Source organism: Lepus europaeus, chromosome 23 (genome assembly GCF_033115175.1).
Source record: "Lepus europaeus isolate LE1 chromosome 23, mLepTim1.pri, whole genome shotgun sequence".
Lineage (NCBI taxonomy): Eukaryota > Metazoa > Chordata > Mammalia > Lagomorpha > Leporidae > Lepus > Lepus europaeus.
This window is the reverse complement of record NC_084849.1, coordinates 26,882,546-27,004,441: the sequence shown is the minus strand read 5'-3', so window position 1 is coordinate 27,004,441 and position 121,896 is coordinate 26,882,546. Positions and strand designations below refer to the sequence as shown.

Below are 121,896 nucleotides of genomic sequence, written 5' to 3'. Positions count from 1 at the left end.
TGAGTATTCCGTAACACGGGAGACACAGGGATGGGTGTTTGGCACAGTGGTTGAGACGCCCCTAGAGAGGCTTCTTGCCTCTCACATCAGAGTGCCTAGGTTCCAGAGTGCCCTGCTTCCAATCCAGCTTCCCGCCAACACATACACCCTGGGAGGCAGCGGGTTCTGGCTCAAGCACTTGGGTCCCTGCCACCCATGTGGGAGACCTGGGTTGAATTCTGGGATCCTGGCTTCAACTTGGCCTGCCCCTGGTTATCGTGAGCATTTGGAGAGCAAACTGGTAGATGGAAGATCTCCATCTCTCTGGTCTTCATATTTTAAGAAAAGAAAGAAAGAAAATCAATGACTAGGGAATGGCATTGTGGCACAGTAGATTAAGCCGCTGCCTGAGAAGCCCGCATCCACATGGGTGCCAATTCTGTCCCGGCTGCTCCACTTCTGATCCAGCTCCCTGCTAATGCACCTGGGAGAGCAGTGGAAGTTGGCCCAAGTGCTTGGAACTCTGCACCCACGTGGGAGATTGAAATGAAGTTGCTGCCTCTGGCCTGGCCTAGCCCTGGCTGTTGTGGCCATTTGGGGTGTGAACCAGCAGATGGAAGATCTCTCTCTCTCTCTCTCTGCCTTTCAAATATATATGTGTGTGTGTGGGGGGGGGCATCAGCTGTCAGACTACAACATCAGCACTTTGCTTAGGAATTTCTTCCACCAAATATCCTATTTAATGGCTCACAGGCTCCTCTTCCACAAAAATTTCTGATCATAACACCTTGGGTAATCTCTTCGAAGACTGACACCTTCCCTGAAGCTCTCCTCTCCTTTGGGGTTCCCAGAAGAATCACCCTAGCACTCGGTTCACAGCAACATGAGCTGCTTCTAGCATTCACTCCAGGCTCTCCTAGCCCCTGGCCATTTCCCACTTCCAGAGCCACTTCCACATTTCTAACTATTTTTTATTTGGGAGGCAGAGATAGAGAGAGAGCGAGAGCGAGCTTTCTGATCCTCTGGTTCACTACCCAAGTGCCTGCAATAGCTAGGACTGGGTTGGGGGCTGCAGCCAGGTGCCAGGAACACAATCCAAGACTCCTACATGGGTGGCAGAAACCCAATTACTTAGGACCTCGCTATTGACCCCGAGTCTGCATTTGCAGGAAGCTGGAGTTAGGAGCCAGAGCTGGGGTCAGGACTTGAACCCCGGGCATGGGTGTCTTAATTGCTGGGTTAGGCTGGCGCTGTGGCTCAATAGGCTAATCCTCTGCCTGCGGCGCCGGCACCCCAGGTTCTAGTCCCAGTCGGGGCGCCAGATTCTGTCCCGGTTGCTCCTCTTCCAGTCCAGCTCTCTGCTGTGGCCCAGGACTGCTGTGGAGGATGGCCCAAGTGCTTGGGCCCTGCACCCCATGGGAGACCAGGAGAAGCACCTGGCTCCGGCCATTGGATCAGCGCGGTGCGCCGGCCGCAGCAGCCATTGGGGGGTGAAGCAATGGAAAAAGGAAGACCTTTCTCTCTGTCTCTCTCTCACTGTCCACTCTGCCTGTCAAAAAAAAATTAAATAAAAAAATTTTTAATTGCTGGGTTAAATGCCTGCCCTGCCTGTTTGAGACCCGGCTGCTCCACTTCTGATCCAGCTCTCTGCTAGGGCCTGGGAAAGCAGTAGAAGATGGCCCAAGTCCTTGGGCCCTGCACCTACATGGGAGACCCAGAAGAAGCTCCTGGCTCTTGGCTTTGGATTGGCACAGCTCTGGCCATTGCAGCCAATCAGGGAGTGAACCAGCAGATGTATGACCTCTCTCTCTCTCACTCTCTCTCTCTCTCTCTCTCTCTCCCTCTCCCTTCCCTGTGTAGCTCTGACTTTCTTTCTTTTTCTTTTTCTTTTTTTTTTGACAGGCAGAGTGGACAGTGAAGAGAGACAGAGAGAAAGGTCTTCCTTTTGCCGTTGGTTCACCCTCCAATGGCCGCCGTGGTCGGCGCACTGCAGCCGGCGCACTGCACTGATCCAATGGCAGGAGCCAGGTGCTTCTCCTGGTCTCCCATGGGGTACAGGGCCCAAGCACTTGGGCCATCCTCCACTGCACTCCCGGGCCACAGCAGAGAGCTGGATGGAAGAGGGGCAACCGGGACAGGATCGGTGCCCCGACTGGGACTAGAACCCGGTGTGCCGGCGCCGCAAGGTGGAGGATTAGCCTAGTGAGCAGCGGCGCTGGCCATCTGACTTTCAAATAAATAAATCTTTACAAAAAAACAAAACAAAAAAAAAGCCTTCCTGTCCACAGCTTTCTGTACTTGTTACAGCAGTAATGTACTTCTCAGGATGAATTTTTTTTTTTAAGATTTATTTATTTGAAAGACAGAGTTACAGATAGAGATCATCCGTCTACTGGTTCACTCCCCGAATGGCTGCAACAGGTCTCCCACGTGGGTACAGGGGCCCAAGCACTTGTGCCATCCTCTGCTGCTTTCCCAGGCCATTAGCAGAGAGCTGGATCAGAAGTGCAGCAGCCGGGACTCGAACCAGCACCCATATGGGATGCTGGTGCTGTAGGCCATCCTTTAACTGGATGAGTCACAGCGCTGGCACCTAGACAACTCTTAATACAGGACTTGGGCACCTTAACTGCTAGGCCAAACACCTGCCTCAAAAGCGATTTTTTTTTTTATTTGTCAGATTTAGTGAGAGAGTCAGAGAGAAAGGTCTTCCTTCCATTGGTTCACCCCCAAAATGGCCACTACAGTTGGAGCTATGCCATCTGAAGCCAGGAGCCAGGTGCTTCTTCCTGGTCTCTCATGAGGGGCCCAAGCACCTGGGCCATCCTCCACTGCCTTCCCGGGCCACAGCAGAGAACTGGACTGGAAGAGGAGCAACCGGGACTAGAACCTGGCATCCATATGGGATGCCAGCGCCGCAGGTGGAGGATTAACCAGCTCCCTGCAAATGAGCCTGGGAAAACAGTGGGAGTCCTTGAGCCCCTGCACCCACGGGGGAGACCTGGAAGAAGCTTCTGTCTCCTAGCTTGGGCCTGGCACAGCCCCGGCTATTACAGCTATTCGAGGAGAGAACCAGTGGATGGAGGAGCTCTCTCTGTCTGTCTCTCTCTGTCTCCCCTTCTCTCTCTATAACTCTGCCCTTCAAATAAATAAAATAGATATACATTTTTTTTTGACAGGCAGAGTTAGTGAGAGTGAGAGACAGAGAGAGAGGTCTTCTGTCCGCTGGTTCACTCCCCAGATGGCCGCAAAGGCCGGAGCTGCGCCGATCCTAACCCAGGAGCCAGGAGCTTCTTCTGAGTCTCTCATGTGGGTGCAGGGGCCCAAGGACCTGGGCCATCCTCCACTGGTTTCCCAGGCCATAGCAGAGAGCTGGATGGGAAGAGGAGCAGGCGCCTACATGGGATGCTGGCGGCACCGCAGGCCGAGGATTAACCTAGTGCGCCACAGCGCTGGCCCCAATAAAATAAATCTTAAAAAAAAAAAAAATCCTGATGACCTCTCGGACACTCTGCTGGATCACAAATCCATGCCTTTGCTGAACGCGTGTCCTTCCTGTAAATGCTTCCCTTAAGTCCTCTTCCGCTGAGTGGGGGGAGGTGGGACAGGGAGCCATCTGTCACCTCCTCCAGGAAGCCTTCCTGGAGGCTCCGGGAGGCGCTAAGACACCAGATTGCCAGGCGCCTCCTCACGGACGGCTGGAACCAGGCTTCAGGACTGGGAGTTGGATGGACTCCAGAAAGCGGGCAAACGAACCCCTGTTGGCCAGGGAGGCGTGCAGAAGCTATCTCCGACGTCGGCGACTTCGGGGGGCGCCGGGCCTCAGGGGAGGCAGGGGCGAGGAGGGGGCGTCACGGAGACGAGGCGGGTGGGGGGCCGAATGGAGGCAGTTCGAAGCCTCGCCCTGAGACGTCTGTTCACTGCTTCACTCATTCATTCATTCAGTCGTCCCGCCGCGCAGGTGCCAGGTGCGGCGACGCACACGGCCACCCCGGCCGTCGCCGCCCTCCGCGGGCAGCGCCCGGCACCCGAGCCGCCCCCGCCCGAGCCGCAGCGCCCGCCACCCGAGCCGCCCCCGCCCGAGCCGCAGCGCCCCTGCACCCTCCCGCCCGCCCCCGCCTGGGGCGCCGCGCTCCCCGCTCTCCGGCCCCGCCGGCGCGCCCTGCGCCTGCGCGGCGCACCACGTGACGGCCGAGGCCCCGCCCCGCCCCGCCTCCCGCGAGTGCGGCCTCAGCTTGCGGCGGCTCCAGGTCAGCTGTGAGGCGTGGGCCGGGCGGGCCGAGCGGGCCGGGCTGAGGGGAGCGCGAGCGGCGGCGGGCGCGCGGGGCGCGGGGCGCGGGCTGAGCGAGGCGCGCGAGCGTGCAGGGGGGCGGGCGCGGGGCCGCAGAGGCGCGGGGGCGGCGGCCTGAGGTGAGCCGGGGGGCCTGACGTGGCGGCGCGGGGAGCGGCCCGAAAGGGACCCCCGAGGCTGGGGTTCGGGGCGGCGGGGTGGTCTCGGCGCGGATGCGGGGCCCAGCGGCCTCTTCGGCCCCGGGTCGGCGCCTGTCACCCGCAAGGCGATGCTAGCGCGCGGCCTTGGCGGCGGCGACCCTCGGCGCTGGCGCCGGCGGGTCCTGCAACAGGCGGGTGTGTCGTGGCCAGGCCGCCGCGGCCACCAGGCGTGACCTCGGCCCTCGGCCTGAGAGCTTCCCGGGAGGGGCGGGGGAGGCAAGGGTCGCAGGGCCGGGGGTCGCCACCGTGGCAGCCCAGCCTGGCCGGGTCGTGCGGCTTCTTCAAAGAAGCCGGAGATCGCGCTGTCAAAGTGCAGAAATCGCCCGGCCCGGAAGCCTCAGCCGCCAAGGTCTATTTTCGAACCTGGGCGGGCTGATCCGATCCGATCCGACCCGACCCGAGTGGGCGTGGGGGGGGGGGGCGCTACCAGCTTCTGGCCCGGGCTTCTCCGTGCGGGGCCCTGGCTTGGGCGCGCAGAGACGCACGCTCCAAGTCCGCTTTTTCGGAGCGCGTCCGAGTCAGCGCCACTTTGGAGCCTTTGCCCCACCTCCCCACCCCCTCCCCGGAAATTAGGACCCACTTCCTCGTCTCCTTTGCCTGCGTTGCACATCTTGCCTCGTGTCGCCAAGCATTGGGGTGCAGCCACTGCTCTTTGTGGGGGCGCCTTCGTTAACGGACGGTACTGTTGGGGTGAAGGGCTCTCTCTGCAATGCCTGAGTTCCTAACATTCCGTTTGTCCCTGCTTGGAGGAAACGTAAAGCTTTCTTTCGGCCCCCTCCCCCCAAGCTTGGAACTGCACGGAGTGGGGAGACCTTGCTTACGTCGTCGGTTGGAGTCGGGGCCGCTAAGGGCCCCGAGGGGGCGGGGCACTTCATCGGGGAAAGGGCTTCAGGATGGAGTAACTCCGTCGGTCCAAAGAACGCGTTGCTAAGAACGTTCTACTTTATCTTCGAAAAGCAGGCGTGGGAAAGGATATGCCTTGTTCCCTTCATCCTCTCCTGGTAGGAAGTAGTGTCCCTTACAGAAGTGCAGTTACACTCCGAAATGCTTGTTTCTCATCCAAATCGGCACAGATTAAAAAGACACACAGTGGGGGAGGTAGACATTGGCCTCCCTCCGGTTCGCCTGCTTTGCTGCTGGGGGTGGGGCGGGGCTTTCTTTTATCTAGAAACTTTTCGTGGGACGGCACAGCTAAAGGGCTTTTGACGTACGACTGCTTGCAGTCGCAAACAATTGGAGGAAACCCAGATGTCTCTCTAGGACTGGTTAAATAAAACGTCTTTATCCATACAGTGGATGGTGGGAGGGATATGAAGTTCCATGAAAAAGCTAGTGAGTACCAGGGCAGGGGGCTGACACTGTGGCTCAGCAGGTTAAACTGGCATTGGCTAAACTGTGCCTGGTTTGAGTCCTGTCTGTCCTGTGCTTCCCAGCCAGCTGCCTGCTAGCGCACCTGGGAGTGCTCCCACTCACACGGGAGACCCAGATGGAGTTCTTGGCGCCAGGCTTTGTCCTTGGCTCAGCTTGCATTTGGGGAATGAGCCAATGGATGCAAGATCTCTGTCTCTCCCTCTCCCTTATCACTCTGCCTTTCTAACAAATGAATAAATCTGGAGGAGAAAAAGGGAGCAGGGGAGGAATGTTGGGATTTACACAGTTGCCTGAGACTTTATAGATGCCTTCTAGAAGCTTCCTCTGGGAGAGGATCTGGCTGGGGCAGAGACTGGACAGTTGTAAGTTTTACCGCGGACATCTTGCTGCCTCTTGAATTTGAATCATGAATGTGTTATGACTTAAAAATGTTTGATGATTCCTTTACTAAACACATCACATTGACAGGCAAATATAAGGAGTAACAGAGCCTTACCAGTGTTTTATGTACTTTTTTTTCTCTGAAGAAATAAAACATTCCTTTTTTTTTTTTTTCTTTCTGGAGATAGTCATGACCCTGCATTTGACATTTATTGTTCCTATAAATGTGTTTGTACTGTTTTATACCATAATGCCCTCCTTGCAAGTGATCTTGAATATTATTGTTTTGCTGTTTTTTCGGACTTCATGTCAACAAAGTTGTCTTGTACCTGTCCTGGCATTTTCTGCTTTCTCTCTGCGTAGCTTTGAGATTCTTCCACTCCATGACTAAAGCTTCAGTTCTCAGCTGCTCATTTTAACTGTTGTGTTCTGTGACGTCATGGATCCCAATATGCCTATTCCCCTGTGGATGAGTGTTTTCTGTGGGGGTCTTCAATGTTTTGGCACTCTGTGCCACTGTGGTCAGTCCATGATGGCAGGGAATCGGCTCGCTTTTCTTCACAGCCCCTCAGCACCTACCCCAGGGGTGGGAACTTCCAGCCAGCCCGGGCCACATTCCGCCAGCAAAACCATTTGGTTTGGCTCTGCCAAGGCAGCCACAGGCGGGACTCAAAAGTCAATAACTCTCTAGCAAGATAATTTTTAAGTTGATAATTTTGTATGGCCCACAAATGATGTTATAAATATCCCAATGGCCCTCAGCAGAAAAAAAAAAAAAAAAAAAAAAAAAGATTTCCCCACCCCTGCATAGCTGAAGTCCTTAAGTTGTACTTGACAAATGCTTTGCCTGCCCAGGGAAGGAGTCCTTGGATGTCCTGTACTGAAGCTGGCAGTAGGCATTGAGGGAGCAGCAGCCATCCATCCCCTCACAGCTGTGCTCACAGGGCTGGGAACATCCCGGTGTGGTCCTGGTGATGGTGATGAGGAAGTTGAGGCTTAGAGATAGGAACCAAGTGCCCAGAGGCTATGGTTAGTTAGCAAATGGTGACGCCAGCAGCTGTGGGGCCTTTGAGATGCAGTAGGAGATAGTCTCAGCACTCCCAGAGCCTGAGTCTCCTGGGGGTGGGCAGGTAAGACAGACTCCATGTTTGTTTTGCTCTCCATATGGTGCTGGTGAGAAATGATCGGGCTGGACCTTGACCAGTGCCAGGCCTAGGAGGCAGGCGGAAGGTGTTTAGAGGACGATGGGTGTCCCTTTTGGTCTGAAAACTAGACACAGGCAGGGGAAGAAAGGCTCAGGTCACAAGGGGCCCCACCCAAGCAGGAGGCAGTAGAGCCAGGGCACCCCGCCCTCCACCCCCAGGAGGATGAGAAAAGAGGTCAGGAAATGTGTTAAGGGGTCTTGGGAAATGTGTTAAGGGGTGGCTGAGACAGAAAAGGACTCAGAACTGGAGGGTCTGTTAGCTGACTGAGACCTTGAGGTTTCCCATATGGATGTGGTAGTTACCCCAGTGACAAAACTGGCCTGGTTGGGAGGGCTCGGGCCTGGACTAGGCCCTCAGCTGGAGGTGCACCCTGGAAATGCAGGCTTCTGGGCAGAAGCAGGGTGTGCTGGGTAAAAGGAAGGGCTCAGAGATTGGCATAGGCCGAGTTTGCAGGCAAGAGAGGACCGCAAGCAGAGGTGGTCAGTGGGTGCTAGACCTCAGCTCGGACCATCTCGGGGTGCCTTGGCGGGGAAGACGCGCCAGTGCAGGGTGGGTGGGCAGAAATCTCCAGTCGAGGAGGCCGACTGAGGAGGATTGGATGTGTTTGCTGGGAAGCAGTAGAGAGCCCAGAGCAAACAAGTACGGAAAGTGGAGGGGGCGGAGGGAGAAGGCGGCAGCAGATACTCATGGCCCTGTGGCTGGCTGGCGGTGCTGTGGCTTAGAGCATGTGTGGCTCGGCCACACCCTGAGCTGGGGCAGCTGGCTGTTGGCAGTTGCTTTTGCTTGTTTTAAAGTCTGTGTTTGCAGTAGGGTTGTTTCACTCGCTGGGTTTCCGAGGCTATCATCAAACCAGTTTGCATTTATTATTGTTGTTGTTGTTTTTAGCATGCAGACTCCATAGAAGGTAACCTTGAATTAAAGTCACAATGCACATGATCTCGCGTGCATACTATCAGAGTCTTTGAAGAACCACCCTTCCTCTGGCCCCTGCCTCCCAGGCCAGGGTTCCATGGTTGGAACCTTTCCCTGGGTCCATGTCTCCTGACCAGCACTCAGGCCTTGCTGTATGTGTCCATTCCTGTCGGGGGACCCAGTTTTGTTCTTTCTCAAAGGGAGGAAGAACTCTTGAGAACCTGGTATATTCTGGTGCTTTATGGTCATTGCCTTAGGAATTTTAAACTATTTTGATTTGATTTTTTAAAATTATTTGAAATACAGAGAGAGCTCTCCCATCCATTGGTTCACTTCCCCAAATGCCCACAGCAACCAGGGTGGGGCCAGGCCAGAGTTGGGAACCCAGAACCCCATCCAGGCCCCCACACATGAGTGGCAGGTACCCAAGAACTAGAGCCCATAACCTGCTGCCTCCCTGGGGGTACAAGGACAGAGAGCTAGAATCAGCAGCGGAAGTGGATCTCAAAGGCAGGCATGCCGATATGGGATGCGGGCATCCCGAGTGGTGTCTTAACCCCTGCTCCAAACGCCTGCCGCTATCTTAGCTAATTTTAGAACCCCCAGTGGGGTGGGTCCTTTCAGCTCACTTCTTTATAGCTGAGGAACCTGAGGCTCAGCTGGCTCCTGTTGTGAGCCCTGTGCAGGGCAGGGCAGGGCAGGGCAGGGCTAGGCCGGAGTCCGAAGCAGTCCCGTGTCTCCAGGCCACTCGGAAGGAGATGAGATAAAGAGTCTTGGAGAGAAAAGGACGCAATCATTGTGAAGAAGTGCAAGTTTAAACCAGAGGTGGGAAGGCAGGCACTGGGAGCCCAGGAAGTTTGAGATCACAGGGAGAGCTCAAGGGGTGGAGGAGGTGCTGGCCGCCATCTCACTCTGTGTGCCCTCTGTCCTCCCAGCTGACGGGCCGGCCGCGGTGGTGTGGGCTCTGGAGGCCGTCAGGATGGCGGAGGAGCAGGAGTTCACCCAGCTGTGCAAGCTGCCATCGCAGCCCTCGCACCCGCACTGCGTCAACAACACCTACCGCAGCACGCAGCACTCCCAGGCCCTGCTCCGGGGGCTGCTGGCCCTCCGCGACAGCGGGATCCTCTTTGATGTGGTCCTGGTGGTGGAGGGGAGGCACATCGAGGCCCATCGCATCCTGCTGGCTGCATCCTGTGACTACTTCAGGTAAGCCGAGCTGCTTTGGTCTGTCTCAGGAGACTAACCCCGGTGACCCTGGCTCCGTGACGGCAGCCCGGGGCTCCCGCTTGCCTTGGAACTTCTCGCACCTTCCCTGGCCACTCAGTCAACAAGCCTGAGATGGAGAGAAAGGGTCCTTAGAGTTTTGCTGTGAGCCACGCAGTCTCTTGGGTATGCTCTTTTTATTTATTTATTTATTTTTAAAAAGATAATCGTGCTTAGCTTTACTTCTAATACTGCTTTTCTTTTCTTTTTTGTAATAAAACGAAGTTTCTGCTCCAAGTACAGTATGTTGGTGTCAAACTGATTTTCTTCCTACTTTACCCTGGCATTCATCCCCACCGCCTCAGTATTGTTGTTCGGAAAAATGTGCAATCTATGGAAGTCTGCAGCATAGCGTGATGAGCACCTGAGTCCCAGTTGTTAACGTGTTTCTGCATTGTGCTCTCTTAGTGCTCCCGCACTTTTTTTTTCTTAAACATTTATTTATTCATTTGAAAGTCAGAGTTACAAGAGAAAGAAGGAGAGACAGAGAGAGAGAGAGGTCTTGCATCTGCTGGTTCACTCCCCAATTGGCCACAACGGCCAGAGCTGTGCCGATCTAAAGGCAGGAGCCAGGAGCTTCTTCCTGGTCTCCCATGTGGGTGCAGGGGCCCGGGGACCTGAGCCATCTTCCACTGCTTTACCAGTTGATAGCAGAGAGCTGGATTGGAAGTGGAGTAGCTGGGACAAGAACCAGCGCCCATATGGGATGCCTGCACCGCAGGCGGTGGCTTTACCTGCTATGCCACAGCGCTGCCCCCCCCTCCTTTAAGGACCACGACACTTTACCCCCAAGGTCTCTCAGCACCAGGCCCACCCTGCCACAGCTCTAAGGCCAGTCCCGGCCACGCCTCTGGTATTGTGGTGTGCTGAAGCCGAGGCTGGGTGATTATTCCCGTGGATGCATGGGTGTGTCATGTTTGGACCCACCTCTTCCCTATCCACCTTCCAGGTCACAGGTCTCTTTCCTCTTGGCAACTCTGTGGCCACTGTGGGGTTTCTCGCGGCCACAGATCCTCAGCTGTGATATTGTAGTTCCATTTCTCCATTTCTGTTCATTTTGTCTTCCTGGCTTGGTTGTAGTTCTAATTTTTAGTTGTTTTTTTTTTTTTTTTTTTTTTAAGATTTTAAAGATGATGCCTGCATAACATCATCCTGGGGCTGGAATCTGTGTCAGGTCCTTGTGCCTAACATGTTGTGAGGATGGGCTCTCCGGACAGACAGAACCAATAGAAGGTAGATAGATAGGAAGGAAGGAAGAGATGTGTTAGAATTAGCTCATATGACTTTGGAGGTCACACAACAAACCACATGCAGGCTAGAGACCCCAGAATGCCGGTGCTGCAACCTAAAGGCCCCTGGAACCAGGGAAGCAGGTGGTGGCACGCTGAGTGTGAGAGCTAAGGCCTGAGAGCTGGGAGGCAGCTGATGTCCAAGGGCCAGAGAGCATGGAGTTCTGATATCCAGAGAACAGAAGAGTGTCCCAGCTTCAGGAGAGAGAGGGAATCCTTTTCTCGCCTTTGTGTTCCGTCTGGGCTCCCAGCTGACTGGTTGGTCTTCCCTGGAGACAGTCTCATGGCCACGCCTGGTTCCTTAACCCAGTTCCGCAATCCAGTCAAACTGACGCCTAAAATTAACCATCATAAGTGGCAGTCACAGATACTCAGACAGTACCTGTGGCTTAAGTCAATACTTTTTCACTTCACGGAGACAAATCAGGATATCATTTCCTGCGTGGTCTGCACTGCTCTGTACCCCATGGAGGTGGTGCCACTCCCCTCGTTTCACACCATGGGATGGGACTCGTGGCGAGCGAGCAAGCCTGGGCCTCAGATCCTTAGCTGTGATATTCTAGTTCCATTTCTCCATTTCTGTTTGTTTTGTCTTCCGGGCTTGATTGTGAGTCTTTTCTTTTTGTGAAAGATTTTAGAAACTGGGGCCGGTGCTGTAGCATATTAGGCTAAGCCTCTCCGTGCAGCACCGGCATCCCATTTGGTCACCGGTTTGTCTCCTGGCTCCTCCTCTTCCGATCTAGCTCTCTGCAGTGGCCCGGGAAAGCAGTGGAAGATGGCCCAAGTAAGTCCTTGGGCCCCTGCACCTGCCTGGGAGACACTCTGGAAAAGCTCCTTGCTCCTGGTTTCCAATAAGCCCAGCCCTAGCTGTTGCGGCCATTTGGGGGGTGAACCAGCGGATGGAGGACCTTTCTCTGTGTTTTATCCTCTCATTGTCTGTACTCTACCTCTCAGATAAATAAATAAAAATATTACAGTATATTAAAAAAGATTTTAGGAACTGTCCAGCAAAACTTTTCCTTATTGTTTAGATGCCTCTTAAAAAGAGTTTATGGGGCCGGCTCTGTGGCTCAACAGGCTAATCCTCCGCCTAGTGGTGCCAGCACACTGGGTTCTAGTCCCAGTCGGGGTGCTGGATTCTGTCCCGGTTGCCCCTCTTCCAGGCCAGCTCTCTGCTATGGCCCGGGAGTGCAGTGGAGGATGGCTCAAGTGCTTGGGCCCTGCACCCCATGGGAGACCAGGAGAAGCACCTGGCTCCTGCCTTTGGATCAGCACAGTGCGTTGGCCACAGCGCGCCGGCCGTGGCGGCCATTGGAGGGTGAACCAACAGCAAAGGAAGACCTTTCTCTCTGTCTCTCTCATTGTCCACTCTGCCTGTCAAATAATAAAAAAAGAAAAGAAAAGAGTTTATGGGGAATGTGACCCAGTAGTGGCTTGATGTGGACATATCCGTGGGCAGCAGTGTCCCTTTAGTTTACTGGGCTGGGGGGTGGTGGTCAGCTGAGGCCTTTCCCCACCACTGAATTTTATTTTTAAATTTATTTGAGAAGGAGAGTGAGCAAAAGAGAAGAGAGATTCCCCATCTGCTGGTTCATGCCCCAAATTCTTGCAACAGCTAGGGCCAAAGTCAGGAGCCACGAATGCAATCCACATCTCCTTAGGTGGGTGACAGGAAGCCAGTGACTGGAGCCATCACTGCCACCTCCCAGTGTCTCTCTTAGCAGGAAGCTGGCGTTGAGCCAGAGCCAGGAATCAAACCCAGGCACTGAGAAGTGGGACACGGGCATCTTAATTGCTAGGCTAAATGCCTGCCAGCTGAGGCCTTTAATAAGCTCTAAAATAACATCCTGGGCAGTGGGCAGGGTGGAGGTACTGAGCTGATGTGGGGGATGTGGGGCCATACACTGGGGCTCACTCGGCAGAGGGACCGACAGAGTGAGCACTTGTGCAGGAGAGGCTGGCTGGGGCCACAGGGCATGTGAGATCTCCTGGGCTTCCCCTCACAGCCCCTGGGGCCCAGGCCTCGCTGCTCACGTAGCCCGTCCTGACTCTAGATCTCACCTAGCTTCCCAAAAGGCTGGCGTGGATGCTGCCTTTCTCTAATTGGTCCGAAGCCTCCTGTGACTTTCCACAACCTTCAGGAGTGATTCCTAGCCCTTGCCACACCCCCTCAAGGTGGGCCTCTCATGGGAGGTGCCCCACTGTCTGACGTGGTCACAGGGTGTGGCTGACACTCCCTCTCCTCCCTCCACCTTTGTTGGAAAGCAGGGAGAAAGAGTGACATCGCTGTTGGGAGAGCCCAGACTCTGTGTGTGTGTGTGTGTGTGTAATAAATAGAGCGTTCCTAAGCTTTAGCACGTTTATTACTCATTTTAGTGATCTGATTCAGGGTAACATGATAAAGAACCATTTTCTTCCCCAGTAAGACTGGTGAAGCTGTGAAATGTTTGTAATGTCTGCTGGCGGCCAAGGGCGGAGAGAAGGGCATTTGCCAGGGCGTGGGGGGTGGCTTGGCTCCCAGTCCAGGGCCCTGTGGCTGGCTATCCCATATCTGTCTGCCCAGGTGACTGGCCTGTGGGACCACACTCTGGTGCCTGGGGCATGAGGCAGGGGGCCGAGAGTGGCCCTTCCATGCTGCGGTGTTGGGTGCAGGGGCTTACAGGCAAGGCTGGTGGTGCCTGCTGACAGGGACCCTGTGGAAGATGCTCCCACTGGGACGCACGCCGAATCTGGAGATGACAGGAGCGGGGAAGGGAACCGAGGCTCCCCGCTCTACCCTTGACTGTGTTGTTTGAGTTACTGTTTTACAAAGAACAGGAGCTGCTTCTGCTACTGAACACCCCCGAAACTGGTTAGAGGCGCTGCTGTAGAACCCCCAAACGGAGTCCACTCCCCTGACACGCAGCAAGCCAAGCACTGACCCAGGGTGGTGGAGAAAGCAGATGTTTATTACAAACTCAGAGCAAGGAGGCAGGCAGCCAAATGCTCAATTCCCCAAATGCCCCCGAGGGAGTAAAGGCAGAGGCTTGCGGGCCTCTGGCTGGTTCTTAGTGTGTGTGGCCTTCCTTTCAACGGTCAGTGACAGTGTGCTCCAGCTGTCTCAGGCCTGTGGGGCAGATGGGTTGTTAGTTTCTTTGATCAAGGCCTGTGAGTTCCGGAAAAAACATCTCGGTGAAGGTCTAACACCAGGACGTCAGCTCTAGGGGTGATAAAGGAATTCTTTTTTTTTTTTTTTTTTTTTTTACTTTTTGACAGGCAGAGTGGACAGGAGAGAGAGAGAGAGAAAGGTCTTCCTTTGCCGTTGGTTCACCCTCCAATGGCCGCCGCGGCTGGCGCGCTGCGGCCAGCGCACCGCGCTGTTCCGAAGGCAGGAGCCAGGTGCTTCTCCTGGTCTCCCATGGGGTGCAGGGCCCAAGCACTTGGGCCATCCTCCACTGCACTCCCGGGCCACAGCAGAGAGCTGGCCTGGAAGAGGGGCAACCAGGACAGAATCCAGCGCCCTGACCGGGATTAGAACCCAGTGTGCCGGCGCCGCTAGGCGGAGGATTAGCCTGTTGAGCCACGGCGCCAGCCTTGATAAAGGAATTCTAAAGCCTGCAGTCTGGGAGTCCTGCCTGTGAGGTTTGCAAAAGCTCTCAAAACAGAGTCTGGGATTGAGATGCTGCGGTTGGGGTGAATGGGTGAAGGGCCCATCTGGCATCCCACATTGGAGGGCCAATCTACTTCCTGCTAACGCACCTGGGGAGGCAGCAGAGGATGGCCCAAGTGCTTGGGCCCCTGCACCCACGTGGGAGACCCGGATGGAGTTCCTGGTTCCTGGCTTCAGTCTGGCCCAGACCTGGCTGTTGAGGCCATGTAAGGGTTGAACCCATAGATGGAAGATCTCTCTCTCTCTCTCTCTCTCTGTCTTCCAAATAAATAAATCTTTAATGCTACTGGGAATGGGGCTGGTTACACTTGTGGGATGCAGGGTTTTACTTCCTGTTTGATGCTCCCTACTGCTGGCAGGGAAGCCTTGTGAGAACGAGGGCTTGAGGGTACCAGGCCCTCTGGGAGCCCCTTCTTTTCCAGCCTCTCCTCCCCCGGTTTGCCTGGCGCTCTCTTCAGCCACAGCCAGGTGCTCGCAGCGTCTCTTGCCTCTGAACCCTTGCTGTTTTTCTCCAAGCCCTGGTGCACTTCTTGCTTTCCCTGCTGTGCGGAATGTTGTTTTTCCTTCAAGGCCCATCCCAACTACCTCTTTTGGGGAGCCTTCCCTAAATGTCCCTTGTCTTTCACCAACCCCGGGGGGGATATCAGCCTCATCCCTGCTAAATGCTGCTGGCCCCTGGAGGGCAGAGAGTCATATGGCCCATTGCCTTCACCTGGGGGGACATGGGGACACCCCCTTCAACCGGAGGCCTCCTTAACTTCTGGGTGCACCCAGAGCAGGCATGGCTCAGGCAGTGGGTGTCACGCTGCATCTTGGGTCTTGTTTTGGACTGCTGTTGATAGCTGTCACCTGCGTCTCCCTCCTGTGAGCCACACCCCGCCTGCTTCACCTGGTTCACTTCTAAGCTCGTTCCTCTTCTCCGCCCAGACCCCAAGGACTCATGGGCTCTGTCCTCTGTGCCACCTCCCTGGGCCATCTCAGTCCTTCCTTAGCTTTGGACTGATGTGGACAGGTAGGTAGCTGATGAATGAGGAACAGCTGAGGATGCCTGCGTGTGCACCATATCCCAGACCCCACCGCCTTCCTTGTATTCTGGCTGGAAACGCCCAGCATGACTGCAGGCCTGGCACTCCCACACCCCGTCATGCACCGTAGCCCTACCATACCAGACGCCATGACACTTCTGAGAATCCAGAAAAATGAGACATGGAAGTGAGTGGTATTCAACCTCCACCCAAACTTCCCCCTTCTTAAATATTCAATTAGGCCCTACTCTGGCACCACCCCTTATCCTATAGAAGGAAGGCCCCCCTCCCCCCAACTTTGGAGGCCCTTCCTCCCTCAGTGAATAGAGATTGCCTGTGTTCACATCTGAGTGTGTGCTGTCTCTTGGAATAGATCATGCTTCCCTGTACACCTTTGTCTCCTCCTTGAATTCTTTTCTCTCATGGAGACAAGAAGCTAGAACAAGCCCAGCAGGATGGGAGTGGGGGGGTGGGGTTAGGGGGAGGGGGTTGAGACCCCCGTACCTGGTGGGCGTTGTTCCACTTTAGGGAACCTCTCTTACAGTGCCTGGCGCTGATCAGGTCGAAGATGACCTGCTCTACCTCTGCATACATGGCTATTGGGCGTGTCTGCAGACACAGGAAAGTGAGTACGCGGTCCCGTTCAGCATTCATCTCAGCAGTTAAAGAACCTAGCAAGCCGGCGCCATGGCTTAACAGGCTAATCCTCCGCCTTGCGACGCCGGCACACTGGGTTCTAGTCCCGGTCGAGGTGCCGGATTCTGTCCCGGTTGCCCCTCTTCCAGGCCAGCTCTCTGCTGTGGCCCGGGAAAGCAGTGGAGGATGGCCCAAGTTCTTGGGCCCTGCACCCACACGGGAGACCAGGAGAAGCTCCTGGCTTCGGATCAGTGCGATGCGCCGGCCACAGCGGCCATTGGAGGGTGAACCAACGGCAAAAAAGGAAGACCTTTTTCTCTGTCTCTCTCTCTCTCACTGTCCACTCTGCCTGTCAAAAAACAAACAAACAAACAAACAAACAAACAAACCTAGCAGTAGGCAAAAGCGTATACCCCCTGAGCTCTTTACCCTTTTACCCTGCCCTCCCGCCTCATCCCCCACCTGATGGTAGCTGGTTTTCAGATGTTCCTAGTCATCGTCATCCACACGCTGTTTCTCACCCTCATGGGAGACCCGGAAGAGGCTCCTGGCTTCGGATTGATCCAGGTGCAGCCGTTTGGGGAGTGAACCAGCAGATGGAGGACTTTTCTCTCTGTCTCTCCCTCTCACTGTCTGTGACTCTGCCTCTCAAATAAATAATAAAATCTTTAAAAAAAAAAAAAAAAAAGAAGAAGAAGAAGAAGTGGAGCAGCCAGGCTACTGCTGCAGGTGGGGACTTCACCTGCTTGCCCCACAGTATGGGCCCCCATTTGGTTACTTGTAACCTCTTGTTATTTCATACCGAGCCTACTCACCCCAGCAGTGTCCTTCACCTGTGCATGCTAACGCGACCAGAAGGCAGCAGATGATGGCCCCAGCCAAGCCATGTGGGAGGCCTGGATGGAATTTCTGGCTCTTTACTGTGGCTTGGCACAGCGCAGGCCATTGTGGCCTTTTGGGGAGTGAACCAGTGGATGGAACATCTCTGTGTGTCTCTCTTTGTCTCTGTCACTCTGCCTTTCAAATAAGCAATCAGTCTTTTAAAAATTCTCCAACAGCAGCTCCCCCCCCCCCCTTTATTTATTTATTTGAAAGGGAGAGAGCCTCTTCTGGGTCTCCTATGTGAGTGCCGGGGCCCAAGAACTTGGGCCATCTTTCGCTGTTTTGCCAGGCCCATTAGTAGGGAGCTGGATCAGAAGTGGAGCAGCCAGGACTAAAACTAATGCCCCTAATGGGATGCTGGCGCTGCAGGCAGTGGCTTTACCCGCTATGCCACATTGCTGGCCCCAACAGCAGCTCTCTTTATGCTCGGATGTCAGCTGGGACTCTGCCCTGCCCTAGAGGGAGCTAGTGTACCCAAGCCTGCTGCCTGCCCCACCCTCTTACCTCCCCTCTCACTTCCTGTGGTCTTGGCTGCTTTGCTTGCCAAACTGTTCCCGCCCCAGCACCTGTGCACCTGTCTCTTCCACCTGGAACTCCCTCCCCCTGTTGGCACATACCGCATTCCCTGCCTCACCCTCTGGTCTCGGGTCTTCAGAGGGGCCTGTCCCTGCCCCTTCTCAGAGCCCTACCCACGCTCTTAACCTGTGTCTTTCTCTACTACCTTTATTGCACGTAGGTATCCTACAGTTTACATGTCCCTGATACTTCTGCTCTTTTGAGTGGCACCTGGAAGTTGGTAGCAGGAGCTCAATACAGGACACATGGTGTGGAATAATTTTTATTTTGTTGCTCCCCATTCATTCATTTTCCTATAACACACTCTGAGGGTTTTATTGCTGGGAGCCGGGAACCACACAAATGGCCTCAGCAGAAAGCCTGCACGTGTGGACCTGTGCTTGTGGGGAGCACGTAGGACCCCTTCTCCAGGATCCGTGGGAGCGAAATCAGTGGTTCTGGGATGGCTGCCCGTTCTGAGACCAGAGTGGTCACACTGTCGCCAAGCACACCACCTGGTCAGCCCTCTCCCTCGCTGCCCCCCCCCCCCCCCCCGAGGTCTCCTCTTTGAGCAGCTCTGAAGACGCTTGCTCTGGCAGCCTGGGCTGGTGTCCTGACTGGTCTAACCACTGTTGTCTCTTCCCTTTGCAGAGGGATGTTTGCTGGGGGCCTGAAGGAGATGGAGCAGGAAGAGGTGCTGATCCACGGCGTGTCCTACAATGCCATGTGCCAAATCCTGCATTTCATATACACCTCCGAGCTGGAGCTCAACCTCAGCAACGTGCAGGAGACGCTGGTTGCCGCCTGCCAGCTTCAGGTGGGACTCACCTCGTGGAGCGGCCACACCCACACCCAGAGCGCCCAGCCCACCTGCCACGCCCTCCAGGCAGTGGCGTTGGCCCGAGGCTGTGTCACGAGGGTGAAGATACCCATATCCAACAGTGAAGGAAGCCTGGAGCAAGAACAGGCCTCTTGGGTAGAGCCTGGAAGGGGCTCCTCCTCTGCCTCTGCCCTCTGCTCGCTCTCTCTCTTTTTTTTTGAAGATTTACAGAGAGATCTTGATCTTCCATCCGCTGGTTCACTCTCCATTTGGCCGCAACAGCCAGGGCTGTGCCAGGCTGAAGCCAGGAGGCCAGAGCTGCTTCTGGGTCTCCCATGTGAGTGCAGGGACCCAAGCACTTGGGCCATCCTCCGCTGCTTTCCCAGGTGCATTAGCACAGAGCTGGATCAGATATAAAGTTCTGGGACTGGAACCAGAGCCAGTATGGGATGCCGGCGTCACAGGTGGTGGCTGTACCCACTGCACCACTACTCCGGCCTCTGCCTTCTGCCCTTTTGCTGATTTCTTCCCTTCCTGGCCGGTGGTTGCGCTGAGGCCGTGGGTGCGGTGTCCTGTGTGCTCTGATGCCTGGTGATGTGAGGCTGCACCCACCCCCCACCCCCAGCACGCTGTACAGGCCATTCCCACCTGTCCTCTGCAGTTTTCCCTATGAAATACCTGTTATCCTGAGGCTATGTTTGGAAGACGCTACTGAACCTCAGTGGTGTGGGCGCAGCGACACAGGGCCGGGCCTGCAGGTGCCTTTGAGTCATCAGCCCCAGGCCTGAACTGGGTTGAAGGTCACCTCTTCCCAGGTTTCTTTTCTTTTCTTTTCCTTTTTTTTTTTTTTTAAAGATTTATTTTATTACTTGAAAGGCGGAGTTACAGAAAGGCAGAGGCAGAGAGGGAGAGGGAGAGGGAGAGGGAGAGGGAGGGAGGACTTCTATCTACTGGTTCACTCCCCAGATGGCCACAACAGCTGGAGCTACGCTGATCCAAAGCCAGGAGCCAGGAGCTTCTTCTGGGACTCTAACTCAGGTGCAGGGACCCGAAGGCTTGGGCCATCTTCCACTGCTTTCCTAGGCCATAGCAGAGAGCTGGATCGGAAGTGGAGCAGCCAGAACTTTAACTTTAACTGGCGCCCACCTGCAGTGCCGGCTTTACCCGCTGTGGCACAGCACCACCCCCTATGTTTCTTGAAAGTGAAACAAAATGCTACACCAAGTTCATCTTTCTGACCTTCTTTCACATGAGGGTGTGTTTGGGGCAGCTGGAGGGTACCCGTCCCCCACCTCGTGTGACAGATGGGCAGGTGTGAGGCTGACCCTACGTGTGTGTTGGTCTGGATACAACTAACCCCACCATGCCTGTGTAATGGGCAGGTGAAGAGCCCAGGCAGCCTCTCCACAGAGCTCTCTTCTGCCATTGTCACTTTGGGGATGCTCAGCCAGTTTTGTTATAGCGCTTAACTCCAGAACATCCTCCCCATTGCATCCTCGGCATGGCTGAGGTCCAGCTGTCTGTCCTCCTCCATGCCTGCCTCCCTCCTGGAGCACCCTGCTGTTGTGTCCACAGCCATTCTGCAGCGTCCTGGGCTCAGGACCTCGCGCTGCCTCTGGAGCTCTTGCACCTTCTGCATCTGCTGTGTCCACGTCTGGACACGCCATCTTCGTCCATCTCGCCTGTAACTGTCTATAGCCATTTCCCCTACTGCCCCTGGTCTCCCTTTCTACTGACACCGAATCACCTTCCCCAACTCCGCTTTCTCTCTCCCACGCACCTTCTCAGACACCTGCAAGTTTCTCCGTATCCTGAGAGCCTGGAGCTGTCAGCCCGAGGGCCTTAGGAATGGGGACGTCTATGGGTGTTGATGAGGCTCCTCGTGGTGCCCCCAGAGACTTGGGTCTGAATCCCAGCGAGACCATCCACACTGAGTCACTCAAGCAAATGTGTTCCCTTATCTGAGCCTGTCGTGGAGCCTCCTGCATGGGAGAAGCCTTGGCCAGATTCTACCAAGGAGAGGGCTGCGGCTGCTCGGAAGACAGGAGGGGAAGCAGAGGGGACAGGAAGCCAGTGCTCCTCAAGGAGCAACTACTCAGCCCACCCGCACCCCCCTAAGGGCTTGTGACTCTCACACCTGCCCAGACCCTGGTCTAGGACCCTGACCCGTGACAAACTCAAAGCAGGACTCCTGCTTCAGGAATAAAAGCCAAACAGAAGGGACTAGACCACCATCAAGTGAAGGCCTTTGGGACCCAACCAAGGCACTGTGGGATGGGCTTGCCCAGAGTTTGCAGCTGTCCACTGTGGGATGGGCTTGTCTGAGGGTTTGCAGCTGTCCACTCAGCCCGTGGTGTCTCACCTGAAAAGCAAGCATGAGATGTCTTTTGAATAATAATAAATAAGAATATAAAAGACTTCAGGGGCTGGCATTGTGGAGTAGCAGGTTGAGCCACCCCCTGTGACCCCTGTCATCCTATATGCACACCCGATCAAATTCAGCTGCTCTGCTTCCGATCCAGCTCCCTGCTAATGCTCCTGGGAAAGCAGCAGAAGATGGCCCAAGTCCTGGACCCCTGCCACCCACGTGGAAGACCTGGAGGAAGCTCCTAACTCCAGATTTCTGCCTGTCCCAGCCTCAACTGTAGTGGCCATTTGGGGAGTGAACCAGCAGATAGAAGCTCTCATCTCTCTCTCTCTCTCTCTCTCTCTAGATCTGATTTTCAAATAAATAAACTTTTATGGGGGGGGCTGAGCAAATACTTTTTATTTTTTTACAAATACATTGGAGAATCATGCAAGGCTGCTTGCATTGGATGCAGTGCTGGGCCACAAGTCTGCACACTCCTTTGCAACTGGCCCAGTGATGTTAGAGTCTTTCATCTTGCCTTCTTTTTCTCTGGTGTGACTTTCATTGTAATTCTTTCTTTTTAAAAAAAAATATTTATTTATTTATTTATTTGAAAGGCAGAGTAATATAGAGAGAGGAGAGGCAGAGAGAAAGAGAGGTCTTCCATCTCCTGGTTCACTCTCCAATTGACAGCAATGGCCGGAGTTGAGCTGATACAAAGCCAGGAGCCAGGAGCTTCTTTTGGGTCTCCCATGCAGTTGCAGGGGCCCAAGCACTTGGACCATCCTCCGCCACTCTCCCAGGCCACAGCAGAGAGCTGGATCGGAAGTGGAGCAGCTGAGATTTGAACTGGCACCCATATGGGATGCCGGCACTGAAGGTGGTGGCTTTACCTGCTATGCCACAGTCTTTCTGAGCTCTGGTTTGCCTTTCTTAACTGTGGCCATCCACACCAGCAGCGGGAAGTCTGTTCAGCCAGCCCTCAGTCACCTCCACAGAGATGATACACATGATGTTGGTCCTTGTGCTGTCAGCACAGTTGATCACTGTGCCAACTGGATGACCCAGGGAAATTAAAATTTTACACTGGAGGACTCACTGCTTCCTTGCTTTAACATTTTGAATGCTGGAAAGGGATAGCAAATACATTTTTTATGGATTTTTTTAAAAAGATTGATTTATTTATTTAAAAGGCAGACTTACAAATAGAAGGAGAGAAAGAGATCGGAGATCTTTCATCTACTGGTTCACTCCCCAAATGGCTGCAGTGGCTTCTTCCTGGTCTCCCACGTGGGTGCAGGAGCCCAGACACTCAGACCATCTTCTGCTGCTTTCCCAGGTGCATTAGCAGGGAGCTGTATTGGAAGTGGTGTAGCCAGGACTCAAACTGGCACCCATATGGGATACCAATATTGCAGGCAGTTTCTTAACCTACCATGCTACAATACTGGCCAGGCAGCAAATAAATCTTCTTAAAAATAAAAAGTAGGCCGGTGCCGTGGCTTAACAGGCTAATCCTCCGCCTTGCGGCGCCGGCACACCGGGTTCTAGTCCCGGTCGGGGCACCGGATTCTGTCCTGGTTGCCCCTCTTCCAGGCCAGCTCTCTGCTGTGGCCCGGGAAGGCAGTGGAGGATGGCCCAAGTGCTTGGGCCCTGCACCCCATGGGAGACCAGGAGAAGCACCTGGCTCCTGGCTTCGGATCAGTGCGATGCGCCGGCCGCAGCGGTCATTGGAGGGTGAACCAACGGCAAAAAGGAAGACCTTTCTCTCTGTCTGTCTCTCTCTCACTATCCACTCTGCCTGTCAAATAAATAAATAAAATAAAAAGTAAAATATTGTAAATGCGTGTTGATAAGGTTTTTCAACACCAGCAAAGCTGCTCCGTGTGCAGTGGTTAATTAGTTGCCGGTAGATAAATCAGGCATTCCTGTTTTCGGAGAAGCTCAGCAGCCCTGTTTTCCTTAAGCGTTTGTCAGCACCTGGTGTTATCCCAGGCAGTTTTTCCTGGGACCTTATCCTCTGTCTCCCTTTCTCCTGCCATCCTTGGCTCATCAGACCCCAAGGTGACCTTCAACAGCCTCGAGCCCCTGTGGCCTGATTCTCAGCCCCTTGGCCCTCTTCCCACCCACCATCTCTGAGCAGAGCCCTGGGATGTGCTCTGGGTGGGCATGGGGAACACCTGGACAGCAGTTCTGAGTTGAGGGAGACATGGCCGCCCCCACCCACAGCACCCACAGCCCCCGACCCAGGTTGGGTCGCTGGGCCTGCAGCTTTGAAGAGCCCCACCCCACCGTGGGAATTGTGGCAGGCGAGAAGAGCCGGCTGTGGCTGTGTTTTCGATCCCAGCATCACCAGAGAGGCAGACACTAACAGAGAGCCCCGGGACGTGTGTGGGGTGGTCCCGAGTTGCTGCCAAACCGGGGACGCCTGGCTCAGTGACCATTTGTGCCGCTTCCTCTGGTCAGCGAGGCGGCTGCCATCTGTGAGATGCCTGCCCCGTGCCGGCTGGTTCCCGCACAGTCTCCCATGCTACGCGTGCTGCTCACCACCTCAACTCTCCCTGTTTTCCACATGGGGGAAGCTGAGTCTCAGAGATGCTGAGCACACGCCACGCCCCTCTCACATAAACCCTGTCAGCCTGCAGTAAGCCCCAGGTGTTTCTAGTTTGTCAGAAAGGTGGGGGACGGGTGACGCGGGCTTGTGCCTCCCCCACCCCTGGAGGAGCCTGGCCGAGCGTGCCAGCTGTGCTTGTGCCATCTCCCTGCCCCCCAGCCTCAGACTCAGCGGGTGTCGCTCTCCTTGCAGATCCCAGAGATTATCCATTTCTGCTGCGACTTCCTCATGTCCTGGGTGGACGAGGAGAACATTCTGGATGTCTACCGGCTGGCCGAGCTGTTTGACCTGAGCCGCCTGACCGAGCAGCTGGACGCATACATCCTCAAGAACTTTGTGGCCTTCTCGCGGACTGACAAGTACCGCCAGCTGCCCCTGGAGAAGGTCTACTCTCTGCTCAGCAGTAACCGCCTGGAGGTGTCGTGCGAAACGGAGGTCTACGAGGGGGCTCTGCTCTACCATTACACGCTGGAGCAGGTGCAAGCCGACCAGATCTCGCTGCATGAGCCCCCCAAGCTCCTGGAGACGGTGCGCTTTCCCCTGATGGAAGCAGAGGTCCTGCAGCGCCTGCATGACAAGCTGGACCCCAGCCCGCTGCGGGACACGGTGGCCAGTGCCCTCATGTACCACCGGAATGAGAGCCTGCAGCCCAGCCTGCAGGGCCCCCAGACGGAGCTGCGGTCGGACTTGCAGTGTGTGGTGGGCTTCGGGGGCATTCACTCCACACCGTCCACGGTGCTCAGCGACCAGGCCAAGTACCTGAACCCCCTGCTGGGGCAGTGGAAGCACTTCACCGCCTCCCTGGCCCCCCGCATGTCCAACCAGGGCATTGCGGTCCTCAACAACTTCGTGTACCTGATTGGAGGGGACAACAACGTCCAGGGTTTCCGAGCCGAGTCCCGGTGCTGGAGGTAAGAGAGGCCGGGTGCCGGCGTCTGTGTCTGCGAGTGACACTGTGCTGGCTGGCCACGTGGGCTGAGTGCTCCTGGTGGTGGTGGGCAGGGGGTGGGGGAGAGGGTGGGTGTGGTGCACAAAGAGCGCGTCACGGAAGACCTGGTTCCCGTCAGCCTTCTGCGTGCGTGCTCAACACGTGAACTCGCAATGAGGGAAGAGAAAGGGGGCTCCCTTGCTCCTTGAAACCCATTCATTCACCCTGCATCCCAGCCGGCTCAGCCTTGTCGGGGAGGGCCTGGGTGGCGAGCGTGGCATCCACTTGCACTGGCTGCGCACGCGGCAAGGGGAACCTGTGGCAGGAAGGGCATCGGGGCTCCAGGGAGCAGGGTAGGGCAGTGGCTCTTTCTGTCTTGTCCTCTCTCTCTCCTCGGAGCATCAGCATCCCTCTGTCTGTCTGCTCCTGCCTCCCCTCTCTAACCAGCAGCCTGCAGTGGGGCGGGTGGCTTCCTGCTGCTGTCTCACCCTGCGTTTCCCTCAGTCCTGTAGGCGGCCTGTGTGCTGGGCACAAGGCTCCTTGGAGGGGAAGAGGGGAGGGGGAGGAGGGGGAGGGGGGGAAGAAGGGGGAGGAGGGGGAGGAGGAAGAGGGAGAAGAAGAGGAGGGGGAGGGGGAGAAGAGGAGGGGGAGTTTTCCAGGAGGGAGTTTGGACTGTTGTGGTGTTGTCAGTCCTTTAGGCTGTGACCCCACAAGCCCATTGCTTGGAGCAGAAAAAGAGGCCGTAGGTCAAGAACCCCAGTCGCAGCCACTGTCAGATTTCCAGGGGGTGCCTCCACTGCACTTGGGGTACACGTGGGCAGTCTCCCCACACCGCATATGGAAGACAGCATTGCCGAGAGGGAGTTTGCCAACTGCTTTCGGTAGCCACGGGCCAGGGGCTGACCAAGTTCATGTCTTTGTCTCCTGGGGCAGGGGTGGTGGTGGGATCTAGCCATGCCACGCCACTTGGAATCAACCACAGTGACCATGACCAGAGGAAACGGGCTTCCCCCAGCCACCTCTGCTCTCCTGGCCTCAGGAAGCAATCGCCTGTGTTAAAGGGATGTGACTCGGCCGGAAGCCAGCAAGATTATTTTGTGGTTGAACATGAGGAAGGGCAGAGTTCACAGAGGAGGTTTCCTCCCTAACCAAATGATGTCCCCGACGTGGGTGTGGCCATACCCACTCGGGCTTCTCCCTGGCCAAGCCTCAAAGCTCTCGGCCCCCCCCCGCCCCCCGCCCAGGGGGCTCAGTTTTCCAGCTTGGGAGGCTGTGGCCTAGGCGCCTCTGGGGAGCAGCCCACAGATGTGCAGAGCAGATCTCTGCAGTGTTCAGCAGAAGGTGCGGGCAGCTGTGTGCGGGTCTTCACCACAAGGCGGGCCCTGGGAGTGACAGCCAGGGCCTCTGCCTGCCCTGTGCTCTGTCCTGTTGTGGGCTGGCCGAGGGGCGGGTCATGTGTCACTCAGGACAGTGGTCCAAATTGCCGCTCTTGTGAACTGCGCTGTGAGTCTAACGCTGGGACTCTGCAAAATGCTGCCGCTGGCCCCTGTAATCAACGACCGTGTCTCCACCTGCGGCCTGGGAGCTGGGTCCCAGGGCCAGGAGGAGTGGGCAAGAGCAGGCGTGGGGGCGGGGTTGGGCGCCCAGGCCAGCCCGCCCTGCCCCGGGCCGTCTCTGCGGAATGAACATATGGTGAACCTCCCTGTGGACGGACTCAGAGCTTCCAGAGGAATCTCACCACCTGGAAATCGGAAGAATGCAGTTCTTTCTCCCCTCCCCCTCGTAGTTTCACAGCCCTACAACACAAAAGGCTCTGAGATACAAGAAAAGAAGATTCTGCAGTGGATTGGGGTTGTCAGTCTGTGGCGTTAGTGCTTTGCCCAGTTACATCTTAAAGCACTGACAGGGAAACTGCACGGGGAAAGTTACTTCTTGGAACAAATCGTGTTTGCCTCCGGGATATCACTGTTGTGTTGTTCTTTCTCTGCTTGCCTCTGGGTGACACACATTCTTCTTTGTATCTGTCCATGGCTACAGTAACCCTGGGGGTCATCGAATGCTGGCTAGGAGTAGCCAGTCACATGTTGCCATCTGCCCCACCCTACTTAAAATAATTTGTCTTTTTCCTACGGTATTTCTGTGGCTGCTAATATTTTGAATTTTTTTTAAAGTTTCATTTTATTTGAAAGGCAGGAAGATAAAGAGGGAGGGAGGGAGAGTTTTTTTAAATTAGTTTTTTAAACGTCAGAGTTACAGAGAGAGACACAGAGACAGAGAGATCTTCCATCTGCTGGTTCACTCCCCAAATGTCCACAATGGCCAGAGCTGGGCTGATGTGAAACCAAGAGCCAGGGGCTTCCTCAGGATCGCCCACGTGTGTGTGGGAGCCCAAATACTTGGGCCATGCATCCTCTGCTGCTTTCCCAGGCACATGAGCAGGGAGATGGATCGGAAGTGGAGCAGCTGGGACTGGAATTGGTGCCCATATGGGAGGTGGGAGCTGCAGGAGGCAGCTTTACCTGCTATGCCACAGCGCTGGTCCCAGAGCAGGAGATCTTCTATCTTCCGATTCATTCCCCAAATGGCTGCAACAACTGGGGCGGGGCCGCCCCGAAGCCAGGAGTCTGGAACTGCAGCCAGGAAGTACTTAGCCATCATCTGCCGCCCTCGCACGGTGTGCATTACCAGGAAGCTGGATCAGAAGTGGTGGAACCTGGACTCGAACCCAGGCACTGCGATATGGGATGCAGGTGAACCAAGTGGTGGCTCTTCCTGCCAGTGTTTTTAAGTACATTTGAATTAAAAAAAAAATTCAAAAGGCTGTAAAACACTTAACAGTCACAGAATGACAGAAGAAAAACTTTATTGGACGAGGATCTGAGAGCATTTTTATACTGACTAGATTTCCCGCGGTGATGTGAACAAGTACTTATTTCACACAGCCTGGACACTGGGAGGCCCGAGGTCACGGTGCTGGTCATCTTGGTGCACATGCAGGCCCGCCCTTGCTGTGTCCTCGCCCGGTGGAGGAGCACTCTGGCCTGTCTCTGCGAAGGGGCACTGACCCGCTCAGCAGAGCCTTGCCCTTGGCACCTGACTTCACGAAGTCCCCACCTCCCAGCGCTGTCACATTGCACCCTAGGGCTTCAAAAGAGGGATTTGGCAGGGTTGGGGTAGGGGTGGGACACAGCATTTAGTCATCAGCAAACACTATCTTTAAAAATTGTTTAAAAAATGTATTCTTGTGTTTGGAAGAGACAAAGCGAGATCTTCCACCTGCTGGTTCATTCCCCAAACGCCAACAGCCAGGGCTGGGCCAGGACAAAGGCAGGAGCTCCACCGAGGTCTCCGATGTGGGTGGCAGGGACGCAGATACCCAAGCCTTCGTCTGCTGCCTCCCAGGGTGTGTTTTTCATCAGTAGGAAGCTGGCTCAGAAGCAAGGCGAGACTTGAACCCAGACCCTCGGATATAGGATGCAGGTTGTCCCAAGTGGCATCCCAACCCTGGCACCAAAAGCCTGCCCCTATAATCTCCATATACAGCAATGAAGCTTGTTCTCAGAAACAAATATTACTTGGGAACCTATTCTGAGAAGGAAGCAATCAATCCAGGGACTCAACGTTGTGGTGTGGGCGCCGACATCCCATATGGGCACTGGTTCAAATCCCAGCTGCTCCACTTCTAATCCAGTTCCCTGCTCATGCACCTGGGAAAGCAGCAGAGGATGGTCCAAGTGCTTGGGTCCCTGACACCCATGTGGGAGACCCGGATGGAGCTCCTGGCTTCAGATTGACCCAGACCCAGCTTTTGGGGCCTCTTGGGGAGTGAACCAGCTGATGGAAGACTTTTCTTTCTGTCTCTCTCTCTGTAATTCTACCTTTCAAATAAATAAATCTTAAAAAAAAAAAAAAAAAAAGGCTGGCGCCGTGGCTCAACAGGCTAATCCTCCGCCTTGTGGCGCTGGCACATCGGGTTCTAGTCCCGGTTGGGATGCCGGATTCTATCCCAGTTGCCCCTCTTCCAGGCCAGCTCTCTGCTATGGCCCGGGAAGGCAGTGGAGGATGGCCCAAGTCCTTGGGCCCTGCACCCGCATGGGAGACCAGGGGAAGCACCTGGCTCCTGGCTTCGGATCAGTGCGATGCGCTGGCCGCAGCGGTCATTGGAGGGTGAACCAACGGCAAAAAGGAAGACCTTTCTCTCTGACTCTCACTATTCACTCTGCCTATCCAAAAAAAAAAAAAAAAAGAAAGAAATCCAATAATGAGGAAGAGGTGGGACACAGAGGGGGCTAAGGAGAGCAACCCCTGACTTGGTGCATTACAAATAGCATACATATATTGAATCATCACATTGCACCCCATAAATGTGTACAGTCTAAAAAAAAGTACAACTGGGGGGAAAAACAGGAAATGAGTGAAATTTTGGTTATGTGACAATTACTGGCATGTGGTATCAGTGCTGACTCAGCCCAAGCAGCCGTGAGGGGAGGAGGCCAGGAGGAGGCCAGTGGAAGCATCCAGATGGTCTTGTCTCACGCTGGTGGGAGAAGCACATGCCACCGACTTGGGTTACACCGAAAACAGGGCACGAAGAACACGCACTCCCAGAGGAGACCAGCACGCAGGAAGGGCCATGGCCAGCCCGATGCCGGCTGGACAGCAGGGTCCCTGTGAGCACTGGGCCTTCCCCAGGCTCATGCCCCGCGTCGTTCAGGTGCCAGCTCCTCCACAGGTCTTCCCTGGTGTCCTGAAGATCAGTGCTCTGCCCTTGCCCACCCCCGCCCCACTGGCTGGCCCATCACCCCTTTCCTCTCCTGGAACACCAAGAGACTAAAACCGACAGCCAGGGACCTCCAACTAGAAGGGGTAGGACCAGGAGTCACACCCAGGGTAGGTGTGACCCAGGTGCCTGTGCTGGCTGCCGCCGGCCCTGCTTCTTGCAGAAGTGGCCGCAGGCAGCGCCCGACTTGCTCTGTGGGATAAAAGGCTCCAGCTGAGGTCTTGCCTGGCCAGCGCTGGGCACAGGCCAGAGAAAGCGCTGTTGACTCTCCTGAGCCAGTTAGACTTGTTCTCCCTGGGGGCTGTTCTCCCTCTGGAGAAATAAAAACACTCGTCTGAAAAAAGGCCGTTAGCAAAGAGGCTGGAGCAGCTGGAACCAGGCACGTGCTGGTGCCTGGGTGGCTCCCCGGGGGAAACGAGGTGGGTACGTGTCCGTCCTGGGATCATCTGTGTTAATAGCACGCCTTCCTGTGTGCACCATGTGGGCCCAGCAGAGTCCAGGCCTGGTGATGGTGAGGAAGGGAGGAGGCAGAGAAGTCCCCAGGGTGTGGTGCTAGAAAGGTGTGTGTGGTCCTGGGCGTGTGGATGGGCCTTGGGTGCCGGCTCAGGCGGGTGGGAGCGGATGGCCAAGTGGACAGCCAGGTGGGAGTGGCTGGGAGGCCCCAGTGCAGGCGAGAGCGATGGGTGACAGCAGTCCTAGGTGGCTGGGATCACCCGGTGGGCAAGCATAAGGGGGCGTCTACTCCGGCAGGGCAGGGGCAGCCTCAGGGGGCTTTGGGGTGGGCAGTGATGAGCCATCAACTCTGGACATCTTTACGACAGTTAGCAGGGAAGCAGGGAGAAAGCAGGGCAGTGGTCTGGGAGGAGCAGCTGCGTGTCCCATGAAAGGCACAGGAGGTAGCCCTGCTGTTGGAGGGCGAGCCTCCTGAGAGGGCCCGGACTGAGCAAGGTCAGCAGTGACCATTGTCCCTCCCACCCTCCCCTCTCCACGTGCCTGGGGCCTGGACTGTTGGCAGGCAGGTCGCCCTCAGCAGCCTCATGGGAGTGGAGAAGACTCCCCTAGCTGACGAGGTCAGGAAAGCCAGGGGCTGGGGGTGTGGGGGACAATGGGACAGTATGTCAGACACAGGAAGTAGGGGTGGAATCCTGGCCCATGCCAGGTGTTGACCAGGCCCAGTGTGACGGGCACTGGGCACAGGTGTGCCGGGCAGCCCACAGGTGATAAACGGGGCTTGAGGTCGGGAGGCCAGTGAGAGGAGGCTGACGCCCCCATCCAGCCTAGAGGCTGTAACTGGGCCCTACTGGGTAAAGACAGAGCCATGTGGAGCTCTGTAAAGACAGCCGTGAGGCAAGACCGGTGAGGCAGGAGGTGGCCCTAGGAACAGCTGTTGGGGGTGGGCAGTTGGTGAGCTAGAAACTACACACTGGGGTCCCGCCAAGAAGGGGCTGGCTTCAGGAGTGAATGCCAGGAGGCCCCTGGCCTCGCCCTCTAGACCTTCTGGTGGGTGCACCTGCACTCAGGCGTGTAGCAGCCTGCTGGCCTGGCTGTGGGGGCAGCAAGAAGGTTCAGGCCAGGCTGTGATGCGGGGCAAGCAGGCCAGAGTCAGGTGGGGGCCCTGGGGCAGGCTCTTACCTGGTCAGTGACACGCCAACCTTGTGTCCCCTCAAAGGTATGACCCACGGCACAACCGCTGGTTCCAGATCCAGTCCCTGCAGCAGGAGCACGCAGACCTGTGTGTGTGTGTCGTGGGTGGGTACATCTACGCCGTGGCAGGCCGTGACTACCACAACGACCTGAATGCCGTGGAGCGCTACGACCCTGCCACCAACTCCTGGGCCTACGTGGCCCCACTCAAAAGGGAGGTAAGGAAGCCCCCTCGGGGGGGGGAGGGGCTTCTCCTCCTGACTTTTTCCCCAAGGGTGCAGAGGGTAAGAGGCCCAGGTGCTGGAGGCCTGTGCTGAGCAGCCTGCCTGACCTAGGGCGCAAGTCCTATGTCACAGAACCAGGCCCTATGGGCAGAGGTTGCAGCCCCTCCCAGATTGCACTGACAGTGTTGATGGGGCTGGGGCTGCCTGAGCGTGAGCCGCACCACAGCAAGAGAGGGTACATGGAGGGCCCAGACCCGTTCCCTAGAGCCGTAGCCCATCCCGAGTCTCAGCGCACCCTGCCTCGGCTCCCAAAAGCCGTGTTAACCCTGCAGTTCCAATGTGGACAGAAACCTTCCCCTCGTCTGTCTGTCCCTTGGCCTGGCTAAGACGAACAGGGACATTTCCAGAGAGGTTAACCAGGAGGGACCCTGGGATAAAAGAATGTTCCTTAGCTGGCTCCCTGGATCGGGGGGAAGGGAGGCAAACAGCATCCAAAAAACACTTCTAAGGTTTTAGTCTTTGTATTAACAACAACTAAAAAATTCATGTTCATCCTACACAATGCCTTGCTTTGTTCCAGTGTGACTGTGTTTGAAGTTGTGTACACAGTGCAGAGGCAACGCCTTGGGGAGGTGCCTCTTCTGTCCTTTGACTTTGGGGGTACTCAGACTTGAGAACCACCCATGGGACCCCAGGGGAAGGAAGAGGCCTTGCTGGCCCCACCTCTGAGTGCTGGTACTGGCACTGCTGTTTGTGAAGCGCCCACTGGGGGCGGGTACCCCTTCGGGGATCCACGCACACAGGCCCTGTCCCTGGCTCTGCCTGCACCAGCCTGGGGAGAGGCAGGAGCTCCGGCCTCGGGAGCCTCTCTCTGCTGCCTGTCATTTTTCTCTCCCACCCTTTCTGCAGCCCCCTGGGGACTTCAGCTTTGACCTTTGCGGGCAAGGAAATGGAGTCCATCTGACAGGTCCAGCTCCCATCCACCTGAGTGCCCTTTCTGCCCTTGGTCTGATTCTCTGGGGGGAGGAAGCCTTCTGGGAGCGAGGTTCTCGAACCCCTTGCTGGAGAAAGAGGCATATTTTGGGTAGAAAAGATCTGGGGGCCCTTGAGACCTGGTGCCCCCTGGGGAACTCCTGTGTCCACGCCAGGAGGAGGGGAAGGGAGACCTGCAGGAAGCGTGGGGGAGCAGATTGAGCCCTCTGTCTGCAGCTGCGGGGGGAAGCTGCAGTTCTCCAGCTTGGCCACAGGGGGGAAGCCGTGGCCTTCAGCGGCCTGCTTTGCTTCCTTCACCTACCAGGTCCTGAGGATCTGGTAGTGAAAGGAAGTGACAAGGACACCCCTCTCCCCTGATGATGTGCTCAGCCTCGCAGAGGGGGAGCCACACCTGACCACCAAACATGTCCGCGATGACATTACAGTGTTCCAAGCATGAAGAAGGACGTGGGGAGGGGCCTGGGTGGGCTCAAGTGGGATGGTCCAGGGGGCCTGTTTGGAAATGGTCCACCTGCAGAGATGTCAGACCAATGCCTAAGGAGAGACAGGGAGGGCTGGCGCAGTGGCGTAGTGGACTAAGCCTCTGCCTGCGGCATAGGCATCCCATATGAATGCCAGTTCCTGTCCTGGCTGCTCCTTTTTTGATCCAGCTCCCTGGTTATGGCCTAGGAAAGCAGTAGAAGATGGCCCAAGTGCTTGGGTCTCTGCACCGTGTGGGAGACCTGGAAGAAGCTCCTGGCTCCTGGTTTCAGATCAGCCCAGCTCTGGCTGTTGTGGCCATCTGGGGAGTGAACCAGTGGGTGGAAGACCTCTCTCTCTGTCTCTACCTCTCTGTCTCTAACCCTGCCCATGGATCCTGGCTGTGGGAGTGGCAAGGAGGCTGTTGGAGGCTTATTCAGAGCACTTGTGTACAGCCTGCGGGGGAAGCTCCTGCAGCCCTACAGGAGATTGTCACCTCCCTGATGCTGGCTATCAAGCCAGCCTGCCCGCGAGGCTGGTGGGGGCCACGGTGACACTGTGGAGTCCAGGAGCATCGGTCCCCTGCGGTACTTTGTGAAGGTGTTCCGTGATCAGCAGCGTCGCCATGCCAGATGCCGAGAGTTGTGGCCACTGAGATTTCCCTGTAGGGTGGTCCCTGCACATTGTCCGGAACCATCTGTGAGCCAGGCCCCAGCCTTCCTCTGAAAGCTGCTTGTGGTGCACAAGGCCACAGGTGCAGGCTGGGAGAAAGAAGGAACATAGCTGTGGTTGGAACTGCAGGCACCTGGGCCCCTTCTCCATGCAACTGCTGCGTGCCTTCTGGATTTGTTTGGGTCTGATCACGTATGTAGCCCTGGAGGGTACATACAGATGATACCCAGTTCACAATGGACCGTTCAGGTCACATGGTGTCTTGGTGGCCCATGGCTAGGCATTCTTTTTCTTTTTCTTTTTCTTTTCTCTCTCTCTCTCTCTGTCTCTCTCTTTTTTTTAGATTTATTTATTTGAGAGGCAGAGCTATAGAGAGAGGGGTCTTCCATCCACTGACTCACTCCCCAGTTGGCTTCAACGACTGGAGCTGGGCACTGGGAGCTTCTTCCGGGTCTCCCACGTGGGTGCAGGGACCCAAGGAGTTGGGCCATCTTCCACTGCTTTACCAGAGAGCTGGAAGATGAACAGCCAGGACTCGAACCTGCACCCATATGGGATGCCAGCACCTCAGGCATTCAGTTTCTACTAATGCCCACTAGCAGGCCGAAACTACATCTCAAGACGAGAGTTGTGACGAGGCAGGGTCTAATTGTGAAATCCCGCGGGCCTCCACCGCCATTTCTTTACAGGATGTGCACAGCATCCCTGGCCGGCACCACCACCATTGGACCTGCCTGGTCCTGCTGGACTCTGCTGTGGCAGAGTCCCTGACAGCAGCCTGGGCTTGTTCTGTTGCAGAGCCGTATGCTGTCTCGGCTCACTGCGTGAATGGGCTGCAGTAACAGGCCTAATTTAGGAGCGTATTGCCTCCCCCCCCCCCATTTTTAAATATTTATTTATTTAAAAAGAACAGTTAGAGATCTTCCATCCACTGGTTCACTCCCCAGATGGCCTCAGTGCCTGGAGCTGAGCTGATCCAAAGCCAGGAGCCAGGAGCTTCTTCGAGGTCTCCCACGCGGGTGCAGGGGCCCAAGGACTTGGGCCATTTTCCACTGCTTTCCCAGGCGCAATAGCAGGGAGCTAGATTGGAAGTGGAGCAGCTGGGACCGGAACCAGTGCCCATATGGGGTGCTGGGGCTGCAGGAGGCAAAGGTATCTGCTAGCTCAGTAGCCAGCAGCTGGTTTTCATTTGTTCAGGCCACATCTGGTATGGCAGCCCCAGCTGGAGTCATTGGCTGGTTGAGCTTATGGTAGTCGCTGTCACTGTCCAGTGTCCGTCTGTCTTCTGCACGGGCCAGCCCCGAGAGTTGAGTGGGGATGTGGTGGGACTCAGCCTCTTTCCCATCCCTGTTGGTGGCACTGACCCCCCCCACCCCCACCCCAGGGTGCTGAGCTGCGGTGTTGCTTCTGGTTTTGTTCTGCCTGGTGGAAGCAGCTCTCGAGGTCTCTGTGTGCCTTTTCCCACCGTAGGAACCCTCACATCACAGGTCAGGGACCCGGTGTGGGGTGTCCGCCAGCTGCTAAGTATGTTCCAATTGCTCACCCTGGAACGGAAGGTGACAACCGGATGTGGCAGGAGGGCCGTCGTGGTGTGCTGGGTCTCCTGGAGTCAGGGTCAGTTCAGAGTAAGAGTTGGACTCTTCGGTCATAAGCCAGCAGGAACACAGCATCCAAGGACGGTGGCTGTTTGTCCACTGGCCCTGGAAGATTTCTATTCACACGGCACAAGTAAAAACTCAGCGGGGCTTCCTATTCGCTTCACCTCGCCGCCATCGCTGTGTGGTTTTGCGGCTGGAATTTGAGTCCCTAAGCTCACCCCTTCCTCGGCCACTCTTTCCAGTGACGTGAGACACAACCACCAGCATCCTATTCCTTGGTTTTCCACAGACGTTCAAAAATATACACAAAGTCCCCGAGTTCCTGGCTGCATTCAAGTGGCATCCCACAGAGATATTTTGCATGTCCGCCAGTGCCATCCGTGTGATTAGAAGCACAAGCCGGATTCGAGAGCCGATTCCAGAAACCCAGGGTCACACTGACCTTCCAGGTGGTGACAATTCCACCATAAGGACTCATCCTCCGAGAGGGACAGGCCTTTTTTATCTTTTTAATCACCCGGTAAACCTAAAAAAGGCAATGATAGTTCCCCCCACACACACACACAAAAAAAATAGTTTGTTGCAACACACATAAAAACAAAACAAAAGGGTATGAAGATACGGACACAGGTAAGTCACTCCCCCGAGCACAGAGTGGCTCGCAGCAAACCTAAGACTGTGACCACAGAGCAGCCTGTCCAAACAGTCCCTCCCCTCAGGCAGGGCCTGGATATTCGCAGCGCAGAGCCCCAGCGAGTCTTGTCTCAACTGGCAGTCTGCGGGCACTGGTATTTATAGTCGGGGAAGGATGTGTGACCTCAGCTCCCAGACATCACCGCCTCACCTGCGTGGGGGCACACAGCTGTTGCCAGTGTGGCCGGCCGTCAGCCAGCTGTGGAGGGTGCCCAGCCACCCACTCGGCTCAAGCGCAGCAGGTGATGCCCGAGGGAGTTCAGAGAGGTTAGTGCTGTTGGCTCATGTCACATCCCTCATCATCAGAATACCAGTTTACTTAGACTCATGAGAATCATAACAGCAAAGAAAACAAAACCAAACCACAGATCCCAATACTCCAGAGCCAGTTAAGGAAACACACCTTTGAAAAAAATAAATGGGTTCCCCGGGGGACCACTCTTGCTACCAAAATCTATTAGCCAGGGTACTCCAGGGGGAGGGAGGGAGGGAGGGAGGGAGAGAGAGAGAGAGAGAGGGAGAGAGAGAGAGAAAACGCGCAAGAGAGGTAGACCAGATGCCCATTTCTCTGCTTCTTTTTATTCCATCTGGAGCTCCAGCAGACCGGATGTGCCTGCTCACATAGGGACGGTGTTCCCCAGTCACAGACAGGCTCACAAGCTAACGCCTAACCTGTCCTCTGGGTGTCCCGCAACCCCGGGCACATTGACAGTCCTCTAACGGTGTTCTCCAACCAAAGTGGACTGAACCTGGAAGTCACTGGCAGATAACGGGAAGGTCTCCAGACACCCTCCTTGTGTGAGTCAAGGGCAATAGTAAGAAATACCCCCAGCTGAAGGGAAACGCAGACAGCACGTGAGAGTCTGTAGGGCACAGCTGGCGGTGTGCTGAAAAGGAGCCTTACAGCACGCCGGGCGTGCGGGAGAGGAGGGATCTCAGTGACCCTCGGAAGCGAGGGGTGGAGAGTGGGTGGCAGGGCGGGGGAGGTGGGAAGAATCCCTGGGAAAGGGCCGGCTTTGTCGTGCGCTGGATGAAGCTGGCATCCCGTGTGGGAGCTCGGGCTCAAGTCCTGTTTGCTCCAGCTCCAGTTGTGCTCGCTGCTAACGTTCCTCGGAAAGCAACGGAAGATGGATCCAGTGCTCGGGCCCCTGCCACCCACGTGGGAGACCGGGGTGGAGTTCTGGGCTCCTGGCTTCAGCCTGGCCCCAGTCATGCCATTGCATCCATCCAGGGAGCGAGCCAGCAGATGGAAGGTCTCGTTCTCTCTCTCACTGTCTCCCTCTGTCTCTGTCACTTTGCCTTTCAAGTCAATAAAATCAGTCTTTGTTTTTTTTTTTTTTTTTTTTTTTTTAAGATAAAGCTTAACTGATTGTTTCAGTAGATACAGCACCACAGCCAGCCCTGGAACTATAAGGCTTTTACACCAAAGGCAAAACCTTCAGAATCTAGGGCCAGCAAAAGAGTTCTTGGGCTTCACCCCAAATGCACGAGCCCTTTTAAAACCAAAGATTCTATGAGCTAGACCCCATCGAAAGGAAAAATTTCTAGCTCCGAGAAGGACCTTGTTTGGACGATGAGAAGAAGGAGGGAAAATAGTTGTAAGCCCCATGGGTCTGACAAAGGAGTCGTCTCACGTACGAGCCAAAAGGCGCCCTCAAGACTCACGAGCAACGCGCACACGCACGCACACGCACGCACACACATGCACATGCAGTCCAGGAGGAAGATGTACAGACTGCAGGTGAGCACGGGGCGTTAGCCGCCAGGGAAGGGCAGAGCAAGCAGCAGAGTGGGAGACCCCTCCCCCCAACCACTGCCGAGGGAACGCCTGGAATACTGAGCGGGACCTCCCCAAGTGCTTCGGGGCACACCCGTGCTTGTGAGAGGGGATGAGCCCCCGTACAGCCACTCTGGAGAAGTCTGTAAGTTTCTTCCAACTGCTCTGTGAACCAAGTGGCTGTAACAGCCAGGACCTGGGGTGGGCTGAAGCCAGGAATCCAGCACTCCATCTGGGTGTCCCACATGGTTGGTTAGGGACCCAAGCTCCCGGACTGTCTTCTGCTGCCTTGCCAGCCAGGTGTGTTAACAGGGAGCTGGATCAGACACGCACAGCCCCAGATTCAAACCGCTGCTCTGATGCGAGATTCGGGTGTCGCAGGAGGTGGCTTTACCCCAGCCCCTCTGCATACAGACACTAACAGTGGCTGTGTCAGTCATAGCCAGGAACTGGAAACCCTCAGCAGCTGAATGGCTAAACAAGCTGTTATAGGGTCACGTGCCCTGCTCAGCAGCCAGGAGCAGTGTCAGGGGTGTCCCTGGGACCCTGTGATGCCTTCCAGCCATTGGGGATGTCATCTTCACCCAGCGCCCTACGAGGCCGCAGGTGATGGCTCAAGTTTTGAGTTCCTGCCACCTACGAGGGACACCTGGATTGAGGTCCAAGCTCCCCCCCCCGACCCCGCCTTTCACTGGGCCCAGCCTCAACTGATGCAGGCATTTGGGGGAGTGAACCCGTGGATGGGAGCGCTGTGTCCCTCAAATAAAAAATTTAATGTAGGGGCCAGCACTGTGGCATAGTAGGCTAAGCTTCTGCTGGCAGCACTGGCATCCCGTATGGGCACCAGTTCGAGTCCCAGCTGCTCCTCTTCTGATCCAGCTCTCTGCTTATGGCCTGGGAAAGCAGTAGAAGATGCTCAAGTGCTGGGCCCCTCCCTGCACCCAGGTAGGAGACCCTGGGGGAAGCTCCTAGCTCCTGACTTCAGATTAGCCCAGCTCCAGCCATTGTAGCCACTTAGGGAGTGAACCAGTAGATGGAAGGCCTCTCTCTCTGTCTCTCCCTCTGCCTGTAACTCTGCCTCTCAAATACATAAATCTTTATTTTGTTGCAAAAATATGTTGGAATCCATGCAGTTTTTCTGTAGTACACACTTTTTTGTTTCTTTAAATATTTATTCATTTTTTTGAAAGAGTTACAGAGAGAGGTACACACACACATACACACACGGAGGGAGGGAGGGAGAGAGGGCTTCCATCTGCTGGTTCACTCCTCACATGTTTCCAACAGCCAGGGCTGGGCAAACCAGGAGTATCTTCCAGGTCTCCCACGTGGGTGCAGGGGCTCATGCACTTGGGCCATCTTCTGCTTTTCCCAGGCATTAGCAGGGAGCTGGATTGGAAATGGAGCAGCCAGGACACAAACTGGTGTCCCTATGGGATGCTGGCATTGCAGGCAGTGGCTTTACCCACTACACAGTGCTGACACATGTAATACATATTTTCCGCAGACATTTTGAACACCCCTCATACGTCGTGCAGGCTGTTCGGTCCACCTCTCTAGCATCTTGTGTCATGCGCAGCCCCTAAGTGGTAGGGAGTGGCTCCTGTGACATAGCCCTGGAGCCTCCTTGCCTCGCGAGGCTCCTCCCACCAAAACTCACACAGCGCCTCTGTGAGTGGGATCTGGAGGCCTCAGGGCCATGTAAGGCATGGGTGTCATGGACGCCAGCAGGGCCATGCAGAAATAGCCATCAGAGTCAGGGTAGAGAGCCCTTGAAGGCTGAAGGCCAAAATCGAGCGGTGTGTGTGTGCCTTCCCCGCCACGTACCTGTCACCAAGGTTGGAGTGTTCCTCCCGCGGTCATCCCCCATTCTCCCCCACTGGGCCTTGGGACCAGAACCCTGGGCAGGTACCAGAATCTGCAAATACTCAAGTCAAAAATGGTGTATCTGGGGCCAGCGCTGTGGCGTAGCTGAAGCCGCCACCTGTAGTGCCGGCATCCCATACGGGCACTAGTTCGAGTCCTGGCTGCTCCATTTCTGATCCAGCTCTCTGCTATGGCCTGGGAAAGCAGTAGAACTCCATCTGGGTCTCTCCCATGTGGGTAGCAGAGGCCCCAGCACTTGAGCCATCACCTTCTCCCTCCCCGGATGCATTAGCAGAGAGCTGGCTGGGAAGCCCAGAGTAGCTGGGATTCGAACCCAGGCGCACCAATATGAGATGCGGGCGTCCTGGGAGGCTTGACAGCTGCGCCCCGACACCCACCCCCTCCTTTATGCTTTAAGTCATCTCGAGGGTCCTTATGACCCCTAGCACCCTGCAGATGCTGAGTAAAGACACAGCAAAGTCCTGCAGATGGTCTCCGTGGTTGGAAAGGGAGATCAGAGGGCTGGCTGTGGTTGGCTCCGCGTCTCCCTGTCTTCCTCCCCACAACCTGGCTTTGTGTCAGTAAGTGCTGTTTGCCAACAGCTCTTGGACTTGAGTCAGCAGGCGTGGGGGTAGGCAGGAGGGGCCTTGCCTGGCCAGTGTGAGTGGGGAAGAAGGAGTGGCTCGGGGTGCCCCGTGTGGGGGTGGGGGATGGGGGTGCCTCTGGCTGCTTCTGCAGAGGTATGCCTTGGTTTCCCCGGAGGATTCCCCCAGGTAAGAGTTCCCTTTAGGGGTGAAAGGAAGACTAAGATTGCACTTGATGTCTGGGTCTGCAGATGGAGCAGAGGTCAGGGGTCAGCAGCTAGGACAGTGAAGTCCAGTGAGAGCCCAGAGAGCATTGTCCTCGGTGCGTGAAGAGCAAATGGGGGGCGTGGTGGGCGCCTCCAGCCACCCCCTCCCACTGCCCTCTCATCCCCTCCGTGTCCCCCCAGGTGTACGCCCACGCGGGCGCCACGCTCCAGGGGAAGATGTACGTGACCTGTGGCCGCCGAGGGGAGGACTACCTGAGGGAGACGCACTGCTACGACCCGGCCAGCAACACCTGGCTCACCCTGGCCGACGGGCCCGTGCGGCGGGCCTGGCACGGCATGGCCACGCTCCTGGACAAGCTGTACGTGATCGGGGGCAGCAACAATGACGCCGGCTACAGGCGGGACGTGCACCAGGTGGGCCGCGCTCCGGGGCTGCCCCTCCAGCTGCCTGCCTTTTTCTTTTCTTTTTCTTTTTTTGACATTAGGGCTCACTCTTGGTGTTGCAGCTTCTGTGGGTTTGAGGGGTGCAGTCCCCAGCCCCCTTTGTCCTAAGCTTGGTTGGTCCCAGGTTAACATCACAAGTTGGGCTGCCTCCTGGAAGAATACAGATTCTCCAGCCCCACCCTACACCTGCTGACCCGGGAGCGCTGCAGGGGGGTGGGCGTGGCCGGAGGGATCGTCGAGGCGGTTCCCTTCGGCTGGGCTGCCGGCTGCTGTAACTACTGGCCCCAACCTTAGTGACTTAACCAGGAAGCGTGTTTACTCTCACAGCTCTGTGGGTTGCCCCTAACCTGGGCTGCTCCATCTTCAAAGCTAGCAACAGTAGGGTCAGTCCTCACTTTTTTTTTTTTTTTTTTGACAGGCAGAGTGGATAGTGAGAGAGAGACAGAGAGACAGAGAGAAAGGTCTTCCTTTTTGCAGTTGGTTCACCCTCCAACGGCCGCCGCGGCCTGCGCATCGAGCTGATCCGAAGCCAGGAGCCAGGTGCTTCTCCTGGTCTCCCATGCGGGTGCAGGGCCCAAAGACTTGGGCCATCCTCCACTGCCTTCCCGGGCCATAGCAGAGCATTGGCTTGGAAGAGGGGCAACCGGGATAGAATCCGGAGCCCCAACCGGGATTAGAACCCGTTGTGCCGGCGCCGCAAGGTGGAGGATTAGCCTGTTAAGCCACAGCGCTGGCCCAGTCCTCACTTTTCATCTCTCCTGTCTGGTTTCCCCTCCCCCTCCTTTTTTTTTTTTTTTTTTTTTGAGTGACGTAAGGATTTTCCATATGCTGGCTCACTCCCCAAATGCCCACAACAGTCAGGGGCTGGGCCCTGCTGAAGCCAGGAGGATCCAAGGACTCCGTCGAGGTCTCCTGCATGGGTGGCAGGGCCCAAGGACCTGAGCCGGTACCGGCTGCCACTCAGCATGTGCAGAGTCAGAGTCAGGGCTTCAACTTAGGCAGGCGCGGTGCTGTGGAATGCCGCCTTCCCACGTGCACCAAGTGCCCGCCCCTTCAAGTTCTCAAGGGCTTGTGCACTTAGGGGGTCCCCTAAAAAATCCGGGGAAACCAGCCCTGGAGCTCCGTCTGTAGCTGCCTCCCATAGCTAGAAAAGCCAGAAATGGCTAAGCAGTCATGAAGGTAAGTTGTTGTTTTAAAATAAGACTTATTTTTTTACTTGAAAAGCAGAGTAAGAGGTAAGGCAGGGAAGAGAGAGAGAGAGAGAAAGAGAGATATAGAGATCTTCCATCAGCTGATTCACTCCCCAAATGGAGAGAGAGAAAGAGAGAGAGAGAGATCTTCCATCAGCTGGTTCACTCCCCAAATGGCTGCAATGGCCAGGCCTTGAGTCCAGGCCAAGCCAGGAACCAGGAATCCCATCCAGGTCTCCCAGACAGGTGGCAGGGAGAGGCCCAAGTCCTTGGGCCATCCTCTGCTGCTTCCCAGGCGTATGCACAGGGAGATGGGTCAGAAGCGGAACAGCCGGGACTCGAACCGGTGTTCCATTATGGGATGTCAGCATCAAAAGTGGTGGCTTAACCCGCTGTTAGTGACGCCAGCCCCAAGAAGGCAAGATTTTAATAGCTCTGGGGGCTTACTGCCCGATCCCTCGCCCAGCGTGGGGACCCATGCCCGGTACTGTGACTCCACCCCACCGTCGCCAGCAGTGGGTGCCCTGGGCGGTTTTTTCCTTCCCCAGTGGTTGCTGGGAAACAGTTGGAAATCTGTCCCCGACAGTTTGGTTTCTTGGCTTACTGGTAGGCTGCACGTTTTCCATGGTTTACTGTTGGGGACCATTTCAAAGACAGAAGGCAAAGACGGTGGTGACCACTTCCGCATTTCGTCTGCACCCATCCCCGCCCCCGTGTTGGGGGGGAGAGAAGCCGTGTCCTCAGGAACCACAGATGACAGCGTCCTGAGGGGGCAACCCCTGTGTGCACGGGGACCAGAGGCCAGGCGGGGCGGGGGGGTTGCCTGCAGGAAGGTGAGGGGCCGAGGCTGGCCCTGCTGCGGACCTAGCCCCTGGCCGTCTGGCAGGACAGAAGGTCACCTTGGCCCCAGGCCAGGTGGGGGGCTGGTGCCAGGTATACCCAGGGCCTGTCAGATGGGCTATAGCCCCGCCGCAGCTCTGGGCTCGACTCTGCCCTTGGCTTTGCAGGTGGCCTGCTACAGCTGCACATCGGGACAGTGGTCGTCCGTCTGCCCGCTCCCGGCTGGCCATGGCGAGCCCGGCATTGCCGTGCTGGAGAACAGGATCTACGTGCTGGGTGGCCGCTCGCACAACCGTGGCAGCCGCACGGGCTATGTGCACATCTATGATGTGGAGAAGGACTGCTGGGAGGAGGGGCCCCAGCTGGACAACTCCATCTCGGGCCTGGCAGCCTGCGTGCTCACCCTGCCCCGCTCCCTGCTCCTCGAGCCGCCCCGCGGGACCCCCGACCGCAGCCAGGCCGACCCAGATTTTGCCTCCGAGGTGATGAGCGTGTCAGACTGGGAGGAGTTTGACAACTCCAGCGAGGACTAGGGCTCCGTGCCTGGCGTCAGAGGTCAGGGTGGCAGCAGCCGCCAGGGCTTGGGTCAGGGCAGCTGACTCGAGGGTTGGGGGGCCTACCCACGGTGCCCAGGGTTCCCCGGCTCCTGCACCCTTTCTTTATGCCAACCCCTGGGCCAGCCCGGTTGACTGCCCAGTGGGACGTGTTCCTGGACCTCGTCGGTGAGTCCTGGGACTGGGTGGGGGGGAGTCTCAGTGCCACCTGCTCGGCCTTTCTCCCACCCCCACCCCCGCCTGTACGGTCCCTGCCGGCCACAGAAGGTCCCTTCTCCAAGGGAACCAGCGAGGCGGATGGGCTGGGTGCACAGCCCGGGCCTGCGGCCTGCCTGGCAGCTTGAGCCATTGCAGAGCAGGCAGAGCTGCCCTAGGTGCTTGGGCCTGGCTCTGGTGATTCAAAGCTCCACCCCCCCCCCCCAGCCCCAACTCCCCCTGGGTTTTTCTGACCCTGTGTTGTTGATAAATGAAATAAAAGCATCATAACGAGCCAGAGCCAGCGGCATCAACTGCTTTCTGGTGGCCACGCCCCCCGTTTCTCTGTGTCCCAAGCTTGTAGGCTTCTGAGGTCAGAAACCCTGGGACGCCCCCAGGGCCCAGGGCGTAGCGCTGTGGGAGAGACAAGCACAGCGAGCCCGTGGTTCCTGGGGAGGAACCCACACCCCAGCTCCCCCAGAACGTCTTCCGGTTCCTGTGCGAAATCTCTCGGCTTCAAGGGAAGCCCATTCCTGGGGGCCCAGAAATGGCAGGGAGGCAGGGGCACAGGAGGGTACAACAAGGGGACACAGTCCTGGTGAGGGTGCCTCACTGGCCTGGGCCCTACTCCTCCCGACACCACCCCCCACACCAAGTGTGCGGTGGGGAGGGCCAGTCCCACAGTCCCACAGGTGCACCGGGTGGTGCCTGGGCCACCTCATGCCAGCACCACAGGCGGGACCCTCCCCTGACCCGCCCTCTGCAGCACCGCGGATGGGCACCCGCCCCGCCCACGGCCAGGCTTCCACCTGAACACATGCGCCGTGCCCGGCTGTTCTGCTGAGGCCCTGTGGGGGCACGGGGGGGGCGAGGGCCCCCGACCCGCTTGTAGCTGGCGTGGCACCGCGAAGCTACAGCCCCGCCTGCCTGAGTGGAGGTCCAGGGCTCCAGCATAATACCCAGGCTCCCTCAGGCCCTGCTCCTGTGGAGGCCTGCTCACCCTTCAAGGTCCACATCACCTCCTCCAGGAAGCCATCCTGGCCAGTGGTCACTCGTCTCTGGGTGCCCCTGGGCTCACACCTGATCCGTGCTAGCGTCCACCCGGGACCTCCCGCTTGTGGGCACTGCGTGGGGAGTGGCCGATGGGAAACAGGTCTGGGGGAAGGAGAAAGAAGGTGGTGGAGGCCCACGTGCCTGCTGGGGACCTCTGTCCCTGCCAGGTGAGCGCTCCTGGGGGCGGGGCTGGGACAGACTGCCCCCAGGGACCTCTGCTGGCAACCCAGGGCAGCCTCTGGGGGAGGGGCCCCCACACTTGGGAGGGCACAGCCGAGGTCAGGGCGCGTTCCCCGGGCTGAGCTGAGCGGCCTGTTTGCTTGTCTGGGAGAAGTGTTTGCACTGCCCTCGACTTCCAGGCCACCCCGCCTTGCTCTCGCTGCAGCCAGCTGAGGGCCTGGCCAGGGGTGGCGGGGGTGGGTGTCCCCAGCTTCCGGCACTCCCCGCCCCCAGCAGTCCCTAGTTGCCCGTGGCCTTCAGCCCTTTCCATGCCTGCTCCCCAGGGGCAGGCAAGTGCCCTCCGGCCTCAAGTCCTCAAGATCAGTTCCTCCTTGTTGGGTCCTGAGTGCCCACGGGGATGCTTGTGCTTCCTGCCCATCCCCCCATCTGTGGACCTGGGGCTCCTCCGAGGTTCCCAGGCACCACCAACCATCTCCCTGACCCTACCTCCCTCTGCTCCAAGCTGGCACCTCACCCTGCCTGAAGCAGGGGCTCCCACTGTCTGCCCAGCTCTGGCCTCTGCTCCCTGGAGGTCCCGAAACACCCCCCCCCCCAGCAGCATCCAGCTCCCAGGCTCCCCAGCTCCTCCCCATGCACCCCCGGCCAAGGGCCCACGCGGTCTCTTTCTAGCTTCACCTCCACCACTTGTCGGAGCCCAGAGCCAGAGCCATTCCGCCTCCACGGCTGCATCTCTCCCATCCGTCCCCACCGAGCCCTCCGCCCCAGGCCCCTGGTCCCTGGTCCCGACCGAGTCTGCCCGCAGGCCTCAGGCATCCTCCCGCTCAGTCGGATCCCGCGCGGTGCGGAGACACCGAGGGCTTCCCCGAGAGCAGAGCGGCCGTCTGTGGGTCACCCTGCCCTGGCAGGTTTCACGGCGCCGGGGTGTGGGCAGGGGGCCGAGGACGTCTCCCCCTCCCCGCGCGGGGCTGGCCCGCCGCGAGAGCCCTGGGGCGGCTTCAACGCGGGTGTCGAGAGAGGGGAGGGGAAGGCGCAGGAGCGCGGGACTCCCCGCGCGGGCCCCGCGGCGCCTCCTCCGGGTCGGCCCCCCAAGTTCGTGAGTGGCCGCGTGGGGGCGGGGGCCGCGCGGAGGGGCGGCGGCGCGGCCGGAGGGTGGGGTCTGGCGCGCGGGGCGGGCGCTGCCGCCTGGCCGGCCGCGGCTGGCCCGGGATCAGGGAGCCGATGTGGAATTTCCTGCCCGGCCCGGCGCCCCTCCTGCCGCCCCCCGCCCGGCCTCGCACTCCGTTTCCGGCCGCTGTCGCTGCGGCCGCACCCGCGCCCGCGCCCGCCCCGCGCCTGCCCCGCGCCGCATGGAGGGCGCAGGGCCTCGGGGGGCTGGGCCGGCGCGGCGCCGGGGAGCCGGGGGCCGGCTGCTGCTGCTGCTGCTGCTCTGGCTGCTGCCCGGCCCCGCTGCGCCCCAGGAGCTGAACCCGCGCGGCCGCAACGTGTGCCGCGCGCCCGGGTAGGAGGCCGGCCTGCCTGCGGGAGCGGGCCGAAGGGGGCGCGCGGGGCCGGGGGAGGCGGCGCCGACGTCGGTGGGGCGGGGGCGTCGGGACCTCCGCACGCCAAGCGCGCGGGCCCCTCGGCGGCCCTCGCCGACGCCAGCTCGGTTCCAGGCAGAACCTGGGACCCCCCCCCCGCCCCGGGCACCTCGGTGCCTCCGAGGAGACCCCCGACGGGAAGTCCCGGGGTGGGGGCGGGGTGGGGATACCCGAGGAGCTGACACTCGGTGTCCGGGGTTCCCGTCGGGCCAGGTCGTGAGGGCCGTAGGGCACAGCATCCTCAACAGCGGGAACGGCGTACGCAGAGGCGCGAGACAGGCGCGTGGCTCGAGCCGTTTGGGGAGGAGGAGGAGGCGGGGGTCGCAGGGAGAGGGAGCGACGCTCCCCAGAGGTGGCAGCCGAGGAGGTCTGGGAGCCGGCGAGGCTTGGACGGACAGATGTGTGTCCTGGGAAGAGCAGGCGCGGGTGGTGACCCAGAGGGAGGCGGCGCTCAGGGCAGCCGAGAAGCCGGGGTCGAGAGGACCACGATGGGCGTGGGGGATGGGAGGACGTGGGGACCCCCGGCGACTCCCAGGTGTGGATGCTGGGTGCGTGGGGTGCCGCGCGCAGAGGGGGGCGCCACGGGGACAGGCCCGGCCGGAGGGTGGCAGGGCCCGGAGCTCGTGCGGAGGGCCCAGAGCCCAGGACGCGACGCCCCGGCCACCACAACGTCTGTGTGCATCTCGGCGGGCGCCTGGGTGTAGGGGGCGCCGCACCAGGGCGGGCAGGGCCGCGGAGGAGGTGGCGCGGGATGCTCCGGGCTGGGTGCCCTCGGGGCGCCGCGGGCCCGCAGGGTCGGAGCAAGGCCGAGTCCAGGGGCTCGGAGGTCGCCGTAGACAAGGGGGCCCGCGCGGGGTTCCCGAACGCGCGCAGACCCCTCCCCGCCGCGAGCCCCGCCTCCGGGGCGGGGGCCGGCCTGGGCCGCCATCTGCTTCGCATCGACGCCGCCGCCGCCGCCTCCCGGGCCTCCCGGCCTCCCCGGCCCCAGGAATGCAGCGGCCGCGGCAGCCGCGGCGGGCGGGCGGGGCTGGGCCTGGAGACGCGGGGCAGGGCGCGGGGGCAGGGCGCGATCGCCGCCTGCCGCGTCTGCCCGCGCTGGCCGCCTCCTCCCGCAGCCCCGCAGCGGGGCCAGGGCCGGGGATGGGGTCCTGAGGCCCCTGTCCTGCAGACGTCCCCAGGCGGCGGCCTGAGCCGGACTCCAGGTTCCTCCCTAGCTGTGCGGACTTGGGCCAGGCGCTTGACCTCTCTGAGCCTGGAAAATGCGGCTGCGGACGGCGCCCACCTCTCGGGTTCTCGGGGGATTACTGTGTGGCAAGGGCTCCCGGGGAGGACACTGCCTGCTGGGGAGTCGGCCGTGCCTTTGTTACCCTCTTAAGAGGGGGGCGGGGGAGAGGAGCGTGCATGGCGGGCATCACGCGCACGCCCCTGCGGTGTGCCAGGCCCGGTCAGTGCGGGAGGTAGGAGGAGACGTAGGAGGGTATCTTGGAGTTCCTGGAAAATGCAATCTAAGTCTTTGGTGCAAAAATGGAAAATGTGCGTTACTGAAAGGATTCTCCCCTCCTTTTTTTGTTTGCACAAAATAAACTTTTTAAAGAGGGAGAGAGCGAGAGCGAGAGAGAGACCCTGTCTGTTGGTTCACTCCCCAAATACCCACGATGGCCAGGGCTGAAACTAGGAGCCAGAAACTCAATCCTGCTGGGAATTGAACTCTGGCACTTCCGCGTGGGACGCAGGTATCCCCAGCTGGTGTCCAAACTACTGGACCAGGCACGCGCCCCTGACCCCTGGACGTATGCCTTAGTTCCACTTCCCCACCGACTTTTTAGAGCACTCTCTCTCCAGCCCCCAAAGCCACTGCGGGTGGACATGCAGAGCTGGTGTTGAGTTGGGGGCTGCTGCCTCCCTTAGGCTGATCGGGGAGACCGCCTGAGAGGGTGGGGAGTGGGCACAGGCCTGCAGGAGTGGAGGCAGGATCCGGTGGGTGTCAGGGGCACGGCCTATTGGAAGCAGGGTGAGGAGCCACGGGGCTGGGCAGAGCCCACGAGGGCCGCAGTGGAGGGAGGAGAGGCCGGAGTGAGAGTCTGCCCCCTGCGCAGAGGACTCGGGCTTTTTCTCAAGGGCCAGGGGGGTGAGGCCAGGTGGCAAAAGCACTGGGGTTGGGAGAGTGGGAGTTGGGGTGGGGTGGGGGTGTTCTCAAGGGTGGAGCAGGGCAAGGGAGAAGTGGCCCCACCCTCAGTGTCGTTGGGAAGGTGGAGGTGGTCTGTTTCTCAGAGCACCCATGGGATGGAGTCAGGGATGCCTGCTGGGTCTCAGCCCCCCAGTTTGGAAGGACAGGGGTGGCCTGAGATGGGGAAGGCTTGGGGTGCAGAGGCCAGGAGTTTAAGTTTCATTTTTTTTAAAGATTGATTGATTGATTTGAAAGGCAGAGTTACAGCAAGTTACACACATAGATCTTCCACCTGCTGGTTCACTCCCCAAATAGCTGCAACAGCTGGAGCTGGGCCAGACAGGAGCCAGGAGCTTTTTCGGGGTCTCCCATGTGGGTGCAGGAGCAAAAACACTTGGGCCATCTTCCACTGCTTTCCCAGGCGCATTAACAGGGAACCGGATCAGAAGTGGAGCAGCCGGGACTCAAACCGAAGAAGTCCATGTGGGATGCTGGCATTGCAGGAGGTGGCTTAACCCACTGTGCCACAATGCCAGCCCCTGGTTGTTGTTGCTGTTGTTAATATTCATTTATTTGAAAGGGAGACACATACACACACACACCCCCCACATCCGTGGGTTCACTCCCCAAATGACCACATGTCTGGGGCTGGACTGGGCTGAAGCCAAGAACTCATCCAGGGCTCCCACGTGGGTGGCAGTGACCCACGTACCTGAGCCGTCATCGGCTGCTTCCCAGGGTGCACAAGGGTAGCAGAGTAGGGACTGGATCCTAGGCACTGGCTATGGTGTGTGAGCATCCAAAGCAGGGTTTAGGCTGTGCACCAACCCCCCACCCCAGGAGTTGGTTGAGTCGAGACGCCCACGGCTTCTCCCTGTAGTGAGGTCATCCAGGTAGCCAGTGGGCAGCTGGATTTGCAAGTCTGGCACTGAGAGGGACTGCCCTGCTGGGGTGCCCCAAGGATCTTACTAACTTATGGAACCACCCCAGCGTCACAAGGTCGAGAGTGGGAGGGCTTGCTACCCCAGCCTGCAGTGCCTGCCAGTGCTTCCGGAAGGTTCTTGGGTCCTTCCGTCCTGGCTGCCGGTGGATGTAAGCTCTGCTGGGGTGGGGCCCGGGTGCCCACCCTGTGGGGAATGATCACGCAGACTCTGCAGCTTCCTGGAGCCTACTCCCAGAATTCTCAGGTTCAGCATGGGCTGGAGGAGACCGTGACTTCCATCATGGCCATTGAGGGCACCTAAAAAACCTGGTAAAATGGAATTATCCGAGTGCCTGAGTCCCCGCTCTGCTGCTGGGTCCAGCTTCTGCAGACGCACACCCTGGGAGGCGCAGGTGGCGGCTCAAGTACTTGGGTCCCTGCCACCCACGTAGGAGACCCGGATGGAGCTCTGGGCTCCTGTCTAGGTCTGGCTCATCCCTGGCTTTTTCAGGGAGTAAAGCAGTGGATCGGAGCTCTCTTTCCCTTTGCTTTTGCTTTTCGAATCAAGAAGTAAATAAATAAATAATTACATTTTAAAAATCCAATCGTCAAAAAATTCTATTAAAAAAGATAAATTACTTTTGTTGCAAAAAACACACCAAATTGAAATCTACCCATAGTTTTTATTTTTAAAGATTTAATTATTTACTTGAAAGAGTTTACAGAGAGAGGGAGAGACAGGCAGGTCTTCCATCCATTGGTTCGCTCCCCAAATGGCGGCAGTGAGGATCAGATGGGGCCCAGGGCACCCGCCCCGTCAGCCTCCTCTGCCCCTCCCCCAACCTTGGCGTGGCCACACTGAGCTCAGCCCCTCCGCCGGCCTCTCTGCCCGGGTCCTCCCCACCTCCGATTCCAGGCTTTTAGGGGCTGCACTCCACCACCACCCCCCCCCCCCCGCCAGGACCTCCTGCTGGAGTAAGGTCGTGTATACTGTGAGGCCAAATGAAATCAAAAGGCTAGGGCTGAAACGGGGGCTCTCCCCGCTCTCCCTGCACCCCAAGTCTCGCCTGGGGTCTTCCTGGTTTCACTCACTTTATGCACTTGCAAGATTCTCCCTGTACCCTGCCTTCTTTTAGCTCCTGGGGGAGGGGGGTGCGCCTCACTGCCCAAGCGCGCCGCCCCCAACCCAAGCCCCTTCTGCTGTCCCGGTCATGTCACCTCCCAAGACGGGCAGGCCCTTCACCCCGAGGGACACCCCAGAACCCCCACTCCACACAGCAGGTTTGGAGGCTCAGGGTCCTCTTCCAAGTACCCACCAGACCTCGTAGGCTTACAGTGGGAGGGCGGGAAGGGCTAGGTCGTGTTTTATTTACCGTGCGTCTCTTGCGCACGTACAGCCCCGCGCACATGGCAGGGGCCACGGTAAGCAGCTCCCGAGAGCCGCACGGCTACAGCGAGGGGCAGGGAGGCCACGTGGAGGCTGCGTGGGAGCCCGTAGCACCACGGACGGGGGTGGGGAAGGAGGGTCAGGCTCAGGCGTCCTCCCTCCGTCCGCAGCTCCCAGGTGCCCGTGTGCTGCGCCGGCTGGAGGCAGCAGGGAGACGAGTGCGCGATCGGTGAGTGGGGCTCCCCCGGGGCCCTGGGCGCCGGGCGGAGGTGGGGAGCTGACTCGCGGCAGCTCGGCCCCCACCCCCACCCCGTCTTGTCCGCAGCGGTGTGCGAAGGCAATTCTACGTGCTCAGAGAACGAGGTGTGCGTGCGGCCAGGCGAGTGCCGCTGTCGCCACGGCTACTTCGGCGCCAACTGCGACACTAGTGAGCGCGGCCGCGGGGATGGGGCCGGGGTCCTGGGGAGATGAGGCGTGGCCTGAGCTAGGGAGGTGGGGTCCCGGGGTGGGGCGGGGCCTCGGGTAGGGGACTGTAGCCAGCTGTGGGTGGGGGCGGGGGGAGCCGGGATGCCCCAACGACGCCAAGCAGGTTCGCCAAGCAGGTTCGGGCTGGGCCTGGCGCCCACGCCACTCGCCCCGACCCTGCTCGTCCCCACAGAGTGCCCGCGCCAGTTCTGGGGTCCCGACTGCAAGGAGCGGTGTAGCTGCCACCCGCACGGGCAGTGCGAGGACGTGACGGGCCAGTGCACGTGCCACGCGCGGCGCTGGGGTGCGCGCTGCGAGCACGCCTGCCAGTGCCAGCACGGCACGTGCCACCCGCGGAGCGGCGCGTGCCGCTGCGAGCCGGGGTGGTGGGGCGCGCAGTGCGCCAGCGCGTGCTACTGCAGCGCCACCTCGCGCTGCGACCCGCAGACGGGGGCCTGCCTGTGCCACGCTGGCTGGTGGGGCCGCAGCTGCAACAACCAGTGCGCCTGCAACTCGTCGCCCTGCGAGCAACAGAGCGGCCGCTGCCAGTGCCGCGAGCGGACGTTCGGCGCGCGCTGCGATCGCTACTGCCAGTGCTTTCGCGGCCGCTGCCACCCCGTGGACGGCACGTGCGCCTGCGAGCCCGGCTACCGCGGCAAATACTGCCGGGAGCCGTGCCCCGCCGGTTTCTACGGCCTGGGCTGTCGCCGCCGGTAAGCGCAGGGGTCCTGGCCAGGGGCGGGTGGGCCGCCGACGGCGGGGGGTGGGGGCATCACCTAGTCGCCTGCCCTTCCCCCAGGTGTGGGCAGTGCAAGGGCCAGCAGCCGTGTACAGTGGCAGAGGGGCGCTGCCTGACGTGTGAGCCCGGCTGGAACGGAACCAAGTGCGACCAGCCGTGCGCCACCGGCTTCTACGGCGAGGGCTGCGGCCACCGCTGCCCGCCGTGCCGCGACGGGCACGCCTGCAACCATGTCACCGGCAAGTGCACGCGCTGCAACGCCGGCTGGATCGGCGACCGGTGAGCACCCCGAGCCAGCGCCGGCCCCGCCCCTGCGCGCGCGGCTGTGGGCTTCGCTGAGGCCCCCTTTCCTCGGTCCCAGGTGCGAGACCAAGTGCAGTAATGGCACCTACGGCGAGGACTGCGCCTTTGTGTGCGCCGACTGCGGCAGCGGCCACTGCGACTTCCAGTCTGGACGCTGCCTGTGCAGCCCTGGCGTCCACGGGCCACAGTGAGCAGCAGCGCGGGGCCCAGAGCGGGCTGGGGGATCGGCACCCGGCTAGGGGACTTCAGCCAGACCCGGGGAGGGGGGCGGCATGGTGGGGCCGGGCTGCAGGCTCCGCGCCCTGGGCCCTTTTCCCCAGTTAGGGAGTGCCAACAGCAGGCTCTTAGGTTCCTAATCCTGAAGTGGACCTGGCGCTCAGAGCGGGGATCCAGCGATCAGCCTGTGTCAGTGTGCTCCCGAGGTGACCCGAGCTGGGGGTGTGGTCGGCAAGTTCCTCTTCCCCTGCTGGCAAGAGGCAGCCCCCAGAAACGGGCGTGCGGCCGGGCCACCGTGGCCTCAGCGCCCTGGCTGGCTCTGCAACGGTGCAAGCACTGATTTCCAAAAAATCTAAGGGGGTCGCCCGGTGTGCGCCCGCGCAGGTGAGAGTAGGCTTCTATCCCCAGACAGTGGAGCTAGGAACCCGGCTCTGGGACCTGGGGCGGGTTGGGAGAGGGCGGAGGCACCCCGGGGGCCCCGGCGGCCCGCCCTGACCCCGCGCCCCCGCAGCTGTAACGTGACGTGCCCGCCGGGGCTCCACGGAGTAGACTGCGCCCAGGCCTGCAGCTGCCGCGAGGACTCGTGCGACCCGGTCACCGGTGCCTGCCGCCTGGGTGAGTGGGGGCAGGGACGTCCAGGTGGGGCAGGCAGGGGTGGGGTGCGTCGGCCCCTACGCTGACCGCCTCCTCCCTCCCCAGAGACCAACCAGCGCAAGGGCGTGATGGGCGCGGGCGCGCTGCTCGCCCTGCTCCTCGGCCTGCTGCTGTCGCTGCTCGGGTGCTGCTGCGCCTGCCGCGGCAAGGACCCCGCGCGCCGGTGAGGCCCGACGTCGCCCGGCTTTCCCGGACGGTTCCGACCGCAAGCTCCCTGGGGCGCCGCCGAACTCGCTTCCGCGCCCCGGCCGCCTTAGGCCCCGCCCCATTTCCGGATAGGCCCCGCCCCTTCCTGGCCCCGCCCCCGATTCGGCCCCGCCCCGTCCCATCAAAGTCTCGGCTCCCGCCTAGATGGACCCCTCCTCCTTCCTGGCCCCGCCCCGCCCCCTTCGCTCAGGCTCCGCCCCCGCAGGGAGCTCTCGCTGGGGAGGAAGAAGACGCCGCAGAGATTTTGCGGGCGCTTCAGCCGCATCGGGATGAAGCTTCCCCGGATCCCGCTCCGCAGGCAGAAGCTGCCCAAAGTCGTGGGTGAGGAGGTGGCCGCAGGGTCTCTGGGCGGGGCTGGGGAAAGAGGGAGACACCTGCCGGCCGAGGAGGCTGCTGGTTCGGGTCTTGAGTGTTGCTCTCAGTGGGCGTGGGGAGGCGGGACCAGGAGGAGGGAGGGGGCGGCTGCTGCTGCAGCAGCGGAGCTGCGGGGCGACGGGAGTCAGGCCTGCGGGACGCCGTGCGGGAGTGCCTTGGGGATGCATGGGGGACATCTGGGCCAGGAGACCCCCACCCTGCTTTTGCAGGAGTGTGCAGCTGCTGGGGTCTGCGTGTGCTAGCAGGCACGAGCATCCCCTCCTCCCTGGACCCACAGCAGTGCCCTGCTCCCTTCCTGGAAAAGGGCGGGCTGGTCCCATAGCCACCCCACCCTGGGCAGGGCCTCCCTGGCGCTGTGCCATCTCCCCCCCCCCCCCCCCCCCGCCTGCTCCAGCCTACACCTGGGATGGACCCTCCGGGCGTCCCTTCTTCTCTCAGACTGAGCTGCCGGGTGGTCTCAACATCGCATGCCGAATGGGCTCTGAGATGCCCACCAGGCAGGGGCTGAGTCGTGGATTTGGGTGTCTCCCACCTTCCTACTCTTTCCCCTACACTTCAGCCCACCCTGTTCATACACGGCCCTGCTGGTCTCCATTCCTGGCCTTAGGTGTCACTCTTACCAGTTGAATTGCCTCTCCCACTGCAGCCTTAGGGGATGGCTTAGCAGGAGGGCTAAGGCTGGGTTGAGGCAGGGCCCCTGGCAGCTCGGCCTGTCTCCCTCCCCAGTGGCCCACCACGACCTGGATAACACACTCAACTGCAGCTTCCTGGAGCCGCCCTCGGGGCTAGAGCAGCCATCCCCATCCTGGTCCTCCCGAGCCTCCTTCTCCTCCTTCGACACCACCGACGAGGGCCCCGTGTATTGTGTCCCCCATGAGGGTGAGTCTGGCCCTGCCTCTGGTGGGCGTTGCTCCAGCCGGTGGAATGTTCCAGCGTCGGGAGAGGGGGACAGGCAGCCTAGGGAGGAAGGGCATGGTCAGTGGAGTTGGTCACAGCCGCAGGTGCTGTCCAGCTCCGAGCTGGGGTGGGGTGTGGGGAGATAGGTGACCCCACCCTTGTCGCTAGGTACAGCCCAGCTTCCCCTCTGGGAGAAATGAGGCAGAGAAAAATGGGCTGCGTGAGGGGGTATCTTCAGGGGGTGGACTTGTGGTCAGCAGGATGGAGCTTGAGAGGCTGGACTTCTGGCCTCCCCTCTTCCTTGACCATCCTCCGGGGTGGCGGTGGCTAGGTGACTAAACTCAGAACCTCAGAGGCCTTAAAGAAGGGTAACAACCCCTTTAGGGGTCGGATTTAAAAAAAAATATTTATTTGAAAGAGTTACAGAGGGAAGGAGAGGGGGAGAGAGAGAGAGAGAGAGAGGTGTTTCATCTGCTGGTTCAGTCCCCAATTGGCTGCAACGGCCAGAGCTGTGCCCATGCGAAGCCAGGAGCTTCCTCTGGGTCTTCCCAGCAGGTGCAGGGGCCCAAGGACTTGGGCCATCTTCTGCTGCTTTCCCAGGCCACAGCTGAGAGCTGGATGGGAAGTGGAGCAGCTGGGACTCATATTTGATGCCAGCGTTGCAACCGGCAGCTTCACTCTCACAGCCGCCAGCCCTCCCCCCTCCCCCGGGGGGTGGGCAGGGGTCAGATTTGATGGTCTGTGGGTGGAGCCATGACTGCTCCAGGCGCGCTTGGATGTCCCGGCTGCTCCAGGGGCGTCCAGGGTAGAGGAACGGGTGCGGGTTTGTGCCTGGCGGCTGCAGCTGTCCCTAAAGGCACTGACTGCCTCCCTCTCCACTTTGACAGAGGCAGCGGCCGAGAGCCTGGACCCAGAGGCCCTCGCTGCTCCTGCGGAGGCGCCGGCACCGTCCCCCGCGCCCTTGACCTCTCCGGCCTCTGCGGAGGAGGCAGCGCCCCTGCCCGCGTCCTCCGACAGCGAGCGCTCAGCGTCGAGTGTGGAGGGGCCCGGCGGGGCGTTGTATGCGCGCGTGGCCCGGCGCGAGGCCCGGCCGGCCCGGGCCCTGGGTGAGGCCGGGGGCCTGTCGCTGTCGCCATCACCCGAGCGCAGGAAGCCGCCGCCACCCGACCCCGCCACCAAGCCCAAAGTGTCCTGGATTCACGGCAAACACGGCACGGCGGCCGCTGCCCGAGCGCCCTCGCCGCCACCCCCGGGCCCCGAGGCTGCTCCCAGCCCCAGCAAGAGGAAACGGACGCCCAGCGACACGTCTGCGCGGCCGGAGGAGCCCGGCAGCCCCCGGGTCCGCGACCTGACGCCGCGGCCGCCTGGGCTGGCTGAGGAGGCGCCGGCCCTAGCTGCGCCCTCGCCACCCCGGGCCCGAGCGCGGGGCCGTGGTCCCGGCCTCTTGGAGCTCACGGACGCCGCCGGCCCCCCGCGCAGCGCGCCCGAGGCCGCCTCCATGCTGGCCGCCGAGCTGCGCGGCAAGACTCGCAGCCTGGGCCGCGCCGAGGGACTCCCGGGTGCCCAGAGTCCCCGGGAGAAGCCGGCGCCGCCGCAGAAGGCCAAGCGCTCGGTGCCGCCCGCCTCGCCGGCCCGCGCGTCCCCCGCGCCCGAGGCGCCTGCGCCCGAGAAAGCGGCGGCTGGCTCACCGGCACCTGAGACTCCCCGAAAGAAGACCCCCATCCAGAAGCCGCCGCGCAAAAAGAGCCGGGAAGCTACGGGCGAGCTGGGCAGGGTGGGTGCTCCCACCCTGTAGCCGGCTTGGGCCCGGCCGCGCCCGCAGCTTCCCCGGCTTAGCGATGCTTGCCACCCCTCCTGCGCGCCCAGCGGCTCCCGCGTGGCCTGGGCGCGGGCGACCTCCCATTTGGCCAAGGCCCAGAAAGACTTGGCCGAAGGCTGTGTCTCAAAGGCTCAGGCTCCAGCAGCCGCTCCCTGGTTGGACCAGCGCTCTCTGGCGGGAAGGCCCCATCCCGTGGGTCGAGGCTTGGCTGGAGAGGCCCACCTCATTGGTTTAGGTACCGAGCGCTCCCACCAGCCCCCGCGTCTCACCGGCTAAGTCCACCAGGGTTCTGCCGAGACAGCAGCATCTTAACTGGCCGAGAGTGCGGCTTGACTGGAGTTACTTTTCTCGTCGGCTCAGGCCAGAAGCACTTCTTTCCTGGCTGCCTCTCATCGGCTAGGGGCCTGGCGCCCGTGCCTGGAGGCTCCTTTCCTTGGCAGTAGCCCGAGGCTACATCCACTGGCCAGGCACCAGGGCATCTGGTTGACCAGAGCCTGGGGAGGAGGGCTGGTCTCCGCTCCTCAGGGGGCTCAGCGCCCCTGGGCTTAGCCCATCTCACCTCTGCCCCACCCTGCGGTCCCCCCTTGCCCCCTGCCCTGGGCCCTCAGCTGTCAAGCCGGTTTTGATGGCCTCCCAACCCCATGTGCCATGGGAACCCCAGGGGCGTCTCCAGTGGCCTGAGGAGATGTATTTATAGGCCCCCGGCAGGGCTGCTCTCACCCCACCTGGGTGCCCCAGGATGGGCGCCTCCGGCAGGGGTTTGGCCAAAGCTTAATAAAGTGCCTTCTTCCCCTCCTGTTTTGTGCTCTTATTACTTCCTGTCTGTGGGCTCCAAGCTGAGATGCCCCCCAGGGAACTTGCATGCGCTTCCGGTCCCCCCCTCCTGCTCCTAAGACCCCTCCCCCAAAGCAGCCCCTGGGATCCCAGGTGTGGGTGTCCAGGGACCACCTTGCAGTGAGCGGGCTGTCAGGTTTATGGGACTTCTGCCTTGACCTGTCCCATCCTGGCCTGGTCACTTGGGTGTTTGGGAGGAAGGATGGGCCAGTACAGATGGACGGAGTCCGGTAACTGGGAGGGGCTGCGGGTGGGCACTTGCCTCTGGGGCCGCTGCTGTTAACATTTGGGGTCAGGATTGTTTTGGGGGTGCGCCAGGGGGCCATGAGTGCTGCCTGCAGCCGGGCCTCCTCGGCACACACAGGACGGTCTGGCGCTGCACAGAGCCCCGCTGTCCGCATCAATGGGCGCCTTGTCCTGAGCCGGAAGCTGCTCACCCGCCCGCCTGGCCCGGGTGGGAGGCTGAGGGGATCAGGAGGGGAACCTGCCTGGCCCAGAGCCCTCGCCCCCAAGCCAGCCCCTGCCACACGCCTTCCCCGTGACGGTTCCTCACTGCTCCCCCCTCCCAGCTTTGATCCATCCGTGCCGCCGGGCAGCCCAAGCCACACACCCTTGCCTGTCCACGTGTCCGTGGTTTCCTGCTGTCCTCTGGACCGAGCGCCATCAGCCAGGCCTGCCTGGGCTCCGCCTACCAGCTGGCTCCCCGTTGTCCTGCTCTGCTCTGTCTTCAGATGTTCAGAGCTGCCGGATTCTCCCAGGATCCTCCAAATCTCCCCAGCCCTGCCCTGCAGCACCCTCGTGACTACTGCTGGCAGCTCAGGGGTCCTCTCCCTGGCAACCTTCCAGCCCGCCCACTGCCCCGTCCATATTGGCGACCCATCCATCACTCAGACCTGAGCAGAGATGACTCCCCTCCCCCCAGTGGCGGACACATCTGCAGCCAGGGTCGGGCCAGCAGCACGTGGAATGCGGGCTCCTGTCTCTGGGCCATGCTCCGTCCCCTCAGGCCAGCTGGGCACCCTCCCAGCCATGGCCCTGCAGCTGGCCAGCCACTGACCCATTCGGACACCTCGCTGTGCTGGCGGCTGGATGAAGGCCCAAAGTCAGCCAGTTGGGCTTGGAGAGAGCCAGGCGGCGGTGACCGGGGCAGGGGGACGGTGACACATTTTTGCTCCCTGACCCCTTACTCAAAGCTCAGGCTCTCCTGCCCCAGCCTGAACCAGTGCGGGGTGGGGAGACAGGGGCTGTCTCAGTGACCAGCCTTTTTCTGGGGCCTCTCCCCCTGCTCTGAGCCCCAGGCATCGGAGGCCTGACTGGCAGGAGCCCCTCTACGGGTGCCTCACAGAGCACGGACCCCCCTTTTCCTGCCACCAGCCCTCCAGGAGGGTCCCCTCCACAGCCTCCTGCCCTGGCCGCCACCAGCTCCTCCCCACCCCCTCGGGGCTTGCAGCAATGCCAAGTCCCAGGGCAGGCGCCACAAAAGGGAACCGCAGCTGCTGGAGCCTCGGTTGCCATGGGGACGGGGACCGCAGGACCCACATCTGGTAGCGATTGAGGGGAAACATTAGGAGTGGTGGAAAACGCAAATATTTTTTGTAGCACAGAGCACAAAGGAATGTGGGGACTGGGAGAAGAGCCTGGTCTGCAGCAGGGACAAGGCTCCGAGAGGCCAGGCTGCACGCCCCCATGCACACACATGTGAACACACACACTACACACATGCACACACATGTGCCTGTTCTCACATAAGGCATACTACTCACATGTGCACACACACCACACACACTACACACATGCACATACATGTGCCTGTTCTCACACACAGGCATACTACTCACAAGTGCACATACTACACACATTACACATGCACATGGGCACACACAGACACATACACAATACTATACATCCACACATATGGGCATGCATACCCACTACATACATGCGCATGTACCCATACCAGTACACATATACACATACGCACTGACACACATGCATACACATGGTGCACACATATACTCACATATATACATGCACAATACATATACAATTGCATGCACATTCACATATACACAAAAACAGCTCACATACACACAACACACAACATACATGCATACAGTGCACAAATACGCTCACATACACACACATGGCCAGATCAGCAGTGCCCTGTGACACACTCTCACTACCAGACACATCAACATGGACACACAAACAACACACAAAGAGTCATACACAGGCACATGTCGCAGTAGAACCCCAGGAACGTGCACACACGGAAACACCCCCCCACAACAGACCCCAAAGTAACACAGAAACAGGGACACTCGCTTGTCAACCTCCACACACACTGCCCTCAGCACAACACTGAGACTGCTCCAGCAGAGAGACTGCCCCACAGTAACCCGGTCGGCGACAGTCACAGAGACCCCGCAGTGCCCCACAGTAACCCGGTCGGCGACAGTCACAGAGACCCCGCAATGCCCCGCTTGGCGACAGTCACAGAGACCCCGCAGTGCCCCACTCCACGACAGTCACAGAGACCCCGCAGTGCCCCGCTCGGCGACAGTCACAGAGACCCTGCAGTGCCCCGCTCGGCGACAGTCACAGAGACCCCGCAGTGCCCCGCTCCACGACAGTCACAGAGACCCCGCAGTGCCCCACTCCACGACAGTCACAGAGACCCCGCAGTGCCCCGCTTGGCGACAGTCACAGAGACCCCGCAGTGCCCCACTCCACAACAGTCACAGAGACCCCGCAGTGCCCCGCTTGGCGACAGTCACAGAGACCCCGCAGTGCCCCGCTCCACGACAGTCACAGAGACCCCGCAGTGCCCCACTCCACGACAGTCACAGAGACCCCGCAGTGCCCCCACTCCACGACAGTCACAGAGACCCCGCAGTGCCCCACTCCACGACAGTCACAGAGACCCCGCAGTGCCCCGCTTGGCGACAGTCACAGAGACCCCGCAGTGCCCCACTCCACGACAGTCACAGAGACCCCGCAGTGCCCCGCTCGGCGACAGTCACAGAGACCCCGCAGTGCCCCCACTCCGCGACAGTCACAGAGACCCCGCAGTGCCCCCACTCCACGACAGTCACAGAGACCCTGCAGTGCCCCCACTCCACGACAGTCACAGAGACCCCGCAGTGCCCCACTCCACGACAGTCACAGAGACCCCGCAGTGCCCCCACTCCACGACAGTCACAGAGACCCCGCAGTGCCCCACAGTAACCCGGTCGGCGACAGTCACAGAGACCCCGCAATGCCCCGCTTGGCGACAGTCACAGAGACCCCGCAGTGCCCCACTCCACGACATCACAGAGACCCCGCAGTGCCCCCACTCCACGACAGTCACAGAGACCCCGCAGTGCCCCACAGTAACCCGGTCAGCGACAGTCACAGAGACCCCGCAATGCCCCGCTTGGCGACAGTCACAGAGACCCCGCAGTGCCCCGCTCGGGGACAGTCACAGAGACCCCGCAGTGCCCCACTCCACGACATCACAGAGACCCCGCAGTGCCCCCACTCCACGACAGTCACAGAGACCCCGCAGTGCCCCCACTCCACGACAGTCACAGAGACCCCGCAGTGCCCCACTCCACGACATCACAGAGACCCCGCAGTGCCCCCACTCCACGACAGTCACAGAGACCCCGCAGTGCCCCGCTCGGGGACAGTCACAGAGACCCCGCAGTGCCCCACTCCACGACAGTCACAGAGACCCCGCAGTGCCCCACTCCACAACAGTCACAGAGACCCCGCAGTGCCCCCACTCCACGACAGTCACAGAGACCCCGCAGTGCCCCGCTCCACGACAGTCACAGAGACCCCGCAGTGCCCCACTCCACGACAGTCACAGAGACCCCGCAGTGCCCCACTCCACGACAGTCACAGAGACCCTGCAGTGCCCCACTCCACGACAGTCACAGAGACCCCGCAGTGCCCCGCTTGGCGACAGTCACAGAGACCCCGCAGTGCCCCGCTCGGGGACAGTCACAGAGACCCCGCAGTGCCCCGCTCGGGGACAGTCACAGAGACCCCGCAGTGCCCCATGCCCACACTGGGAGACACAGGCTGAGACAGCCCACACGCACGGGGGACAGGCTCCCTGCGAGACATGCACAGCCACAGAAGGACTCACACTGTGGTGCAACACACACACACACACACTCACTCACTCCAGGGGCCAGAGGAACCACAAGGCAGCCTCAGCCCTGCAGCACACAGAGAAGGCCCCGCAAAGGGACAGGAGAAGTCTTCAAACCTCACAGTAAAATGTAAAACTATGCCCCATTTTCAAGTCTCTCGGCACCAAACTTCCCTTTTAATTCCACTTCCTACAAACTTTCTCTTCTTTTTAAGATTTTTTTTTTAAGAATTTATTTATTTGAGAGACAGAGTTACAGAGGAGAGACAGAGAGGTCTTCTATTCGCTGGTTCACCCCCCAGATGGCCACAATGGCTGGGGCTGTGCCAGGCTGAAGCCAGGAGCCAGGGGCTTCTTCTGGGTCTCCCACATGGGTGCAGAGGCCCAAGGACTGAACCATCCTCCACTGCTTTCCCAGGTGCATTAGCAGGGAGCTGGATCTAACGGTCGCCCATACGGGATGCTGGTGCTGCAGGCAGAGGCTTAACCTGCTGTGCCACAAATCTGGCCCTTCCACGAACTTTCCGAAAGCCTCCTATCTTAGAGAACACATACCCGCCCCGGGTGCCTCACAGACACACACCGACACAAGAGATAAACACTCATTCTACAGACACACACCCTCTGCCAGGGGCAGCTCACATGCCACCTGACACTGGACAGGGACAGACGTGCACCTTGCACTCTGACACACTCACAGGAGCACACACACACACAGACACACACCGACACAAGAGATAAACACTCATTCTACAGACACACACCCTCTGCCAGGGGCAGCTCACATGCCACCTGACACTGGACAGGGACAGACGTGCACCTTGCACTCTGACACACTCACAGGAGCACACACACACAGACACACACCGACACAAGAGATAAACACTCATTCTACAGACACACACCCTCTGCCAGGGGCAGCTCACATGCCACCTGACACTGGACAGGGACAGACGTGCACCTTGCACTCTGACACACTCACAGGAGCACACACACACAGACACACACCGACACAAGAGATAAACACTCATTCTACAGACACACACCCTCTGCCAGGGGCAGCTCACATGCCACCTGACACTGGACAGGGACAGACGTGCACCTTGCACTCTGACACACTCACAGGAGCACACACACACACAGACACGAGATACCCCACCTGCAACCACAGGGACGTGTCCACAATGTGGGACACAGGCTCCACCGCAGCCACTGAACACTGACACAGACACTGACACCCCTCAACCCTCCCTCCTCTCCATCACCCTGGAAATCCTGGGGCAGAAACACAGGGACATCACAGGACAAAACCACACACGTGCCGGTATTTCAGAAGAGTGCACGGGAGGAGCGGGTGTTTGGTTGATAGGCTAACGTGCCCGCCGAAGGCCGTGTCAGAGCGCCTGGGTTTGGGTCCTGCCTCCAGCTTCCTACTAAGGCAGACCCTGGGAGGCAGGGCCCCTCATGGAGGACCTGGATTAGTAAGTCCCCAGCTCCCGGCCCAGCCCAGCCCCCTAGCCAGTGCAGGAAGTGGGGGAGTGAACCAGGGGCTAGGAGCTCTTTGTCACTTTCAAATAAATAAAAACATAATTTTATTTGGGCGGAAAGAATCTTGAGGTCCATCTTTACAGTTCCTTCATCACACTCATTTTCTATGATTATTTTTTAATTTTAAATACTTATTTTATTTATTTGAAAGGCTTAGTGAGATGGGGCCGGCACCATGGCACAGGTTAATCCTCCACCTGTGGCGCCGGTTCTAGTCCCGGCTGCCTCTCTTCCGATCCAGCTCTCTGCTGTGGCCTGGGAAAGCAGCAGAAGATGGCCCAAATGCTTGGGCCCCTGCACCCACGTGGGAGACCAGGAAGAAGCTCCTGGCTCCTGGCTTTGGATCGGCACAGCTCCGGCTGTTGTGGCCATCTGGGGAGTGGACCAAAGGAAGGAAGACCTCTCTCTCTGCCTCTCCCTCTCACTGTCTGTAACTCTATCTCTCAAGATAAGTACTTAGCAAGAGAAATAAATAAATAAATAAATAAATAAGGCTTAGCGAGAGAAATCTGAGATGGATTTTCCATCTGCTGGTTCACTCCTTCAAATTGTGGTGACATCCACAATGTTTGGCCAGGCTGAAGCCAGGAGCCAGGAACTCCAATGGGGTCTCCCACGTGGGTGGCAGGGCCCACACACTGGTTCCTCCTGCTGTGGCTGGGTGGGGCTTGCCTTCCCATCTCCACTCGGTGCCCTCTCTGCACTGCTTCTCACTGGCAACTTGGGGGTCCTGGTGGCGTGTTGCAGATGCTCTGTCCTTTGCTAGCACGGTGAGGATTCGCCTCGAGATGCTTTCTGTTTGATTTCTGGGGGCTGGCATGTTTGGTTTCATGGTCTGACCACTCCGTGATCTCTGTAAACAGCATGGTGGTTTATAGAGGTCTTCTCTCTGCTGGGGGACAGACGACAGAGCGTGGAGTTTGTGTTTTTTTTTGGTTTGTCTCTCTATTTTGGGCTTATATAAATTAAGAATGTGTCCCCGCTGGGAAGATGGTTTGGAGATGTGGCCAGCGGAACGGATGGACAGAGCTGTGCCACCAGGGAGGCTTCGCTCGGGTCTGATGGATCGGCCATAACATGTCCAGGTAAGTGAAAGACACAGTAAGCATGCATCAAAAGCTGGCCTCGGGCTGGGCGTGTGGCACAGAGGTTAAGACGCTGCTTGGGACTCCCACATCCCATATCTGAGTCCCTGGGTTTGAGTCCCCGCTCTGCTTTCCATTCCAGAATCCTGCTAATGCAGACCCTGGGAGGCAGAGGTGATGGATCAAGTACTTTGGCCCCTGCCACCCATGTGAGAGACCCGGAGGGAGTTCCCAGCTCCCAGCTTCGGCTGTGGCCCAGCCCCCGCTGTGGGCATTCGAGGGGGAGTGAACCAGCAGATGGAGAGTCCTCTCTCTCTTTCTCTGCTCCTTAAAGACAGACAGAAAGGAATATATAGGGCCTGTTCCTCTGGTGTGGCTCACGTGCAAATGATTGGTGTCTCTGGACTGGGGATATAAACCCAGAAACCTGGGGCAGGAATGGAGTCAAAAGAATGAATCTGTGGACAGCCGGTGACTCAGAGGAGGAGGGCAGGAGGGGGGGCACGTGGCGTGAGCCGGGAAAGTTTGGGGTATGATCGGAGGTGGGTCTGCCTGCTGAGCCTCTTTGGTGGGCAGAGAGTGATCAGGGGTCATCCATCTTTGAGTGAGGTCCGGCTACTGAGGTCACTCTCCTGTTGGTGTCACAAAGCTGGTCAGGTGAGGTCCCAGGGTTTGCAACGACTTTGGGACCTTGAGACATCCATTGTTCATGGAGTAGTGGAAACGCATGCTGTAGCTGGATCCCATGGGCACCCAAGGTGGGGGGGCTCGTGTGGGGCCTACAGCAGCTCCCAGGCGCACCTGCTGCCTGCATGCTTGCAAGAGGTTTTCTGGTGGCTTTTAATTTTTTTTAAAAAGATTGATTTATTTTATTTTAACGGCAGAGTTACAGAGAGGCAGAGGCAGAGAGAGAGAGAGAGAGAGAGAGAGAGAGAGTCTTCCATTTGCTGTTTCACTCCCCAGTTGGCTGCAACAGCCAGAGCTGAGCTGATCTGAAGCCAGGAGCCAGGATCTTCTTCTGGGTCTCCCACATGGGTGCAGGGGCCCGAGAACTTGGCCCATCTTCTACTGCTTCCTCTGGACATAGCAATCAGCTGGATCAGAAGTGGAGCAGCCAGGACTCGAACCGGCACCCATATGGGATGCCAGCACTGCAGCCGGCGGCTTCACCCACTGTGCCACAGCACCGGCCCCTAGCGGCTTTTTATTAGGGGTCTGCCATGCATTCTGAGAGGCGAGGTATGGGGTCTTCATCCCGGAGGCTCAACAACTTTCGTTCCACATACACCGCTGCCTCCCTCCCCTGTGCTGCGACTCCCTTGAGCTGAGGGCAGCCCGTGGTCTGTGTCAATTACGGCTCCAGGCACAGAGCACGCGGAGTCATGGTGCCATCTAGTGGTCAGCAGTGGCAACGTCCTGAAGAGCCTGGAGTTCAATCCAGGTCTCCCAAGTGGATGGGAGAGACCCAAGTACTTGAGGCACCACCACTGCCTCCCTGTGCCCATTCGCTGCACCCAGGCACCTCTAACATGGAATGCGGGCACCCACCCTGATTCTGAGAATGTGACTGAGGTCAGGGCCCTGAGCCTCACACGGGGCAACTGTCCCGCCTCCATTAAGCTCTGTGTAGACGTGGACTTGGTCTCCTGCTGTGTCCCCTCGGAGGGGAATGTGATCAGCCAGAAACAGGGACGGGCGTTCTCACACAGGCTGCAGTGTGGACGAGCCCTGGCGGCGCTGCCCTCAGTGGATAAAGCCACACACAAAAATGCCGTGTGATTCCGTGTCATGACGTGCCCAGAGTGCAGTGGGTTAAGCTGCAGCCCGGGGCGCTGGCATTCCACGAGTGCTGGTTCAAGTCCCGGCTCTTCCACTTCAAATCCAGCTTCCTGCTAATGTGCCTAGGACAGCAGTGGGAGGTGGTGGGAGTTTTTGGGCCCCTGCTACCTACACGGGAGACCTCAATGGAGTTCCAGACCTCTGGATTTAGCTTGGCCCAGCCCTGACCACTGCGGCCATTTGGGGAGTGAACTAGATCTCTTTCTTTGTCTATTTCTCCCTCTCACCTTTACTCTCCCTTTCAAATAAATGAATCTTAAAAAAAGGTAAGGGGCTGGTATTTTGGCCGAGTGGTTAAGCACCCACTGGGGATGCCAACATCCCATACATAAACGAGTGCCTGGGTTTGAGTCTCAGCTCCACTTCTTTTTTTACTTTATTTATTTTTAAAGATTTATTTATTTATTTGAAAGGCTGAGTTACAAAGAGGCAGAGGCAGAGGGAGAAAGAGAGAGAGAGAGAGGGAGGGAGGGAGGGAGGGAGAGAGAGGGAGAGAGAGGTCTTCCATCTACTGATTTACTCCCCTAGTGACCACAACAGCCTGAGCTGCGCCGATGTGAAGCCAGGGGCCAGGAGCATCTTCTGGGTCTCCCACGTGAGTGCAGGGGCCCAAGGACTCGGACCATCTTCTACTGCTTTCCCAGGCCATAGCAGAGAGCTGGGTTGGAAGTGGAGCAGCCGGGACTTGAACTGGCGCCCATATGGGATGCCGTTGCTACAGGCGGTGGCTTTACCCACTTTACCACAGGCACTGGCATCCCCAGCTCCACTTCTGATTTCATCTTCCTGTTAATGCACACCCTGGGTGGCGGCAGACAATAGCTCAAGTGATCAAGTCCCTGCCACGTCCGTCAGAAACCGGGACTGAGTTCCCAGCCCCCAGCCCCCAGCTTTGGTCCTGGCCCCATCCTGACCACTGTGGCCATTTAGGAAGGAAGTCAATCAGTTAACGGGAGCTCTCAAATAAGAGCACAGTCACTCGACAAAGGATGCTGTGCAGCCTCGGGATTTGCGGTCTCTCCTCCGAGAAATGCTACAGGCCTGTGTGTCAAGAACCCTTTCTCCGGAGGGCATCTGGGGTTGTTCCCTGTTCCCTTCCTTATGCCTCTGACTTTTCCATCTGTACCTCAAACTCTAAGCCATGGATTCAGAGTGGGAGTTGGCAGGCTGTGGCCCCTAGGCCAGAGCTGGCTTGCATTTTCTGAAAAGATTTATTTTATTTATTTGAAAGGTAGAGTTACAGAGAAAGGGAGAGATGAGAGAGAAAGAGAGAGAGATCTTTCATTCTCCACATGGCCATAATGGCCAGGGCTGGGCCAGGTCAAAGCTAGGCGCTTCCTTTGGGTCTCCCACATGGGTGGCAGGGGCCCAAGCACTTGGGCCATCCTCTGCTGCTTTCCCAGGCATGTTAGCAGGGGTGCTGGATCGGAAGTGGAGCAGCCAGGATTTGAACTGGTGTTCATATGGGATGCTGATACTGTAGGCAGCAGCTTAACCCACCGTGCCACAGCGCCAGCCCCTACATATTTTCATACATAAAGATTTACACACACGCAAATAGCAAAGTGCATGCGCAGGGCCAATTAAGGCCGATTAGGACTTGCAGTCCCTGTTATGCTCAGCAGGGTCATCTACTCACTGAACCATGCCAGATGTGAGTGTTGTGACCCAGTGGCTTAAGCCGCCACTCGGGACACCAGCATCCCACAACAAGAGTGCCGGGGTTAGCGTCCCACCTCTGTCTGATCCAGTTTCTTGTTCATGAGCACTCTGGGAGGCAGCAGATGATGGCTCAACTACTTGGGTCCCTGATACTCATGTGGGAGACCTGGATGGAGTTCCTGGCTCCTGCTTGGCCGAGGCCAGGATGGAAGATCCCTGTCTCTCTGCCTTTCAATAAATTAAAAAAAAAAAAAACAAACCACTATCCATTCAGGGAGGCCCAAGCATGACTGTCTACAGCAGTAGGGCGGGCCATTTTCCAAGCCACAAGTCCCCAATGCAGCAAGGGCAAGGCCAGAGGTTGTGGCTGTGAACGCCAGGGTGGGTGAACAGTGCCTGTCCGTCCCCCCGTAGTCCTGGTGGCTCTCACAGATGATTGATCCCATCTGTTAGAGACATGAGGGTCACAACTCGTGCACGTTGGCAGCGTTTGAATGCAATCAGAGCCACTTGTTTTAGTGCACCTTGCCCTTCTGATCGAGTCACATCACCAGATGTCTGCTTTTGTCTCTCTCTGCACTACGAGTTGGGGTGTTTGTGTGTGTGGAGGGACTGGGGTGTCCTGCTGGGAGTCCCAGGTTCATATATTGTCTGTGTTAGGGCACCACTTCCCCCTAACACCACTGTGTCCACAGGGCTCAGGGCCCATCAGGACAGATACGCCCCTTCAGTATCTCGGTATGGCTGATGGACACAGGGGCTCCATGCGCTCTGAGTGTCACCAAATCGCCTCCAGCCCAAGTTGCTCAGAGGAGCTTTATTGTGACGAGGGAGACGATGGGAAGGCAGTTCCCTACAGAAGCTGCCTCCGTGAGGCGGCCTGCAAAGGCTGGGGCACGTGTAGGCTGTAGACAAGGGGCAGCAGGAGGGCCCCTTCTGCTTGAAATGTTCATCTTCATACACTGTTAAGTCCAAAGACAGGGCTCAGGCTCCTTTCTGGCAGCTCCTTTCTGGCAGCTTGTTTGAGGAGGTCGTGGGAATGTTCTGAAAGACCAACTCCAGGGGCTCAACTGTCACTCTTTCCTTTTTTAAGATTTATTTATTTGAAAGGAGGGGTATATCTTCCATCTGCTGGTTCACTCCCCCAAATGGCTGCAACACCTGGGGCTGGTCCAGGCTGAAGCCAGGAGCCAGGGAACCCCAACTGGGCCTCCCACGTGGGTGGCAGGGGCTCAAGGACTTGGGCCATCTTCTGCTGCCTTTCCCTGCACATTAGCAGGGAGGTGGATCAGAAGTGGAGCAGCTGGGACTCAAACCGGCACTCCAATATGGGATACCTGCATCACCTCTGTGGGGCTGTGGCTTCCCTTCCCAGTGGGCAGTATGGAGGGGCCTCCTCTTGGATACAAGCCAAATGGTAAGGAGAGATCCTTACAGAGCAGCCTCGCCAGCGCTGGTCAGCGAAGGCAAGCTTCTAGAAACATCTGCTTTGATGCTATGCCCATCTTCCCTGTATGTACTGGGTACCTGCCAGGGTGCTCCCAATTCCCCACCAGGGACTTCATGGCAAGGTGTAAGGATGTGGCTACCTTGGTGCTCTGCCGTGACTGCTGCAGTCTCTGACAGACGTATCTGCTACAGGAGGCCAATCCAGGAAGTAAGAGCGTTCACTTGGAGGTAATACTGCTTGCAACTCTGGTATTTTATTTCTGTTGTCACACAGCGGGTTACGGAGGGAAGGCACTCCAGGAGCCCGTCTGAGGACACAAAGGCCCTTTTTATCTTCCCTTCCCCTGGTCGGTGACCTCCACACTCATCGGGGAACAAGACAATGGACATCCTCCAAAGGCTCTCCACTCTCATCCCTTCCCAGTGGGTAGAAGTGCTCTGAGCTTTGGGCAAGGCTTGCACGGGCTGGAAGAAGGAGCAGCTTGGATCCAGGAGCTCGTGAGGAGTGACTATGCCTGTCTCCTGGGCAGCCCAGGAAGTGGCTCCCGAGACCTCCTGTCAGTGTCAGGGCTTGCTCCCCAGGGGGAAATTCCTGCTGGGCGGGGGTGGGGCTGCACACAGGAGCTCTGCCACATCCATCGCGTTCACTGGGTCCACGTCCCTCACCTCCATGTCCCCAGCCCCCAGCAGACCGCCGGGCACGTAGTACGTGCTCAGCAGGTGTTTGTTGAACTGGAGGGCAAAGGGCTTCTCCTTGCCGTGCAGTCTCCGGTGCTCCAGGAGGTGTGCGCTCCAGCTGAACATCTGCCCACGGTCGTTGCGTTTCAAAGACTTCTCTCCGGAATGAACTTTCTGGTGCTTGGTAAGACAGTGGTTCTGGCTGAAGGCCTTGCCGCACTCGCGACACTTGTAGGGCCGCTCGCCGGTGTGGACCCGCTGGTGCACGATGAGCGACGAGTGGCAGCTGAAGGCCTTCCAGCACTGGCTGCAGTCGAAGGGCTTCTCGCCCGTGTGGACCCGCTGGTGCACGAGGAGGTACGAGTGGGAGCTGAAGGCCTTGCCGCACTCGTTGCACTTGAATGGCTTCTCGCCGGTGTGGACCCGCTGGTGCACGAGGAGGTACGAGTGGCAGCTGAAGCCCTTCCCGCAGTCTGTGCACTTGAATGGCTTCTCGCCCGTGTGGATCCGCTGGTGGAGGGTGAGGCGGGACCGGTGATTGAAGGCCTTCTCGCACTCGTTGCACTTGAACGGCTTGTCTCCGCTGTGGATCTTCTCGTGCACGGTGAGGGAGGAGTGACAGGTGAAGGCCTTGCCGCACTGGTTGCACTTGTAGGGCTTCTCGCCGGTGTGGATCCGGTGGTGCCGGGTCAGGTGCGTGCGCTGGTTGAAGGCCTTGCCGCACTCGCCGCACTTGTAGGGCTTCTCGCCGGTGTGCACGCGCAGGTGCATGTTGAGCAGGGAGCTGCAGCTGAAGGCCTTCTCGCAGGCACTGCACTTGTAGGGTCGCTCGCCCGTGTGGACCCGCTGGTGCACGTTGAGAGATGAGTGGCAGCTGAAGGCCTTCCCGCACTCGCTGCAGACAAAGGGCTTCTCGCCGCTGTGTACCCGCTGGTGTTCGATGAGGCTGGTGCTCCAGGGGAAGGCCTTGCCGCACTCGCGGCACTTGTAGGCCTTCTCCCGGCCGTGCCAGCGCCGATGCAGCGTGAGCGACGCGCTCTGGGGGAATGCCTTCCCGCACTCGTCGCACACGAAGATGCCGTGCTGCCTGCACGCCTGTGGGGACTCCCCTTGCTCACTTGACTTCCACGAGTTTTCCCCTGCGTGTGTTCTCCCGGGGGCCTTGGCGACGCCCTCGGCGGATGCGACATCCCTGAGGTATGTGTTGGGACAACGTCCCCCTGTGGGGTTGCTCGGCTCAGGGGGGACGGTGCACCCGAGGGGGGAGCCCTCCTTCGACGTGTCGTGGCCCCGACGGTGCTCCTCAGGGGAGACGTCCTCATCGGCGGCGGGTGTGCGCTCCCATAACACAGCCTTGCTTCCCCACACAGCATCTGCTGGGTCTGCCCAGGCCCACGTCTCCCCGGGGCTGGCACCGTGGAGGCTGGGCCTCGCTGGCTGCACGGTGATCGGCTCCTGGAACGCTTCTCCTTGGCAAGCAGCCCGCCGCTGCGGGGGTTCCTCCTCCTCCACCTCAGGCCGAGGCGTCCCTTCTGTAGGGAACGGAACGTGGGATTTTCTGAGTGGGGCTCTGGAGTTCAGATTTGAGTCTCCCTGCCTCTTGGGTGGGAAGATTAGGGGTGATCTCGAGACTTCTTGTGTTATCCCAGTTTTTTTTTTTTTGTTTTTTTTTTTTTGTTTTTTTTTTTTTTAGTATAAACATGTATTAGTCAAACAAAAAATATTATTTGAAAAAGGGTAGTTATGGGGAAGAGGATGAAGGGGGCAGTGGAAGTGGAAGCCAGCGCAGGAAGTTGCGGCTGTGGCCGCCACTGCAGGTTCCTGGGCTGGGGGTGCGGAAGAGAGAGGGAAGGGAGCAGAGGAAGGGGAAGGAGGAGGGGTCTGCCTCTTCCCTGTCCGCCCATGTGTTCAGCTCCGCTCAGCACAGCAGGCCTGCACGCACTGATCTTGGCTCTACGTTCACCTGCTCGTTGGCCTGCCTTTCCCACACAAAGGTGTGTTTCTGGGGCAGGTGTTTGCCTTAGTGGTTAAGCCGCCCCCTGGGCTGCCTACATCCCAGTCAGAACACACGGGTTCACGTCCTGGCTCTGGAAGGCAGGAGGTGATGGCTCACTGCTGTTGGGTCTGTGCCATCCATGTGGGAGTTCCTGGCTCCTGGCTTTGGCGTGGCCCAGCCATGGCTGTTGAGGGCATTTTGGTGAGTTGAACCAGCACAGGGAAGGTCGGTCTCTCTCTCTGTGACTTATTAAAAAAAGTAGAAAATAAAAATAAACGTGTTTCTCATTACTTTTGAAGTATTTATTTTTTTTATTTGAAAGGCTGAATGAGAGTGGGGGAGGTAGAGAGACAGGGATCTTCCATCTGTTGATTCACTCCCCAGATGGCTGCAAAGCCAGAAGCCAGGAACTCCAGGTGGGTGAGAGGGACTCAGTTACTTGAGTCACCATCCGCGGCCTCCCAGGTGCATTAGCAGGAGGCTGGACTGGAAGTGGAGTAGCCAGGACTTGAGCCAAGCACTCTGATGTGGGATGTGGGCGTCCTGAGTGGTGGCTTAACCCGCTGTGCTACAATGCCCACCCCAAAATGTGTGTTTCTCAAGTTTTCCAGATACCACCCACAAGCAGCATCTAGAGTCCACTAAATTAACTGAAATTCATTAGTTATTAACTGATGAGCCAACTAAAGCAAAGTCTCTGTTAGAGAAGAAAAATAGGCCATGTTAACCCCCTGCTCAGGACTCGTCCATAACCCGCCCCCCCCCCCCCCCTTCACTCAAGGAGAGCCAGTGTTTCTGCCAAGTGGTCCTCACTGACCCTGACTTTGACCCTGAGCAGTGTGGCCTGTCCCACGTCTCCCCGCCTCCTCTTCTTAGTTAGAGAAGCCCTGGCCCCAGTTCCTCACACATCCAGCAGAAGGTGGGGCTTTTGGTGGTCTTAGTCACTACTGTATTCCCAGATCAGGAGCTGGCACACAAGCAGTGTTCAGTACGTGAGGGAGGGAGCGAGGCAGGGTGGTGGGACTACGGACAGAAAGTGGAAGCCACAACCTGGACACCCACAGAGGAAGCATGGAGGGGGTGCCAGGCACCCTTTCACCTGTGTCACTGCTCACCTGGACAAGCCCCTCCAGGCACTTCCCTCTGCACACGCCATGGCTCCTCGCCTCGTTCCAGATGAGAGATCACATCTGGCTTGCAGACCAGGGGCCCTGATCAAGGGGAAGAAAGCAGCAGGGCTAGGAGCTGCCCACACAGGACCAGCCCTGTAGATGGGGACAAGACACTGTGAAGTGGGCACTGCTGACAGGACACAGGAAGCCCTCTGGGTGTCTCGCATGTGGACTCCTAGTCACAGTACATGCTCTGAAACCCCAGGGACACCCTGCCTTCATTACCTGAGGGCATCTCTGTGTGGGCTGAGCCCCAAGTCCTCGCAGCCCCACCTGCCTCCCGACCAACCGTCCTCCTATGTTCCCCAGTCACAGCTCCCAGCGAGATGGCGCCGTGGGGACTGCCGGAGTGGCCGAGGCGCAAGCCCAAGGTGGTGAGTCACTGCTGTGTCTGGCACCAGGGCTGACGCTGACAGGGTGTTTGGTGGGAGAAAGCCGAGAGCAGACACCAGCCCTAGGGGGAGCATCTTACCAAGGGCGAGAAGGTTCTGGTAGTTCTCCAGCATCACGTCCCAGTACAGGGCTCGCTGAGGGGAATCCAGCTGACTCCACTCCTCCTGGGTGAAGTCCACGGCCACGTCCTTGAAGGTCACCGATTCCTGCAATGACACAGCTGCTCACTCGCTCAGGTCAGGAGTGGCCACAGTTCCAAGGGAGTTCACTTCAGCAGCACTTCTCCCAGGGGAGGAAGGTTGTATGGCAGACACTGAGCAGGATGGGACTGCGGGCCCAGGAGGCGTGGGGTGCAGAGAAGTGGCACGTCCCCACTCCCTGGCCCAGCTTTGTGCGCTGGCAGAGTTAGGCTGAATGGATGCTGAGGTACCCTGGCACCTGTCCAGGGCCTGCCTATGGCTGCTGTGACAGGTCCTGGGTGGGATCAAGAATTGAAAACTTAGAAAACATGAAAGAATAGTACAAAGAACCCAGCAGCTCTACTGTGAGCTGACTGTGGCCACAGGATTCAAACCCAGACTCAAAACCATTATGTTATCGGCAAGTTCTGGGTCTCAGGGGGTCCGCAGTGAGAAGCCACTAGGTGTTCTCACCTGACCAGCCTCTACTCCTTCCTCACACCTCCCACTCGCCCTGCTCCAACATAATGAAATGTGTGGGATGTGGCTAATGCAGTACTTAGACATGTACAGCACGGAATGCTATGTGAAAGAAGAAAAACAATGTCAATATCTGAGTTTCAACCTGAAGAAACCAAAGTATATAAAGGAAGACAATAACAAGGACCAGACATCAATGAAACAGAAGGCCAAGAAGTAACGAAAAAAAAAAAAAATCAAATAAGCCAAAAGATGATTCTTTGAAAAGATCAATAAAATTGACAAATATTAACTGTTATGACTCAGTCATTGTACTCCTAGGTGTTTTCTGATGAGAACTGAAAACACAGGTTGAGTGCGCTCAAACATTTCTAGCAGGACTCCTGAGCACATGGAAGTTTAAACCCCCATGTTGTAAGTCAATGGCACTAGGAGGGTGAGAACTTGCTCCAGTTCTGGAGTTGAGAGCTGGGCCCTTTGGGAGGTGACTGGATTGGATCAGTCGTTAGGGCAGTCTCATGAGACACAGGCAGAGACAGCTGCGCACTCTCTGACTCTTCGATGATCTGCATCACCTTGGGACTCCAAGGCCATCAGCTGAACCAGTGGGGGCCGCCTGATCTCGGACTATGAACCTCCAGAACCATGAGGCCTAACAAATCTTTATAAAGGTACTTACATGCAGTAGTGAAAAACCGACCAATATAATCAACCTACATGTCAACCGGCTGGTGCAAGGATAAGCAAACTGTAGAGTAGTTTCATGATGGTGTTATGGACTGAATTGTGTAGTGCCCCCAATGTACACGTGCAAGTCCTGAGCCCCGAGTACTGGACTGTTTTGGACACAGGCTCTTTAAGCAGGTAATTGAATTAGAATAAACACATTAGGGTGGGCCCTGTGCCAATATCACTGGTGTCCTCATGAGGAGATTCGGGCACAGAGCCATGTGAAAAAAAGACCATGTGAAGACACAGTGCAAAGACAGCCATTTAAAAGCCAAGAAGGGCGGTCTTCAAGAAACCTACTCTGCTGACACCTTCGTCCCAGACTTGTACCTCCGGGACCATGGGAAAATGCATTTCCGTTGTCTATGGGACTTTGTTACGGCAGTCTCTGTGAACAGATCCAAATAAACCTGAGCGTTACAAAGGTGGAGTAACCTACTGAGCCATGCAGCAACACGGATGAAGTCGAAGCATGGTGCGAACTCAAACAAGTCAGAAACGAAATGCGTGCTGAAATCCGCATGAAAGTCTTAACAAGGCAAAACTGTAGCGGCTACCAAGGGGCAGGGGGAGAAGGCTGAGGGGCTTCTGAGGGAACTTTCCAGGGAAGGGCAATGTTCTATCCATCATGGTTATGGCGCTGCTTACACAACTGTGTGTGTTTGTCAAAACTCACCAAATCATGTAAAGACTGGAGAATCTATGTTGTATATAAACTGTAGTTCGATAAGCCAGACCCCGCCCCCAACAAAAAGAGAAAACAAAACAAAAAAACAAGAAACCAGTGTTTGTCAGCGACATGAGAAGGTGGAGATGGGACCACCTGCTGAGAGCACGCGCGTAAGTGAGGCAGACAGGATGACGGTGGCGCCGTTGGCCGATGGAAAGAGCAGTCAGCTGGAATCTAAAGCTCCAGACCCATTGGAATATGATGCTGGTTGGAGGGTGTGAGAGGTTACATAGCTTCAGTGTGTGTGTGTGTGAGAGAGAGAGAGAGAGAGAAAGAGAGCGAGCGAGCGAGCAAGAGGAGTACAGGGTCTGTGCCCAAAGCAGGCCCTCCTTGGGGTATCTCCAACCCACTAGGAGAAGCTCATGTCCACTGTGTCTTCATTCTCCAGGAAGAGGAGCACAGCGCTCAAGGGGTGTGGGAATCCCATGTGGTGTGGGCATGGAACCGGAAGAGAAGCCAGAACAGACCTTGGCAATGTCCCGGGAGACCAGACCACCTGAACTAGGCAGGAGTAAATGAGACTGCCGGGAGAGAAGGCCAAAGGCGAAGGGTGCTCAGGAGACGGGGGACGAGATATTGAGAGATCTGACATGCTGATGCTTTCGGTGTAGCACACATGCCCAAGTAGGTCCTGGCAGCTGACCAGAGCCTGTGCTGACTCGGGCCGGAAGTGATTCACAAGGGCTCATCTCCAGCGCGCACTGGGTGGGAGTGGCCTCCGAACTTTTCCACTGGAGCTGTTCCTGGTGCTCTCCGCTTCCTGAAGAGCCCACAGCTGCTTCCCAGGTGAGGGTCTGGGGCTGACTGAAGACCCAGGGCTGGGGAAGGACTGTGTCGTAAAGAAGGAAGACATGACAGCCACTCACCTCAGACCTGGCTTCCAGGAGACCCCAACCCAATTCATCCTCTGGATGCTCTTTGAGGGGAAGGGCAGGGTTCTGAGAGCACAGAGCTGGGGAAGGAAAAAAAAGGAGTCAAGGGTGGGCTGTTGTGCTGATGGGCACCCCCTTCTGGTAGTCAGGAATCAGGGAGGAGACGGGAACCAGCCAGCGCTCCCGTGTACGACAGTCTGACCAACACCAGCGTTTATGTCTCTGGTCTCTGTGTCACTGCCGTGCCCTCCCGCCCACGCGCATGCTTGGGAAAGTGGAACAGGTGACTGCACACGATGAAAAAGCAGGGGCCTTCTCTGGGAAGCCGTCCGGCTCTCAAATGCAACCTTCAGACCCACGGGCTGACAGAGAGGCTGTACCTGTCTCCTCAGGCTCCAGGGCCGAGGTCTCCATGGCGCCCCTGGGCGGCGGCCCCGAGGGGGTGGGCAGCCCTAGAGGAGCGAGTCCCGCTTCTGCGGCTGGCTCGGGGTCGGCGGCCTCGCAGGGTCGCCGCGCGCTCGCGGCTGCACCCTCGCACGCCCGGAGCCTCCCGCCGGCGCCCACTCTCCCACCGCCCCGGCCTCGCTCCCCGGCCCCTCGCACACACGCCCCTTCTTCCCCGTCACATTCCGCGGGGCGAGCCGCGCTGCAGCGCAAGGGCCAGGCCTCGGGTTCCTCCGCCCAGGGACAGCGAGCGCGGAAACTCGGCCACACACAGGAAGCGGGACGGACTGACGGCCGGGAGAGCTGACCAGCCTTTCACAAAAGGACAGAAACCTCCACAAAGAGCAGCCCGCTGGCCGCGCGGGGCAACGCGCCTGCGCAAGCCAGACGTGAACTACACCTCCCGGGAGCCTTTGCGCCGCGCAGGCGTCGGGCTGTAGTTGACTGCGCCGGGACCTCAGCGCTGCCCTGGAGGCCTGGCCCGGCGGGTGAGTGGCACAGCCTTCTGGGAAATGTAGTTCCGGGCCACCCGCCGCCTTCCTTGTGGTGAGGGAGGCCAGGTAGCTCCACAGGGGCGGGCAGAGAGCATTGCGTGGTGGTTTAAGGGCGTGGGGGAAGCGGGTCCGGGAAGGACCATGTTATAGAATTGTCCTGCCCTTCCTCCACATCTCCAGATGAAGTCGGGTGGTCTCCAGCTACATCTCTGCAGGAAAGGCCTAGGCCCCTCGCCCTCGGGGTCCCTCACCCTAGCGAGCCTGGACTGCAGAGGCACCCAAGCCCCTTGGGAAGGAGCCTGTGGTCACGTCTGCTTCCCGACGGGGCAGGCTACCCTGACTGTAGCGCACGCTCGGACTCTGGGAGAGTGGTGGCGGCCCAGCCTTAACACCGGGCTGAGATTACTGCGCCCGGTTACCCTGCGCCAACCACTTGCCAGTGGCGCTACCAGGCCCCGGCATGTATTGTCAGGCAGAAGGCTCACCACACCAGCTCCTGGTTTGGTGATTGTTGGGGGAAAAAGGACCCCCCCACACCCCTCTTTTCTGCTCAAAATAATTTTTTTTTCCAGAGGCCTCTTGTACAGGAACTCTTCACCCCTGGTTATCTGGGGAGACTTCTAGGACGACATCCTGCTTTGTCTGCACCCCAACCCAGGGAACGTCTGTCCTGGCTGGTGAATAATTTCCCCCTGGCTGGTGCATATAACCGCAAAAGCAAAACGCTGTTGCTAGGTTGCTTGTGGGGAAATGTGGAAGCAGGAAAAAGTCGAAGGGTTTGTACTATCTTATCAAGGAACTTACTGTCCCGTTGGCATCATTAAGACAAACAGATCAAGGGAGCAGCATACAGTCTGGAAAAAGAACCACACAACATAGTTAATATCCCATCGAGGTGCCAGTGGGTTTCTATGGTAACAGGAAAGTTTTGTCAACAAGAAGTTTTATTCCTGTATTTCATAATAAACACAGAAATTAATTTGAGATGGATCATGGGTCTTAAACACTAGAAGCATAAACAATTTATTAAGTACACAAAAGGCAGTATTCATTAAAAACCTGGTAAGTTGGACCTCATCAGAAACCAAACTCATTAAAACATTATATTAAACATTTAAAAAACTTTTAAAAATTTATTTATTTTTTGACAGGCAGAGTGGACAGTGAGAGAGAGACAGAGAGAAAGGTCTTCCTTTGCCGTTGGTTCACCCTACAATGGCCGCTGCAGCCTGAGCGCTGTGGCCGGCACACCACGCTGATCCGAAGGCAGGAGCCAGGTGCTTCTCCTGGTCTCCCATGCGGGTGCAGGGCCCAAGCATTTGGGCCATCCTCCACTGCACTCCCTGGCCACAGCAGAGAGCTGGCCTGGAAGAGGGGCAACTGGGACAGAATCCGGTTCCCTGACTGGGACTAGAACCCGGTGTGCCAGCGCCACAGGTGGAGGATTAGACTATTGAGCTGCAGCACCGGCCTAGAACATATTAAACATTAAAACAGGTGGGTGTTTGGCCTAGTGGCTAAGATGCCTGCATCCCAAATTGGGGTACCTGGGTTTGGGTTCTGGCTCCAGCTCCCCACTCCAGCTTCCTTTTTTTTTTTTTTTTAAGATTTATTTATTTATTTTCAAGTCAGAGTTACACAGAGGAGAGGCAGAGTGAGAGAGAGAAAGAGGTCTTCCATCTGATGGTTTACTCCACAGTTGGCTGCAATGGCTGGAGCTGCACTGATATGAAGCCAGGAGCCAGGAGCTTCTTCCGGGTCTCCCACATGGGTGCAGGGGCCAAAGGACTTGGGCCATCTTCTTCTGCTTTCCCAGGCCATAGCATAGAGCTGGATCGGAAGTGGTGCAGCCGGGTCTCAAACCACAGCCATATGGGATGCCGGTGCTTCAGGCCAGGGTGTTAACCCACTGCGCCACAGCGCTGGCCCCTCCAGCTTCCTTCTGATGCAGACCCTGGGAGGCAGCAGGTGATGGCTGAAGCACCTGGGTCCCTGGCACCCATGTGGGAGACCCAGATTGAGTTCCAGGCTCTCAGCTCTGGCCTGACCCAGGCCTGGCCATTGCAGGCATTTGGGGGAGTGAACAAACAGTGGAGAGGAGCTGTCTGTGTGTTACTCAAAAAACAAATAAACAAAAAACCTAAAAAAAAAATTAAAATCATTGTGAGCCAGGATCAGAGCTAATTCTCTCTCTCTCCTGGATGTTTTCGGCATGACCAAGGCAGATCCCTCACTGCTGGCGATTCACTGCTCGTGGTTACAGAACACCTCTACTTGGCTTTGGTTCTTGAATGATGAGGATTGGGAGACTGTGTGCTTGTCAGCTCCCATGAAGCTTCTTCTTCAAGGTGTATCAGTCAGCTTTGCATCACCATAGCAACGATACCTGAGAGGGCCACTTAGGAGGAAAGGTCATTTTTGGATTGCAGGTTTGGAGGTTCACAGTCCAAGCCTGGTTTTTCCCCATGAGCCTGGTGTCTGCTGAGGGCAGTGGGTGGTGGAACACATGTGGAGGGAGGATCCCGTGGTGGGCCAGGAAGCAGGGAGGGAACAGCTGGGCTGAGCTCGGCTTTTTTTTTTTTTTAATTTTTTTTTGACAGGCAGAGTGGATAGTGAGAGACAGAGAGACAGAGAGAAAGAGAGAAAGGTCTTCCTTTTTGCCATTGGTTCACCCTCCAATGGCTGCCGCGGCCGGTGCATCTTGCTGATCCGAAGCCAGGAGCCAGGTGCTTCTCCTGGTCTCCCATGCGGGTGCAGGGCCCAAGGACTTGGGCCATCCTCCACTGCCTTCCCGGGCCACAGCAGAGAGCTGGCCTGGAAGAGGGGCAACCGGGATAGAATCCGGCGCCCAAACTGACTAGAACCTGGTGTGCCGGCACTGCAAGGCAGAGGATTAGCCTGTTAAGCCACGGTGCCGGCCCTGAACTCGGCTTTTATAACCAGGTCTCTCGGGAGTACTACCTTCCAAGGAAACACCCCCAAGGACCCAAAGACCTCCTCCTGGGATTTGTAGGTGTCATAATTAGATCCATCCTAGATCCACTAACCATTAACATAAGCCTTTGGGGAGCAACCCCAGCACCTGGGCCTTTGTGGGGACACCCACCTTGCTAGCAGTCACAGATGCATTTTGCACTGGGTTAAGACTCAGTGGAAATATCACCCACCCCCTCAGCCTCCTGATGTGTGGGCGGGCCTGGGAAGTGCTGTGGAGCTGGGGCTCAGTTAGGAGCCTAGCGGCTAATTGGGAGGCCCACAGGAAAAGAGGAGAGGAAAGGAGCTCTGTTCACAGGGATCAGGAACCACAGGAACCTGGGTGGGAGGGACGGCCATGCCAGTTCCCAGGCAACAGCCCCTCAGCCAATGCGTAGCTCTCCACTGTTTGACTCCAGATCAAAGCCAATGTGCACGGGGCTAGCTCTTGGTGCCGCGGTTAAGTCACTACTTGGGGCGGCCACATAAGCCTGGCCTGAGTCCCGGCTACTCTGCTATCTATCCAGCTTTCTGCTAACGCACAGCCTGGGAAGCAGCAGACGATGGCCGAAGTCCTTGCTACCCACGAGGGAGAACTGGATGGAGTTCTGGGCTCCTGGCTTTAGGCCTGGCTCTGCCTTGTTTGTTTGAATATTTGGAGAGTGAATCAGTTGGATGGAAGATCTCGCTCCATCTGTCTCTCTGCCGTTCAAATGAAATGAAAATGATTTTTTAAAAGTTTTCTTAAAATTGTATTTTAAAACAGCCATCTTGTGTTGGACCTCTCAGTTGTAGAGATGCCCACTTGCTCGAGAGGACGCCCAAAAATCCAGACTCCAGACCAGTTGATGCAAAAAGCATGAGGTATTTATTGTACGTTTGCGCAAACGGGCCCCCACCTAAGGCGGTGAGGAGCCCTGAGCAGCAGTTTCACACAGGTTATATAGTCAACAAATTAGCATATGGGATTGGCCGGTTCGGAGGGACAATTAGCATACCGGAGAATGCTGAGGAGAGTGCTGAGGGAACCAGCTGAAGAGAATGCTGAGGAGAGTGCTGAGGGAACCAGCTGAGGAGAATGCTGAGGAGAGTGCTGAGGCTCTCCGAAGGGGGAGTGGCAGCTCTGCTCTGGGCATGCCTAGAGGTTCTCTAAAGGGGATAGACTTTTCCTTCCCAGAGAACGTGCCCGCTGGACCCTGGGGAACATCTAACCTCTTAAGAAGCCCCTGATATCTGCCCAGGCCTAGTTTCTTGTCCCTCTCCCCCATAAGGGTCCTTCACTTGCACACTCTAGTTTAAATAGCATTTACCTGGGGCCAGCGCTGTGGCATAGTGTGTAAAGCTGCCGCCTACAGTGCCAGCAACCCATTTGGGCACCGGTTCAAGTCCCAGCTGCTCCACTTCCAATCCAGCTCTTGGCTATGGCCTGGAAAAGTAGTAAAAGATGGCCTGAGACCTCGGGCCCTTGCACCGGCGTGGGAGTCCCAGAAAAAACTCCTGGCTCCTGATCAGCCTAGCTCCCGCCATTGCAGCCAATTGGGGAGTGAACCAGTGGATGGAAGACCTCTCTCTGTCTCTCTGCCTCTCTTTCTCTCTCTGTGTAACTCTGACTTTCAAATAAATAAATAAATCTTTTAAAAAATAAATAGCATTTACCTAAAATATTTTCTTCATATCAATTCTTTTTCCGTTATGTCTATGTACAAAACTCAGTAAAATGGTCCTGATTTGAGCAAACTTTAAAAGATTTATTTATTTTATTTGAAAGGCAGAATTACTGAGAGGCCGAGGCAAAAAGAGATGAGAAGGAGAGAGAGAGAGAGAGAGAGAGAGAGAGAGAGAGAGAGGTCTTCCATCCATTGGTTCACTCCCCAGATGGAGGCAACGGCCAGAGCTGGGCCGATCCGAAGCCAGGAGCCAGGAGCTTCTGCCAGGTCTCCCCTGTGAGTGCAGGGGTCCAAGGACTTGGGCCATCCTCCACTGCTTTCCCAGGCCATAGCAGAGAGCCGGATCAGAAATGGAGCAGCCGGGACTCGAACTGGCATCCATATGGGATGCTGGCATTGCAGGCAGCAGCTTTACCTGCTATGCCACAGCGCTGGCCCCTGAGCAAACTTTTTAAAAAATTGTTAGTTCTTGAGTTTTATGTGGAAAAACTGGTGTAATGAGGCTTTGGTACCTGTAAGGCAAGTTTGCTCTGAGCAATACCTAGCTGTAGGCTGCACTTCATTAATGCTAACCTGATCAGCATCCTTACTTAGTACTCTTATGCCATAAGCAACACAGACCCAAAACTTGTGATATCTGTATCTTCTCACCAGCAAGCAATTAACCAGTTCAGCTGTGGACACCAGATGGTTGTCCCCTAATCCAGTTCTGGAGGGGGCATCAGATCCCACAAGGTGAGGGCTCAGTCTTCAATACTGCCCCCTCCCCATGCCAGCTTGTCCCATGTTGTTTTACCCATGGCCTCTGAAGGCCAGTGGGCAACAACTCAGGGTTTCCACAGTGCCTCCTCAGGTTTGATTGATTGGGTTGAGTGGCTAGCAAAACCCAGGGAAACAGTCCCACTGACTGGTTTACCATAAAGAATTTACAGAATACCCAGGTATTTACAGAATACCCAGGAAGAGATGCGTAGGGCGAGGGTTGGACGACCTCCATGTGTCCAGCCATCTGGAAGCTCTCTGAACCCTGGACTTTTGGGTTTGAATGGCGACCTCATTGCATAGCACAGACTGAAGCACAGACGACCATGGAGAAAGGTGATTGGACAAAAGGGTCTGATCTGATACCAGTAGATCGAGTGGGTAACTCAGCAAAGCCCATCTATTAAAGAGTCTTCCCGGCCTCTTGGTGCGGTGGTCACTCCTCCTGGGTATGGGGAAGGAACCCCCTCTGAAATGAAGCGGTTCTCAGGCAGGAGACAGCAGAAGCCGAGAAAAGCAAATTCCGAAGCTCTTATCGTGGCCTCATCCATTTCTCTTTGTCTCCATCTTTGCTTCCCTTATCCTCAACCTTGAAGTGGCAGACAGATAAGGACTAATTGGAGAAACTGAGAGAAGTTCCCACCTGAACAGTTAAGATAGCAGCCAAACAGACCTGACTGCTCAGACTGGTTGATTGACAGATCACTTGTTAAGAAGTTGGAAGTTTGAGAAAACTTCCGCTTAGAAGCTTTATGTATAGCTATGGTAGTATCATTTAGAAGCTGTATATATAGATATGGTAATGGCCAGATGGCCTACATGTCAGGTGATCTCAGAATGACACTAAGGGCCCTTCACCCAATACCTAATCACCTCCATAAAGGTGTAGTCACCAACGCTTTAGGAGCTTTGGGTCTTTGCCTCGCTGGCCTATTCGTATTCTCTCAACGAATGCATTTTCTTTCCTATAGTAAACTTCTGCAGCTATCACTTGCTGTCTGTCTGAGCCTCGTCCAAGTCCTTGTCTGAGGTTCAATATTACCTGCTACACTACACGCCTTTCTACCCTTGACTCCAACAACATTATGACCTCTCAGGGCAGGTTACAGAATTTCTCTATGGCCAGCTCCAAGACAGAAAGGGGAGGTGGTGGCAAGATGAGAATTTCTATGACTCAGCTTGGGGAAGAGAAATTCTAGTTTCTATGGCCTGCCTTGGATAAGGAGTAAGGATCCAGGAATTATGGGTGAAAGCCACAATACCAAACTTCCAGATCTGGTTCCCAACACCTGTGTTCATTTGAAGAACTAACACTTCATGTGCTGCCTTGAAGCCTTTGAGCCTCACAGGGCCCCGGAAGCCTAACGAGGGTGCCCGGTGCTGACCCAGGCAAGGTTCTCTTCATGCTTTTCCTATCAGCTGGAGCCAGCTGCGCCTCCAACCTAAAGGGAGGTGCACTGCTCAGCACAGGAGTTACTCAACCAAAGCCACTCATTCACCCATGGGAACCAGAGAGAGCCACATCTAATTGCTACTAAAATGCTTGAGTCCAGTGGCCCCTATTGGTTCAGTCTGTTCCCCCATGCAACCCACATGTGATGTTGGAGAGTGTGTGGTGCCCTCTTGTCTGTCATCCAGCCAGTGGTGGCTTTTGAGTTACAGTGGGAGGCTCAGGATGCCTGTTCTTCCAATCCAGCTTCCTGCTAATGTGTCTGGTAGGCAGCAGATCACCCATGTGGGAGACCTGGATCGAGTTTCGGGTTCCTGACTCTGACCTGGCCCAGACCCAGCTATTGCAGGCATTTGGGGGTGAGTGACAGGTGATTAGAACACTGCGTTTGCTACACACATCATTCACTAGAGCACTGTCTTCAAAGAGCACTTCTGGGGGCCAGCACTGTGGCGCAGCAGGTTAACACCCTGGCCTGAAGTGCCAGCATCCTATATGGGTGGCAGTTCAAGACCCAGCTGCTCCACTTCCAATCCAGCTCTCTGCTATGGCCTGGGAAATCAGTAGAAGATGGCCCAAGTCCTTGGGGCCCTGTACCTGTGTGGGAGACCTGGAAGATGCTCCTGGCTCCTGGCTTTGGATCAGCGCAGCTCCGGCTGTTGCGGCCATCAGGGAAGTGAACCAGAGGATGGAAGACCTCTCTCTCTCTCTGCCTCTCCTTATCTCTGTGTGTAACTTTTTCAAATAAGATAAATCTTTTTAAAAATAATTGTTACTTTCACGGCTTTATTCATGATGTGTGTATTATTAAATACATAACATGAAATATTTTCCACAATTGGATTTATAGTTTCTTTTATTTATTGATGTTAAAGAATGCCAGCGATCACTTTGAAAGATTTCCCATATTAAGTAATTTTTGAATTCTCTCTAGTCTGAATTTTTTCACTGGTGCATTCTTAAAGTTTCTTTCTCATATGAATCCTCTGAGGTTGAGCAAGGTGTGCATTTACAGTGAAGGCCTTTGCATATTCCAAGTGTTTTTCTCCACTGTGCATCTTACAGTATTGAGTCAGATAAGCACTTTGGGCACAGATTTTGCCACACTCAATACACTGTGGGGTTTCTCTTCAGTATGAGTTCTCTGATGGTATGTACTTCTGTGGCAAGACGTGGCATTTTTTGCATTTGTATGGATATGGTTTTTCCAGGATGAATTTGCTGGTACTGGGTTATGTGTTGTGTTCCATCACAAAGCTTTTCCACATTGGTTACATTCTGCAGTATAGGTCCTTCCTCTTCTGTCAATAAACGATTGTCTATGGGTGTCGGTTTCCCTACATTCCACAGCTGCATAGGGCTTCCCTCCAGTGCGTGGTCTCAGATGGTAAGGAAGATGAATGCTGGGGTACAGACTTCTGCACATTCTTCACGCTCAGATGGTTTTTCTCCAGTGTGAGTCCTCTTACGCTGCATTCGAGATGAACTGTGAATACAGTTTTATGACGTCTGCTACGTTTGTAAGGTTTGTCTCCAGGATTAGTTTTCAGACGTAGAGTCAGTGGAATGCTCTGAATAAAGCCTTTACCATGTTGGTGACATTCACAGGCTTTCTCCCCAGTGTGAGTTTTCTGATGCAGAGAAAGATGTGAACTTTTGCTGTGCCAAATGCCTCCCCCCATGGATGACACTGATCAGATCGGATGTGGTGTGAGGCCTGTGCTTTGGCTGAAGGATTTCTCACATTCACCACACTCTTAATGGTTTTCTCCAGTGAGTTCTCTGGTGTAGAATAAGGGACGAGTCCCAGCTGAATGATTTTCCACAGGTGACATTCACATGGTCTCTCTCCTGGGTGACATCTCTCACGTTGCATAAGGTGTGTTTCCCTGCTGGAAGATTTCCCACAACTTTTGCATTTGAAGGGCTTTTCCCTAGTTCCAAACCTCTGACACTGCCTGAAGTCTGGACTAGCTCCACCATCGCTATTTTGGTGTTGAGTGAAAACTAAACCGCAGCTAAGCTATTGTCCACACTTCTCACAACTGGCATGGGGTTTTGATCATATAAATTTTCTGATAATTCTCTAGGCTACATGAAAAGCTCTTGTCATCATTGTCTTCTTTATGTACTATTCTCTCTAAAGGAAATTTGTTTTGAGTCACGAAATTTGACTGCAACTCTTATGTTCACAAATATTCTCTCAAGTCAAACTTTTCTTCCAGGCAACTGCCCATTGTGCTAAAATAGCTTTCTACACGGCTAAGAGGTTTGGGACTTTTTTCGTGGAGTGGAAGATTCCACTCCTTTTACCTCTGTTTGTTATTCTTTGAGAACACTCCTTAGACATTACTCACGTCAAATTTGACAAGATTCTGACTTGCAGATCTGGTCTCCCGGTCTGAACAAAATAAAAAATGGAGGCTATCTAGTCAGTTAGAGAGAGGAGATGTGTGAGGCAGCCCAAGTCACATGCAATATGCTACTATTGCTAAATTCTTTTGTTTATAAAAACTCTTTTTGAAAGAATTAGATCTGCCATCTACTGGTTCACTCCCTAAATGCCCATGGGGACTGTGCCAAGCTGAAGCCAGGAGCCAGGAGCTTCTTCCAGGACTTCCATGTGGGTGCAGGGCATTAGGCACTTGGGTCATCCTCCACTGCTTTCCTAGGCACATTGGCAGGGAGCTCCATTGGAAGTGGAATAGCTGGCACCCATTTGGGATGCCTGTGTCACAGGCAGAGGCCTAACCTGCTATGCCACAATACCAGCCCCACTTCTATTACTTTTACAGTGGCAGCATTTCCACGGATTTTTAAAAATTGAACTTTTGGCTGGTGCCACAGTTCACTAGGCTAATCCTCCACCTGCGGCGCTGGCACCCTGGGTTCTAGTCCCGGTTGGGGTGCTGGTTCTGTTCTAGTTGCTCCTCTTCCAGTCCAGCTCTCTGCTGTGGTCCGGGGGTGCAGTGGAGGATGGCCCAAGTCCTTGGACCCTGCACCTGCATGGGAGACTGGGAGGAGGTACCTGGATCCTGGCTTCAGATCGGCGCAGCACACTGGCCACTTGGAGGGTGAACCAATGGAAAAAAGGAAGACCTTTCTCTCTGTCTCTCTCTCTCATGTCTAAATCTGCCTGTCAAAAAAAATTGAACTTTTGAGGTAATTGTAGGCTTCCATGCAGTTGTAAGAAATACAACCCATGTTCCCCTTTTCTACTTTATTCCAGTTGTAACATCTTACAAAATGAAAGAACAATGTCAAAACCAGGATATTATCATGGAGAGAGTCATACTATCTTCTCAGACCATGCCTGAACAGCATCTGGTTGGAGGCACTAAGAAGGGTAAGACATTGGTCTGAACAGAGCCCCTATCAGAGTCACATAAATTCTGTTAAAATTGAAGAACAAACATCCAATTTCTGGCAAAGTTTGGGGGGAGGGAAGAAAGGTGACATCACTGATGCTCTACAAAAAGAAGGTTGGGGCACTGCTCCAAAGCTGCCCACAGTTTTGGAAATGGACAACTCATGATAAGAGGGGAAGAAACGATGCTCCAGGTGGAACACACAGTAAGCAGACCATCCACACCTGGAGCACACAGCAAGGAGACCATCCACACGGCCTTGTGGGGCAAACTGCTCCCAATAAGCTGATGAAGAATGGCAGGAACAACAACCAACACCACGGACCCTCAATCCCCTCAACTTACTCAATTCTGACTGAACAATTAGAGTAAGCAAACTTCTTGATCAGTGAGAACCAAACCTGTGGCACCTGGACTGGCTGTGGACAAGAACCGAGCTTTCGATGGAAATTTTCTACAAGGAGGACCGGGACCCTGAAGCGTTCCTTCAGACAACTGTAACAGGAGCTGGAACACGGCTTCGCCAGTACCATCCTCAAGTCAGAGCACAATCAAGACAATGGCTACCAAGAGGTCGAAGCGATGGTCAAAGCAGATGTGCGGCAGCCAAGAGGAAGCATCGGGGTGACAGCTGTTTGGATGCTCAAGGTGCTTGTTGATTTTCTGGAGAGCCAAAGAAGGATAGCACCTGCTTATTTGGAGAGTTTTTAAACAAAAGGTTACTTTTTTTTTTTGACAGGCAGAGTGGACAGAGAGAGAAAGAGAAAGGTTTTCCTTTGCTGTTGGGTCACCCTCCAATGGCCGCTGCGGCCTGCGCGCTACGGCCGGTGCACCGTGCTGATCTGATGGTGGGAGCCAGGTGCTTCTCCTGGTCTCCCATGGGGTGCAGGGCCCAAGCACTTGAGCCATCCTCCACTGCACTCCTGGGCCACAGCAGAGAGCTGGCCTGGAAGAGGGGCAACTGGGACAGAATCCGGTGCCCCGACCGAGACTAGAACCCGGTGTGCTGGCGCCGCAAGGCAGAGGATTAGCCTAGTGAGCCGCGGCACCGGCTTGTGTTTTTTTTTTTTAAAGGTTTATTTATTTATTCGAAAGTCAGAGTTGCATACACAGAGAAGGAGAGGCGGAGAGAGAGGTCTTCCATCTGCTGGTTCACCCCTCAGTTGGCCACAACAGCTGGAGCTATGCTGATTCAAAGCCAAGAGCTAGGAGCGTCTTCCAGATCTCCCACATGGGTACAGGGGCCCAAGGACTTGGGCCATCTTCTGCTTTCACAGGCCATAGCAGAGAGCTGGATTGGAAGGGGAGAAGCCAGGACTCAAACTGGCACCCATATGGGATGCCGGCACTGCAGGTGGCGGCTTTACCCGCTATGCCACAGCTCCCGGCCCCATAAAAGTTTAATTTGTTTATTTGAAAGGTAGAGTGACACAGACAGAGAGGGAGGGGACAGGGGGAAGGACGAAGGGGGGAGGAGAAGGAGGGGGAGGGAGTGAACGAGCATGAATCTCTTCCATTCACTAGTTCACTTGCCAAATGGCTGCCATGGTAGCAGGAAGCCAGGAGCCTGGAATTCATCTGGGTCTTCCACATGGGTTACAGGGCCCAAGGACTTTGTCATACTCGCTGCTTTCCCAGATGCATTAGCAGGGAGCGAGACCCGAAACAGAGCAGCTAGGACTGCAACTGGCGCTCTGATATGGAATGTTGGCAGTGACTTAACCCACTGTGCTTTAGAAAGTTAGACAAAGCTGTATCAGAGGAACGTCCAGGAAAGCTGCACCCAAAGGAGGGCTCCCTGGTCTGCTTCCCTTTTGTTCAGGAAAAAGGATGTGAGAGACTACTTGCAGGCAAAACAAGCAAAGTAAGATTTCCATTATATAAGAGAAAAAAAAGTTTGAACAGGTCTCCAGTTTGTGAGCCCACATGTGGGAAATGTGATGGTTAGCACTGCCAGCCTCACAGGAGAAACGCTGAACAAACTGCAAATCAGCAACTCGTCGTGGATGGATCAGAGAAGTGAGGTCATGGGCCGCACACTCGTCCAACAACCGGCCTGCCTGGAGATGAAGGGAATCACAGCTGAACTGCTGCAGCTCCACGGTGGGCAGGAAAACACTAACGGGAGTGGAGGCTCCACGTGGGGGCTCCATGAGGGGTGGACACTCCAGAGCGGGGGCAATCTTTCCTTAATGAGAACTAATGCACTTTCTACAATTTAATTTTCATTTCATTTGGAAGACAGAGGGACACAGAAGGATACAGAGACAGGGAGACAGACAGCTCTTCCTTCCTCATGCCCACAACCCCTCTTGCTGCTGCCTGGAATGCTGTCTTCCTCCATCGCACTTTGCTCTTTGTCATTTTGATTTTCAGAAAACAAGATGTAGAATCCTTACAGACATCTACATACTTTTACCATCTATTCCTTATTTGGTAGTTCCTCCCACCTGTCCCCTCAATACTACTTGAACTGAAACTTGCATTTGCATTACAAGTCATGTACAGGAGCTGGTGTTGTGGCACAGTGGGTTAAGCCACAGCCCGCAGTGCCGGCATCCCATATGGGCTCTGGTTTGAGTCTTGGCTGCTCCACTTCAGATCCAGCTCCCTGCTAATGGCCTGGAAAAGGCAGTCAAAGACGGTCCAAGTGTTTGGGCCCCACCATCCACATGGGAGACCTGGAAGAAGCTGCTGGTTCCTGGCTCCTGGCTTTGGCCTGGCTCAGCCCTGGCTGTTGTGGCCACCTGGGGAGTGAACCAGTGGATTGAAGATCTCTGTGTCTCCTCCTCTCTCTGTAACTTTCAATTAAAGAAATCAGTCTTTTAAAAAAGTGCACTTTATAAAAAGACAAAACAAAAATCATGTACTAGTCAGGAATTTAAGAAGAGAACAGTAAGCTACCTCATATGTCCAGATATTTAATGTATTTTTGTTCTTCCTCAATTCCAATGTCCCGCACTTTCTGCTTGCGAAAACTTCACCCTGAAGAAGTTGCTTTCACACCATTTTGCTGTGGAGATGAGTTCTCCTAGTTTCTCCTACAACCTTGGATTTTTTCCCCTTCAATCTTAAGTATATCTTTGCCATATTTCATATCCTGGCTTAAAAGTTCCTTTCTTTCATTAAAGTTGTCCCGGTCTCTTCTGACCTTGTGGTACATGCACTCGTGCCTGCACAGACACACGTGTGTACACGGCTCACACGGGTACTTCAAACTTCATGTACAAGGGAACTAAAAGAGATCAGTTTATTTTGGTGCAAGAGGTATTTCAGATTCATGCCTGTGATGAGTTTTCAGAATGTTTACAATACATATGTATCACAAGAAAAATCTGCATGAATTTCAACAGTGTTTTGCTCCAAAATGAATTTGCTTTTTGTTCTCACTTTCCCACAAATCTTAAGCACGATTACCTTCATGTGGGTGGATGCATGGGGCATCTCCTTGGACATGGCATCAGTCACCTGCTTTCTTCCCTTTAATATATTGTTGTTACGTCCATCAATATCCCCTGGGCCCTAGTTTAAGGCCTAAGTACAGCATGGTTTGTACTGCACACTGTGTGGTGCTTCCCTGGTCTCCTGTATCTCTGCAAACTGTCCAGGCCCTAGAGTTCTAGCTCTGGTCCTGCTCTGCAGTTCGTCTGTCCATGTCAGCCCTCCACTGATGGCTGTGTCCCAGACTGCCCACACAGCCTCTCTGGACCATGCCTTTCCACTCCATGTGCTGTTCCTTCTTCGGGGAGTCCTCTCCAGCCCCTTCAGACCACAGTGCCTACAGGGGCCTTCAAGCAGCCCTCTCCCCTCAAATTTTTTAAAGATTTATTTATTTGAAAATCAGATACAGAGACAGAAGGACAGAGAGAGAGAGAGAGATGGGGGAGGGAGGGCGGGAGAGAGAGACAGAGAGAGAGAGCATCTTCCATCTGCTGGTTCACTCCCTACTTGGCTGCCACAGCCAGCAGTGGGCCACTCTGAAGCCAGGAGCTTCATCAGGGTCTCCCACCTGGTGGCAGGGGCCCAAACACTTGAGCCATCTTGTGCTGCTTTCCCAGGCCATCAGCAGGGAGCTGGATCAGAAGTGGAGCAGCCAGGACTCAAACTGGCACCCATATGGAATTCTGGCATTGCCGGTGGCAGCTTCACCTACTATGCCACAATGCTGGTCCCCAAGCAGCCCCCTTCTTGTCCCTGCTTCCCCTGTAGGCAGGGATTTCTGGCTGCCTGCACCACTGTCTGCCCAGTGCCCACTGCAAGTCCTGGCACCCAGGTGTTCACTGAGCAGATGCTGAATGTAAACGTGGGCCCCGGGTGCTGAGCCCTGCGCTTGATTTTTGGGAATGAATCCCTGGAATTCACAGCCCCACACTGCCATATGTCAGTGGTTGATTGTGGATCTTTGGGGATCCTCTTGGAGAGGAGCCCGAGGTATCTGAGTAAAAACCAGCCTGTGGTCATTACTGCTCATTCCACCTCGCTCAGCAATGCCTGAGGCTGTCCGTTCCTCACACTGCACTGGAGACGAGGCGAGGGGAGAGAACAGGCAATTCTGCTCCCTGAGAGAAGCTGTCAGGAACCTTACTTCACCTTTTGGCAGCAACATTGAAACAACTGCCATTTCCTAAGGGGGAGGGAGAGACGTCACCGAGGAAACACAGGCTCTGCACGGCCCAGACTGCTGGGGATTGCAACCTCATGCCCCAGCTAAGTTATTGACTCTGAGTAAGTCATGCAATTTCGTTGGCCCTTAGTTTATTAAAAAATGGGGAGCTGGTGCTGTGGCATAGCAGGTAAAGCCACCACCTGCAGTGCTGGCATCCCATATGGGCGCTGGTTCAAGTCCAGGCTGCACCACTTCCTATCCAGCTCCCTGCTAATGTGCCTGGGAAAGCAGTAGAAGATGGCCCAAGTGCTTCGGCCCCTGCATCCACGTGGGAGAACAGAAAGATGCTCCAGGCTCCTGGCTTCAGATCGGAGCAGCTCTGGCTGTTGCAGCCAACTGGGGAGTGAACCAGCAGACGGAAGACCTCTCTCTCTCTCTCCCTCTCCCCCTCCCTCTCCTTCTCCTTCTCCTTCTCTCTCTGTGTAACTTTGACTTTCAAATAACTCAATAAATCTTTTTATTTATTTATTTATTTATTTTTTATTTTTGACAGGCAGAGTGGACAGTGAGAGAGAGACAGAGAGAAAGGTCTTCCTGTTGCTGTTGGTTCACCCTCCAATGGCTGCCACGGTAGGCGCACTGCGGCCGGCGCACCGCGCTGATCCGATGGCAGGAGCCAGGTGCTTATCCTGGTCTCCCATGGGGTGCAGGGCCCAAGCACTTGGGCCATCCTCCACTGCACTCCCTGGCCACAGCAGAGAGCTGGCCTGGAAGAGGGGCAACCGGGACAGGATCAGTGCCCTGACCGGGACTAGAACCCAGTGTGCCGGCGCCGCAAGGCGGAGAATTAGCCTAGTGAGCCGCGGTGCCGGCCCTTTTTTTTTTTTGACAGGCAGAGTGGATAGTGAGAGAGAGACAGAGAGAAAGGTCTTCCTTTTTGCCGTTGGTTCACCCTCCAATGGCCGCTGCGGCCGGCGCATCTCGCTGATCCGAAGCCAGGAGCCAGGTGCTTCTCCTGGTCTCCCATGTGGGTCCAGGGCCTAAGGACTTGGGCCATCCTCCACGGCCTTCCTGGGCCATAGCAGAGAGCTGGCCTGGAAGAGGGGCAACTGGGACAGAATCTGGCGCCCCAACCAGGACTAGAACCCGGTGTGCCGGCGCCGCAAGGTGGAGGATTAGCCTGTTGAGCCATGGCGCCGGCCATCAATAAATCTTTTAAAAATCTGTTTGTTTATTTCAGAGACATAGCTATAGACAGAGAGTGGGAGAGACAGAGAGAGTTTTCCAGTGTTGGTTCACTCCCCAGATGGCCCCAATGACTGGGCTGGGGCAGGCTGAAGCCAGGAGCCAGGATCCCCCTCCAGGTCTCCCACGCAGGTGCAGGGGCCCAAGGACTTGGGCTGTCTTCTGCTGCTTTCCCAGGTGCATTAGCAGAGAGCTGGATAGGAAGAGGAGCTGCCAGGACTGAAACCAGCTGTCTCATGGGATACTGGTGCCACAGGCTATGGCCTTAACCCACTGCAACACAGCGCAGTGTTTCTTTTTATTTATTTGAAGGGTAGAGTTACAGAGAGAGAGGAAGACAGAGTGGGAGGAATGAGAGAGAGAGAGAGAGAGAGCGAGCTCCCATACAGTGGTTCACTCTGCAACAACTGGGGCTGGGCCAGGCCCAAACCAGGAAGCTGCCATTCCATACAGGTCTCCCATATGGGTGGCAGGGGCTTTCCCAGGTACATTAGCAGGGAGCTGGATTGGAAGTGGAGCAGCTGGGACACAAATCAGAGTTCGGATGGGATGTTGGCGTTGTAGGCAGTGGCTTAACCTGCTGTGCCACAGGGCCAGCCCCATCGGTAGGATTTAAATAGGAAAATGGAGAAAAACATGCCAGTGCGGTGAAGGGGGCTCTTTGGGAGGGGAATGTGTAGGACTGGCTTTGGGTTTGGAGCAGGGAAGCCTGCTGTCAAAGACAAAATACACTGGACAGCTAAGGTGCAGTTTCATAAATAGAAACTTATCTTTTAATTCTATTTCCCCACCCACTTAAAAAGAAAACTATTTATTTATTTTATTCGAGAGGCAGAGAGCCAGGAGGAGCTCCCAGCCACCGGTCCAGCCTGCAAAGCTCCTGGGAGCAGTGAACTCAGTCCAGGTCTCCCACGCCGGTGGCAGGGACCTGATCACTTGAGCCATTGCCTACTGCCTGCCAGGGTGCACATTAGCAGGAAGCTGGCTTCAGAGGAACCCATGTACTCTGATGTGGGGTGTACGTGTCCTAAGTGGTGTGTCTAATGCTGCACCAAACACCCACGCCAACGAGAAGATCTTATGCAGGCTGTTGCAACAGAGAGAATGCTCCAGATCCAAGGTTAGAGAGTCTCTGGAGAGTGGTTGACCTTGGACTTCCAAGGGGCGGGGCACACAGTGGCAGATGGTTTGTTTTGCAAGCAAGGCAAGTCTCAGTTATCCAAGCAGCAGCCGAGAGCCTCTGCGGTTAGTCTCCGGGGATAAACTCTCATGATCTCAGTTAACCAAAGAGCGGCAGTTGGAGCATCTGTGTCTAACCGTGTTGCAAAGCTGGGTCTTGGACCTTGCCACAGAGAAACAAAGGAGGCGTCCCCAACTGTCATGGGAGTTAGAAGAGTGTGCAGAGAGTCTTACGGAGGGGTGCACAGAGCACGGATGAAGTTCAGGGCTCCTGTTGAAGGAGCCAATCCCAGCAACTGCTGGAGTTTCTTTGTCAGGGGACAAACAGTGCCCCCAAAACTATGAAGTCTGAGAGCTCAGAGCCAGGTGTATTCAGGTGTAAAACCCCGGAAGCAGCCCAGGGCACGGGAAAAAGGCTGCTTTCCTATCCTTGCGTCTCCAAACCACAGATCTGGGCACGTACGTTTGAGTGTCCTTCTATTTGCTTCTGTTAAGAGGCAAACACGGAAGAGGACCAGACTTGAGTGTTTCGTGGGGAGGGGGAGACAGTGGTTTTTCTCATGCTCTGTACCCCCTCACTGGCTGGGGCCAGCAGGGATTGGGATGTGTGGTCTTCATCCCTTTGCCCTATCCTGGAAACTTCCCTATGAGGGAAATGACCACAGCCATTGCGAACAAAAAATGACAGGATAAAAAATTCCCACAGCGTACACAATTTGAATGAGCATATTGAGATAATGGGTGATACAGCACAAGGAAACTAAGTAGGAACATTGGGCATCCAAAACCAGCTGAATCAATTAAAAACACTAGGGTGGGGGCTGGCGCTGTGATGCAGTGGATTAACATCCTGGCCTGAAGCACTGGCATCCCATATGGGCGCCAGGTCAAGTCCCGGCTGTTCCACTTTCGATCCAGCTCTCTGCTGTGGTCTGGGAAAGCAGTAGAAGATGGCCCAAGTCCTTGGGCCCTTGCACCCATGTGGGAGATCAGAAAGAAGCTCCTGGCTCCTGGCTTCGGATCAGCACAGCTCCAGCTGCTGTGGCCAACTGGGGAGTGAACCAGCAGATGAAAGACCTCTCTCTCTCTCTCTGCCTCTGGCTCTCTGTAACTCTGCCTTTCAAATACATAAATAAATCTTTAAAAAAAAACCTGATACATACAAATGGTCAACAAGAAAAATGGAATGATGTGGGCAGGCATTGTTAAGCCACTGCCTATGATACTGCATCCCCATATCACAGCACTGATTTGAGTCCTGGCTGCTCAGCTTCCGATCCAGCTCCCTGCTAATGTGCTTGGAAAAGCACGTTGGAAAATGGCCCAAGTGCTTCACATGGGAGACTCAGATGGGGTTCCTGGCTCCTGCCTGGCCCAGCCCAGCTTCAGCCCTTGTGGCCACTTGGGGAGTGAATCAACAGATGCAAGAAACCTCTCCCTCTCGCTCTCTCTCGATCTCAATCTTGATCTTGATCTCCCTTTCAAATAAATAAAATAAATCTTAAAAAAGGAAAAGATGTAAAGATGTTCTACACCACTAATCATTAGGGAAATGCAAATAAAAGTCACAACACAATATCATCTCTCATCTACTGGGATTGCCGTTACAGAAAGCCCCCGAAGAAAGCAAGTGTTGGCAGGGATGTGGAGAAGGGGAATGTTTGGGCACTGTTGTTAGGAACATCTGTTACCAGGAGCCAAGAACTTCCTCCAGGTCTCCCACATGGGTACAAGGGCCCCAGGACTTGGGCCATCTCCCACTGCTTTCCCAGGCCACGGCAGAGAGCTGGATCGGAAGTGGAGCAGCCGGGACTTGAACCGGCGCCCATATAGCATGCTGGCACTGCAGGCAGTGGCTTTACCCACTATGGCACAGTGCTGGCCCGGAATAAAATTCTTAAGAATAAGCTTAACCACAGAGATGAAGACTTGCACACAGATAACAATTCAGAAACAAAAGAAAGAAGATCTAAGCAGACAGAAAATAACCCCAAGATCAGGGATTGAAAGGCTATTAAGCAGACACTATTACCTGTCTCCTAATTGCCAGCACTTGTGAAGGTGGCATCATTTGGAAATAGTCTTTGTGCGTATAAGTAAGACCAGGTCAGAGTTGATTGTGATGGCCCATAATATGATAGGACTGGTGTCCTTTAATAAATTGATTTATTTAAGGAATTTATTTGAAGGAGAGAGAGAGAAATAGAATGGAGGGAGAGAGAGATAGGAAGGGAGAGGGGGAGGGCGAGGTAGAGGGAGTTCTCCCCACCATGATTCACCCCTCAAATGCCCACAGTGCTGAGGCTGGGCCAGGCTGAAGTCAGGAACCAGGAGCTCAATCCAGGTCTTCCACAGGGGCAGCAGGGACAGAAGCACTCGAGCCATCGCCTGCTCCCTTCCTAGACGTGCGTATGCAGAAAGCTGGGTTGGAGGCAGAGGGGAAACTTGAACCCGTGCACACTGAGGGGATGTGGGTGACCTGAGGTGGGGACTCAGCCCCTGCACCCCACGCCCACCCATCCAAGCGCGAGTTCAGAACACACGCGTCCCCTGGGCTTTGGGGAGCACACCTGCATTTCCAGGGTTGGCCCCATGTCTCGGATTCAGCCTCTGGCTTTGAACTTGGACCTCTTCCTTGGAGTTTCTCCTCAAGCCCTGAGCCAGGGACTTTACCCCTGGGAGGGCAGGCGACACCTGCACAGCAGGTGCTTGGAGGGCAACGCTCATTTTCCACCACGATGCCTGAAAAAGCCCCTCTGCTGTTTCCGGTGAGCGCGAGAGCCCGCACTGCTGAGGGTTTCCTCTGTCTGCTTCCCTCTCAGAGAAGCCGCATGAGTCTTCTGCCCATGGCTGCTTTGGAGCCAAGAGTCCCTCACATCCTGGCCATCACCACTGCCTGCAGGGGCTTCCTGCCTCTCACTCCCACCATGGATTTCCAAGGCCACACTCCTCATTGGAAAACATGGAGAAGGAGTTTTATTAACCATGTATTTATTTATTTGAAAGGCAGAGACAGAAATAGAGAGACAGAGACAGAGATACAGAGACAGAGACAGAGAGAGAGGTCTTCCATCTGCTGGTTCACTCCCCAAATGGCCACACTGCCAGGACTGGGCTGGCCCAAAGCCAGGAGCCAGGAGCTTCTTCCAGGTCTCCCACACGGGTGCAGGGTCCCCAGGACTTGAACCATCCTCTGCTGCTTTCCCAGGCACATTAGTAGGGAGCTGGATCAGAAGAGGAGCAGCTGGTTTCAGACCAGCCCCCGTAGGGGATGCTGGCCCTGCAGACAGAGGCTTAACCTACTATGCCGCAGTGCTGGCCCTGGAAAAGTGTCTTGTAACCACCTCCTGGTGTTTTGATAACTGGGCACTCAGGCAAATTGGCCATCACCAGGGCTCAGGGCTCAGGTCCTCATGTATCTGCCTCCCTATTTCCTTATTATCATGTTACAATGTTTTATTTGACAGACAAAGGGGTAGAACTGGAGAGACATATCTTCTATCTGATGGTTCACTCCCCCAAATGGCAGCAACAGCCAGGGCTGGACCAGGCCAAAGCCAGGAGGCAGGAACTCCATCCAGATCTCCCACGAGGCTGGCAGGGACCCAAGTACCTGTGCCATCATCTGCTGCCTCCCAGTAAAGCTGGATTGGAATCACAGAGCAGCCAGGACTTGAACCAGGCACTCAGACATGGAATGTAGACATCCCAGGTGACAGCTTAGCCTGCTGTGCCAGTTTTGGGGTAACACAGTTCAGTCATAAGAGGACCAAGGGGAGCCTGCTCTGTGGGCTGGAGAGTGGGCAGGGCTAGGAGTCTGGGTTCCCCTGGGGTCTCCTTCTCAAGACTCCAGTCACTCTACTTCAATCTTAGGAGGGACAGGAGCTGGGCTGAAGGCACGCCTAGGGTGAGGAAGGGATCAGAACACCCTATTCTCTCCAGGGCCTGTGAGGTTAAATGCACAGAACCGCTGGTCCAAGTGAGAGAGAAAAAAATGCATTTACTTTTCTGCACGGGAGAGTGGCAGGACCTGCAAATACTTTCTGGAAAGGGCTGTTTCTGGCTTTGTGGCCCAGATGGTCTCTGTCACTACTCAACTGTGTCCTTGGAGCAAGAAAAGAAGCCACAGAGGCTTGTGTTGGGGTGTGGCAGGTGAAGCTGCCACCTGTGGGGCCTGCATCCCATACGGGCACAGGTTTGTAGTGTCCCAGCTGCTCCTCTTCTGATCCAGCTCCCTGCTGTGGCCTGGGAAAGCAGCAGAAGATGGCCCAAGTGCTTGGACCCCTGCACCCACGTGGGAGACCGGGGTGGAGTTCCTGGCTCCTGGCTTCAAGGGCTGTTGTGGTCTTCTAGGGGAGTGAACCAATAGATGGCAGACCTCCCCCTCCCTCTCCCTCTCTGCCTTTCAAAATAAATAAATACATAAAATCTTAAAAGGTCACAGACAACACGTGTGTACTGAGCAGGTGCTGTCAGCAGCCTGAGGCTGTGTCTTCTCTTTCCAGTTCGCTGGGCATTTAAAGTGGGACAGAAAAAGTTATTTCTGAGGGCCCCAGCTCCCTCTGAGGGGGAAGCTGGGGTCACTCCCAGGAGGGACCCGAGCCCACGGGCTGCCATCCTGGGCCCCGGCCTGGGAGTCTCCAGCAGGTGCTTCCTCCCCCAGAGGCTGCCACGGAGCAAGACCAGAGCCACAAAGGCCGTTCCTGTAACTGACGCTGCAAACCCGCGAAAGCCTGGGATGGTAGTGACCAGAGACCGGGTCGTGAAGGGTCCCACCCCTCGGAGCAGGGCGGGAGCTGTCAGCTCAGTGTGAAGACCCACCCCAGGAGCAGAGGTCGTGCGAGATTGTGCTGTGTGGCTAGGAACCATGTCCTGGATTCCAGTTTGGCTCCTGCTACTTGCCCAGTGCGCAGGTGAGGGAACTGGGAACCCCCGGAGCCCAAGCCCCCTGCCCCTGTGCGCCTCTTGCCCTGTCCCCTGTGCTGAATTTGGCCCCCAGGCGGTGGCCTTCAGCCGGCCTTGCACCAGCCGCCGTCCGTGTCTTCGGCCCTGGGGACCACGGTCCGTCTCGCCTGCACCCTGAGCCGGGACCACAGCGTGGGACTACACAGCATCTTCTGGTATCAGCAGAGGCTGGGCCACCCGCCCAGGTTCCTGCTGCGGTACTTCTCCCACTCCAACCAGGGCCATGGCCCCGGGATCCCTCCTCGCTTCTCCGGATCCAAGGACGTGGCCCGGAACAGCGGCTACCTGATCATCTCGGAGCTGCGGCCGGAGGATGAGGCTGTGTATTATTGCGCCATGGGCAGCCTGGAGGAGGAGATGGAGAGGAAGAGGGGGGAGGAAGAGGAGCCTGCGGCCTCAGGGTCCCAGGTGCCCAAGGACAGCGCACCTTGAGGCGGAGACACCAGGATCGGCACCCCCTTAACTTGGAGAGAGGCCGGCGTGGGGGGAAGGAGGTGCCCCCTGCCAGTCCCAGGAGTCCCCGAGCCACCCCGGAGTGTGTCCTGGCACAGGCAGTGTTGCTGGAAGCCCCCCGGGTTGGAGGCTGGGGTAAGGGATTAAAGTTGCTGTGTCTTGAGAAGTCTCGGTGCTGTGTTTTGCTGGGCACTGGAGCGGTCAGGATGGGTGGGGCACAGTTGCGAGCCAGGATCCCAGAGAGCCTGGCCATTACGGCTGGCTTGGCTGGGCAGTGTGGTCAGGGGCTCACCCCAGATCACGGCGCTGGGGTGGGGGAAGGGCAGACAAAGCACCCTGCGTTCTCGGTGGGGGTGGGAAAGGGACATCTTTGCCAAGGGCGTGCTTTCTGTAGGCATCAGTTGACTCATCAGCTGAGTTTCCAGGGCTAATGAGCGTAGGGACACCTTCCCTGGGTCTCTGGGGGAGGTGACCTCGGGGTGCAGGGAGCTCCACCTTGGTTCTATTGAGATTCTGGGCTAAACAGTTCTCAGCTGTAGGGCTGTCCTGTGCATTGCAGGATTGGCCTCTGCCCGCCAGCTGTGTCACTCCTCGGATTGTGCCAATCCTACGGGTCTCTAGACATCACCAAGTGTCCCCAGGTGTGGCAGAGTCTCCCCAGCTGAGAAGCACCCATCTAAGGGAGAGCAGTGCCTTCACTCTCGTGCACAGAGCCAGGATTTGTTTGTTTTTTCCTGGAAAGGGCCAGGGAGTAAGTATTTTTGACCCTGTGGGCCGTTGTAGATGCTCAATGCTCAGTCGCAGCCACAGAGATCATGAGAGCCAGTGCGGGTGCCTGTGCTCCTCAAACATTTACAGAGCCAGGTGGGGCTGCCGGAGGTGTGGCCACTGGGGCCATAGTGGGCCACCCCTGCTCTGGAGGACCCCCCCACCCCCACATCCCGCCTCCAAAGGCTTCAACCAAGCCTTTGCTTCCTGGGATCATCAGGGTCCCCTTCAACTCCTCCTGTGACCCCAACTTGGGTGAGAACGTCCACTAGTATGGTAAAAAAGACCCCGAGAGCCCCTCCTCCTCTCCAGCAAGAGACGGACACATGTCAATACTGGCTGGTCCCCACGTGCTGGTGGCCTGCCTGTGATCAAACTGCTGTCAGCTCACGGCAGGCCCCGGGGACCTGTGTTCTTTCACTTCCTCGAATGCACAGAAGTTTCAGGCTCCCCCTGCCCCTAGCCCCACCCCCAAAGTCAGCCACGTGGCCTCCAGAAAAACGCCATCTTCCGCCTGTCAACCCCCCCCCCCCCCCCCGCCTTCATACTCTGTGACTCCGGGATTCTGTGCTAGCACAACAAATCCAGGAAGAGTGTCCTGGGCTCCATTATCCTCCACAAGGGTTTGACCTTGGACTTGGGCTTTTGTTCAGCTATGGGGAGGGGCTTAGCTCTGTTGGCCTTGGAGGTTTCACCAGGTAGCATGTAGATACGTAGACTAGCGTGGATTCATTTTATGTGAAGTATTTAGCCCTGGGGTTGACTGTCACAGGCACTCCACAAAACACCACTGTCACCCTTTCCTCGCCAGTCACCAGCCTGTCTTTTCCTTCCATCTGAGTCAGGTCCAGCCTCAGCCATTATCAGGCCACGGGCCGCCCCACTCCTCACCGTGTTTCTGCCTACTTAAACTGTGGCAATCACAAACACCTGATTCCCTTGGCGGCCTCCCAACCTCCGCCCAACTGCTTACTTGGAGGAAGGACTTGCCGGCCCTTGGCAGCCACCAACCCAGGGTTCCACCATCCCCTCAAACCTCACCTCTTGGGCAAGACCCCCAGAGGGAGCAATGATTGGCTCCCTCTGGTGCGCCAACAGCATGCTTTCCTACCTCGATCCAGCCCCTCCCTCACACCTCTACGTCTATCTAGGGAGACTCCCCATGCCTCCACAGGCCTGCAAATTGTCAGCGGTTCCACACCTGACAGGCATTAGGAGAGCTGAGTGAATCATGAGTGAGCAGAGGAAGGCACGATTCAGTGAATTATCCAAAGATCCTGTGATTCTGGGATCCACTTAGGTGGCTGGGGCCATCATAAGGCCCTACGGAGGGAGAGCCAGCCCAGACAGCCCCTGTCATATTAGTGAATGGCCACACACACACACCCCTGTCATATTAGTGAATGGCCACACACACACACACACAGAGCCCCTATCATATTAGTGAATGGCCACAACACACACACAGCCCCTGTTATATTAGTGAATGCCCCCCCCCACAGCCCCTGTCATATTAATGAATGGCCACACACACACACACACACAGAGCCCCTATCATATTAGTGAATGGCCACACACACACAGCCCATCATATTAGTGAATGACCACACACACACACACACACACAGCCCCTGTCATATTAGTGAATGGCCACACACACACACAGCCCCTGTCATATTAGTGAATGACCACACACACACACACAGCCCGCCATATTAGTGAATGACCACACACACACACACAGCCCCTGTCATATTAGTGAATGGCCACACACACACACAGCCCCTGTCATATTAGTGAATGACCACACACACACACACAGCCTGCCATATTAGTGAATGACCACACACACACACACACAGCCCCTGTCATATTAGTGAATGGCCACACACACACACAGCCCCTGTCATATTAGTGAATGACCACACACACACACACAGCCCGTCATATTAGTGAATGACCACACACACACACACACAGTCCCTGTCATGTTAGTGAATGACCATACACACACACACACACACCCCTGTCATATTAGTGAATGACCACACACACACACACACATCTGATAGGGATAGGTAAGTTTGAAACAGGCCAATGCGGAGAACTTTCTGAACTGTAATGGGGGGAGGAGGTGTCAGGAGAGGGGTTCCCAGATTGCAAGGGTCCACTCCCAAGCAAAGACCCCTCCAGGTGCCCACAGGGCCTGAACAGGCCGAAGAAGGGCATGGGGGTACTGAGAGTTCCCGCTGTTACCTGGAGGGGGCAGGCAGAGGGTTCCTGGCTCCCGGGCCCAGGTTAGGAAGATGGAGATGTGGACCACCTGGAAGCCCCTCCTGGTGCCCCCTGTCTGTGCACTTGCCCCTGGGATTGTGCGCACCTGCTGCTGCCCTGCCTGCCATGGCCCTGACACCCTACCTCCCTCTTCCCCCATGGACACTGGGGCTTTTGTTGTGTGTTGACTGTGTCTGGAACCTGTGAAAAACCCATCTGGAGAAAAACAGATCAAAGGTTCTAGATTTTTCTATCTGATGAAAACAGCTGTGTTTACTTTGGTTAAAGGTGGCGATTTTTATAAATGATTGAGACTATATTAGATATAATTACAGACAATAGCTTTAAAAATTCAATACATCTTTTGCATTTTGGCCATGTCTTTTTTTTTTTAAAGATTTATTTATTTACTTGAAAGGCAGAGGTCCAGAGAAGCAGAGGCAGAGAGAAGTCTTCCATCCTCTGGTTCACTCCCCAAATGGCCACAACGGCCACAGCTGAGCCCATCTGGAGCCAGGAGCCTAGAGCTTCTTCTGGGTCTCCCATGTGGGTGCAGGGGCCCAAGCACTTGGCCCCTTTCCTTCTTTCCTTCTCTCCTCCCTCCTTCCCTCCTTCCTTCCTTCCTTCCTTCCCTTGGATTTTAATGACTTACAAAGGCTTTAGGTAGAATTAGTTCTCTTTGAATATAGTAACTTTTAAAAATTACCTTGACTCAAAGCTGAAAATTCCCAAAGTTTAACATAACCTAGTGTGCAATCCAAATTAAAATAAGCTGACCCCACTTTGCAAACATACGTGCTTCTCTGCAAACCGGCAGAGGGGTCAGGATATCCAGAGAAATGCACCGCCCATCATGTGTTAGTGTTAGCATAAACAGTAACACCAAACAGGTCAATTTTGTATAAGCACCGCACAGTGCATTTACTCAGCAGCTGGCTGACAACCTTAATTAGCTGGCAGATAGCTGGGAGCAAGGCAGTAAGGACAGAAAGACTGAGGTAACAGAGACACAGGAGAGAGCAGCGAGCGAGCCAAAACCCGGAGTGACAAACAGAACGTTAACTAAGAGGTTGCGAGGCCCCCACTCAGAGCTTATTTTATAAAATCCAAATAAAGCCACATTTTATCTACTTCTAAAGGAAAGAGTTGAGAAATATTTCCTTCAAAGATGGTTAGAATTTTTTTTTAAAATATAGGTGGCTTTGGAATGAAATCTTCAGTTATCTAAGAAAACATCTAAAGTGATTTCACCTGTGGTGAAATGTTGGGCCATTTTCCACTGCTTTCCCAGGCCATAGCAGAGAGCTGGATCAGAAGTGGAGCAGCCAGGACTCGAACCAGTGCTCATATGGGATGCTGGCACTGCAGGCAGCGGCTTTACCTGCTACACCACAGTGCTGGCCCCCACCTGATTGTATTTAACAATGAAAGTCAGGTGTTGTGTTGTGTTGTGTGTATCTAGTCATGTCTTTGGGCTGTCTAAATGACTATAGGGAGGGACAAAGTAAGACTGACTTGAAGTTTTTTTGAGGAACGGTCTGTGTTGTGGTGCAGTGGGTTAAGCCACCGCTTGCAACACCAGCCTCCTATGTCGGAGTGCCGGCTGGAGTCCCAGCTGCTCCACTGCCAATCCAGCTCCCTGCTAACGCACCTGGGAAAGCCAGGGGTAGATGGCTCAGGTACTTGGGCGCTGTCACCCATGTGGGAGGCCTGGATGGAGTTCCTGGCTCCTGGCTTCTCTAAATCTGTTTTAATAAACCTTAAAGAAATTCTGCAGAGAGGAGACTTGGAGGAGTTGGTGTTCTATGGCCAGAGGGCATTGGCAGCAGCCAGAGCAGGGGATGAGGGAAACAATGCCTCTCTCCGAAATGTAAATTAAGGAAGATAAGGGTCTCTGTGTGTTGTTGGGTGGATTTCTGGGGCAAACGTTCCAGAAAAACCACAAAAAGCAAGCACACAAGACAGAACCATAAAAAGGCGCAGTCGTTGGAGGGATTCTGGGAGCCGAGTCTGGGTGGAAAAACAGACTGACTGCTTTGTTGGCCAAGGTGACATCGACAAACTGGAGAAGATACCGTGCATTGAGCCCTGATATGCGACATGGGAGACAATTACCAAAAAAAAAAAAAAACAAAAAAAAAAACAAAAAAACAAAAACACAAAAAGGTAGTGCAGGGAGCTACTGGGGGCATTACGTCAGCCCCACACTAGCTCAGAGCTGATTGGCCTGGGGAGGGCACCTAGTCAGTGTGACCAATGAGAGGCCTCCACGGCTCCTTCATAACCACAGGGAGGCGGCGGCGGTGATGGGTGCGGTAGCTTTCCCGTCACCCTCTGCTTGGTGCCGGTGTGGCTCAGTGCTCAGGCGTCACGCTGCAGGGCTGTAGGTAGGTTCTGCTTCTCGCCTTTGAGTCTAGGTCCACTTCATCCCGGTCCTTTGTTCTTGCTCGTTTGCCTGCTTTATTTAAGATTTATTTATTTGAAAGGCAGAGTTAGAGAGGCAGAGAGCTCTTCCATCATGCTGGTTCACTCCCCAAATGGCCCCAACGACTGGGGCTGGGGCTGGGGCTGGGCCAGGCCAAAACCAGGAGCCAGGAGCTTCTTCCAGGTCTCCCACAGGGGTGCAGGGGCCCAAGCACTTGGGCCATCTTCTGCTGCTTTCCCAGGTGTATTAGCAGGGAGCTGGACTGGAAGTGGAGCAGCTGGGACTCAAACCGGCACCTTTGTGGGACGCCAGTGCTGCAGGCGGCAGCTTTACCTGCTGTGCCACAGAGCTGGCCCTGCTTTAGGTTGTTTTTAAACGCTGTGAGATAACTATATTCTGACTGGTACTCCAAAGCATGGCCTAAACTGTAACTAGCTTGATAGTCTAAAGCTGGAGACGTTAAACCCAATTCCTGAAGATTCTGCGTGTGTGCTTTCTGCCCTCTGCTCCTACCATCCATTGTGTCTCTGCTGTCTCCAGGGTGAAGCTCTGTTCCTCCTGCAGGTGCTGCTCATAGGCCATGAAGGCTGTGATGGAGCACAGGAGGATACTCGGTTCTCCTCACCACTTATGTCCATGTTGTTTGAAAGGCAGACACAGTGAGCGCCTACCCCTGGTTGACTCCCCAAATGTCTGCAAGAGCTGAAGCTGGGCCAGGGGCCCCTGACTCCACCTGGGTCTCTGACATGGGTGGCAGGGAGCCAGGGACTTGAGCCATTGCCTGCTGCTTCCCAGGTGCAGGTCTGCAGGAAGCTGGAACTGGGAGCAGAGCTGGGACTGAAGCCCAGGTACTCCCATATGGGATTGGGGGGTCTATGGAGGCTGCACCAAATACCCACCCCTCTACCACCACTGACTAATAGGCTGTTGCGGGTATGTACTGGCAGATTCCTTGACCAAACTCCCCACCGGGCTCCCCTGAGCCCTCTCCAACCAGGCCTCCAGCCGACTTGAACAAATGCGAAGGGTTCCTAACAACTGTAGGCTGCAGCCTTCATCTGCCTGCTGAGAAGACTCCAGATGGCCAAGCAGGTTCACGGCTACAGCCAACACCTGGAGGAAGGGCCCCCACCTCCCAGCTTCTGGGAGGGCAGGAGCCTGACAGCAGTAAGCACCTTAGCTAACACGGATGGGTTTCACGCGGCCCGGAAGTTCCCTTGCTGCTGTTCCCAAGTCTACACTTGCTTGGCTGAACTCAACCACATTTACCGTCTTCCCCATGCTCTACTTGAGTGCCTGGATTCCAGAGTTAAGTTCCAGATCAAGTGAGGACACAGTGACTTCCTCTCTGAATTGTCCATTGATACACTTTGCTTGTTAGGGGAAAATCCCACTTCTGAGGTATCTTTCTCATGGTTAACATAATTCTTAATTGTGTTAGTACGTCAATTACAGCCACTGAAAACGTCTCTTCCTAGCCTCTGGCTCCCCTCGCCCCCTTATTTTTAAAGATTTTTTTTTTTTTTACTGGAAAGTTATACAGAAAGGAGAGGCAGAGAGGTTGGTCTTCCATCAGCTGGTTCACTCCCCAATTGGCTGCAATGGCTGGAGCTGTGCCAATTCAAAGCCAGGAGCTTTGTCTAGGTCTCCCATGCAGGTGCAGGGGCCCAAGGACTTGGGCCATCTTTGCTTTCCCAGGCCATAGCAGAGGGTGGGATCAGAAGTGGGGCAGCTGGGACTTGAACTGGTGCCCATGTGGGATGCCAGCACGATAGGTGGCAGCTTTACCTGCTACACCACAGTGCCGGCCCCTTGTATACTGTTAATGCTAATGAAGATGCTCAGAACCATCTCGGTCAACTAAGCCAGGAGCAAGGGTGTCTTGTGACCAAAAACTGGAGCAGCCAAGAGCTACCACGTACAGGGCTTGTTTCCAGGGAAGTTCTGCCTACTCGTGAAGTTCTGGGATGGATGATGTCTATTCAAAGGGTGGTGGATGCATATGCCCACGGAGTCACTGAGGTAACACGAGGTTCTCGTTCAGTTGAGGGTGGAGATTGAACAGTGAGGGGTTCGGGCTTCCTGTGTCAGGTGAGTTAGAGGCTGCTGCTCGGGCATGGGGTCCTTCAGCCTCAGCTGGGTCCGGCTACTGTGGCGCATTCACCACTAGATGGTCTCAAGCCAACTCGTGTCCACGTACAAGGACATCTGGTTGGTTTTAACCAGCATCAAAGCAGGACTGGGCCACTTATTTTTACAGATTTATTTGAAAGGCCGAGTTAGGGAGGGGTCTTCTATCTGCTGGGTCACTCCCCAAATGTCCTTGAAGGCTGGGCTGTGCCAAGTCAGATCCAGGAGCCTGGAGCTGCTTCTGGGTCTCCCACGTGGGTGGCAGGGGCCCAGGCTTTTGGGCCATCTTCAGCTGTCCTGGGCACTTTAGCAGGGAGCTGGTTCAGAAGTGGAGCAGCGGGGTCTCCAATGGGTGCCTATATGGCATGCAGGCATCACAGGTGGCAGCTTAACCTTCAGTGCCACGATGTCGGCCCCGGGTCATTTTCTTTAAGTAGTGGGCTGTGCTGTTAGTTCCACTTCTTGGCTGCGGATCCCGTGAGGGTGGAAGCTCGCATCCCGATCCTGGGCTCCCATCTCAGAGCTGACCCCCTGCTCACTCACCCTTGGCCCCTGTTATCTCCAGTCATGGTGACTGGTGCACTCTTGCTCCTTGCTTTGTTTGGTTGGTGGTCCAGCAAGATGACATCCTGTCTCACTACCTCTCAAAAGCCTGTGCTGTGGCAGAAGCAGATAGGCAGTAGGGGGCTGTGTTTTCCTTTTTTATTCTAAAAGCCATAAGTAGTACCGGGGATAGGATGGTGATGAAAGTAGTCCATCTGCCACCCCCATCCCCACTCCAAGTGGTGGTGGCTTCTTGGGACAAGTTGTTGGTCTGATACTAACTTCTGTGTTACTACCTGGTCTCCACATGATGCACACTGTTAAGTCCATGTCCCCCCCCCCCCCCAGGTTTGTTGATGTCAATTTCCTGCTTTTTCCTGTCCTGAAACTGGATTATCCATTTATTTAGAGATTGTTTATCTATTTGAAATGCAGAGTTGGGAAGACAAGTCTTCCATCTGCTGGTTCACTCTCCAAATGGCTGCAACAGCCAGGGCTGGTCCAAATTGGAGCCAGAATCCTGGAACTCTGTCCAGGTGCCTGTGTAGGTGGCAGGAGCCTAGCACTTGAGCCTCTGTTGCTCTCCTGGGTACAGGAGCAGGGAGCTGGATGGGAAGTGGAGCAGCCAGGACTCAAGCCAGTACCCATATGGGATGCTAGTGTCGCAGGCCGCAGCTTAACCCACTACGCCAGTCCCTGGGATTATCCATTTTACCTCTTCATTGACACACCGTTCCTCTTACCCTCCTATCAGTTCTTTAAGCTGACTAACAGCCACAGTATTTTTCTTTGACTATTTACCATTTGCCTGTCTAAACATCCATCAACATAGGAGGAAGATATTTTGGTCTCCATCCCTGCCTCCTGGCCAGAACCCCAGAAGCCCTTGTGGTTGCCTAAGTGATGAGGGCATAGGAGCACCTGTTAAATTTTCATTACCCATCCCCCCCCCCCCTTGCTGGGGTCACTCAGGCACAAGTAAGGTGAATAGAACCCTTTATTGGCAATAAGCCTCTTTAACCACACCTCAGCCTAGCCTGGTGTGGCCACTGGGAAAGCTGTTGCCAGAGCAACCAGCTACAGGATTAGAGTTCCAGCCCTGACCTCCCGGGGAGCAGGGCAAGGCTGGAAGTGGAGTTTAGTTGCCTGTGGCCAGTGATTCACTCAACTGTGCACCTGGAACGTGACCTGAGGGCACTGGGTTTGGAGCACTCCGAGGTGGTGAAGGAGCTGGCGGCAGCTTAGCCCACTGCACCACAAGGCCGGCCCCAGCCACAAGGGTGTGCTCCTTAGTTCCTTAGCTCCGTGCATTTAAGGACCAGGCAGTGGGAAGGCGGTGCCTAAGCAGCTGCAGATAGCGCTGTAGGAGTGCAGCCTTTGTGCCTGGCTGTTCATTGTGAGAAATCTCCCAAATCGATGCACTTAGGCTCCTGGTCTGTACCTGGCAGACTCCTGGGCTGAGGGCCATTGTGCTTAGAGGCTTGGATTCCTGGCTGGGAAAGGAAGCTGGGCCTCGCCCTTCAGTCTGCTTTCCTGGGGCCATGCCTGGGCCACCTGCCTGGTTTGTTCTTGCTGGCTTCCCTGTCCCCTTACAAGCTGAGCTCTGAGCTGCGGTCTGCACAGGCGTTAAGCCCTCAGTCCACCTTCTCTCTGGCTCCTGAACCTGTGCATGTGCTGATGGGAATTCCCCGGGGGAGGGGCATTGGGAGGGGACACAAGCTCTCTCCACTTAGACCTGTTAAGGAACAGTGGATATGCAGAGATGCCTGTCTTCCTGCCAGCCCCCAGGTGTCCAGGACTGGAAGAAGCCCCTGTGGCTTCTCTTGGGCAGAAAGGGAGCTGTGGGTTTCTGCTCGAGGCACGAGCAGGAGTGGGTGGTGAGGATGTTGCTGTCAGCGGGCTGAGGCCTGGGCTGCCCTTCCGTGACACGGGAAGAGGCTGAGCGGTGTGGGATTGCTTGAGGGTTCCCCCATCTTGTTCTCGGGTTGGTGGAGATGCACAGACCAGTCCCCTCTCAGTGTCTTGTATCTTGCAGTGCGGAGCCTGCTGAGTGCTGAGGACTCGGCTGTGTCCTGTCCCTGGAGAGCTCCCTCTTCCTGACCCTGTCCGTTGTGACCCTCGATGAGGGCCGCTCGAAGATGGACAGTGATGGCACAGGCCTGGCCCTCTCCTTGCCTCCAGCTGGGATCAGCGAGTAGCCATGGCTCGGGAGTCCCACTGTTCACCCCAGGTAAGGCCGGAGCAGGGGGAGGTGCAGGCAGAGGCACAGTTGGTGGGAGTCACCCTGGGGTGGGAGCCTCCATGGATGTGCACCTGTTGGGTGTAGGCCAGGTCTGCCTGAGGTGGGCAGGAGTGGGGACGGCCCTCTGACAAAGGGCTGCGTGCGAGAAGGGACGAGAGGCCTGCAGGGAAGCATTGTGTGGACAAACCCCAGTGGCTGGGGTGGCAGGTGGGGTGGGGCAGCTGGTGGCCATGTGGAGGGATGGGGACCAAAGGCCTGCTGCATCCCAGGGCTGCGGCTGCTTTAAGGAGCCTGTATCCTTGCCCATCTTCACAGAAGGCCAGAGCTGAGGGTGCTGGGCTTCACCTAGGAGGGAGATGTGCTGGGAGATCTCTCATCCCTTTTGTGTCTCGCACACACGCGCACTAGCCAAGGCAGGGCCGGCCTCGGTCGTGGCCAAGGCCAGGCTAGTACAGAATCCAAGGCCAGAGCCTCCATGGGTCCCAGGGCCGGGGGACCATTGCCTTGCTCTCGTCTTCCAAGGCAGAGTGAGATGGTCTCCTGCTCTGACAGGAAGTCACCACTCCCTGTCCTGTCTCCTCCGTGCTGGTGCCCGGGGAGGGTCTCCGTGCCTCCAGGGCAGGAAGCTGCTCGCTCATGGAGTGCCGTGCCCCATGTGGTGAAGATCCTGGGGAAAGGGGAGCCGATGTTGGGAGCCACAGGCTGCAGGGTCAGCCAGACCGGCCCCGGCTCATACCCCGTCCCCCACCCCAGCAGGAGCAGACCTGCTCACACCATGGAACCCCTGTGGCCTTCTTCTCCTGGTTTGATAAGCTGGACTACCTCCGTAAGCTTTGCTGTCTCTTGGGCCAGCCACAGAGCTGCCAGGTGAGCACGTGGGAGGGTTGTTTGAATACGAAATGGCCTGTGTAGTAGACTCCCAGGGGTCCCATCGTAGGATCCCAAGCTGGGTGGCTGAAAACACGGTAATGTGTTCCCTTATGAGTGAGGGCTGGATATCGGAAGTCAAGGTGTGGACATGGCCGTGCTCCCCCCGAAAGCTCCGGGGGAGGAGTTGTTGCTTGATGTTCTACCTCCTGGTGCTTGCTGGTGATCCTTTGTGCTCCTTGGCACGTCAGGGCAGTCTGCCTGTGCCCATGACTTCTTCCCATGTGTCTGTGTCTGTAAGGGACTGCAGTCAACAGACTAGGGGCCACCCTCTCTAGTCTCCCCTCACCTTGACCTGATCACATCTGCCAAGACCCGATTTCCATGCCAAGACTCCTGTTGGACATGCGCTTGGGGGTGGTGGGGACACTGCTCAATCAGGACAGCCAGGGAACCCTCGAATCCCTCATGAGCGGGGCTCTGGATTTGGAAGCCGGAGCTGGGAATCAAACTAGCACCGCATTTGTGCAGTGCTGCTGTCTTCATGGCTAGGCTAGGCACCCCTCTCACAAATGGTGAGCTTGTGGAAACTCCCATAGGCCTTCTGCTCAACTAGGAAGCTAGTGGTTGGGGGAAAGGGGTACTAAGGGGGGGAGTGGAGCATATTCCCAAACTCATCGCCTAGGAACAGATCAGCCCTAGCGTGCGAAGATCTTTCCAAAGCTTGACCTCTATAGTTTCCGTGGCAGAAGTGAGGCTCACGTGGGTAGCAGTGGCCCAGTAATGTGTGTGTAGCATCCATGGTAGGTATGGGAGAGCACCTGACTCTGAAGTCCTCTCAGGAAGTGAGGAGATGGTCTCCTATGGTCGTCTTAGGGTGTAGCCCTACGTGTGGGGGGCAATGGAGCTGGACCAAGCCAAGAGCTCTGGCCTCAGCTCCCTGGGAATAACTACTTGTGTCGTCTTAGTGACATGCAGAGACCACTGGAGACCTTAAGATGTGGACTTCTGGGCACCGATATCACCCATCTGTACTACAGACTACACTACACTGCTCACCTGCAGAACGTGGGCGTGGGCAGCAACAGCCTGCTCCACGTGATGCCTGCGCCCTGGAGACTGCTGGGTGGGGGTGGTCTTGGGCCCCTGCTGCCACCTGAGTTCCTGCTGCCAGCCCTGTGCTGCTGCCCCCACCCCGGGGTGGTCATCTCCCACGACCTTCTAAACTGCCCCTCCTACAGATAAGATGGTGTGCGGCAATGCTCGAGCTGAAGAATGTTGAAGTATCCTATCCTTGTTGAATGCTCTGGATATGTGGATGAGCACCCTGGATTAACGCTGCTTTAGAAGCCAAACCAGGGCTAAGCTAAGCTGGACAGAACTTGATCAAATGGGGGAGGGGAGACCCACAAACTGCGTAGCATTGAGGGCTGAAAGCTGCGCAGAGCTCCACCGTGCGATAGTGCGTGGAACAGCCAGCCTGCAGAAGTGCCGTGGTTCAGTGTCCTTACTTGCACGTGTCTGGGTAGCTTCTAGTTGCTGGCCGAGACTCCGGCTCCTTGTTGCAGGAGGCGTTCTGGCAGGATGGGAGAGGCAGGGCCCTGCTGATCTGTTGACTTGTAAAGAATATTTTAACTTTCAAAATAAAGGATGATCTCATGCTCGTCTCTGTCTTACAACATCAACTGTACTCGGGTCTCATATTTTGGATTTCAACTTGAACTTAGATGTTCCTCTGGTGTCCTAGACTGTTGTAGATGCCGGGTATGAGGACAAATAAGACACTTTAAAAAAATCCTTCCTTAAAGACTTTTTATTTGAAAGGGTTAGAGAGGTAGAGCCAGAGAGAGAGAGGTCTTCCTTTCACTGGTTTGCTCTCCAATGACTGCAAGGCCTAAGTGAGCTGATCTGAAGCCAGGAGCTTCTTCTGGGTCTCCCAGGTGGGTGCAGGGATTCAAAGACTTGGGGCATCTTCTACTGATTTCTCAGGCCATTAGCAGAGAGCTGGATTGGAAATGGAGCAGCCGGGACTTGAACCAGTGCCCATATGGGATGCTAGTGCTGCAGGCCAGGGCTTCAACCCACTGCACCGCAGCACTGCCCCAAATGAGACTTTGTGAAGGATCTCTAGATACGGATGTCCCTCTGGTCTGGTTTTCCATTTTGTTTTTTCTGCAGTCTTCCTTCTTGTTTGTTTGGGGTGGGTGTGCATGTAAAAAATGGTTGACTTAATCTCACTACACTGAAGTTCCTCACTTGTAAAACTGAGGTATTTTTAAGATTTATTTTAGGGGCCAGCGCTTTGGTGCAGTGGGTTAACACTCTGGCCTGAAGCGCTGGCATCCCATATGGGCGCCATTTCTAGTCCTGGCTGCTCCTCTTCCGATCCAGCTCTGCTATAGCCTGGGAATGCAGCAGCAGATGGCCCAAGTCCTTGGGCCCCTGCACCCACATGGGGAAGAGGCTCCTGGCTTTGGATCAGTGGCCCTCTGAGGAGGGAACCAGTGGATGGAAGACCTCTCTACCTCTTTTTGTAACTGTCTTTCAAATAAGTTTTTTACAGAGAGAAGTGGAGACAGAGGTCTTCCATCTGCTGGCTCACTCCCCAGATGGCCGCAACAGCCAGAGCTGTGCTGATCTGGGTGCCAGGAGTGTCTTCTGGGTCTCCCACAAGGGTGCAGGGGCCCAAGGACTTGGGCCATCTTCTGTTTTCCCAGACCACAGCAGAGAGCTGGATCGGAAGAGGAGCAGCTGGGACTAGAACTGGCACCCACATGGAACGCTGGCGCTTCAGGCTGGGGCATTAACTCACTGCACCACAGTGCCAGCCCTGCCCTTACCTCCCCCCCCCCCTTTTTTGAAAGCTGTCAGCATAGTGCGTTTACTTATACAGAAGGTGCTTGAGGCTCTGCCCTTCCCTGGGCTGAGTGCTAGAGGCAGGGGTGGTAGACATGCGTGGTTCTCACTTTTCTAGGAACTTGTACTGAGATGGGTGACTCGGGCGATCGGCAAGTTACATCAAGAAGCAGGACAATTTCAGACAAGAGGCATGGGGACAGGATGCAGTGGAAGGCCACTGGGGTGGGGGGGTAGCATCGTATGTGTGGGTGGCCTGGGAACGGTGCCTGAACACTGAGGCCGGGGGTCACAGGACATGGAACAGGAGCCTAAGCAGAGGACATGCAGGTACGGAAGCCTGAATGGGCTGATGAGGCTGGAGGTTAAAACAGGAATAAGTTAAGCAATCGGCTGAGGGAGCCACAGTGAATGGATCACTTGGTGAATATGGGTCTGTTTGTGATCATGGTATCAAAAGGAACCACTTCCACTGGTGCCGTAGTATGAAGGTATCCCCCAAACTTAGTGTGTCAATCACCAATGTGAAGCATTTTAAGAGGGGCTGCCTTGGGGGCCAGCGCTGTGTTGGAGGCTTCAGCTGCTGTCTATAGAGACGATATCATATATGGATGCCAGTTTGAGTCCTGGTTGCTCCACTTCCAATCCAGCTCCCTGCCAATGTGCCTGGGGAAAGCAGTGGAAGGTGGCCCAAGCGCGTGGGCCCCTGCACCCATGTGGGAGGCCTGGTGGAAGCTCCTGGCTTCAGTCTGGACCAGCTCTGACTGTAGTGGCCATTTGGGGAGTGAACCAGTGGATGGAAGACCTCTGTTTCTTCCCTCTCCATATAACTCTGATTTTCAAGTTGTTTTTTTTTTTTTCCAAAGAGGGACTGCCTTTAGGAGAGGATCAAATCATGAAGGAAGAACCCTCATGAATGGGACTGATGACCTTATAAAAAGACCACTGGGTCCCAGCTGGGCCCTTCTGCCATGTGGGGATGTGTTGGTTTCCTCTGGGGCACAGGGCGAGGTGCCATCTTGGAAGCAGACTCTTCAAAGAGACAGCATCTCCTGGTGCCTAGATTGGGCTCCCCAGCCCCAGAACTCAGATTCCTGTTCATGGATCATCCTTCTAAAGGCTTTTTGTTACAGCAGCAGGTGGAGATTAAGTTGGCTGATGCTACGGTGCAAATTCCACTGTGTCTTGGGCTCTCCAAGTCAATGGCTTAGTGAAGCCCTACCCAACAGGTGAGGACATGGAGAAATAGAACCCAGGAAGCCACAGAAGTGGAGCGAGTTTGGTCCACTTACGTGCATTTTCTGTGACTTCCATTGGGTGTCTGGTTTATTTTACTTAAAATACTATCCTCTATTGGGGTTGGTGCTGTGGCGTAGCAGGTAAAGCTGCCACCTGCAGTGCCAGCATCCCATATGGATGCCGGTTCGAGTCCTGGCTGCTCCACTTCTGAGCCAGCTCTCTGCTGTGGCCTGGGAAAGCAGGAGAAGATGGCCCAAGTCCTAGGGTCCCTGCACCCATATAGGGGACCTGGAAGAGGCTCTTGGCTTTGGATCAGCACAACTCCAGCTGTTACAGCCATCTAGGGAGTGAACCAGTGGATAAAAGACCTCTCTTGCCTCTGCTTCTCTGTAACTGCCTTTCAAATAAATCTTTAATATGATCATCTGGGTTCATGTCACAAATAACAGGATCCCCACCCCCACCCCTGCCTTTAAAGGCTGATTATTGCACTTTGAGTCTAAACCACATTTTCTGTTTCCATTTGCCCACTGATGGGCATCTGGGTTGTTTGTAAGACACTGAACAAAACTGCATAGGGCAGGGTGCGCCTTCACAACGCCATCTGCAATGCCCTCGAGTGTCAACCGAGTTTTGACTGCTGTATTTTCATTTAGTTAAATCTATCTTGTAATTTGTCATCTTTATTGATATCTTTTTTAAAGATTTATTTGAAAGGCAGTTACACAGGGGCCAGTGCCGTGGCTCACTTGGTTAATCCTCCGCCTGTGGCACCGGCATCCCATATGGGTGCCAGGTTCTAGTCCTGGATTCTCTTCTTCCAGTCCTGCTCTCTGTTGTGGCCTGGGAAGGCAGTGGAGGATGGCCCAGGTGCTTGGGCTCCTGCACTCACATGGGAGACCAGGAGGAAGGGCCTGGCTCCTGGCTTCGGATCGGCATAGCTCCAGCCGTAGTGGCCATTTGAGGGGTGAGCCAATGGAAGGAAGAACTTTGTCTCTCTAACTCTGTCAAATTTAAAAAAGTCAGGAGAGGCAGAGAGAGGTCTTTGATCCGATGGTTCACTCCCCAATTGGCCACAATGGCCGGAGCTGTGCTGATCCAGGGCCAGGAGCCTCTTCCGGGTCTCCCGCGTGGGTGCAGGGGCCCAAGGACTTGGGCCATCTTTCCCAGGCCGTAGCAAAGAGCTGGATCAGAAGAGGAGCATCCAGGACTAGAACTGGCACCCATATGGGATGCTGGCGCTTCAGGCCAGGGTGTTAACCCACTGTGCCACAGTACCGGCCCCTTGATATCTTTGTGATTTTTTTTTGTAGTGATATACTTGATTATCCTTATGTTTTTTGTATCTATTATAGATTTCCATTTATGATTATCACAAGACTTGCATGGAATTTGTTAGAGCAATGTATTTTGAGCCGATTATAGCCTCATAGTAAAAAGTAAAAACTTGTTCCACACCACATACTTTGCTATTTGTATCAGAATTCATTTTATATTGTGTTTCCATTAACCAGTTTTTCTGGTAGTGTTTTTTAAAAATAAGTTATTTATTTTAGCTGCCATCTACAGGGTCAGCATCCCATGTGGGTGCTGGTTTGAGTCCCAGCTGTTCTACTTCTGATCCAGCTCGCTGCTAATGGTTTGGAAAGGCAGTGGAGGATGGCCCAGGTGCTCGGGCCCCTGCAGCCATGTGGGAGACCTGGAGGAAGCTCCTGGCTCCTGACTTCAGATTGGCCCAGCTCTGGCTGTTGTGGCCAACTGGGGAGTTGAAGCAGCAGATGGAAGACCTTTCTGTCTCTCCCTCTCCCTCTCTCTCTAGCTCTGCCTCTCAAATTTTTAGAAACATGTAATTTAAAAATCATGACAATGGCATCTACTTAAGGCACTTCAGAGGAAAGCTGAACATTTCAAAATTTTCACAAAACAGACTTTGAAGTCATGTGTATTTTAGTGAGTCTGTCCTCCAGATTTTAGAATGTCCCCTTTAGCTGCTCACGGCTTCTTTAAGGGAGACTGAAGACAAAAGACTTGTCAGTCCATCAGTGCTCGTGTCACATGATCTGGAGCTATAGCAGTCGGGAGGCAGCAGCAGCCCCCTGTCCATCTGTACAGGTTATTTTTAGGTACGTGAAAGGTAGAGAGGGAGAAAGAGTACCTTCCATCTGCTAGTTCACTCCTCAGATGCACACAACAGCCAGGGCTGGGCCAGGCTGTAGCCAGGAGCTCAGTCTGGGCCTTCCCCATGGGCAGTGGGGGCCCAAACAATGAAGCCATCATATGCTGCCCACCTCAGGCTTTAGCCTGCGGCTGGATCAGAAGTGAAGCAGCCAGAACTTGAGCTGGTCATCCCAAGTGGCAGCTTAACTCACCGTGTCACAAGTCCCATGCCTCTCCTTCAGTGTTTTGTTTAAGATTTTATTTGAGAGGTAGAGTTAGAGATGGAGAGAGAGGTCTTTCATCTTCTGGTTCACTCCCCTGGATGGCTGCAATGGCTGGAGCTGCACTGATCTGAAGCCAGGAGCTTTATCCGGGTCTCCCACGCGGCTGCAGGAACCCAAGCACTTGGGCCATCTTCTACTGCTTTCCCAGGTCATAGCAGAGAGCTGGATCAGAAGATGAACCATATGGGATGCTGGCGCCACAGGTGGAGGACTATCCTACTGCACCACAGCACCGGCCCCATGTCCTTCAGTTTTAAAGGATGGTTTCTTCCAGCAGCTTGAATGTTTCCTCTCACCGCTGGTTTCCAAGGCTTTTGCTGAGAAATCTGCCAGTCTTGTGGCATCCCTGCTCATGTGATAACTCAGGGGACAAAGGTGCTCTGGAGAAATCTGAAAGTGGGTTTGGGGCTGGCACTGTGGTGCATCGGGTAAAGCCGACGCCTGCAGTGCTAGCATCCCATGTGGGCAGCAGTTCAAGTCCTGGCTGCTCCACTTCTGATCCAGCTCTCTGCTGTGGGCTGAGAAAGCAGTAGAAGATGGCCCAAATCCTTTGGCCCCTGCACCTGTGTGGGAGACCTGGAAGAAGCTCCTGGCTTCAGACAGGTGCAGCTCTGGCCGTTTCAGCCAACTGGGGAGTGAACCAGATAGGAGTCCTTGCTCACTCTCTGCCTCTCCTTCTCTCCCTGTGTAACTCTTTCAAATATTTTTTAAAAGTGGATTTATTTTGGTTTGTAGTTTGTGAGACGGTGTGAGCACAAAGGTCAACAGAGAAAGGAAAAGGATATTCCAGATGTCCGTAATGATTGGCATATCGCTGGCACTGAGGTGGCGGCTGTGGGTCAGAGGCAGGGGAACATCTGTCCAAGTGAGGGAGCGCTGGCTGCATGGGCCCTGCTGACACCACAGTGGAGCAAGCAGAAAGCAGCTACTGGGACAATACATACACAGGGCCAGGTGCACCTGTCCCCGCCACTGGTCCCCAGGGCCAGCGGTGTCCCCCAGGAAGGCAGGAGGCTGCTTTCAGGGACCCCATGGGGACACCTGGGGCTGGCTCACAGGGCTCTCATCCGGCCACAGGGCCAGGCTTCGTCTCTCCCCAAGGAATTTCTTCGGCTGTCCATGTCCCCGGTGATGTCGACACTGCTGTAAGAAGTGCCTCCCCTAGGCAGCTGGACGTAGCGGATTTCTCTCTCTGCACCTGTGTGTTGCTAAGGTCCTCTCCCTTTGGGTTTATGAATGCACTTTTAAAATCCCTTTTGTTGGGGGGATGGCATTTGGGGCAGCAGTTATGCTGTCTGCCTTCCGTATGTGGGAGCATGGTGTTCAAATCCTGGCTCCTTTATTTCCAATCCAGCTTCCTCTTAATGTGCACCCCGGGAGACAGCAGGTGATGGCTCAAGTGGTTGGGTTCCTGCCATCCACATGAGAGACTGGAGTTGGGTTGTGGAATCCTGGCTTTGGTCTGGCTCAGCCCCAGCTCTTGGTGGGGTGGGGTGGCAGGATTTGGGTGTGAGCCAGTAAATGGAAGCTCCCTCCCTCTCTCTGCCTTTCAAATAAAATACAAATATTTAAAGACAAACTTAAAAATTCCATTCATTTCTATCTTTGGCTTTGTTATTAGCATGTGTCTGAAAACCCATCATTGCATATGGTGGAGGTGGGCGGCGGAGTATTTTTCCCTTAAGGGACACAGGACAAATAGTTAAGAATGTGGGGACCGTGCCCCTTGCCCTGCGTGGGGGAGGCCTGTACGTTCTGAGGCTACAGAAACTGAACGATGAAGGAAACTCCTGCTCTGTTAGGTGAATGCTATGCTAGGAGCAGCTGGGCAGGGCCGCAGAGGGCACTGCCCCTGAGCCTGGGCTTTCTGGGGATGCCATACCCCAGAAGAGCCTGCAGGGGGCAGATGAGAGCCGGGCAGTCCAGGCGCTGAAAAGGCACACCCTGCAGGAATGTTCTGTGACCAAAGGGACCAGTAGCTTGGAGGAAGAGCCAGGAAAGTGGTCCAGGGGGCCTGGGAGCCATGCTAAGGTCTTGGGCTTTTCCGTCCAATAGCAGAGAGGTCAACACGAAGTTTTATTTGTCGTGTGCTTGTGTTTGCTTTTAATGCTCACATTCTGACTTAAACCCTGAGATCCTGCTCTGGTTGAAGGCACCAGCTGTCTGGGACCACTGGGGTGCAGGAGGGGCAGGGTTTAGGCCAGGGCCATGCATACCGCGTGTGGCCTGTGCGTGTGTGTGTCATGGTGTCTCCTGAGATGGGCACCTGGGAGACCTTGGGTCACCCTCTGCAGGTGGTCTCACACAAGGGCGCCACAGACGTCTCTGGGGTTTGTGCTTTTAGCTCTTTGCAGGCCAGACCCAGGTTTAGGCCACAGTCAACTGCTGTCAGAGGGATTAGGGTGGCACTGAGGGTCGTGGTCTCTTCTTCCCCGGGGGCGGGGGGGTCCTGGCAGGGCCCAGGGGAAGTTGGATGAGGCTGCTTGGGTCACTGTGGGTCGCCTGGAATCCCGTTCCTCCCCCCAACCCCCAGCCCAGTCAGGCACTGCAGGGGATGGGGCAGGGAGGGTCAGCCTTGACATTTTTTTTTGACAGGCAGAGTGGACAGTGAGAGAGACAGAAAGGTCTTCCTTTTGCCATTGGTTCACCCTCCAATGGCCACCGCGGCTGGCGCACTGTGGCCACCCCACTGCGCTGATCCGAAGGCAGGAGCCAGGTGCTTCTCCTGGTCTCCCATGGGGTGCAGGGCCCAAGCACATGGGCCATCCTCCACTGCACTCCCTGGCCACAGCAGAGAGCTGGCCTGGAAGAGGGGCAACCTGGACAGAATCCGGCGCCCCGACCGGGACTAGAACCCAGTGTGCCGGTGCCACAGGTGGAGTATTAGCCTAGTGAGCTGTGGCACTGGCCTCAGCCTTGACTTCTGCCTGGAGAAAGTCATCCTAGAATTGGCCAGAACTGAAGGAGCACAGAGACCCTCCACCCCCAGCATCTCCCTTCCACACACACAGCTGAGTAAGGAGGCCCCTCGCTCCCCAGGGCCTCACTGCATGAGCGTGAAGCCGGGCCAGCCAGCGCTGTCAATCACGCGTCCTCTCGGGCAGCATGGACACAGCTCCCCCATCTCTGTGACGCTGTGATGCCAGACCCCGGTCAGGCCTTTCACGTTAGGAGGCCCCATGCTGTAGGCATCAGAAGCTTTGGTTTCCAACAGAAATTTTCCACTGGGGGAAAGCAACCCTCATCTGGGGTCACAGTTCCCCAAAAGCAATGAGGTACGTTTGGATCAACAACATGCGCTTTGCGGTACCAGGTAAATTACCTTTGAGTTCTGCAACCTCTGTTATTGTTGATTTCTTTATCTGAGAGGCAGATGGAGTGAGAGAGGGAGAGAGCTCTCACCTGCTGGTTCATGCCTGCAACAGCACCCAGAGCTCAATCCAGGTCTCCTAAATGGACGACAGAACCCCAACTACTTGAGCCATCACCCCTGCCCCCAGGGGTCTGCAGTAGCAGGAAGCTTGGGCCTGTGAGGTGGGGCTGATTGGCAGGGGCTGCTGTGACGGGGAGCAGGGCAGAAGGTGCGGGTGCCCCTCTACCCCAGGAGAGGAGTGCCAGAGGGACCTGGAAGGCTCTGGCGAGGTGGCAGGGACTCTGCGCAGAGGCTCAGGGCCTGTATCCTCTGTGTGGGTCTGGATCTAGCCCTTGGCACAGCTTGGGCCAGGGGGCGAGGGGTCCTGGCTGCCAGAGCTGTGGCTGCACCAGCCTGGGGAGGACCGATCTGGCCAGGACCCAGCCAGACTCAGTTCTGTTTTCAACCAAGGGAGGATGTGGCTTGTGGTGGTCACGTCTGCCCGAGATGCCGTGGCAGGCAAACACAGGGGCTTCAGAGCAGCCAGCAGTGCTGTTTAGGGCTGGCCCCTTCTTCTGTCCAAGACTGGGAGTTGTCCTGGCCCTGAGAGGTGTGGGGAGGCAGGGATCATGGCTTCCGTGCTGTGGGCATGGTATCACACCCACATGGGGGTGCAAGGGTAGGGAGCAGCTTCAGCATAGACCTCTGGGGGTAACCCTGCCCCAGGCCCCAAGGCTAAGGTCAGAGTCAGGCGTGGGCCAGCACTGCAGTGGGGGAGCTGGGCTGGGTCACGAGCCTCCTGGGAGCTCTCTCCATGCCCTATAGGATGTCTCTGAGGGCACCCACACACTGTTACTAGTCAGCACCTAGCCCGTCTCGCTGATGACCGCAAACCCTCCAGGATGCACTGCCTGGCCGTCAGTCAGGGTTTGTGGGACACAGGGATCCAAGCACAGTCCCATCAGCCCACAGGTTCTGACTTCCTTGTGGTCCTCAGGACCCACATGTGGTTAACAGGGAGTTTGTCTGTTACAGAATCCAGTGGTCACAGCTGGACATGAGCCAGGGGATATCTGGGATGGCCTGCCCCACTGGGGACATGTGGGATGCACAGAACTCATTCTGGGGGGGGGGGCTGGGGAGAGCTTCCAAGAGACAGATGAGCCTTTGGGACAGCATTGGCCTGAGTGGATGGGGACAGACAGAACCTCAAGTGGTGGGGGTCTGAAGGATGCACTCCGGATCAGTCAACGGTAAAGTACAAGGGCACTTCAGAAAGTCCTTGGAAAGTGAAATTCAAAGGTAAGTTTAT

The 121,896-nt window shown here is 56.2% G+C and overlaps 4 protein-coding genes across 6 annotated transcripts; 3 read left to right on the top strand and 1 right to left on the bottom strand.

Moving 5' to 3' along the window:
• The first annotated feature begins 4,187 nt into the window (after nucleotides 1–4,187).
• KLHL22 (kelch like family member 22) lies at nucleotides 4,188–43,348 on the top strand. Of its 2 annotated transcripts, none has more exons than XM_062182148.1 (7): nucleotides 4,188–4,229; nucleotides 9,275–9,545; nucleotides 18,290–18,455; nucleotides 23,615–24,333; nucleotides 30,800–30,992; nucleotides 40,048–40,281; nucleotides 42,509–43,348. In XM_062182148.1, the coding sequence occupies exons 2-7, from the start codon at nucleotides 9,319–9,321 to the stop codon at nucleotides 42,872–42,874; spliced, it is 1,905 nt and encodes a 634-aa protein (XP_062038132.1). In that variant the 5' UTR covers nucleotides 4,188–4,229; nucleotides 9,275–9,318; the 3' UTR covers nucleotides 42,875–43,348. The 2 variants fall into 2 exon arrangements, with proteins under 2 accessions (XP_062038132.1, XP_062038131.1); XM_062182147.1 differs by lacking the exon at nucleotides 4,188–4,229 and adding an exon at nucleotides 5,494–6,203.
• A 2,321-nt stretch (nucleotides 43,349–45,669) lies between these two features.
• On the top strand, nucleotides 45,670–56,843 carry SCARF2 (scavenger receptor class F member 2). The gene is made up of 11 exons (XM_062182022.1): nucleotides 45,670–45,821; nucleotides 50,547–50,605; nucleotides 50,702–50,803; nucleotides 51,035–51,554; nucleotides 51,641–51,859; nucleotides 51,942–52,070; nucleotides 52,611–52,714; nucleotides 52,799–52,916; nucleotides 53,166–53,281; nucleotides 54,062–54,214; nucleotides 55,120–56,843. Exons 1-11 carry the CDS (start codon nucleotides 45,670–45,672, stop codon nucleotides 56,025–56,027), a joined length of 2,580 nt encoding a protein of 859 aa, XP_062038006.1. The 3' UTR covers nucleotides 56,028–56,843.
• A 10,635-nt stretch (nucleotides 56,844–67,478) lies between these two features.
• ZNF74 (zinc finger protein 74) lies at nucleotides 67,479–76,638 on the bottom strand. Of its 2 annotated transcripts, XM_062182023.1 has the most exons (5): nucleotides 76,222–76,638; nucleotides 75,836–75,921; nucleotides 72,931–73,057; nucleotides 72,402–72,497; nucleotides 67,479–70,822 (listed from the first exon to the last, which is right to left on the bottom strand). In XM_062182023.1, exons 1-5 carry the CDS (start codon nucleotides 76,253–76,255, stop codon nucleotides 69,177–69,179), a joined length of 1,989 nt encoding a protein of 662 aa, XP_062038007.1. In that variant the 5' UTR covers nucleotides 76,256–76,638; the 3' UTR covers nucleotides 67,479–69,176. The 2 variants fall into 2 exon arrangements, with proteins under 2 accessions (XP_062038007.1, XP_062038008.1); XM_062182024.1 differs by lacking the exons at nucleotides 75,836–75,921; nucleotides 76,222–76,638 and adding an exon at nucleotides 74,540–74,621.
• LOC133751858 (immunoglobulin iota chain-like) lies at nucleotides 75,699–99,426 on the top strand. The gene is made up of 3 exons (XM_062182026.1): nucleotides 75,699–75,755; nucleotides 98,693–98,942; nucleotides 99,029–99,426. The coding sequence occupies exons 2-3, from the start codon at nucleotides 98,897–98,899 to the stop codon at nucleotides 99,424–99,426; spliced, it is 444 nt and encodes a 147-aa protein (XP_062038010.1). The 5' UTR covers nucleotides 75,699–75,755; nucleotides 98,693–98,896.
• Nucleotides 99,427–121,896: the final 22,470 nt, after the last annotated feature.

Excerpts from the sequence above, each read along its gene's own strand:
- ZNF74 (XM_062182023.1), bottom strand. The coding sequence starts at position 76,255 with ATGGAGACCTCGGCCCTGGAGCCTGAGGAGACAG. Across the intron at positions 72,498-72,930 it reads CCAGAACCTTCTCGCCCTTG|GGCCCCTGGTCTGCAAGCCA; the intron begins GTAAGATGCTCC and ends CCCCTTGATCAG. Across the intron at positions 70,823-72,401 it reads GCCTGGAGGGGCTTGTCCAG|AAGGGACGCCTCGGCCTGAG; the intron begins GTGAGCAGTGAC and ends CGTTCCCTACAG.
- SCARF2 (XM_062182022.1), top strand. The coding sequence starts at position 45,670 with ATGGAGGGCGCAGGGCCTCGGGGGGCTGGGCCGGCGCGGCGCCGGGGA. Across the intron at positions 45,822-50,546 it reads AACGTGTGCCGCGCGCCCGG|CTCCCAGGTGCCCGTGTGCT; the intron begins GTAGGAGGCCGG and ends CTCCGTCCGCAG. Across the intron at positions 52,917-53,165 it reads GGCAAGGACCCCGCGCGCCG|GGAGCTCTCGCTGGGGAGGA; the intron begins GTGAGGCCCGAC and ends CCGCCCCCGCAG.
- KLHL22 (XM_062182147.1), top strand. The coding sequence starts at position 6,146 with ATGCCTTCTAGAAGCTTCCTCTGGGAGAGGATCTGGCTGGGGCAGAGA. Across the intron at positions 6,204-9,274 it reads GGGGCAGAGACTGGACAGTT|CTGACGGGCCGGCCGCGGTG; the intron begins GTAAGTTTTACC and ends CTGTCCTCCCAG. Across the intron at positions 9,546-18,289 it reads GCATCCTGTGACTACTTCAG|AGGGATGTTTGCTGGGGGCC; the intron begins GTAAGCCGAGCT and ends TTCCCTTTGCAG.
- LOC133751858 (XM_062182026.1), top strand. The coding sequence starts at position 98,897 with ATGTCCTGGATTCCAGTTTGGCTCCTGCTACTTGCCCAGTGCGCAG. Across the intron at positions 98,943-99,028 it reads GCTACTTGCCCAGTGCGCAG|GCGGTGGCCTTCAGCCGGCC; the intron begins GTGAGGGAACTG and ends TTTGGCCCCCAG.